General features: G+C 36.0%; 10 protein-coding genes and 4 long non-coding RNA genes across 20 annotated transcripts in view; 7 read left to right on the forward strand and 7 right to left on the reverse strand.

Moving 5' to 3' along the window:
• The window catches only part of LOC110385503 (uncharacterized), a 7,536-nt gene extending 2,594 nt beyond the window's left edge, over positions 1–4,942 (forward strand). Inside the window, exon 3 of the long non-coding RNA XR_009973812.1 lies at positions 4,664–4,942. This is a non-coding gene — a long non-coding RNA (uncharacterized LOC110385503). The remainder of the gene's footprint in view (positions 1–4,663) is intronic.
• Positions 4,943–25,349: 20,407 nt separating this feature from the next.
• On the forward strand, positions 25,350–35,614 carry LOC101742680 (uncharacterized). Of its 3 annotated transcripts, XM_062670072.1 has the most exons (5): positions 25,350–26,117; positions 27,299–27,437; positions 33,516–33,608; positions 33,797–33,874; positions 34,298–35,614. In XM_062670072.1, the coding sequence occupies exons 1-5, from the start codon at positions 26,070–26,072 to the stop codon at positions 35,542–35,544; spliced, it is 1,605 nt and encodes a 534-aa protein (XP_062526056.1). In that variant the 5' UTR covers positions 25,350–26,069; the 3' UTR covers positions 35,545–35,614. The 3 variants fall into 3 exon arrangements, with proteins under 3 accessions (XP_062526056.1, XP_062526057.1, XP_012545060.2); XM_062670073.1 differs by lacking the exons at positions 25,350–26,117; positions 27,299–27,437 and adding an exon at positions 33,099–33,336; XM_012689606.4 differs by lacking the exons at positions 25,350–26,117; positions 27,299–27,437 and adding an exon at positions 33,102–33,371.
• On the reverse strand, positions 35,569–37,390 carry LOC732924 (signal recognition particle 19 kDa protein). The gene is given in 4 exon segments (NM_001046924.1): positions 35,569–35,686; positions 36,151–36,290; positions 36,812–36,989; positions 37,131–37,390. Coding segments are annotated over 4 exon segments (447 nt in total). The 5' UTR covers positions 37,187–37,390; the 3' UTR covers positions 35,569–35,613.
• Positions 37,391–40,854: 3,464 nt separating this feature from the next.
• Positions 40,855–52,627, forward strand: LOC101742536 (mitotic checkpoint serine/threonine-protein kinase BUB1 beta). The gene is made up of 14 exons (XM_038012849.2): positions 40,855–41,319; positions 41,493–41,697; positions 41,946–42,142; positions 42,254–42,509; positions 42,835–43,009; positions 43,086–43,225; positions 43,551–44,103; positions 44,538–44,725; positions 44,976–45,277; positions 45,397–47,350; positions 47,433–47,680; positions 47,753–47,849; positions 47,933–48,102; positions 52,035–52,627. Exons 1-14 carry the CDS (start codon positions 41,192–41,194, stop codon positions 52,207–52,209), a joined length of 4,788 nt encoding a protein of 1,595 aa, XP_037868777.1. The 5' UTR covers positions 40,855–41,191; the 3' UTR covers positions 52,210–52,627.
• Positions 52,628–53,745: 1,118 nt separating this feature from the next.
• Positions 53,746–54,998, reverse strand: LOC101742388 (tRNA (guanine-N(7)-)-methyltransferase non-catalytic subunit wuho). The gene has a single exon (XM_004925163.5). The coding sequence runs from the start codon at positions 54,888–54,890 to the stop codon at positions 53,757–53,759; it is 1,134 nt and encodes a 377-aa protein (XP_004925220.1). The 5' UTR covers positions 54,891–54,998; the 3' UTR covers positions 53,746–53,756.
• A 192-nt stretch (positions 54,999–55,190) lies between these two features.
• On the reverse strand, positions 55,191–56,044 carry LOC134199357 (uncharacterized). The gene is made up of 2 exons (XR_009973814.1): positions 55,654–56,044; positions 55,191–55,337 (listed from the first exon to the last, which is right to left on the reverse strand). It is a non-coding gene; the product is annotated as an uncharacterized LOC134199357 (long non-coding RNA).
• Positions 56,045–58,960: 2,916 nt separating this feature from the next.
• LOC134199355 (uncharacterized) lies at positions 58,961–59,913 on the reverse strand. The gene is made up of 2 exons (XR_009973809.1): positions 59,773–59,913; positions 58,961–59,344 (listed from the first exon to the last, which is right to left on the reverse strand). It is a non-coding gene; the product is annotated as an uncharacterized LOC134199355 (long non-coding RNA).
• On the forward strand, positions 59,671–76,741 carry LOC101742151 (26S proteasome non-ATPase regulatory subunit 5). Of its 4 annotated transcripts, none has more exons than XM_062670075.1 (8): positions 59,671–60,099; positions 67,639–67,901; positions 68,893–69,037; positions 69,109–69,330; positions 69,468–69,720; positions 74,868–75,056; positions 75,129–75,455; positions 76,351–76,741. In XM_062670075.1, the coding sequence occupies exons 2-8, from the start codon at positions 67,720–67,722 to the stop codon at positions 76,545–76,547; spliced, it is 1,515 nt and encodes a 504-aa protein (XP_062526059.1). In that variant the 5' UTR covers positions 59,671–60,099; positions 67,639–67,719; the 3' UTR covers positions 76,548–76,741. The 4 variants fall into 4 exon arrangements, with proteins under 4 accessions (XP_062526059.1, XP_004925218.1, XP_062526060.1 ...); XM_004925161.5 differs by lacking the exon at positions 59,671–60,099 and adding an exon at positions 67,452–67,546; XM_062670076.1 differs by lacking the exon at positions 59,671–60,099 and adding an exon at positions 67,452–67,546 and having other exon boundaries at positions 76,472–76,741.
• Positions 60,099–66,676, forward strand: LOC101742009 (zinc finger protein 830). Its single transcript, XM_004925160.5, has 4 exons — positions 60,099–60,725; positions 63,504–63,607; positions 66,185–66,354; positions 66,467–66,676. Exons 1-4 carry the CDS (start codon positions 60,263–60,265, stop codon positions 66,612–66,614), a joined length of 885 nt encoding a protein of 294 aa, XP_004925217.2. The 5' UTR covers positions 60,099–60,262; the 3' UTR covers positions 66,615–66,676.
• LOC101741762 (ATP-dependent (S)-NAD(P)H-hydrate dehydratase) lies at positions 62,380–65,175 on the reverse strand. Its single transcript, XM_004925158.5, has 2 exons — positions 64,743–65,175; positions 62,380–64,530 (listed from the first exon to the last, which is right to left on the reverse strand). Exons 1-2 carry the CDS (start codon positions 64,950–64,952, stop codon positions 63,799–63,801), a joined length of 942 nt encoding a protein of 313 aa, XP_004925215.3. The 5' UTR covers positions 64,953–65,175; the 3' UTR covers positions 62,380–63,798.
• Positions 76,562–79,850, reverse strand: DnaJ-10 (DnaJ (Hsp40) homolog 10). 2 transcript variants are annotated; one of them, NM_001163914.1, is given in 6 exon segments: positions 76,565–76,926; positions 77,205–77,346; positions 78,266–78,393; positions 78,841–79,113; positions 79,218–79,491; positions 79,773–79,850. In NM_001163914.1, coding segments are annotated over 5 exon segments (675 nt in total). In that variant the 5' UTR covers positions 79,309–79,491; positions 79,773–79,850; the 3' UTR covers positions 76,565–76,885.
• Positions 79,851–83,213: 3,363 nt separating this feature from the next.
• LOC101741622 (uncharacterized) lies at positions 83,214–84,714 on the forward strand. The gene has a single exon (XM_004925157.2). The coding sequence runs from the start codon at positions 83,349–83,351 to the stop codon at positions 84,141–84,143; it is 795 nt and encodes a 264-aa protein (XP_004925214.1). The 5' UTR covers positions 83,214–83,348; the 3' UTR covers positions 84,144–84,714.
• A 7,455-nt stretch (positions 84,715–92,169) lies between these two features.
• On the forward strand, positions 92,170–142,664 carry LOC101741481 (sonic hedgehog protein). The gene is made up of 5 exons (XM_004925156.4): positions 92,170–92,653; positions 127,080–127,190; positions 128,153–128,303; positions 139,220–139,362; positions 139,677–142,664. The coding sequence occupies exons 1-5, from the start codon at positions 92,219–92,221 to the stop codon at positions 140,142–140,144; spliced, it is 1,308 nt and encodes a 435-aa protein (XP_004925213.1). The 5' UTR covers positions 92,170–92,218; the 3' UTR covers positions 140,145–142,664.
• LOC134199356 (uncharacterized) lies at positions 133,067–137,615 on the reverse strand. The gene is made up of 2 exons (XR_009973813.1): positions 137,427–137,615; positions 133,067–133,249 (listed from the first exon to the last, which is right to left on the reverse strand). It is a non-coding gene; the product is annotated as an uncharacterized LOC134199356 (long non-coding RNA).
• Positions 142,665–144,179: the final 1,515 nt, after the last annotated feature.

The raw sequence follows: 144,179 nt of genomic DNA on the forward strand, positions 1-144,179 counted from the left end.
CAATTCTTGTATATATATATATATATATATAATCTGAATCTCGGAAACGGCTCCAACGATTTTCATAAAATTTAGTATACAGGGGATTTCGAGGGCGATAAATCGATCTTGCTACGATTTATTTTCAGAAAATGTTGTTTTATTCGTGTTTTCAATAATCAACTTTATCGATAATCAACTTTGACTCTTCCCGACATCTATTGGCGAATAATAATACTATTTTTACTGCTTTAAAGACACAAAAAATAGGCGTTATAAAAAAAAAAGCCGAGCAAAGTTCGGTCATCATCTAGTCTTATCTTTAAGTAAGAAATGCTATAGAAAATATTATAAAAATACACTCTTGAATTTTGAGCGCTTATTTAAAATCCGGGTGTGTAGGTATCCGATTTACATCTTCATACTAAATCGAGATTGCCTACTGGTAAAAACATTAGTATTAAGTGGCTAAAGCAGCCTATAAACATTACAACTTTCGATATATGTATTCGTAACCCGCAACATCTCGGACATAATGGTAATAACCCTTCTACGCATATCTGTTCATAAAATATTTATAACTACTGATACCATACACCCCACGGTTTTTTTACAATAAAATAATTTTTTCTTACACTATTTTTAAGTCAAATTTATTAAGATTTATTTTCTATTTTTAGTTGGATTTTCTATAAAAGCATATTTTGTTAGTTTTTTAAACGATTATTTATTTTTCATTTTTTAGTTGAATTTCAATTTTTTTAACTTTTTTTTCAATTTCTTTTTTAGTATTAAATTTTCATCGGTCCTTAATAAGTATACCAAATTTCAAGTTAATCCGACGTTTTGAAAATCATGTTCAAAGATTCCGTTACAAACATACATACGTCTGAAGCTAATAAAAGCGTATTAAAAAAAGAATACAACTACACGAGAGGTTTTACTTTTCTAAATGTTTCATTCATTTTCAATTCCTGCTAACATTTACTTATTCCCACACTACATTTTACTGTACAACCTTGAATCAAGATATTCGATTCCCACTTCGGACAAACATTCGTGTAACGTACAGGTATGTATGTTTGTTATTTGTTTGTTGTTTGGGTTTTCAATCTCTATATAAGCTTATATTTAAACGTGTATAATAATACAAATATTTGTCACCGCTTACTAAAACACAGGGAATGCTAATTTGAGGCCAGGTGGCCCAGTGAGTCCTCGATTATTTCTGCATAAGACTGAACAGAATACTCATCTTAAATCTACTTTTTTTTTTTATTGCTTAGACGGGTGGATTAGCTCACAACCCACGTGGTGTTAAGTGGTTACTGGAGCCCATAGACATCTACAACGTAAATGCGCCACACACCTTGAGATATAAGTTGTAAGATTTCAAGTATAGTTACAACGGCTGCCCCGCCCTTCAAACCGAAACGCGTTACTGCTTCACGGCAGAAATAGGCAGGGTGGTGGTATCAACCCGTGCGGACTCACAAGAGGTCCTACCACCAGTAAAAACGTGTCCTCCGTGCCCTCCACTTACATTAAAGCGGCAACTAGCTTGAATTTAGTTTCAATGATTAGTTCATTAGACAGAGACTTGGCTGTGTCCCCGCCATTGTTGTTGTGAATCACAATGACTACTTACATTCAGGTAGGCCGTATGCTTGTACGGCTTCAATATCAATAGTAAAATAATTATTTTTACAATAAAGTATTTCCAGAAGTAAATATCAATGAACTTAAAATTGATACAAAAATATTATGACAATTAAAATGTATAATAATATGGAAAATCAACGTCCGCTTTACAGTAATCCTATCAGATGGACATGGGAACTCTAATGAAGAGGTAATCTTACCAAACCGACATGTCAGAGAACATTTTATGTTTACAATCATTAATTTTCAAAATTATATTCTTATACCTTTTAACGAGCAATTCCTGTATATTAATATCTATATAATCTGAATCTCGGAAACGGCTCAAACAATGTTCATAAAATTTAGTATACAGGGGATTTCGGGGGCGATAAATCGATCTAGCGATACGATTTATTTTCAGAAAATGTTGTTTTATTCGTGTTTTCAATAATCAACTCTTCCCGACATCTATTGGCGAATAATAATACTATTTTACTTAATTGAGGGCAACTAACCGCTTTAAAGACACAACAAGATGGCGTTATCAAAAAAAAAGCCGAGCAAAGCTCGGTCATCGTCTAGTGTCACAAAAACAAGATTAAAGTTTCAACCGTTACACACATCCACTGAATACGTTGAAATATCATTGAAACAACGTTTAGTCTACAATAAAAATCTCGTTATACCATTGTAGCAATAGCACTCAACAGGACCATATGTCCGTATATAATCTAATAGGCACTTTTCTTTTGCGAGGGTTCCCAAATCCCTTTTTTCGTACACCGTAAAGGAAAAATTTCAACATTGAGTACGAAGGAATATCGCTTAATGCCACTGCTGTCGTCGAACCGAATCAAAAATCCTTTAAGACACTCTCGCCATTATAATTTTATGATACTGCACATCTTAACACGTTTTATAGCAAATTGCTTTTGTACAGAAGGTATTTATGACTTTCAATAATCATTATCTACCGTTATTTTGTCGAGCACGAATTATGGAAATAACTTTAATACTTTCTTTAAGAGTCTAAAGAACGAGGCCTTTGTGCTCTGAAAAATATTCTCATAGACCATTTCGCCAAACGACAAGAAATAGCAATGCTATCACTTCCAATATCTAATAACATTATAATTATTACTAGATGATGACCGAGCTTTGCTCGATTTTTTTTTGATAACGCCATCTTGTTGTGTCTTTAAAGCGGTTAGTTGCCCTGAATTAAGAAAAATAGTATTATTATTCGCTAAAAGATGTCGGGAAGAGTTGATTATTGAAAACATGAATAAAACAACATTTTCTGAAAATAAATCGTGGTTAGATCGATTTATCGCCCCCGAAATCCCCTGTATATTAAATTTTATGAAAATCGTTGGAGCCGTTTCCGAGATTCAGATTATATATATATATACAAGAATTGCTCGTTTAAAGGAATGAGATGTTTTGTAATTTAAAATATCATTAACAACATTTACGAAGTAATTAGTTTGTAATATTTTAATTTTTAATACGGTAATATTTTTTGTTTTTATAGGTGGGCAGATAGTACATAATTCATTAGAAGTTCAACTTCCACTAAGGCCCTTAAACATCACAAAGAAAAATCGTTTTACATAAGGCTAAGGTTTTTTTGCATAGAGTGAAAATTATTTATCAAAATGAGTTTATTTACCCAATTTATATTGTTAATCACAGTTAGTCTTTTTAAAGTTTTTAAAACTCAACTAACGATTCTCTGGCACGGCCATAAATTCCACGTTTTATTCCACGCACTTTTTTCCACGGATTTTTTCCACGGATTTTTTCTTACGGTTTTACTATCACATTTTTTTCAGTTCGGTCGCGCAGCAAAATCCCTATCCCCTCCAAGCCTGCCGTAAGAAACTTCGTTCCAATAATTACGTTAAACTTTCTGTTGCTAAAAACTGCATCTGAAGTTTCATCAATAGATTTATAAAATTTAAGATACAATATAATAATAACGAAAATCACGGAACAGTTATAAGATTCATTAATATCAGACACGAAATGAGAGGTAATTTCAGAGCGAACAATAACAATGTAATGAACACTAATTGCAGATGTTTCGTTAAACAAAGAGCTATGAAATTTACGAAATCAAAGTACACATTACACAGTAACTATTGTAGCTAACACAAACTAAGTATAGTATAATACTACGATATTACTAAGTTGTATTACACTAATTTACCTTAAAATTAGAATTAGAATAACTAATATTGGTTTGCCGGTAATAGTAATCTCATCTATCGCGTAGTGCCAAGTAGTGCGTAGTGCCAGTAGCCAATAGTGGAACGAGCATCGAAGGATCTAGAAGCATCTAGAACGCTCGAAATGTATAACGCCATCTATTGTCAGATAGCGAAAGCACAATACTGAACTTGTGTGGAATATTCTCGATGATTCTAGGGACTCCGTCTCGACTATAAAAGCGTTGCAAAGATGGCACGCATACATGTACGTCATTTTGGATCCTCCCGATCCAATAACGGTGCTTTTAGGTACCTCAAGCACCGGTCATCGTTCTCGTCGCTTGCAACGAAGGGCTCGACGAGTAAATTAACCCACAGACACAGCCCACTGAGTTTCTCGCCGGATCTTCTCAGTGGGTCGCGATTCGGTGGTAGATTCTGCGAAGCACGGCTCTTGCTAGGGTTCGTGTTAGCAACGTCGTCAGGTCTGAGCTCCGTGAGCTCACCTGCTAATTAAGGTTACACTGATATGGTCTCTCTAGAGACTCTAGACCATCAGCTTAGGTAGGAAAAAAATAAAAACACGCAGTCAGTTAGTAATCGGAACTCTACTCGAAGCGAAACAGTGAACGGATCACCTGAAGTGAAGCGGAAGAAGCTAATTGAGAATTTTAAAGTGTTTGTAAAATGTAGTAAGTGTTCTAAGTGTTGAATACAGTGTTAACTTGTAATCCGGTAGAATTTTATTTATCCCGAACTCCAGCGCGTAACAATATTATGTGGGAGAATTAACATATGATGCTAAATCAGTTACTTTTACGTTACAGGTGAACTCTATTACCAGGAATAGCTTGTAGCAAGCAGTTTTTCTTTTCAGCGTCGTCATCAATATTGGAAATATGAAAATTCGTGAAAATCCTACGGGGACGAAGACATTAGCATATTTATTAATATCATCCAAACGGGAAGCGTTCCGCTATCGATAATAACCCCAGACGAACGATCGCTTTCGTATCTTAAATGACAGACTCAAGTTATTGCAAGTTAATTCACACATAAATTATTTTTATAAGCGATGTTAGGTAAATATATTATTATCGCTTTTTTTCTTTTTTATACAATTAGAGAAACTCACGGCCCACCTTGTGTTAAGTGGTTACCGGAGTCCATAGACATTAACAAAGAAAATGCCAACACCCACCTTGTCACACGAAGTCTCAATTCTATAGTACATATGATAGCTGTACAAACAGTTATCTCGTTATTATCTTTATCTTGAATCTAATACCGCTAAGTCAACTGCATATATCAAATCTATTGAATCTTAAATGCTTAAGTTACGGACATATAAATAAATATAAAAATCATTATCAGAACACAACCAGTTGTTCCACAAATAAAATTCAAATTAGATGCATTCCAAACCTTCGAATGTAATGAGCATTGAATTTAATATCGCCATGTTACACCCAACTCTGCGAAGAATTTATTACCTACAAACGTTTTAAAACAATAAGAAAACAAAAGTCATAATATAGAAAAGAAATGAGCGAGACGTTACAGAATTATTTGCATCGGAGAAAACAAGGCCGTAATACCCGTCTCTAACAGAGACATATAGCAAGAGCCACTGGGACAGCCTCAGTATTCGAGGCACGTACGATCCAGCTGTATTATTTTACATCGGCCTTAACAATAGTACAGCTACGTTGCAAACACTCTGCAAAAAGGCCTTGGCTGACAGTTAAACCGATATCTTCACTATGTTTTTTTTATTGCTTAGATGGGTCGACGAGCTCACAGCCCACCTGGTGTTAAGTGGTTACTGAAGCCCATAAACATCTACGATGTAAACGTGCCACCTACCTTGAGATATAAGTTCTAAGGTCTCAAGTATAGTTACAACGGCTGCCCCACCCTTCAAACCGAAACGCATTTCTCCTTAACGGCAGAAATAGGCAAGGTACCTACCCGTGCGGACTCAAGACAAGAAGTGCTACCACCAGTAAACTGTGTTAAAGTGTATTAGTACTTATGATTCAATTTCTTCAGTGTATTTAAAAGGTATTTTATCTATACTAATATTATTAAGAGGAAAGATTTGTTTGTTTGTTTGTATTGAATAGGATCCGATACTACTGAACCGATTTAAAAAAATTCTTCCACTGTTGGAAAGCTACTCTATCCCGGGGTGATATATTTATTTTAGGCATATTTATTTTATTTTCAAAAAAATTAGAGATCCTTACTGAAACTTCAATAATGTAACCCAATGTGTAAAAAAAATACCTAAAATTCTTTAAATCGCGAGCGCTACTTCCCAAACGAAGCCGGGGCGGGCCGCTAGTAATGTATAATCTTGATTTTTTATTTGTACAGAAATACGTTACTCTCAATTTTATCGCAGTGCGTAATTGTATTTTTACGTTTTTAAGTGGAACCAACTCGTTTTCAGCGTCTGGTATGCTCTGAAAATCGTATTATTGTAATATGAGCTAAAATAAATACTTAGAAGTGGCAGACGAGAAATCGCTGTGCCAATTACCCGACTTTAGCATTACAATTACAATTAGCGTACTCCAGTGGCTTCTGTTTCGTAAGACATTTCGTACGCAATCTTTGGAGTTGTGCGTACGTAATGTCGAATCCTATGATAGGATGTAATATGTACATAGCCTAATGAACATCTCATTAGTCGTTTGAAACGGCTTCTTTATATAAATTTCATATTATACTAAAATCATTTCGTTTATCTTGTTAATAGTCATATATATCTATAATAGTCGATGTGTGTATTTGTGTATGTTCAATATATAAACCGATGTGGTGGGACTAATTTCGATAAAAATTTCAATGAACCTTCAGGTTGACCTTTTTTTATTGCTTATATGGGTGGACGAGCTCACAGCCTACCTGGTGTTAAGTGGTTACTAGAGCCCACCAAATAAATGCGCCACCCATATTGAGATATAAGTTCTAAGGTCTCAAGTATAGTTACAACGGCTGCTCCACCCTTCAAACCGAAATACATTACTGCTTCACGGCAGAAATCGGCAGGGTGGTGGTACCTACCCACGCGGACTCACAAGAGGTCCTACCACCAGTAAACCTATGATCTATCGATTGATCTTGTAAAATTTGGTAGTTATCGGATCAAAATCAAACCAAAGATCGAAGGCCAAGCGACTAGTTCTTGACCGTTTTCGATAAATTAAAAGATAGAACATATTGATGGAGGTTCCAATTTGAAATGGTATTTATTTTTGCTGAAAATAAGCCGCTACGCAGTTGTCTACGATTCACCACAGATCTACATAGCACAACTGTCTATAGGGCAACAGCATTGACCTTAGAACTGCAAAATCGTGGCTCCCACAAAAGACACTAATCGCGCGCTTGGAGCCTGCAGCAGCGGAACCTGAGGCTTGGTAATGTAATAACAGTGTCCTATAAACCATTCTATCTTGGAATACAACAAGCCAGCGGTTTTTAGCTTCAATGATCGTAAATAATAATATAGCCAGATGTAGGTGTCCCCTAAGTTTTATTACACGCCACAATTACCTACCCCTTTACTGCTGGTGTTGAGTGGTTGCTAAAATACATGTAAGTATATTATTAAATGAATTTAACCTTCTAACGAATAGCCTAGAATCTTCATACATAGGTATATTTCAAAGCAGAATATACTAACAATAACAATAACACGTTACGTAAACTACTCCTTTTGCGATGTAGGCGTTGTCTAACAAAGGATTTTAGATAAATCATATTTCGAATGGATTTTTCAGCTACTATCGCATACGTTACAACAACTCAAATGCATTGTAAAAGTTGTCATGGCAACTGTCGCTATAGGACATATGTTTATGGATCTTAAGCAACTCGTTGTCCCGGGAAAATACGTGTCTCATCCTTTCTGAATAACAAATTAAGCACTGGCGTAACCAGGACACATTTAGATATCTATATAAGCTAGAGAATTCATTGATTGAGATTTTATTACTTGAGTTTTATATCTATGTAATCTTAGATTCGAAAAAGCCTTGTTTAACTTCTACCCTTATCTTCCAATCCTGACGAATTTTCTTGAAAAAACTTGAGATTAGACCTTAAAGAAACTCAAGAGAATTCAAACATATGGGTTTGTTTTAAAAACAAAAGCTATTTTCATTTATACGCTCTTTTGGATTATACAAACCAATTTAACGTGAACGCTAAAACTAATTTACGGAGCCATTGACTGTGAGTTGTCATCATATATTACTGATGGTTTACTGGTGGTAGGATCTCTTGTGAGTCCACACGGGTAGGTACCACCATCCTGCCTATTTCTGCCGTGAAGCAGTAATGCGTTTCGGTTTGAAGGGTGGGCCAGCCGTTGTAACTAAGCATGAGACCTTAGAACTTATATTCAAGGTGGGTGGCGCATTTACGTTGTAGATTTCTATGGGCTCCAGTAACCACTTAACACCAGGTAGGCTGTGAGCTAGTTCACCCATCTAAGCAATAAAAAAAAAATGTTCGAATATTTTAATGTGAAAATATCATATGTACTTGGATCTAGCGGAGGCTTCAACAATAAAAACGAATCATGTTATTATTCGCGTTCACTTATAGCCTCGGGCACTATACCTCAGCCTCAGGATACCTAGCCGTGGATTCGAAAGCTGCTAATTCACCGAGCGGTGTGAAATGGACCGAGTCATTCCCGCACAAAGCGGTACTGATGTGCGACCGTCCGTTGCATCCCCACCCACAATTATATTTGCATACGACCACCTTCGGTCAATGGTAAAACGCTACGGAGAACCCGTAAGCACACAGTTTGTTAAATTATGAATTTCTGGCTCGAATGGTTCTAAGCAGATAGTTTTCGGTCCATCTCGTATTCTGCACTACTATGAGACATAAATGCTACAATCCATCCTGTTAGGAACATTATATTTATTAATGTAATTTAAATAAACGAGCTAGACCAATGTCTATACTAATATTATAAAGCTGAAGAGCTTATTTGTTTGTTTGTTTGAACGCGCTAATCTCAGGAACTACTGGTCCGATTTGAAAAAAGAATTAATTATCAGAATCGGTTCAAGCATTCTCAAGAAATCGGTGAACATACATAAATAAAAAAATATGCTCGAATTGTTATCAATTTATCAATTATTGTTATCAAAAAAGCGTGATTTTGGTACCTTAAATAGCTTAACATTCTATTATTCAAAAATATTTTCACTTTCTACGTAAATGTAGAGGCGGGTAACATTTAGAGTTATGCCAAAGTAACTTTTCCACGCGGACGAAGTCGCGGGTAAAAATTAGTTGTTAATAAGTTGCTGATTCCATTTCTACACTATAGTCATGAAACTGTTAAGATCATTTTATTTAAATTGCAGTACTATAAGCAGACGCAAAATTAAAAACAAACTCTATTGAAGTATGATTAAATATATTTATTTAGAGTCAATTCTCATACCCATCGTTTATGTAAATATTATTGTTGAAGTATTCAGACTATTAACTTGTAGAATAATTCATGAATTAAATACTAGTTTCATGACTAGCATAAACTTCTTTTCACTTCCGCTCCGTCAAAGAAAAACGCGGGGCGACCGCATACAGTGACAGTCATTCGGGATGGAGCGGCGTTACAAACAATTATATTTTGAAGGCAGAACCAGGACGATCTCTGGAAGTGTACCAGAAAAAGCAATTTATGTATTTTAAGTCAAACGAAAATTATGTGAAATTGTACTAATAAAGGAAGTATATATAACTAAAGACTAAAGTTTGAATTTTTCGGCGAAAGCCAAAAATCCTAACAAAAAAGGTCGAAGTCACAATTGTATTTATTCTATAGCAACTGTCATCCTACAAATCGCACGTTAACTGCTTCGTGGCAAAATTAAGAATATCGATTCCTATCGGTACAGGCTCATCATACATCCTTAAATCAGTAAAATTATCATAATATATAAATCAGGAAAAGCTATTATCGCAGTGTGTGATAAGTCGAACGTAATAATTCTAGTAGGTACTATTCATCGAAACGATAACAACGTGTCAACGTGGGACGGGGCTCAATCATAACAGTTCTTAGAAACGTAGATCGATTTAATGACTTTAGAGATGGTTTAGATGTGGTCAGTAACATAATGTTTGTAATTTTTTTTTTTCTAACCTACACGCTAGTAGCCTAAGGGTCTATTCCAACTACGCTCGGACGGAGGTTATATCAATAACATATTATTTCAAATAATTTTTACCACACCGTTGACGTAATATGTAAAAGACACGCGTAAATAGCAAATCGAACTTCCAATTAAATACACCTTTTTTACGCGCTTGTTGAAACTCAAAATCAGGGTTTATATCGTTGTACTGTCATCAGTTCCTGATCCGTGTGCAATTTTTCAAATTAATCGGACGTCTTTAAGTCGATCAAAATGACGTTCAAAGATTCCGGTATAAAAAAAAGAGTGCGTGTACTTTTGTACGCGCGTAAGAAGTTATACTTTATTTTTATTAAACTTATTTCTTTTTTTTATTTAAATTTTATTCAATTTGAAAAGAAATCGATTAAACAACATCCTCAAACACGCATATTGGACATCCCTTTTCTTGACATCGTATAAATTCGGTAATTCTCGGTACGGTTCGGAAAGCTCACCTGCGGCTATATTCAGACTCGCCAAGTTACGTCGATCGTATTGTAATGAGCGATTTAGTGGGCAACTTCATTCTGTTAATTTTGTGTCAGGGTGCGCGCGCATCGTAAAATTTCACTCTCATAAATTTTTCATAACGCGCCTAAAGAAATATAACTTCAACAAACACGCATACATACCAAACCAATAAAAGTGAGTTAACAATAAAAATGAATGTCTGTATTGTTCTCCTCTGTTCCGTTCCTAGGCCATTCCGTCCGGTTGTAATGAAACTTGCATGGAAAGCTATTGTTAGTTCTTCGGGATACTTTTCTATCCCAGTACGTGCGATACTTTTTTTTAATTGTAACGATTCAACTAGCTCACGCCTTACCTATATAGTTAATGATATAACAATTCCAGTAGACCATAGACATAACAAAATGAACGCCGACATCCAATTTCATCGAAGGCACAGAGAAGACTTCGGTTTCATAAAGAATGCCTAATCCCTCGAACCATAACGTCAGACTGATTGGCGATGGAAATAAACCACTTCGTATCTGTTCATTCTGGTTCAGAATATAACCTACCACCAGTGGATAAGCAAAGTCGACCAAATTACAACGAATGTTGACCGACTAAACCAATTTTTTAAATTTCAAAGGACGAATTCGAAATTTATTCAAAAGTGATTACCGTGTTGTCACCTTAGATAAAAATTTGATACATTTTTTTGGATCTCCAGGCTAAAAAGGGCAGATTATAAATTATTCAATAAGAACTATATAGTGGGTTTTAATAAAGAATATAACATCATTTCAGAAAATAAAAATGTTATAGAACGTAAATATCATTAACGTTTGTACAAGTCAAACGGGGATCATTTTCCACGCGAATGCCGTCTGCTGCATACAAACAGAATCACAGAGCGAGCGTTAAATACGTACGGAGCTCCAATTAACTTCGAGAAAAATGCGGAATTAAAAGCATGTTCCCTTTGCATTTCCCCTAGATTGTGAACCAAACCATGCGAGTGCCACCGCGCGATTTCCGAACGAAGTTAGTTTAAAATTTGTTCTAAATTCAAACGAAGTCCCTCTTTGTAGTTCCCTGTGGATACGAGATAAGGCTATTTCCAAAGTAAAATTTGTTCCCGTATTCGTTTTGCTTGACCGGTTTTGAATTAAAAATGTTATTTTACAAGCAAGCAAGAAAACAATGCAAAAGTTATTATTATGTATAATATTTATCGTGTAATAAAGTAAAATTGTAATAACTTAGTAAAGTTGTCGTAAAATTAATAGTTTTCAATGAAAAGCAACGTAAATAATATCATTTATTATTTAAAATATACATTACTTAAAATATACATTTTATAGCGCCTAGCGTTGATTATACTTGACACGTTATAAAATTTATCAGAGTATTACGACATCCTTGGATTAAATCTTTAGCAACACTCAAGCGTCTCAGCTACTTCACAACGTATTTAAGCTATTCATTTACACCTCGTAAAATTAAGTACATTCTTAATTATGAGTAAGCCCCGGCGCTATTAATAACACACACGCGCTCTAAACCACTTGAAGTATTTCTTTCATGAGCTTCCACCTCGGCGCTTGACTTAGAGCGTTAACTGCAGAGACCGAGTGTTAGGTAAATATTTAGCAGAACTGCGTAATCCTTGGGGTTTTTACTGTGACGTCGGCACTTCGGGCCATCCCTTTGTCTTGCAGCGCGTCCTTTAATCAGGGTTGACACTCTCATACAAAGAATACATTATTTCAATCTAAAGAACACTCATCAAACATATCAAATGTTTTTTTTTTCATTGCTAATCGCCGATAGCCTTGAGGAGCTATTCCGGCTTAGAATGATTTAACTCTAATAAGAATATTGTCGTTAAACCTAAGTAATACGGATTAATAGCAACAATGCTAGCATAAGACTGTATTTCAAGAGAATTTAATACCTTAAACATAGTTAGCAAACTATACAATGTTGCATTTTTTAGTAGTACCAGAAAGTAGCCGATATGTTTAATAAAACCGCTTGTTTTTAGACAAGAGTTTAAAATGTCTATTCAATATTGCTCATTTGATGCAAAACTACCTATTAGTTGAAATTTGTTTTGGGAAATTAGTTGGGCATCAGCCCAGGAAGAGTTAGAATGTGCTACCCCAATAAAACTTATTTAAAGTACATTTAATGACATAGTACCTAGAAATCAAAATAATCTTTTCAATTTTTACCAGTTTTAATAAGCAGACATTATTTAATATGAATGCCATCATTCCGCTTGAGCCAGCATCGAAGTCTCAGTTAAATATGACATATAATTAAACGGTTCAAGACAAAAATGGTAGAATGGTACCCATCCGTATGGTTATGCTATATACTCTGTCACAACTACTTAAGATAGGAATTAAGCAGTTGATTGACAATAGATATTTTCATCTACTGATACTCCAGAGTCATGGTTAGATGGCAAATAGGGGCCCATAGTATTACTAACATCAATAGGGTACGGTGACCACTCACTCTACTGATCGATAGAGAGTTGTCTTATATTACATCATATTGTACTGTAATGTAGTTTAAAAAAGTAGATTTATGCATTCTTCTAAAAGTATAATGGACGATCTTATCGCTTAAAGAGATAACTTTCAGAGAACCATTAGTAGGAGAAGAATGAAGAAAATAAAAATGTGAATTACGGCGTACTCACAATTTGCAACATTAAACAACTAAAGCTGGATGCGAATTGCGAAAAATCGATCATTGTGACGAGGTTTAGGGGAGACCTATGTCCAGCAGTAGACGTCTGTGGGCTGAAAAATACCACATATATACTTATCCAAAGACATTATGATTTAAACACCATTTGTATATATTATAATATTATAATACACTAGAGGTCCCGCAGTAGTCGAAATTGGACTATAATTAATTGGAATTGTAAGTTTGTACACTATTATGATTGTATTGTATACTTCTATAATCACAAATTTCGCCAAGGCTACACTGTAAAAAAATATTAATAAAGACAAACAATATTTAATCTATTCTCAATTTGACCACAGACGTCAAGAATAAATTTTGACAATAAATAGTATGCATGCGTGTTTGCGTCAAATACATGGAATGTAGTGTGTGTAATGTTTTCTTTGTTGATTTAATGCATCTTTTACGCATTTAAAAAAAAAATTAGCCTTGTGCACTTCTTCTCTATATTCTCTATAAGTGTGGAAAATTTCATACTCCTCCGTCCACGCAATTTTCTTAAAAAGGGATACAAAGTTTTTGCTTCACGTATTAATATATAGATTCCCGTACATATAAAATGTAAATTATGAATATACAATACAAATACATGACAACGTTTAATACCATATAGCAGTCGTCAATATAGATGTAGTTAATTGAAATACACAAATGCTCACACATAAATAAATACACATTTATACACACCAATAAATATTATAAAATACATAAAATTAAAGCTGACCGGACAAGTAATGTTGCTTTGCAACGGATGAAAAGTGAGTAATGTTTCAGAATATCTTCCAGACACTAGGAATGCATTCCACAAACGAATTCTTTGCACCGTAAAATAATGATTGTAAAACTCTATGGTAATGTAAAACATCCATAATTCCAGATTATCCAATGACCTCAAGCATAAAGCAAATATATCATAAATATATTACAAAAATAATCAAAGTGAATTTCGATCTGTGACAGATTGAAAGTGATGCCATAAAGTAATGAAAGTAAATGATCATTCCGAACTTATTCGCGTAAACCAAATATGAATATCATACAAAAATGTTGAAGCTACACGTTTGTCAAGTTTTGCTTCCGTGTGACTGATTGATTGATAGCTGGCATCGGCATAGTCAAGGATAATAAATAGAAGACTGATAAACAGAGCTAGTGTGGAGATTAAAGAAAATTAAGCAAACGTCTCAAGGATCCTGCTGTTTCAAAATTCTTTAAACTAGTTTTCTTCAATTTAAGTACCCTACAATATTATTCTACAGTAAGTATAAAAGGGATAGGAAATAAAAGAATTACCAAAATCTATTTAGTGACTTCAAAGAAAATTTAACACCGTCAAATATATTTTTTGGGCAGACCTTAAGCTTGCCTGGGCTCTCGCATCGAGTACTGCTGTCGTCTGTCGTAAATAATAGAAAAACAGTATTAACAATAGTTTTAATAAGCGTAGACGCATAACCAATGTACCTAATTAATAGCCGAACAAACAATTACCATTTGAAATACTAATATCAACACATTGACAGAGCTTGCTAAAATTAGTATGTGACTTTCAATATAATTTTAAAATAAATCAAATTCATAATAAATAAATATCACGCATCAAACTTCTGCAGCTGTCACCCCTATTGTCGTTAGGGTCTCTCTTATCATCGCTTTGTTTCTAATGATAAATTATTACAGCGCTTAGCTGTTTTACCTGTCTTTGGTGAGTGTTTGAAACTGTTAAGAGAAACATTAAAATACAGTGCTTCCTCTCGGAATTTCAAGTGTTATGGTACAATCTGTAAAATTAGCAGAATGAATTTACTTTCAATCAAAATTTGCATATGGGTGACGATCTCGGACCAAGCTATCTATCTATAAGAACCTATTCTCCAGCGCTATGGCGAAATTCATGTGACCGATTTTTGGGGAATTAGATTAAAGATTAGACAAAAGATCCCTATCAGTCGAAGTGTCAAGCGGATGCACTTCAAAGTCTCACGAATATGTTGCCAACAGTAATATTTTTATCTGCAGATGTAGTTTCTCGTCACTTTTTAGTTAACTGGTGGTGGGACCTCTTGTGAGTCCGCGCGGGTTGGTACCACCGCCCTGCCTATTTCTGCCGAGAAGCAGTAATGCGTTTCGGTTTGAAGGGTGGGGCAGCCGTTGTAACTATACTGAGATCTTAGAACTTATATCTCAAGGTGGGTGGCGCATTTACGTTGTAGATGTCCATGGGCTCCAGTAACCACTTAACACCAGGTGGGCTGTGAGCTCGTCCACGCATAAGCAATAAAAAATATATATAAATAGTTTGGTATTAGATAACATAAATATATGATGACCCGATTTGCGTATTTATTATTTTCAAACATCATTTCTCACATACCATCAAATTCTGGAATAAGCTCCCTTCCGTGGTATTCTCTGATCGACACATTTCCTCCCTCAAACGAATTTGGAAAAGAGCTCAGTGACAAACAGCACCCGTAACTATAGTTTTACTGATGTCCACTAGTGACCACTTACCAGCAGACGGATCGTTTTCTCAACTACCTACGAAGGCAATAAAAGTCCTCGAGACACGATATTAATAGACTCAATTACATTAAAACAAAAATAAGCAGCGGATAATGGAACTTTTATTATTTTATTTAATATAATATTTAAATTATCTTGATCTTTGACGTTATGTTGTACCTGCTAAGGGATCAAACGATGACAATCATACAAAGAATATCTGACTTATCTTCTCAGTCATTTCTACTCTTGGCAGAGTAGTCGTGGTCATCATTTCTCTATCACCATCATATGACTTATCAGGATACGATTTTTTCAACTTGATGCATCATTATTACTCGAGTTACTTACTCTTGTGAATTCTCCAAATATATTTCTAATTGAATTTTAAAACTACATACGAGTTATAAGAATTATTCAATAGAAATACCTACACGAAAGTAAGTTTATCTAGAGTTATACCAACTCGTTATTAAATTTCCAACTCATTTACAAAAGAACAACTAATAAGAATGTAGCTGATCAATTGATTTAACACAGACTGCATGAGATACTAATGAAAGGCAAACTTTGTTAGCTCAACCTTTCCAATATTCGATTTACCGAAACGCAACTGGGTCAAAACCTATCCATCGCCAATTGGTCTGAAGCAGGTAAACTAGGGCACCGTTAATAGATTTTTGAATTATAAATGATACGAAAACACTTGATATTACCCCTGTTGCTTTAAGATTTTTCAACAAATTTTAATTAATTCATTCATTCATTCTCAATATTACATGTCTACACCTATTGTATGTTTTAAAAAATATAACCATCAAATTACAATACACATAGATACAGACAATATGAGAGGCTAGTAAAAATGATAATTAGATCGCATTTTATACAATTATTTCTTGATGATACTGTGTCCCTTTTTGTGCAAAATACGTTTGAATTCAACGAAAACTCTTATTAAAAGGTAATTCTTCGAAACGCAAGATTGACGGGTGCTCCATAAGATGGGAGCGTCATTAGCCGAAAGTGAAAATATATCCGGCGTTATCAAAAGCGCTTTTATCTCGCGAGATGACGTAACATTATCGCAATATCCGTGCGTTGTCGGCTGTCCCGCGCCATGAGAATATCAAGAAGATATATTTTCACGGAACAATGCCTCTCCGGTATCTCAATTTTCATTTCCCCTCGGCGGGACATCCGGTGTGATTTGTAGCACAAGATAATATACAAAACGGTGGCTTCGCGGGACGACCCGATACTTCGTCAGCACAAAATCTAGACCGTATTTCTTTATCGTGGATACTTTAACAAGTTCATTTTTCTTCATCGGAAATCACAGCGATCCGTTTTAACATTTGTAATGCAAATATACATGGATTTACTGTTTGCTTTTGTTATAAATAACTTATAACGCACGATCCGGCTTAGTTTTAGCTTTATGTAAAATCATTTTAGTAATATTTTGATGTTTATTGATTAAATTAAACTATCTACTTAACTAACTTTTTTTTGCATTCACAAACATTGTCTTTATGCTTCTAAATAACGATTCATTGTTTAAAAAATACCAAGATTAAAATAACGAAAATGTCTACAGATTCTATCCTCTAAGTTGACAAAAATAAGAACAAATCCAAAATATTGAAAAATTTATACAAACAATGATAATGTTTGGACGATAACTGCAAAACTTTAGGGCATAAGGGAAATCGAAGGAAAAGAACAAGTTTGGAATCATAAGGTTTTCAGCTTGGACAATCCGAGAGTAATAAAAGTTCGTAACCCTATTCCAATCCTTCTCTGTGTGTACACTATATTATTATAAAGCCTTTGTTTTTTACAAGCTCGATGAGGCTGTGTCAGGTATTTTGTAACAAAAAAATTTCGACTAGGACATCATAAGATGCAAGACTTGGCACGGATGTGCACTTAAATTAAAGCTGGCATGTCATTGGAAACTTTTTATGAAGTTTATGAAATAAATAATATTTTAGTCTTATAATTTAGCTAATAGTTGTATATTGTTTTTGTATACCCAATAATTATTATTTTTTTTTGCATTTTCTTTTATTATTATTTTATTGCTTGGATCGGTGGACGAGCTCACAGCCCACCTGCTGTTAAGTGGTTACTGGAGCCCATAGACATCTACAATGTAAACGCGCCACCCACCTTGAGACATAAACTCTGAGGTCTCAAGTATAGTTACATCGACTGCCCTACCCTTCAAACCGAAACGCATTACTACTTCACGGCAGAAATAAGCAGGGCGGTGGTACCCACCCGCGCGGAATGTCCTACCACCAGTAATTACGCAAATTAAATTGAAATTGAAAATTCGTTACAATAAAACAAGAAACGGCGTTCAGAATACTATATTTTATTACAAAATAACTTAAAAACAATACAATAACGCAATAATAATTCACGCTCACCTTGAGGTATTCAAGTCGAAGTTGCATATATTGAAATAAATAATCCATCTTCCAAATGCAACTAAGACTTCGATTTAGTGACTCAGGCAAGGCAAGAATGGCGGCAGAGTGAGCTTTAAAAACCCCTTAGGAAAGAACAGTTCTATTTTTACGAAGCGTTTATTGGCTTAATATGTTTCTGTATATCTAAAATACTCCAATGAAAAATGCACAAACTTCAAAATGATTACGAGATTAGTTTGAAATTTTGTTAGAATATCAAGGACCGATGACAATACAATAATTTTACAACCTAATATCGTGTTCAAGATAACTGGGACAATAAAAATCGGTTCGGTTTGCAATTAAAGTGTATTTTTATAATTTTAACTCTATATAAATTTGCCAACTTAATTAATTCATTCATTCATGGACATTGACCACACCTGTGGCACAGCAAAGCAGCTGTCTACAAAGATTTACTTCACGTTTTTTAATAGAATACATTTAGTCCTCAGCAAAAAAGACCTCTGAAAGAGTACGTGATCATATTACCACCATCCATGTGTGTTCTCGAAAAGTGTCTATAAAGATAACTCTGTACGATCGTAAACACTACAATAAAGTTTAGTGGCCACTTACTGCTATGAGCAGACGGGAGGTTCCACGCCGAAGCTCAACGAATACTTCTTTCAAGGGTCGGTGTCCGATATCATTAATTTATTAGATCCACATTAAACACGTTTTATCACCTTTAACCGAAACATTAAAATTTGTTTTAAAATCACAACATAGTTGCGTTTTTTAAATATGACATTTTAAGGAGAATCATAGTTAATCAAATTTAACTAAAAATAACTCGTAATATAAGTTCTTTATTGGGTAGTATATTTATCACTTGAATTGCTTTTCTGTATAAAAAACGTTGCTTTGATGCCATTACGAGGCCAGTAATACAAGTATCAGTTCGCAATCTAAGTTTCAATTCAGTCTCAATGTAGATCTGAATATAAATTGAATTGGAAGCCACAATGGAGCGCGCATATTGTCCTCAGCAGGACTTTACTCACTCGCCATTTGTGTTCGACAAATTGATTTATTAACCTGAAACGCGATTGCAAATTCTGATTGAAATTTAAGAATTGTAATGTCGCGTTGGGAATCCTTTCTAAAATCAATCGTTGAATCGAAATTTTATTTTATGAAAGGAAACGACGGTTGTCTACTTGGAAATTTTACGTTCTTTAAGAGGTTTTATGGGCACTTAAAGATGAAACTTTATTAGCCAACCATACGGTGCTTTAAGGTATAGGTAAGTAATATTTTCATTAGCTAATGTATTCTATGTGGTGGTGGTAGGACCTCTTATGAGTCCGCGAGGGTGGGTACCACCACCCTGCCTATTTCTGCCGTGAAGCAGTAATGCGTTTCGGTTTGAAGGGTGGGGCAGCCGTCGTTACTATACTTGAGACCTTAGAACTTATATCTCAAGGTGGGTGGCGCATTTACGTTGTGAATGTCTATGGGCTCCAGTAACCACTTAACACCAGGTGGGCTGTGAGCTCGTCCACCCATCTAAGCAATAAAAATAAAATAAAAAAATATATATATCTTAACAAACAACCTAAAAATTACGTAATTTAATAAACACATACAATGAAACAGTGATCAAATAATAAAACATAATTTTGAATGTATTAATAATGATAAACAAATAAGGAGATGGTATTTACTTTCAAATTCTTGTATTTTTCAGCTTTGTGTGACGATATCAACAAAATCTAAAGACGTTTTACATCGAAAGACACCAACCACCCATTGTCCAATTCAGACAAAACTTTTTATCGTCGCGATAAAACTATTTCTGATTCTTTACTTGTGAAATTCGATTTTCGTGATTCAGCAAAATATGTCATTCTAAGACTGTTTTATGCCTGTACTTTTGCTTGTTTTATGCTGAGATAATCTTAAATAAATTATCATGATGGCTGTTCTCTATGCAATATTGTAATTTGTCTTTGAATCGGTGAGCGTTTACGACTGTGTTTTAAACTATGTCAGAATAACCCTATTGGTACGGGAAAAAAACGTCAAATCTGTTTTCTTGCTTTCATAAAATGGTAAATAGTCGACAAACGTAATTAAGTAATCCTATAAGTAAATAAGGTTTAAAAGGAAGCTGGACGGAAAAAAATAGATTTTCATTTGTATTTTCGCCTGGATTTTGGCCAAATCATTGTGTTAGTGTACAATGCCGAAAAAAATTTATTTCCATAGGTCCTTGATACGTGAGCAATTTCAAATTCATTGGTGGTCCTGAAGCTGATGAAATAACCTTGAAAGATTTATTTAAAAACATAGATAAATAAATATATAGAATGCTGTTAACATTGACACAAATCCCTCCACGGAAAATCTATAAGACAAGCAAATCTATAATCTTACATCGTGCGTAAGTAACCGATGCCACTATACGAGTTCAGTGATCAGGTAGTCCAGGAAGCAAATCACAGGATCTACAGCCTAGAAGATTCACTTCTCTCCACCGATTCACCCTGAAGAATAAAGATCCATGTGCTTTGAAAACTATTTCTCTTAATCGCGAATTTTTATCTTCCAAGAAAAGTACCTCTTAGCACTTTAATGCACTCAGATTATATACTATCTATATACATATAATCTAATAGTGACAATTAGATACAGAGCCAAAAATGTGTGTATTAAGAAGTTTTCCAAAAATAATGTTGCAAAAAAATCATTATATTAAATTTTATATGGGCAACAAAATTGAAATATGACGTGATAATAGTCATTTCTGAGTAGACTGTGATGGCCTATTTCTGCCTGGGTGACGGATGTTAAGACCCATAAACTGAAGAGATAAGGCTTCGAATGCAGAGCGTGGACGTGCAGAATATTGTTATGAAATTAACTGCGTCAAATATTTACAACTACTAAAACTATGATGCAATATCTAATATAGGATCAATATTAACATTCGAAAACAAATGTTATTCTACGCTATGCAATTAAATTAGACTTACGTATGTATCTTATGTACTTATATCTCAAGGCGGGTAGCGGAATTTACGTTGTAGATGTCTATGGACTCTGGTAACCACTTAACTTCAGGTGGGCCGTGAGCTCGTCCGTCTATCTAAGCAATAAAAAAAACTTAGTAGTACCTACTATTGCCTAGTATTTATCTTTTATACTAGTACCTAGTATATTTATCTTTGTTAATCGCGGCGTTCGATGATGACGAAAAAGCAGAGCTGCTGGCCGATAGATTGCAAGCCCAGTGCACGCCCAGCACTCAATCCGTGGACCCTGTTCATGTAGAATTAGTAGACAGTGAGGTAGAACGCAGAGCGTCCTTGCCACCCTCGGATGCGTTACCACCCGTCACCCCGATGGAAGTTAAAGACTTGATCAAAGACCTACGTCCTCGCAAGGCTCCCGGTTCCGACGGTATATCCAACCGCGTTATTAAACTTCTACCCGTCCAACTCATCGTGGTGTTGGCATCTATTTTCAATGCCGCTATGACGAACTGTATCTTTCCCGCGGTGTGGAAAGAAGCGGACGTTATCGGCATACATAAACCCGGTAAACCAAAAAATCATCCGACGAGCTACCGCCCGATTAGCCTCCTCAGGTCTCTAGGCAAACTGTATGAGCGTCTGCTCTACAAACGCCTCAGAGACTTCGTCTTATCCAAGGGCATTCTCATCGATGAACAATTCGGATTCCGTACAAATCACTCATGCGTTCAACAGGTGCACCGCCTCACGGAGCACATTCTTGTGGGGCTTAATCGATCAAAACCGTTATACACGGGAGCTCTCTTCTTCGACGTCGCAAAAGCGTTCGATAAAGTCTGGCACAACGGTTTGATTTTCAAACTATTCAACATGGGCGTGCCGGATAGTCTCGTGCTCATCATACGGGACTTCTTAACGAACCGCTCTTTTCGATATCGAGTCGAGGGAACCCGCTCCTCCCCGCGACTTCTCACAGCTGGAGTCCCGCAAGGCTCTGTCCTCTCACCCCTCCTATTTAGCTTATTCGTCAACGATATTCCCCGGTCGCCACCGACCCAGTTAGCCTTATTCGCCGACGACACGACTGTTTACTATTCCAGTAGAAACAAGTCCCTAATCGCGAAGAAGCTTCAGAGCGCAGCCCTAGCCCTAGGACAGTGGTTCCGAAAATGGCGCATAGACATCAACCCATCGAAAAGTACTGCGGTGCTATTTCAGAGGGGAAACTCCACACGTATTTCCTCCCGGATTAGGAGGAGGAATCTCACACCCCCGATTACTCTATTTAGACAACCCATACCCTGGGCCAGGAAGGTCAAGTACCTGGGCGTTACCCTGGACGCATCGATGACATTCCGCCCACATAGAAAATCAGTCCGTGACCGTGCCGCGTTTATTCTCGGTAGACTCTACCCCATGATCTGTAAGCGGAGTAAAATGTCCCTTCGGAACAAGGTGACACTTTACAAAACTTGCATAAGGCCCGTCATGACTTACGCGAGTGTGGTGTTCGCTCACGCGGCCCGCACACACATAGACACCCTCCAATCTCTACAATCCCGCTTTTGCAGGTTAGCCGTCGGAGCTCCGTGGTTCGTGAGGAACGTTGACCTACACGACGACCTGGGCCTAGAATCAATTCGGAAATACATGAAGTCAGCGTCGGAACGGTACTTCGATAAGGCTATGCGTCATGATAATCGCCTTATCGTTGCCGCCGCTGACTACTCCCCGAATCCTGATCACGCAGGAGCCCGTCACCGTCGACGCCCTAGACACGTCCTTACGGATCCATCAGATCCAATAACTTTTGCATTAGACGCCTTCAGCTCTAACACTAGGAGCAGGCTTAGGGACCTCGGTAACCGTACTCGTCGAACTCGACAAAGAATTCGCCGTGCAACCTAACCCATGAATCAGCTCGCTGAGTTTCTCGCCGGATCTTCTCAGCGGGTCGCGATTCCGATCCGGTAGTAGATTCATTCGCGAAGCAGCTACTCTTGAGCTGTTAGGTCTCCTTCGGAGGCGCTCGGGTAGCTGTTAGCAAATCCCACCCCTCCTGGCTGAGCCTTTGCTCGCCCACCTGTCCTGGTGAAACTGGAAAGGCCTCCGGGCCACCAGTAATCCTTCAATCATAAAAAAAAAAAAAAAAATCTTTGTTAATATTTATTACGATAGTAACTGAATGGGTTTCTCGACAGGTCTTCTCAATGTGTCGTAATTCCGTAGATTCAGCGAAGCACTACTTTTGCTGGGGCAGATGCTAGCAAACTTTCTCAGACTGAGCCCTGCGAGCTCGTACACCAGTCAGAGTAAAGCCTTAATGGCTCCTTGAAGCTACTGGCTACTAGACCACCAAAAATTGCTTTTTATTCTTTTTTCTATTCTTTCAATACTTTTCTACCTACTTACGTACACAATTTTATTATTTTTTTGGTTAAAATTAAATGACAACTATATAACCATTCCGTTAACACATCTGAAAAAACTTGGTACCTACTATTTTAATATATGAATGCATTTGAAAAATTAGACTGTCGCTCTCTCAATAAGTAGTCCCTTTACAAATATATACCGAGTTTAACAAATTAAAAAAGCAAAACCCAATAAACACGTAATAACGCAAAAGAAACAAGTCTACATATTTTATTTAAACTGGTGATAATAACAGAATGTTATCAATATTATAAATAACAAGATAATTTCTTAACAACGAGAAATAACGACTGACATTACGAAGCCCCCACATTTTAAAGCCAGAATGGAAACAATACGTAGAACAGCTTGCATTGTGTTTTCAAGTCTTTGTTCACCTATCTATGAATCCTATCGCGACTCCTTATTACGTTTGGACTTTATATAAGTTTTCCGAGTTACTCCATTCCGTTTTATAATGCAACATTCGTAGTTTTTTTATTATTTATTGAAGTGGTTAGCGGAGTCCATAGACATCGCAATGTAAATGCTACCATCTTTACCATCTAGGTCTCAATTGTGTAAGGAAAAAAGAAGGTACTATTGTGATTCTCAATTTTTAAATTTATTTTTAGTTGATACTCTACATTATACTAGTAGAGCATTAAGATCGGTTCATATTCTTAAGATTATTATTATAACTAGTCAGGTCATAAGTATTGTCACACAGTAAAAACTTTTCTTTTAGAATGCTGGCCACAAAAAAGTTTATTGAATTCTAATTTCGAATTGTTCATGAAAATAAAAATGTATACTTTTAGAATTTTACTCATTTTTAAATATGGACTGGACGCTTAAAGAAGACCGTGTTGCAGTTATTGCGTTGCATCGTTGCGGTTACGCGCCAATTCAAATTTTTAACATACTGAAAAATTTGAATATAACCAAAAGATTCGTTTATCGTACCATCAAATGATACAATGAAGACTCTAGTGTAGATGACAGGTCAAGAAGTGGTCGCCCTCGGTCTGTTAGGACTCCAGCAGTGATAAAAGCTGTGAAGGCGCGAATTTAAAAAAATCCCAAACGTAAGCAGAAACTGTTGGCCCTTCAGATGAGGGTTAAGCAGAACCACGGTGAAAAGGGTGTTAAATGAAGACTTAGGGCTTCGGGCATATCGAAGAAAAACAGGATATCGTTTAAATGCTCGTCTAATGGACCTGAGACTGAAGAGATGCCGCGCTTTGTTGAAGCGGTACGCGGGAAAAAAATATCGGGAAATTCTTTTTTCGGATGAAAAAATTTTTACCGTAGAAGAGAGCTACAACAAACAAAATGATAAGATGTACGCACACAGTAGTGAAGAAGCGAGCAACCGTATTCCGCGTGTCCAACGAGGTCATTTTCCATCCTCGCTCATGGTATGGTTGGGAGTTTCTTATTGGGGCTTAACAGAGGTACATTTTTGTGAGAAAGGTATAAAAACGAATGCAGTTGTGTATCAAAATACAGTCCTGACGAACCTTGTGGAACCTGTTTCTCATACCATGTTCAATAACAGGCACTGGGTATTCCAACAAGATTCGGCGCCAGCTCATAGAGCGAAGAGCACACAAGACTGGCTGGCGGCGCGTGAAATCGACTTCATCCGGCACGAAGGTCCTCCTCCAGTCCAGATTTGAATCCGTTAGATTACAAGATATGGCAACACTTGGAGTAAAAGGCGTGCTCAAAGCCTCATCCCAATTTGGAGTCACTCAAGACATCCTTGATTAAGGCAGCCGCCGATATTGACATGGACCTCGTTCGTGCTGCGACAGACGACTGGCCGCGCAGATTGAAGGCCTGTATTCAAAATCACGGAGGTCATTTTGAATAAACTTTAGTGTCATAAGAATCTATGTTTTGTTAAGTTCATTTTGGTATATGAATGGTTACATAATGAATAAACTTGTTTCAATTATTTTACATTAAACATGTGACAGAATTTATGACCTGACTAGGTATATGTATTCATATGTTTATTATTTTAAAGATTAGACAAAATAAAAATGTATTTTAAGTCTGTAATGTATTTATTGAACTTTTTTTTTTATACCATTTGTAAAGAATATTGATCAGAACAATCGACAGCCTACCGCTATAGAACAAAGATTTATCAATAACAACTTAATTTCCTGCTCACAATACGCACATAAAAATCCAGTATAGGTATCAAGAGTTACCGATGTTCACAGCGGGGCACTAGGAAATGAAAGCCATAAGTCGAAACATACGAATGTACAGTTCGTTACCGAGACCCATAAGTTCCGGTCATGTTACGAGCCTTCGAATTTGCGTGTAAATAAAATAGCCAGTCGTATCGGTGCCGTAGCCAAACTGCTCCCCCAAGAGACGCGAACCACGTAAAGTGGAATGGGATATAAAATGTGGATTCACCCAAGTCATCTCCGAAGGATGTTTGTAAGGATACTACGTATAGTCAACGAGCCATATACAACTAGAACCAATATTGTTGCAAATATCTTTGTCTTCTTGTTTACATTTTCTTCCTCGCTCGACAATAAATGGAATCGTTTCAACGGAATACAAAAATATACAAGCGTGTTGCCAATCCCTTCACAGCTTACTTTATTTGTCATTGTTTTGCTTTAATACAAAAAAATATGAAATTTCTGAAAAAATATATATATTAGGTATACCCACAGTAAAGATTTTAAAACTTGTTTCATAGTTACCATGCTTAAGCATCGGCTTGTCATTCTGCTTTGCTACGAATCACCAGATTTTACTTTTAAAAGTTTGCATATAAAATCTTGTGACTATGAAACTTTGCTAAGGCATAAACCCTGAGATAACGGTAGTAAAACTGGAAACTGAGGCAATATGCCAGCTTCCTATATTGGCTAGACTGCTTTGTTTTAAGCCCACTTTGAACTAGGTTTGTAATAACAATAAATCCTATATATGACATAAAATTTTCTCTGAAAACTTTTTTTCTAATATCATGCTCTAACGAATTACGCATAATTCTGATTAATATTAATTACTAGCTGACCCGGCAGACTTTGTAGTGCCTTAATCGATAAACAAATGAACTAAGGTTTTGTATAGAATAAACATAAAACAAACGAAAGGAATCCGTCCGCCGGCGGACACATTAAAGCAAAAACAAAATTGTTATTTTTATTTAATTCCGAGCATTTACATTTTATCTACCTTTTAAACCTTCTCTGGACTTCCACAAATAATTTAACTAAAGTAAACCAAATCGGTCCAGCCGTTCTCGAGTTTTAGCGATACTAACGAACAGCAATTCATTTATATATATATCCAAACCCTCTTAGCTTAGATCGTCTGCGTGCATGGACTGTAGCCCACAGGAGTACTCTTGAGTAACCTACTCAGTTCGAATTTCATGACAATTCTATCCTTTCCGGGAGACCTGCGCAGACGATTCTCATTAATGCATTTACTACATTTCGCTCATCATTACATTAATGATATTTAAAACTTTTGGTCTCATTCATATTTCATAGCTTTCAACATTATTCTATCGTGTTATATCAAATTATCATTCCATATTATTATATTTATTGTTGGTGTGAATGGGTAAACAATCTCACAGCAAACATCGCTTTCAGCAATTATACAAGAGCCCATCATCGTATCAACACTGCAACGTGGATCATGCCCCTGTCTACTTGACACTTCTTCTTCTTAACAACACACAGACGTCGACTGCTGGACATAGGCATCCACCAAGCCTCACTACAAAGACCGGTAAGTACTTGACACATAACCTCAAAATCCAAATTACCTAAATTGACGTTGACTACGAATGGTTCCCTGCAAATATAACATTTGATTGCATTACGATAGAATACTATACTTGATCTTCGTATTTATTATATATTACCTATGTATATCATTATTATATAAATACATACATACATATAAAGTTAGGCACTATTTTACTAATACCAACTTTAGAATTTACTTCGAACTTAATGTTGTTCAATTTGATTTAAAAAAAACTCATATTAAATAACGAACATGTTATTTTAGCCTAAAGTAACATGGGCAAATAAGGAAAATCTATATATACAAAAATGTGTATATATATGATAATTACATTTACTTAAGAACTGACGACACGATCGCATTATTTGTTCGTAATATTTTGATACCGCAAATATGATATCATAACTTTTTATGGCAGAAGCAAATAGTGTCATCAGTTTCCCTGAATGGTCCTAAAGAAGTATCACTCTATTACAGGGGAATAATACGAACCCTCCCAAATCCGTTTATCGCTACAGTGGTAAGGCTCTCTTGGAGGCGATTCGGCCTGTTTAGATACATTGCATTCGATACTTTGCACAAATTGCGAATTAAGCGGGCGCTTTAGCACAATTTTACGAAGATAGTCAGTTGTGGAAGCGAAATATTCCAGTTTTAATATTATGTAATTTTTAAGATTTTAAGGTTATTTGCGCCTATCGGTTATAACGGTAACTTAACAACACAAGCGAATAAGTCGGATTTTACAAAATGAAGAACATGAGATTTATTCCAATGGTTCGAAATATATTTAAATTGTACATAACGCAAAAAGTTTAAAACTCTATGATGATAACACATCTGTCAATAATTTTTCTTACATATATTTTTATTACTGAGACGGGTGAACTAGCTCGCGACTCATCTGCTATTAAGTGGTTACTGGAGCCCATAGACATTAAGAACGTAAATGCCTTCACCTTAAGATATGTTGTAAGTCTCAGTTTAGTACAACGGCTGCACCACCCTTCAAACCTGAATGTATTATTGCTTCGTGGTATAAATAGACAGGATGGTGGTTTTTTTTTATTGCTTAGATGGGTGGACGAGCTCACAGCCCACCTGGTGTTAAGTGGTAACAGGAACCCATAAACATCTACGACGTAAATGCGCCACCCACCTTGAGATATGAGTTCTAAGGTCTCAGTATAGTTACAACGGCTGCCCCACCCTTTAAACCGAAACGCATTACTGCTTCACGGCAGAAATAGGCAGGGTGGTAGTACCTATCCGGACGGACTCACAAGAGGTGCTACCACCAGTAATTACGCAAATTATAATTTTGCGGATTTGATTTTTATTACACGATGTTATTCCTTCACCGTGGAAATCAATCGTGAACATTTGTTGAATACGTATTTCATTACAAAAATTGGTACCCGCCTGGGATTCGAACACCGGTGCATCGCTCAACACGAATGCACCGGGCGTCTTATTCCTTAGGCCAGACTTAAATGGCTCAAATGGTATCTATCCATTTGAGCTTACAAAATGCCCTACGAAGAGTATGAGATGATAATAATGTATAAAATGATATAGCTAAGCGTTATACCAAATTTACAGTGTTTATAATTCAATAATATAATAATTAAATAATAATGTTTATAATTCAATAATATAATAATTAAATAATAATGTTTATAATTCATTCGCTTCTGCACCAATGAGTGTTCCTTTTACACAAAAAACATCCCCAATACAAACAAAAGCTACTAAAATCTCTAATCTCGTGCCTTTGGGTATTGTGGAAAGTATAAATTCGAATATACGAACCGTGACGACAGCGATACTAACTCCACTCTATAGATAGTCGTAAATAGAACAAGCAACCAACCGCCTAGCCTGAAAAAACCCTCGTATTTGCGTATAAAACAGAGATAAAAACACTCAATTTATTGAATAAAACTTGTTCCTAGTAACCAAAAAGGTCTTGTCATTTTCTTTTACAGCAACACATTATTAAAAATACTTTACGATTTAATTTCGCGATTATGTATTATTTTCGTGTCATTATTTCGAATAATTCGTTGTCAAGGATGACCAATGACATTATTCTTCAAGATTTGCATAGGTGCAATAGGTTATTAGAAATGAAACTTTATTCCATCTCATTTTCACTCAATAGAAACCGGGCGTCATAGTTATCATGCCATCGATATTACTGAAAGTTACTTTTTAATGATAGTTTACAATATATTTGATAAAAGAGCAATTAAATGAAACAGACAATAAAAATCAAGCTTTCGTGGGCACAATACGACCTTTCAATATAAGCACGATTGGTTTTAGTTTTATGACATAAAATATGATTTAGTTGCCCATAAGGCGGTTGGCTTATCTAAGTATTTTGTTTTGGTCGCGTTGCCCACTTTAGTTCCACATATAAACTGGCATTTATACGATTAAAGATTTCATCCCTCGATATTGGATGATCGTAATAATTTAACGGTACTCCGACCCTGCAGCTCTTTTGTTTTACTGTTCTTATTTTATTATTTATCGAAACATTTGGTATAAAAATGCCGTTATTTACGTTTTTATACCATAATTTATTGCCTAAACCTGGAACCCTCTTCAAAGTAAATTACATTGTTAAAAATTATTAAATCAGTTATTTCGGCATTATTTAACTTCTTAAAATGTAAGTGTTATTGAAATTTTAGCATAATGGCACACCTCCTGAAAAGATATTGTAAGCAGTAGTCAGTTAATTATGCAATACAATTGATAATGGGACATCTAAGCCCAAAGTAACACAGTTCCGCCTAGATTTGGTGCAAAGAAAACATCAGTTCCGGTATTCAGACCGATTCAACAAGATTATTCTTCCTGGAGGATATTCCAAAGCAATTGAGACTTAAAAATCACCAATTGAACCGCTCTATGGTATTTTTATTTGATATCGGGTTTTACTAAGCGTTTCCTTCATATTATTTTTTCTTGCACTCCGTATAATGTTAGCGAGCAAATGTTTCTAAGCTATTATTTGTGTATTATTTTTTTATAATGTCATTACGAAAGATTTGTTTGAAATGCTTCAATTCCAAAAGTAACTTCAATAACAAGTTATCAGAAAATCTCCTATTTCCCAGTCCTTCCCTTTCTTTTTTGTTCAGGAGGAATCGCCGGACTTCCGCCCTCCACTGGGGACGGCGGGCGGAGCATGTCGGAGTCAAACCGACTAAAACCTCCTGTCACTCAACAACCAAATCTCGCATGAGACAGAACTCATGAAAAGGCAAAGGGAGAAAGTGAAGTGTTTAGTGCGAAGCACATCTCTCCCGTCGCCCTCCCCCTCGGGATGCCGGACTGGCGGTCGTCGGCCTTCCATCACCCGGATGCTCTTGCGTAAAACGTCGTCTTCTTAGCCCCCCCCCCCGCCGACATGTGAGGGGGACCCGAAACACTTAGAGGGCCAGGGCTTGGGCGAGATTCGCCTCCCCGCCCCCCACTCGATGGCGGCGGGCTTGTGCGTCTCTGAAGCACTCCGCCACCTCCTTCTGCGAGATGGTGCACTCGCAGAAGTCGAGCATTGCCTTCCACGACTCGTCGTCGCCGAGCATCGATGCCACAGCACCCGGCAACGACAAGTCGTTTCCTATTTTTGCGACGACGACGAGGACACGGCGCCACCCCTCCCATACGGGGCAGGCAACGAGCGTGTGCTCCGCCGTGTCCAAGTCGCAACCACAATGGTGGCCCTCTGCCGTCGGCTCGGCTCCGATCCGGTGCAGGAACTCACCGAAGCAACCATGCCCAGTGAGCACCTGCGTGAGCCGGAAAGTGAGGCGTCCTCTGTCACGATTCACCCAATCCACAAGGACTGGGGATATCGCCTCGACGGTCCTACGACCAGCTGAAGGATCAGCCAGCCGTCTGGACCATGACTCCAGCACGGACCCCCGAGATTGGGCCCTCCACGCTCTGACCTCACTGGGGCTGAGACGCGCCACGCCCCGGGCACGAGTCAGCCCGCCACTGATAGTCAGCGGCGAGCGTCTCCGCTTCCAGAACCCAAGGCGGCGTCCCAGCCAGTACACACGCCGCCTCGAAGGAGATGTTGCGATAACCACGGATGACCCTGACCGCGATGGTGCGTTGCGGCCGTTGCAGCAGTTTCGCCACCCCCACGGCAGGGACCCTTCCTTCCCTAGCACATTTCATTGTATCCTGTCCAAAGCGGGCCTTTACCGAGAAAGCTCGACTTCCCACCTTTTAGTTGGTCTTCGCCAACATTTCTTGTCGTCCTTAAAATATCAAATTCTAATTGTTTCACTTCAACGTTGATAGTTTCCGCGAATTATAATTTCCTATCCAACGTCATCTTAGTTGATCTATTTTAGTTAGTATGTCGATGATTTTGTCTTTTTTAACTACTTAAGCTTTCTTATTTTGATCACAATAAGACTTGATGAGGATATCATTAAATATAAACATAATTTATTTATGATATTAGATTAAACATATTCACTGTATACTTAGTCTGGCTATGAATACAATTAAAAATAAACAAAATATTATATTTGAATTACGAATCTGTCATTTTTATATGATTGCACATTGAGTTTTCACATTTTGGCGCCAATACATTGTACAATATTTCGCGATATTAAAATGGAGTGGCGTGATAAAGAGAACCGAATCACTGTGATTGCATTACACAAAGTAGGTATGGAGCCAAATGCAATTTTTAAAACTCTCCATACGCTTGGTATTAGTAAAATGTTTGTATGCCGGGCTATTAATAGGTGCAATGAGACCTCCTCTGCTTGTGACAGAAAAAGATCTGGCCGTCCACGTAGTCTTCGTACGAAAAAGGTGGTCAAAGCAGTAAGGGAAAGAATTCGAAGATATCCTGTCCGAAAGCAAAAGATTTTATCTCGGGAGATGAAGATAGCACCTAGAACCATGTCGCGTATTTTAAAAGATGACTTAGGACTTGCAGCCTATAAGAGACGTACTGGTCATTTCTTAACTGATAATTTAAAAGAGAATAGGGTGGTAAAATTGAAACAACTACTGAAGCGGTACATAAAGGGAGGTCATAGAAAAATTTTGTTTACGGATGAGAATTTTTTTACAATTGAGCAACATTTTAACAAACAAAATGACCGTATTTATGCTCAAAATCTAAGGAAGCTTCTCAATTAGTCGACAGAGTACAAGGTGAGCTCTATCCGACTTCAGTGATGGTCCTTCAAGAAGGTAATCAAGAATGGTCCTTCCAGCAAGACTCGGCGCCAGGTCATAAAGCTCGGTCTACGCAGTCTTGGTTGGAAACGAACGTTTCGGACTTCATCAGAGCTGAAGACTGGCCGTCGTCTAGTCCCGTTCTTAATCCGCTGGATTATGATTTATCGTCAGTTTTAGAGAGTACGGCTTGCTCTAAACGCCATGATAATTTGGAGTCCCTAAAACAATCCGTACGATTGGCAGTGAAAAATTTTCCCATGGAAAGAGTGCGTGCTTCTATTGATAACTGGCCTCAACGTTTAAAGGACTGTATTGCAGCTAATGGAGACCACTTAGAATAAGCTTTTTATACTTTAAATTGTTTTATATTTATGTATTAAACTAACACACGGTAAAAGTAATAAATGTTATTTGCAATAGATTTTTTATTATTTTTAATTGTGCAATTCTGCAAGATTTTTGTTTATGAAATCGGATCACTTATTACGTGTTACATCGAATGTTACGTGAACTTTATCAAAATAACTAAACTTATTCAGCAATATTCGTATTGCATGTTAAGTTTAATGCTAAATGATTCATGATTGTAATGAGACTAAAACGTGTCTCTGTAAAAATGTTAGAAGATGGAAATCCGTGTTTGGTTGTACTGTGTCGTAATTAGTTTTATTGTGATAATATGTATGTAAGACTTAAATGTAATAAGAAATATTTAGACTTGTTATTAATATATAACTAAAAAATAAATATATTAGTGTATTGGTGACAATTAACATATTTTATTAAAAGTAATGTCTAATTCTCACTCGACTGTTTTGTCAACAGATTTAGAAGCTAAAACATTTTCATTAAACGAAGCAATTGCAGCCGAATCTGCAAATCGCCATTCCGAAGCAACAAATACACCACAACTATCAGGTAAATAAAAAAAAACAGTCCACCATTGCGAACCATCCACTTACTTCATCCACCAACAAAATATGACTCTTGACACTTTTAGTTTAGTTTTGCATCGTGCAATCTTATTATTATTCTTTTATTTCCGAGGTTTGGGCTAATAACTACTTAAAGTACTTAATGATTTAAAAACATTCGTTAATTTTCAGAGAAAACATCGGAGCGGTTTTCTTTAAACAAACTACTAACCCTACCTTCTTTAAAGAGGAACAAACTAAAAAAGCCTGGTAAGTATCGATGTGCAAACCTATAAGCTCAGAAATTCATGTTAAATACCTACTTATTTATATTTTTTCCACTAAAATTGATGTGTTTTAATTTAAAGAATAAGATAACGTTTTCTCACGATCAGTAAGTTGATATCAGGTAATGTGGCGGTATAGGTATCGTAGGACCACCACGGGAACACCATCCCAATTTGGAAGCGAAACGTTCGTCAAATTACATTGTAAAGACTATCAACCTCATGTCTCAAGATTGGCTTGTAAATCAGTTAGCAATAACTAGGGGCTCTGATAACGGCCAACGGTTATTACCAGTGAACTGTGAACTCGTAAGTTCATCAACACAAAAATGATTAGCGTATCATTTAACTATGGTTTTTTAAATAAATTGATATTGATATATTTAGAGATTTGCATTACTTACAGGTTTATTTTCACTGGTTCATGAAAAAAGACAATCTCCTTTTAAGTATCGTAAAACCTTTGGAATAAGGAGTCCTCTAAAACCAAGAAAACTAAAACGTTCACCGAAACTGCGAAATAAACGGAGGAACCAAATATCAAAAAGCAAATATGACGAAAACGCAATCCTCGACCAAAAATACATACCGCTTCTTAAGACTATCGGTATGTTGTTTGATAATCTCCTTGGCACAGACCAAAGTAGCTCCGAAGAATATAAGTCACGAAAACATAGAAGGAATAAATATCGAACGTTATTCTTCGAAAATGACAGCGGAATCGGATGCGCGTGTCATAAATCAAGTTTTGAGAACGAATCCGAAACGATTCAAGCGCCATCTTCTATCAAGGATTCTACAGCTTCCACTACAGTCCCGACTGGGATCGAGATTGCCGAGACTACCTCCACGACAGCCGATTATCCTACCACTAGTGACATCAGCAGTATCAGACACGATCAGAACTTACCCTTACTACTTCCAAGAAATTCCCATGGCTATCAGCGAAACAGTATTAGAAACAGTGAGAGAAGCAGCCCCACACGTGACAGGAGCGCTGAAGGACATTTCACCTGGAATAATGGAGATAATGAATATGATTCCAAATTCCGAGAAGATGGGTCCATTACAGAAGATGATGACGAAATTCCCGACAGTACTTCACGAAACAGTTCGAGTAGCAACAGACTCGATCGAAGATGGGGAAGCCAAGATGTTAGAGGAAGTGAAGTCTCTGGAGATTGGACCGATTTGGAGGATTATCAAAAGCAAGCCTACAAAATCAGAAGAGGTAGTGGGAAATATAAAGAAGAAAATAAATTGGAAACTGGAGGAAACAAAACAGAGAGCACAAAATCTGTACCAAAACATCTTCGAAGATTACGAGGACCAATACCCGAGAAAAAAAACGTCAAGATCACAAACGACATACACTCCAAAGAAGATGATGAAAAAATCAAGCAACACAATAGCACCAGTCATCAAGGAATCCTTGTCGGAAATGGCACAAATACCACACAAAATAAAAAAGTTCGTCCAAGAAATGAAGCAATGATGTTTGTTAAAAGTTCCACTGGCAGACAAAATACAATCCAAACAAATAATTCTGATAAAAAATCACCAGTGGTTATGATTATAGATGGCTATAGTGTAACTCGAAACAAAAATGGTGAGAACAAAGTATCTAATAAATCTATTCACATGCACTCTTAAGAAAACAAAAAATTTGAAAATTGCAATAAATGTATTATATTTTAGATAACATGACTGCTTTATGACACTTCATCGCCTTCCTTTTTTCCCTTTTGTCTTACTGATTGCCTGATTTGTTGGTTGAGGTTGTTGTTCCACAGGTCTAGAACAAAGATAAGCCCTCAATATTGTGTTCCACAATTTAGAAGCTTTTTGTTATTGAAGCATATAAATAGCATATTCATAAATAAAAATATTACAGTGTCATATGTAAGTGGGACACTTGTCAAGTGTTACTTAGATAGATTTGAAGGTTTTGTTTACTGCTCGAGTTGTGTCAAAGGTTCTGGTCCAATGTGGTGTTTAGGTTAGGCCCATAGACATTACATGTCTATGTGTGAATTCTAGCACCCACTTTTACACTTAAACATTTGGCTCAATTGCATTTTATAATGTCTGTAACTACAAAATTATGATCATAAAGTATATTTACATGACATTATTATTTATATGATAAAAATTATTATAGTTAATTTTTCAAATCTAAAAAGGTCAAAAAATTCTTTCTATAATTAAAAATATGGTTATACGGTTAATGGTTATATTAGTTGTAGATATAAAGATTACCGATTCTGTCTTGTCTTTAGCTTTGGAATGGATTCACCAATATATTTCATTACAGATTCTCTAGTAGGAAATTCAGGATTTACAGGGGCACCATCATCATTCTTAATTTGAACGCGTATTCTGCCTCTGTACAACATTTCCTGAAAACATAAAATATTTTTTCATAAAATAACATTTGATTTTAAGTTGAGTCTACAATATGTTCACACTAATGTGGGGTTAGATTCAAATCTGTTTACAAGTAATTTTAGGTTTGTAGTCTGCCTAGAATAACACCACTTTATCTCTTCCTGGGGATTCCAAAAGGTGCCTGATTGATTCACAAGATCATTTTGTAAGTATTACATCTACAAACTACGATAGCCAACCCTGTACTGGTGGTAGGCTTATTGTAGTAGTTCAGTGCCACTATCCTGCATTCAGGATTGGAGGTTGGAGCAAGAATCATATATTTGAGACTTCAACTTCGTGTATCAAGGTGAGCAGCAGCATTCACATTGTATTATGTATAGGTTCAGGTAACAACTTTACACTATGTGAGGTTTAAGCTCATTCACCTATACAAGAGAAAAACAATTAATAAATAAAACGTTTTTTGAGAAAAGAAAACTATTTAATCTTGGCCTGTAAACGTAGGAATGATGTAATTTAACTATTATACCTTGCTGCATTCTCTTGAATACAATTTGTTTTCAACCCCTACTCGTAACCCAGTGGCAAGAAGAACATCTCTAATTTCTTGATGTGTAGGGTTTTCGACACAAACAGATTTAGGAAGTCTGCGTCCTTCTGCGAGAGTCTTTTTGCTGTTCAAATATGCAGGGTAAATGCATATCCATCTATTACAAAAAAAAAAACAGTAAAATCAAGATAATTTTCGATTCGATACCATTATTTTTATTTTCATTTTTAATAGAACACTGACAGGTGGTAACCAATGGTAATGTTACTAAAAAAATCACAGTATATAATTTCCAAACCTTTCCACATCACTGTGCTTCTTTTCGGGATTCCAAGATGTTATCATACTAGCCATGTCTAGTCACTTTGTTTGGAATTTTCTAAATCAAAGCTCTCTGTTATAAGAACGTATTCTGCGTATGTGCTTTTAATGAGCTTTTGTTAAGCAATCAGCTTAAATTAACATTTAAAAATCACGTTTGAATTTTATACAATTATTTTGTTGGGTTGTAGATTTTACAATTAAAACCTAAGCATTTAACGCGTCATCGTTATCATCCTGTCCACCTGTCATCTGCTGTCAGCTGTTTGTGTTTTTTTATTTATTTCCCTCGCTTACAGGTAAAGAGAAATAGCATATAGAGCTAAATAAATGCTAACATAATTTTATATTATACTAGCGACCCGCCCTCGCTTCGCTTCGGAAACATTAAAACACACAAAAACCAAAAAAAAAAATAAAAAAAAAATAAGTAGCCTATGTTCATCAGGGACAGTGTCGGCTTCTAATGGAAAAAGAATTTTTCAAATCGGTCCAGTAGTTTCGGAGCCTATTCGAAACAAACAAACAAACAAATCTTTCCTCTTTATAATATTAGTATAGATATAGATTGAATTTGATGAGATAAAATAAAGTAAATCAGTAAAATATACCACACTTAATAGAATCATGGTTAATAGTATCAGTAAAATATACCACAATTAATAGAAATTTTATCTCGAAAAACTTTGAAATAAGAAAACAAATCAATGCACCCAACGTGACACCTCGCATTTTCATCAATAAGTCCCCATTTGTTTTAAATATTAGCTTAGTTACTATTTGGTAAAAACGAGGCGTAATGATGGAACTTTTACACCGTTAGCACAAATTAGAGGCTCTATTGCAGCAATAGGTAATGTGCATTATTGCTCCAAATTGGCGGAAATATTCAAAGAAGCCTGTGACAATATTATAGTAACATGGTGTAAAACAAGCTAACTAGCCACTCGTATAGAAAACAACAGCTCCATGAAATGATACTGGTTGACAGTTATCCAGGACTTTTTTTTTCAACGTGTGTTAATGTTAATTGCATTTCTCATATGTGAATATTGTTAATTCATCATTCATTCATTAATCATATTGTTAGTTGCATTTCTCATAATTATGGCCTGATGGCAACATTTGGAAAATAAATTATTATTGATCACAATAGCCCACTACATAATTGAAAATAGGAAATTTACATAAGCGTTAATAATGTTTTAAGCAGGAACAGAGATTCTAAATTTTAAGTGTTCAAACACTTTCAGTACACACATGTGCTGAATGCTGCATGCTGAATGCTGAATGCTGCAATACCACTTAAACTATCAAGAAATAAAAATAGACCTTATTGTCTAGTGACGGTATGTAATACGTCATTATTTGATTTTATCGAAAGCTGTTCAGTATCGGAATCATTTGTAAATGGTGGTAGTCAGCAACTACTTCCATTTGACCCCATACAGTCTTTCGGATTATCGATAATCCTTATTTCAATGACCCGCTGGGTCTACAGAGGGACTTGGATTACTTCTGTATATTTTGTACCGTATGTTCCATGGAAAATGCTCTGAGGAAATGTTCGAGATGATACTGTCATTTCATCTTTACTCCACCACCACCGGAATAAAATTCATACTATGTCATTTTGAGATTTGTGCAAAAACTAAGAAATATATTTTGCCACACACCATCCAGAATGAAATACCTTCCGCTACCTTTCAAATTAGGAATATTAATTTAGTTGGTTTCTCGTCTAACTAATATTTTATTTACATTTACTTGTTTGTTTACGTGTTTTTTACCCAAACAAAGTAACTTGTAATTTATGGTCACATGTTATTACTTCTAATCTAAGCAGTGTCGTTTATATAATTTAACCTGAAATTAAGTACTTAACTAAATTCACAAACTAAGAATCTTTGTGATAATAACGTAAAAATAGTTCAAATTAATGTCAAATTTTGGAAAGTGATTTTGATAGTTTTAGCGATATACCAATTTCAGACTGAATGAATGAATATTTTGTTTATTGTCCATATTTTTATTTATTTTTATTCAAAAATAAAATTTAGTAATAAATAAATAAACAATCATTTTTGTGACGCTTGTAACCTAATGTACTTTCTATTTTACTGTCGGTTACGGTGGGAGGTTCCGGGTAATTTTCATAAATAAGATCCTAGGATCACAAAAAGCATACAAGAATGCTTAGAAAGTTTTACTTTATTAATTTTAAACAATTAGGAATCCAATTAGATAAATAATTCGGTATCTAAATTGGAGCCTGTTCCTACACACCTCGATATAATAGATTGGATAATTTTACCTGTTGAGGAGAATTTTATTTAATAAAAATATTTTTAAACAACTGTTAGGGGTCTCATTTTCTTGTGACGGATATGTATTAAAATTTTATCTAACAATTAAGTGAATATAAACGAAAATAAATTATTTGAGCTCTCTCCTGTAAACTTACTCAACGTCACTCAGTTAAGATTGCCTTTCAAGATTCAATAAATATGCAAGCGGTTTCCGTCTAAGGTGGCGTACGGAAATCATTTCAAGAATTAAAAAAAGTCAAGGAAATTTCCGATGAGATTTAATAAGTAACTTGAAATCTTGTTTACTACTCAAGTTGTAAAAACCCTTTAAGTAGGCCAAAGAATTGTTTTCCATTTTTCCACTCAGACTAGGTGTGAGTAAAGGAACACAGAACTACATTTAATAGATGATTATATAGATGATAGATTAATAGATGATAGCAAAAAATATAATTTACACTACTACTAGTGCTAGAGCCTCTTGAGAGCCCGCACAGGTAGGTACCACGATCCGGCCTATTCCTGCGGTAAAGGAGTAATGTGTGTCAGCTTGAAGATTGGGTAGCTGTTCTACTATTCATATTTGCTATACTAACTCATATATCAAGACTGTCCCGGAATAAATACACGAAACTTAAAACCTCATAAGCCAGCACAGGTGCAACACGTCCGGCACTGATACTAGGCTACTTTTTCCTTGACCGCCTACGATCGAAATGTTCTAAAGGTCCTTTTTACGATTATTATTACCTTAGCATCTTTAACATGAACGGAAAACAATCCCATCGAGATAGAACCCCACTATCTACTACTACTACTCAGTTTTAATCGTATTACATTGATACAGCATAAAAACGTAAAAGTATACTTTGTTATTTCATGGCTTCCACCACCTGAGTATGTTTTCAAAAATAATTCATTTGTTTAACTTTCCCACAGTCGACGCTTCGAGTTGAGTATCTTGAAAAACATCAACAGCTGGTAATACTTTCAAGATGCATATCTTAATTTTTACTTCTTGAAATATGATTTTGATCCTTTTTGTTTTCAAGGATTTATGAAGTTTATAGATTACCATATTCTGTTAGCTAAATAAGGTAAGCAATATAATACGATTGAAACAGGTAAATCGAAAAAAGTTTGGGGAGCCTTGAGACAGTCCTTGGTCTAGTAGTGGACTTCTGAAGGCTAATGAAAAATATATGAATAAATATAATGAGCGCTTTCTAAATAGGTACAGAGTGATGACAGATTTTAATTATATTAGAAACAATTTTGCAGATATTATGTAAATGTTTTTATGCTTTTGCTTAGAGAAAGTTGTCATAGTGCATTTGCTATAATCAAATATATAATGCAGGGCTGTTTGAGAGGCTTACTTTTTTGTCTCATTTTGTAACGGACACACGCATTTATAAAATTCAAAACTAGTCACCGACAACAACTTCTATAGAGTAATGTCAAAACGGGCTAGTTTTTGGTGCTTCAGTTGGTCGTCGCTAATTTTTTTCACAATTTCAAAGCTTATGATCACCAAAAACGTTGTTGTTCTATCCTATTAACTATTATGATTGATAAGAACTGAGCTTGTGTAAAATAAAAGTGTAAATCCGGAGCTTAACATTTAAAGTAGTGGCAGAAATTCAGCACAATTAAATCTGTATTTTGTGGTGTAGTAGGCAGTGTATTTCCTTATGCTGTAATATTTCAGCGTTAAAATAATTGTAAAATGGACATCGATTTTAGCAAGGAGAATATTCAGCCCCTGAGAGGTGGTAGAAACCTTGTTCAATTGAGTACGGCGTTGCAGGCTCAATCGGACGCTGATGCTCAAAAACAGCTGCAAATACAAAAAGAGTAAAGAATTTTGTGAATTTTTTTAATAATTTTGAATCAGAATTTCTGTACGATCTAATTGCATACACACATCATAATTTAAAATAAAATATTCGATGCATGAATTGAAGAATTTACCAATGTGAAGATTGTAGGTTCAACTTAAATCTGTTTATAGTGTATCTTATTTGTAGGGAACATGAAACTGCTATTAGAAACTATCAAGGACCAGATCCTCTGGAGCCATGGTTTAATTATATTCAGTGGGTTGAACAGTCTTTCCCAAAGCATGGACATGAAGGACACATTGATAAATTAATTAAAGATTGCCTTCAATTATTTGAAAATGATAAGAAATATTATCAAGATAGAAGATTTGTTAAGTTGTGGATTAAATATGTAAGTAAAGCTTAATGTTATAAATTCTAAATTTATTTTCACAATACTTGTAATTGCCATTTACTGTTTTTGTAAGAGTTACATCTCTGTAATTTTTTTTTATCTTTAAAATGTTTGTAGTTAAAAAAAAAACATTTTTTAGAGCATAAACTCTATTCCAGTTTTAATAATCTGTTTGGCTTAAATGTGTATTACAGAAGTTAGCTAAATCATTATTTAATTACTTTAACATGTGGTGAATGATTTAGGTGGATTGTTTATCAAATCCCTTGGAAATATACCAAAGGCTGTACAGCACAGGAATAGGTGTTGAATGTGCAGAATTTTATAGAGCCTGGGCTTGTTACTGTGAAGAGTCAAGCGACTATAAGAAGGCCAATCAAGTGTACATGCTGGGCCTTCAAGCTAAAGCACAGCCTTTGGATGAGTTAGAACAAGCACATATGTGAGTATAATTAAAAATGATAAATTACTACGATCTTTTTTCTCACAAATCGACAATAGTTTAAAGAATTTGCAATTTTAATAATTAAATGAAAATCTGATACCTTTACAGGAATTTTCAACTGTTCTTTGCCCAACGAATGCTACATGATGATTCTCCAACAAAGAGGAAGGCTGCATCAGCTCTAGCAGAAACAAGAATGGCTCTTACTTCACTAAAGTCTTTTAAGAGACGTAATATAGCCAGTGCACCAATACAAAGAGTCGGTGACACAGTCAAAAGTATAGTGCCTGGTGTAATTAGGCAACATGCTGGAAACTTTGACAATAGAATGCCTAATTCTAATGTTATGGTTAATGTATATGAGGTAATTATTATTCTAGATAATAACTGATAAATCTATCACTTGAAGAAGAATTAAAATGTATGCATTACGAATATAAATTTCAATCTTAAATACTTTATCATAAATGTTTTGTAATGGTGCCTATAGATCAATCACAATTTCTAATTATCAATTAACATATCTTTGCTTTTCTAACTTATTAATGAAAGACTCTCATAGAGAACAAACTATTTCACAGTAAAAATTGTTATTCAATCATAACTATGGCTGTTGATATTGTATATTCTTCTCAGCCTTACAAAAAAGTTATCCTTTAGAGCTTAATTGAATAATTGCGTTATTTTAGGATGGGCCCTCTACATCTCGAGCATCAATACCTGTGCCAGAAGAAAATGAAACTGCTTCTTTGGTGCAGGCGTGTAGTAATGTGGAAAATGAAAAGGAAATTGGTATTTGGACCAATTCTAAAACTAAGATGGTACATGCTAATGTTGTACCACACCAGCCTTTACCTTTTACCCGTAAGTTTCAATTCAGTAGTCTGTATGTCAAAAATGTTTTTTAAATTATATACTTCACTCATTTAACATATTGCAGCATATGAAGATGAAAGCCATGTTTTGAGACTGCCTCCGAACCACATGACATACTGTACAGATGATTTGACATTAAATGTGCCTCTTAGTGTACCTGATCCACCTGATGCAACTAAAATATCTTGTTATAATAAAATACAGGTAATAGTTTTTATTTTTATTTCTATATTCACAGTTTCTGTATTCATGACATATTTATGAAACGCATACCCCGGTAATAAAAAGCTTTTAATGTATTGTATATTGACATCAACATTCAATAACGAAATAAAAAATCAAGCTTAATCTACCACGTGTATGCTAGACAACAGAAGAAAAAAGGGTGGAAAACACTATCAGCTACATGATATATGTGTCAACAATACAGTTTTTCTTTAGACATGTCCTAGTAGTTTACTTAAAAATTTCATCGGCATCTGATCTGTAATGAATGTAATGAGATTTAACATTATTATTTTATTCACAGGTATATGTAGATAATACAGAATATAGTTTAGAAGAAATAAGAGCAAGAAAATACAACTTGATATTTAAGCCTATGGCTGAGGAAAAAATGGATACTGCAAAGCTAGAACAAACATATAACAATATTAACCAAACTTTAGCCCAATGTAGTGCACTAGAAACCTTAGCCAATTGTGCTTTAGATCCTGAACAAGACCACTTAGGACAATTGATGCCTTTAACTATACCTACATTACAAAATATTACCAAAGTAACAAACATGCACTCTCCTGGTGAACCAAAAGTGTTAGTAAATTTGGATTCCAAAGAATTAAGTGAGCTTTCTAGTAAGAAAAATGAAGAGAGTATGAGGCCTTCAAATGTAGATAAAGAAAATCTGATGCACCAGTATGCACCTAATAACTATAGTGCAGAAAATGAAGGTGGAAACTATGGGAAAAATAATTTAATGGAGGAATTCAACAGAAGTCTTATGGGTAATATACTTGGAGATTCTGTTACTGTAAACACTAAAGAAGCAAGGTGGGAACTTAGGAATTTATTTAATGACAATGGTAAGTAATTTTATTTCATGTTTCAAAATGGAGTCCTCAAGTCAATTTGCAGGGTTTTTAATCCTTGTCGTCTTCAGCACTGTTTAGCTTTTGGTTTAGCCTTATGTATAGCATCATGCATGCATGCATGGAGGCTTGATGGTCTAATTTCAGCTTTTTCCTGTTGATGATCAGACACTTCCGCAAAGTCAAATTAATAGGCTTTATTTCGTGGTTAGCACCTACTATCTAACTCACTGCCTTATTGGCACAGAGAACAACCTGCTTTTTCACATGTATCCCCAAAACCATTCAATTTCGTGTTCTCATCACTGAGCCGTGACTCCCCAATGCAAGCTGCCTATATTTTACTGCACACAGAAAAGTGTTGTTATGTGAGTTCAGTGTTATTCATCGCTATTATTAATATTGATATATATCATTACTCCTTGCAGAACCAACGATAGTTCAGCCTGTAGTGCAGCAATTTGAAGTGCCTAATTTTGATATCCACGAGGATAGGTCTGTGACGATGGCTATAAATAGTAAGAAAAATTCTGACTTACGTAATGCAGAAGATTCACCTCAGGATAAAGAAAATGAAAATAAATTTACCATGCCTGTGGCGGTTCCTCAACAGAATGTAAGTTTTTGGGTTTTAAAGTATAATATAGTATAAAGCAGATATTACATTGTTAAAAAAGATTGGTACATCATTAATCATTTCTATAATCATGTTTAATTAGTAGTTGAAAATATGAAAAATGGAGGCATACGTGTATACATATAATTAAGTACTACATTTAGACATCTACTTTGCACTATCGTCAGTTATTCAGTTAGTCAGTTATTCGCTATTCGAAAATTTATACGTTTACAATTGTTTTTAATAGGTAAACAAGACTGCATACTATGAAGAACCTTCATGCACACAAGTTTTCAATTTCAACATCAATGATGCAAGCACTCCAAACATGTCTCAGTTTAAGAAACCTATCAGTGGAATTGATCATTCAAATAAATTCAGTGGTGTTCCAAAGTTCAGTATAGATGAGAGTGTTATAGAACATGGAGAACAAGGACTACATAAAAGGGAAGATAATTCCAGACAGCTACTTACAGATCAACATGCTACTGTAGACCACCAAGGAATTGGGTTATCTGTCATTATGGAAGCAACAAGAGAATACAACAGGTATTCTGAAATAAATAAATTGTAAAATTTTGTGAAATTTGCATAGTATTAAGAGTAATTATGAACAGTGCCTTCGACAGATGAAATGTGTATAAATTTGTAATTTACTTTGATTTTAGTAAGTCTGGGTCGAGTTCTTCGGGCCAGTCAACGCGAACTAATTTTACTGGCTATACAACAAACTACGACTCTATATATAATAATAATGATCCCCAACAGCCTATGACATCAAAAAGAAGCTCTATATCAACGCAACCTAGGCATGTAAATGGACAATTTGCTAGAGCTCATTCAAAACGAGAATTAATGGAAACGAAACCTACTGTTCAAACGCCGTCCGCATCAGTGCCTTATTTGTCTCACGATCATCAGTATCAGAAACCAACGCCTTCAAATTATAATGGTTATTCTCCACAAACGCAACGGCCTATGCATAGCCATTATCAACAAAATTATGGCTACCAACAAGGTTACGGGAACAATCAACAGCAACAAGGTTTCGCAAGCCCAAGTCCTAATCCTTATAATAGTCCCCAACATCCTGGTATGCAAAGTCCACATGCTATGAGTAACAACATACCACCTGCTTTCCAAAGCCCTACATATTCAAACCAAGTAGGATATCACAGTCCTGGTCATGCAATGATGAGTCCACAACATGGTTATGGCAGCCGTCAAGATTATCACTATCCTAATCAAACAGACAGGCAACATGTTTATGCAAATCAACAACCTCAACAGTCAGGCGTCTTCCAAAGCCCTCCACATCAAACGCAGTATCAAAATACTCAATATTATCAAAGACCTAATCAAATGGCGGTAAATCAAGGTTACAACCAACAACAGCAGCAGCATGTTAATTATCCTATGCACAATCAGTACAATAATACAAATGTGTATGGTTCACACCCTGCTAATCAAAGTTATAATGCAGTGCAAAATTCGTATAGACAGTCACCCAAACAGATAGTAGAAAATCAATCCACTGTTTATGGAACCAATAACCAGCCCTTCCAAGTATATCAAAGTCCTCAAACATCACAAAATAGTTATCAAAATTCTAGTATGTATAGAACTCACACATCTCAAGAAGCTCTAGTCAAACATCATGAAACTGGGGCAGATTCAAATGTTGACAATAAATCGCAACCGAAAATAAAACCTAGCATATCGCAAAACAAAAGCCCAACAAATACTTTGAGAGATGCTAGACAAGACCAACCTACTCAACCTAATGCAAAAGTTGGACAAAACTCACCTAATATGGGATTCTCTAATCAGTTCCTAAACTTTATTTCAAATAGAAATGAACCTAAGGACAATGCTAATACTCCTAAATTTACCAATAGCCCTAGTATTTCTCAAAAAATGCATAAGAACTTGTATGTTTCGAGTCCTGAGCAAGCACAAATCCCACCTTCATCCGGTATGTCTGATTCTGACAGCAAGGATGGAATGACTGCACAAACTGCAACACCTATTCAATCTGCTAAAGTGACTCATACAATTGAAAAACAAAAAGATATATCAAAAAGACAATTAGATTTTGAAAATAGAACTGATTTCCAATCTGAAGACAGCAGAGATTCCATGAGTAAAGAAAGCAGGATCTCAATGGTTTATTCTAGACAATCTGATGGCTATGGTATGGATGTAGATAGTGAAAATTCAATGGAATGTGGGTCATTTAAATCTACCCATTCCATATCAATGGTTGAAACAAGTGATTTACCCAGACCTGCAGATGTTGATTTTCCAAAATTAATTGATCCTTTTAATAGAAAACTCTTAGACTCCTTATTAGAGTATGTCAAGTTCCCGAACAAAACACATGCAGATGGATATGTAGAAGTGAGATCTGTTCCAAAACTTCAAGTTGCCACCACAATCAGTATTGGAGGTAACAAATTCTCTATTGAGAAACAATTAGGAAAAGGAAATTATGGAGCTGTATTCCTCTGTCATGATCTACATGCTAATAGATCTGCTGCTGTAAAATATCAAAAACCCAGCAGACCTTGGGAATTCTACATTTGTCAGGAGATAAAGTCTAGAATAAAAGATCCATTTATGGTATGAAACAATGTTATAAATTTATGTGTATAGTCTTTCATTTAGTAGACTTGAAATGATAATTGAGGTTCTTTTGCAACAGCTTCCAGGATACATGGATATCACAACTGCATTTATTGGTGAAAACGCAAGCTTATTTGTATCAGAATATTCAAAATATGGGTCTTTATTAGATGTTGCCAATAAAATTAAAGCTGCCACAACAAAGTGCATAAATGAATTAATTGTTATATTATTAACATCTGAAATGCTATCAATCGTTCATTATTTACACAAAGCCCAGATAATTCATGCGGATATAAAACCTGACAACTTCTTGTTGATGAAAATGTAAGTAACTTGCTCTGAAATTAGTCATAAAAAAGAAAATTCTCACGATTTTTTTTATCTTAAAAATTCCAGACCGGCTCAGGAATGGAGAACTCCTTCATTACAACTAATAGATTTAGGTTGTGCAATAGATATGTCACTATTTCCGGAAGGTACTACATTTAAAGAGGTAAATATTTTTTTATTAAATATTTAAACATGAAAATTGACACTAAAGCTATTAAGACACCATCAAAAATCTTTCTATTATAGTTAATTGCAACCGAAGGCTTTACCTGTACGGAAATGAGAGAAGGCAAACCATGGACCTACCAAACAGATCTGTATTGCTTAGCTGGAACAATACATGTAATTTTGATGGGGAGCTACATGAAGGTAGCGAATCGTCTCGGACAATGGAACATAGATAAAAAACTACCTAGGTAAGAAATCTATATGTGAAATGATAATATTGTTTTTACTGGTAGTAGGAATACGTCATCTCGGATCCTCCCGATCCACTAACGGTGCTTCTAGGTACTTCAAGCACCGGTCACCGTTCTCGTCGAACCCGTCGCTTGCGACGAAGGGCTCGACGAGTAAATTAACTCTCAGACACAGCCCACTGAGTTTCTCGCCGGATCTTCTCAGTGGGTTGCGTTTCCGATCCGGTGGTAGATTCTGCGAAGCACGGCTCTTGCTAGGGTTCGTGTTAGCAACGTCATCAGGTTTGAGCCCCGTGAGCTCACCTACAAACGTTAGGGTTACGCTGAAATAGCCTCTCAAGGCTCTCAGCTAAGGAAGGAAAAAAAAAAAAAAAAAAACTGGTAGTAGGACCTCTTGTTACCTCTGCACAGGTAGGTACCACCACCACAAAAAAAAATGTATTTGGCCATATTTTTTCTAATTCTATTTGGAAAGTATTTGGGAAGTAGACCCAAGGTGCTTGAATAATCACAATATGAAGTAGATGTGCAGCTGCCAGTGATAAGCTACGAACTTTGAGAAATAAATTTGATGTCTCAAATGTATAGTTATAACGATTCTTTTTTCAAAGAGATATTATCGATTGCGTCATTGCAGAAATTGGTTGGATTTTATTTTAAATTTTATATTAAGTAGCTATTTCCATGCACTGTGTTGTTTTGTTTTGGCCTCCACATTGTTTTTCCTGATCACTGACAAGTCGTAGGCGGTCCAACCAATGAAGTAGGAAACCTATGGAAATGAAACGTCAACCAAAATTTCGTGCCAGTGTGACGTCATCTGGCCACAAAACATGGCGGCTTTAGTGCTGTACAAAAGATTTCAATGTTATCAGGTTTTATCGATAAACGTTCTTGGCTCATTTTATTTTAAATATTGTGAGTATTATTTATTTGTAGAATTTATACTTTAATGGGAAGTAAGTAGGTGTATTGTTATGTGCAAATATGATATGATTTAGATGGGTGAAATCTAAGACAAGTTCGTCCTTCGAATTTGCCAAGTAAACGATATAATGATTTTTAAAAGTTGCTACACCGATTTTATAAGGTTGTCGTTTGTCGCAAAACATAAAGATATGGCGTAGTTCAAAGCCATCAGCCCATTTCTAGCATGCTAAATGTTATCGTATTTTAAGTACGTGTTTTTCTTAGACTATTACAATCTATTTTAATTGTTTTGCTGACTCTAAAGTCCGTAACATACTACCGCAGCGCACCCCAAGGAAGATGCGCCGCACTATTTGAATCACTTTCGCTTAAGAGTGATTCAAATTTTAAACTTATCAAGGGACCGCGTGAAAAAAAAAACACCTACAGAACATTTATTCATTAATTACAAACGTCATTCCTTGTGACTTCCTCTCTAAACTCATTTAATTATTAAATATTTAACAAATTTACAATAGTATTTTACTCACTGCGGAATAAAACTATTTTATTTAAATAGTTCCGAAGAGATTTTGTCGGTAGCCTTTTTCCCGAAATATCTAAACAGAATGTCTAAATATGTTTTGATGACATATTTTAAAGTGGTATTTATGATTAGTGTCATGATCAATAGATTCCGACCGAAAAATGGATTTTTCGGATGAGGGCTCTATAATGAATTTAAATACATATAGATAATAGTTTTAGGGCATCGACTTTCTTAAGATCCTATAAAATACGTTTTAATTATTAGTTTTATATGTTTTAAGCATAATAAATTATGAAATTTTATATAATCAATCATATTAAATCGATATCAAAGTCAATAAATAATGTACAACCCAAAACAGACGGCCGAACTGACGTGACAATGACATTTGGCGCGCTAAACATGGCGGATTTTCGGCCTCATTAGACGGAGACGGAGATATTTACGTATATTCATGTTTCATTTTATGTACGCACTGAAATACTGTTATATTGTTTTCCTGCGAGTTAAAGTGCTGAGTAAGAACGAGATAGATATATGTTTATGTATGTGCCTTCAAAATGGGTGCTATTTATATAAGCAATTGTACGTATAGAACAATATGTCGTGTCCCTACTATATAGGTCTATGGGTCCAACACGCGGAAACAACTGAGCAACTTTTTTTTTTTTTTTTTTTTTTTTTTTTTTTTTTTTTTTTTTTTTTTTTTTTTTTTTTTTTTTTTTTTTTTTTTTTTTTTTTTTTTTTTTTTTTTTCCTACCTAAGCTGATAGCCCTAGCGGCTATTTCAGCGTAACCCTAACTTTAGTAGGTGAGCTCACGGGGCTCAAACCTGACGATGTTGCTAACACGAACCCTAGCAAGAGTCGTGCTTCGCAGAATCTACCACCGGATCGGAAACGCGACCCACTGAGAAGATCCGGCGAGAAACTCAGTGGGCTGTGTCTGAGAGTTAATTTACTCGTCGAGCCCTTCATCGCAAGCGACGGGTTCGACGAGAACGGTGACCGGTGCTTGAAGTACCTAAAAGCACCGTTAGTGGATCGGGAGGATCCGAGATGACGTGTTTTGGGCGACGTCGACTGCTTTCCATTCTGTCCGCAGGATCGGGAATGTAGTTACCGGCGGCCACGATGAGAGGGTTCTCGTGTCGTGCCGCTTTATCGAAGTGGCGCATGGACGCCGACTGAAGATACTTACTGATGGACTCTAAGTCCAGGTCGTCATGGAGGTCGACGTTCCTGACGAACCACGGGGCTCCGACGGCTATCCTGCAAAAACGGGATTGAATGATTTGAAAGGATTTTAAGTGTATGCGGGCCGCGTGAGCGAACACTACACTTGCATAGGTCATGACGGGGCGTATGCAAGTTTTGTAGAGTGTCACCTTATTTCTAAGGGACATTTTACTTCGCCTACATATCATCGGGTAGAGACGTCCTAGAATGAAGGCGGCACGGTCGCGTACCGTCTTGATGTGGGGGCGGAATGTCATCCTACTGTCGAGGGTGACGCCTAAATATTTGACCTTCGGGGCCCACGGTATGGGCTGGTCGAACATCGTGATTGGGCGAACGGCGGGGGCGGGGGTGTTGACGCGCCTAGTCGGGAGAGGGATGCTCAGCGTGGTGTTCGGAGGGCGACCCCTTTTGAAGAGCACCGCTGTGCTTTTCGTGGGGTTAATGTCGATGCGCCACTTCCGGAACCACTGTCCCATGGTGGTAGCTGCGGTCTGAAGTCGTCGATGAAGCAACGCCTTCTTCCTACACGAGTAGTAGATGGCGGTGTCATCGGCGAAGAGCGCCAGATGGGTCTCCGGAGACCGGGGTATATCGTTGATATACAAACTGAATAGTAACGGGGAGAGGGCGGAGCCTTGCGGGACTCCGGCTGTGACGTGACGGGGCCGGGAACGCGTTCCCTGGACTCGATATCGGAACGAACGGTTCGACAAGTAGTCTCGTATGATGAGCACGAGTCTGTCTGGCACTCCCATGTTATACAGTTTGTATATCAAACCGTTGTGCCAGACTTTGTCGAACGCCTTCGCTATATCGAAGAAGAGGGCTCCTGTCGGAATGGGTTTCCGCCTGTTCAGCCCTAGTAAGATGTGCTCCGTGAGGCGGTGCACTTGATGGACGCACGAGTGTCTGGCGCGGAATCCAAACTGCTCGTACTGAGCAACTACTCAGTTGTTTCTGCGGTATTGGTGACCACTCATCATCAGATATCCTCCTCGGTCTTTCAAGGAAAAAAAACACCCAACCACCGTTATTATACGAACTTATAAACAATGCAGACTTAAAATTTATCACAAATTGTTCATCTAAATTCATATGTTGATGTAACTTAGTCAGATGTAGATTGATATGTTAATTATTACTAACCGTATTATTAATTCGCACTAACTTCGACTGCTTATAAATCATTGGACTACCTGTTTCCTAACTATATTGTTTATTTTCTTCTAGGTACATGAAGGTTAGTTTGTGGGACAAAATTTTTACAACCCTTCTAAATGTTCCTGACTGTAAAAACTTACCTGATTTAATGGATCTCAAAAATGAAGTCGATAGCGTATTACATGAAGTTGATAATCTTGGCTCCCAACTTCGTAATTTTGCAAATGTGCTTAAATCTAGGTAATTAAGGTAGGGCTCATACTGTATTTATTGCATTTAGAAATTATATGGCGTTTGTAAGAGTAACATGTCCTGAAGATGAATTAAGATACAAATTATATCTAAGTTTATGTGTTCCTGAAGTCTTTCATCAGGTTGACCTGGTTGTCTAATAAAAGCAATGAGTATTATATTAATATAATGACTGTCTTTTCGGGCACTTAACTATACAAGCCTTGTTGTTTAGCGAAATGTGATATTGTGAACTTATAGGTTTTTTTTCTGTTAAAATAAAACATGCTTAGATTAACTTGTTAGCGTAACTAATAAAATGTTGAAATATTAGTTAGGTTTCGTTTATTTTTGTACAACCTATAAAACTTGCACATTTCACATTTCTTGTTCGAGTTGTAAAGGAAATAAAAGCTACATGGTTGATAAAATGTGTTCTCATTTTTTACCTATTTTCAAACTCCAAATAATTAAATTAAAATTATTATAAATAATTATATTACATATTATATGAATTATTTAAAGCTTACGACCCAATCTAAAATTATGATAATTAAAGCAAGCTTACATAGTTTTACAATCACCCCCGTTCACCCTCTCTAACCAATCAATACCATGGACCAGAAAGGTCAAATATCTGGGAGTCATCCTGGATGCACCCCTGAAATTCTGCCCAGTCTCTCCGCCACTGCGCCGCGTTTATCCAGACCGGCAGACTTTTTTTGGGCCGGATCCGAACTTACGAACTTACGGAAGTTCGTAAGTAAGCTCCCTAGGGAGCGCGCGGGATATGTGGGACTTGACGATCTGCAAGTTGTTGGGAGCAGACCGCGGGCGCAAGGACTTTTAGGGCCCTACCGCACAAACGACTCCCCTGCACTCTTACACCCGACGTCCGATCTCCCTCCGGGTTCAGAACCCGGTCGACTCGGGGGTTTCCCGCGGTCAACACTACAACCAGACACCGGCGCCACCTCGACGACGCCCTACCGACGGGTCGTCAAGGCGATAGTCGACGACCAACGACGCCGGTCTCCGCGGTACGGCGACCCTATCAGGCCGCTCGGGCGATGCCGCTAGTGTTCCGGGATACCCCGCTGAGCCAGAACGAACCTGCCGGGTTGGAATGCGATACACCACCGACCGGGTTGCTCTTCCACAGTATGTTCGGCGACGACAGCGACGACAATGCGGACCGCACCCGCAGCCGCCGACGCGTCGTCCCGTTCTCCTGGTGCCAGCACGCTAGTGACGGTAGCGTGCGGCGCAGCCTCAATCCCCTTAGGTGGCGACCTAAGGGGGTTGAGGGCGACCGTGACAATTACTGGGAGGAGACTGCCTCCTAATAGGGCCCGGAGCTGGACAAACGGCCTTCTTCAACTCCCGGGTCGGCGGCGGTGGCACGGCGCCGAGAGGGAAGAAGAGCTCTCCCTCTCCCGTTCCACCGCCTCCTTTTCCTAGGTGGTGGACTCGCAGAAGTCAAGCATAATCATTAATTAATTTAGTCTAACATGTAAGACTTAATGAGTAATTATAATAAAAAATAGAATAAACATTAATTCATTTATTGTCTTTATTTTTCAATTCTAGTCTTTGTTTCTTTCTTTCTTGATATTCATGAACATTATCAAATTTTCTTTTATACAAAACCTTAATTGATTCCAATTTATTACTACAAATTATATTTTTCTGTACATCTCCAAACATTACAATATTTTTATTAAATTCTATTAACATCTTTTCAGATATTGACATGTTATAAATGGTCAAATAAGCACTTGAAATATCATACAGATAAAGATTTAAACCAAAAAATAGTAAAGATGATGGCAATTTTTCTACCTTTAACTTATATTCTAATTTATGGCTAAACCCGTGGAAATCATCTAAATTTAAATTGTAAATAAATACAATATTCAAACCATGAAGAGCAATAGCTATTAGAGTTACATGTTTATTAACTTTGGTTACTGCAAAAGCAACAATTGGCAAAGATTTGATTTCAACACCCTCTGAATCCATTTGTTTTATGAATACTTCTTTTAAATTTTCATCATCAATTATATCATTTGTATCAATTGTGTGGCATAATTGTCCTTTAACATAGTCCCACAGTTTTACAGTTCCATCACCTGAAGTACTTATCAAATAATTATAATTATTAGGTAAGATTTCAATATTTTTTACAAATTCTTTATGGCCTAAACAGTATGTTTCAATATTGTATGTGTTAGGATAGCAAGATATCCTAATTTTTTCATCTCTGTCGCATGTGATTATATATTTTTCATCAATAGTTTGCAATATATCCAAAAGAATGCTTAAATGCCCCAGCAATTTTATACCAGATTTTCCTTCATCTTCTAGATTATACAACAAAGCATCACCAGATTTATCTGCTACTAAAATGTGTTTGTTATTCTGAGTAAATCTTATTTTACTGGCACTTCTTGGTAGGATTATCTTTTTGAGAATTTCAAGACATGATGAAAACACTACCAAATTTTTCGATATTGATGTAATTACCGCTATGTATTTCTGATCACCCGAAACGGTAATATCTACGATGCAATCATTCTCGGTCTCTTCCGATGTTGATAATGTTATTATTTTATGTGTATGATAATCATAATAATCTAGAAGTAAATTTCTTGCGGCAACTATAAAGTTATCGTTTACTGAAAAACAAGTCATAATTTTATTATAACTCCTATGTACTTTATTACTTTACTTACTTTTAATAGCAAACTTTAGCAAAGTAAGATTTTTAGGCTAAAAAACTTTTTTTAATTTATTAATTTTTAGATTGACATAGGGAACATAGTTCATACTACCTACTTCGTAATAAATGTCAAAGCCATGTCTGTTGTATGAAAAATTACATGAAACGGGATGAAATTTGAAATATTATTGATTTTGGAGATAAAATTACCTAATAAAGAGAGATATAATATGACAATATCATAGGTATAGGATGTGATAAAATGAAAAACCTTTCAGTAAATGTTGTTTGTTTATTGAAAGTTCAAAGGACTTTTTGGAAGCCACGTTCAGCCATTTTGATAAATTTGTTAATAATATATTTTCACAGGTACTAATAAAGTTAATTATGATTAAGGTACCAGTATTAGACACTTACAGCTGAAAAAACACAAAATCACAACATAAAACAAATTACCTTCGTTACGTGCTAAAATTGACTAGATATTTGTTTTTTTTTATGTTTGGAAATTGGATAAGTGCGTTGCCATTTTCGCGTTCCTAAATATCTTCAATTATCAAATATCTACATTTTCTGTTATAGGAAAAATGATATGCTATAAGCTAAATGATTAATCATATGAATTGAAATGAGATGCAGTTGATTAATATGAGACTTCAGTCAATTAGGATAAAATTAGATTAAACGAGATGAGGTGGGATGAAATAAATTCGCAGTAAAATGCTGGTTATCTACCGAGACTTTTCCAGTGGACTTTTTGAAGCCATATTTAAGCACTTTCACAGATACTAAATAGATAATAAATCTGAAAAAACCTAAACCACGACAAAATTTAACTATTTATACAGCTTGGTGCCTCACGCTCCCGCCAAAAAGTTCGGAAGCAGATTTGATTATGATTTTCGTATGCTGTACATTGTCAATGTCACTGTGGTGTCATTCCATAGTAGACCTATATAGTAGGGACACGACATAGACCTATATAGTAGGGACACGACATATTGTTCTATACGTACAATTGCTTATATAAATAGCACCCATTTTGAAGGCACATACATAAACATATATCTATCTCGTTCTTACTCAGCACTTTAACTCGCAGGAAAACAATATAACAGTATTTCAGTGCGTACATAAAATGAAACATGAATATACGTAAATATCTCCGTCTCCGTCTAATTAGGCCGAAAATCCGCCATGTTTAGCGCGCCAAATGTCATTGTCACGTCAGTTCGGCCGTCTGTTTTGGGTTGTACATTATTTATTGACTTTGATATCGATTTAATATGATTGATTATATAAAATTTCATAATTTATCATGCTTAAAACATACAAAAATAATAATTAAAACGTATTTTATAGGATCTCAAGAAAGTCGATGTCCTAAAACTATTATCTATATGTATTTAAATTCATTATGGAGCCCTCATCCGAAAAATCCATTTTCGGTCGGAATCTATTGATCATGACACTAATCATAAATACCACTTTAAAATATGTCATCAAAACATATTTAGACATTCTGTTTAGATATTTCGGGAAAAAGGCTACCGACAAAATATCTTCGGAACTATTTAAATAAAATAGTTTTATTCCGCAGTGAGTAAAACACTATTGTAAATTTGTTAAATATTTAATAATTAAGTGATTTTAGAGAGGAAGTCACAAGGAATGACGTTTTTAATTAATGAATAAATGTTCTGTAGGTGTTTTTTTTTTCACGCGGTCCCTTGATAAGTTTAAAATTTGAATCACTCTCAAGCGAAAGTGATTCAAATGGTGCGGCGCACCTTCCTTGGGGTGCGCTGCGGTAGTATGTTACGGACTTTAGAGTCAGCAAAACAATTAAAATAGATTGTAATAGTCTAAGAAAAACACGTACTCAAAATACGATAACATTTAGCATGCTAGAAATGGGCTGATGGCTTTGAACTACGCCATATCTTTATGTTTTGCGACAAACGACAACTTTATAAAATCAGTGTAGCAACTTTTAAAAATCATCATATCGTTTACTTGGCAAATTCGAAGGACGAACTTGTCTTAGATTTCACCCATCTAAATCATATCATATTTGCACATAACAATATACCTACTTACTTCCCATTAAAGTATAAATTCTACAAATAAATAATACTCAACAATATTTAAAATAAAATGAGCCAAGAACGTTTATCGATAAAACCTGATAACATTGAAATCTTTTGTACAGCACTAAAGCCGCCATGTTTTGTGGCCAGATGACGTCACAGTGGCACGAAATTTTTGTTGACGTTTCATTTCCATAGGTTTCCTACTTCATTGGGACACGACATATTGTTCTATACGTACAATTGCTTATATAAATAGCACCCATTTTGAAGGCACATACATAAACATATATCTATCTCGTTCTTACTCAGCACTTTAACTCGCAGGAAAACAATATAACAGTATTTCAGTGCGTACATAAAATGAAACATGAATATACGTAAATATCTCCGTCTCCGTCTAATGAGGCCGAAAATCCGCCATGTTTAGCGCGCCAAATGTCATTGTCACGTCAGTTCGGCCGTCTGTTTTGGGTTGTACATTATTTATTGACTATGATATCGATTTAATATGATTGATTATATAAAATTTCATAATTTATCATGCTTAAAACATACAAAAATAATAATTAAAACGTATTTTATAGGATCTCAAGAAAGTCGATGTCCTAAAACTATTATCTATATGTATTTAAATTCATTATGGAGCCCTCATCCGAAAAATCCATTTTTCGGTCGGAATCTATTGATCATGACAGTAATCATAAATACCTCTTTAAAATATGTCATCAAAACATATTTAGACATTCTGTTTAAATATTTCGGGAAAAAGGCTACCGACAAAATCTCTTCGGAACTATTTAAATAAAATAGTTTTATTCCGCAGTGAGTAAAACACTATTGTAAATTCGTTAAATATTTAATAATTAAGTGATTTTAGAGAGGAAGTCACAAGGAATGACGTTTGTAATTAATGAATAAATGTTCTGTAGGTGTTTTTTTTTTCACGCGGTCACTTGATAAGTTTGAAATTTGAATCACTCTCAAGTGAAAGTGATTCAAATGGTGCGGCGCACCTTCCTTGAGGTGCGCTGCGGTAGTGTGTTACGGACTTTAGAGTCAGCAAAACAATTAAAATAGATTGTAATAGTCTAAGAAAAATAACATTTAGCATGCTAGAAATGGGCAGATGGCACTGTACTACGCCATATCTTTATGTTTTGTGACAAACGACAACTTTATAAAATCAGTGTAAAATCAGTGGCAAATTCGAAGGACGAACTTGTCTTAGATTTCACACATCTAAATCATATCATATTTGCACATAACAATATACCTACTTACTTCCCATTAAAGTATTAATTCTACAAATAAATAATACTCAACAATATTTAAAATAAAATGAGCCAAGAACGTTTATCGATAAAACCTGATAACATTGAAATCTTTTGTACAGCACTAAAACCGCCATGTTTTGTGGTCAGATGACGTCACAGTGGCACGAATGTTTTGTTGACGTTTCATTTCCATAGGTTTCCTACATAGACCTATTTTCCTACTTCAGTGGAGTATGTACCGTACAATGGGGTAAATAGGGACAAAATCGACCTTCAGATTGAATTTTAAAATAGTTCCAATTAAATAGTCACTGCTCAACCAAAGAAATAAGTTGAGTCTTGAACGTACCTAGGTGATAAAAACGGTTACATAATTTTAATTATTCATTTTAAAGAAATAATCGGTAAAATAATGGCCGTCCCAATTTACCCAGCGTCCGGGGTAAATTGACACGGTTAAGGGTTAAATTGGGATATTTGTAAGGGTTGTCAACTCGCAGTACTGCGATATATAGGTAGGTGCCATATAATTATTTATATGGACCGAAATGATGAATACAATCCATAATTTAAGCACAATACACAACATAGTGTAAATGAAGCTGGTTTCTATTCCGAAGCGATGTGACGTGAATGATAATCAACAATACAATGATCAAAAAAAGTATGTGCATGTTATATTTTAGAAAATTATTATTTAATTTCCTTAAAAATCACAACTCTGAAACAAAATGATAAAATAGAATAAAAAATAGAAAACAAAAGGACTGGAAATGCAATAATACAATTTTATTTAATCAACATTTTCAAAATAATCTTTGAGCAAGAGTAAGATCAGGTGAATAAGATAAAAAAACAGCTTTATCTGATTACTGCCAATTATAACAAAAATAAAAGAAATTCTTTCTAAGCTAAATAACTAAACTCAATTAATTCACTCACTCATAATTGGATATCCCGGATTTTTAATTAATGTTACATTTAAAATCTGAGGCCTGTTTTTATTTGTGTGTGCGTTTTGAATGTTAACAAAATCATGATTCGACGCGTGAATAGATTCTGAAATAACAAAAGTTTTGATTCGTTTGAGTTCTTTTAACTTTTAATTTTTTTTATTGCTATAAAGAACATACGACCGGGCAGATATTACAAGGTAAATGTCGCGAAAAAAAAGTAATTATATATATACTTTTCTTTTACCTATAATACTTACATAAACTAACTGATAAACACATTAACCTTCTTTACATCACGCAATTAAGTGATAGGGCTAAAAAATCTATTATAAGATATCAGTGACAACCCTAACAAGCCATCCCTATTTTGTCTTTTGGCGTTCCAATTTTGTGTTTTCTCGTCCCTAATTATTCCAATCTCGTTCCCAATTACCCTACATACGTCCCAATTTTCCCCAAAAAGAAAGGAAAAAATATACATTTTTTATTTTGTCGAAATATTGTATTTAAAATAAGAATATTGCAACTTACCGTTTGTTGTGGTATTTCCAGGTGTATTAAAAACTTATATAAACTGTGATCTTATTGAAAAAACAACGATAATATTACTTTTTTTAAAAGTTCTTTAAGCTGTTTTAAAACGCACTTTTCAACCACTATTTTCAATTTAATTTGACGAATTTTTGGGACCAACTTAACTCATATTTAGTACTTCCATAGTTAACTTGGTTTTTCTTCTATACATTGATAAATATTAACATAAACAAAATTAGGTAGATTCCATGCTACAGGTACTTTGAGAATCTTCCGCAGGTTTGTCCCAATTTACCCCAGGATCCCAATTTACCCCATGTCATGGTACATACATAATTATATAAACTAGATAATAGATTTAAACACATAATATAATGTAGATGTATTACAGTGATTGTGCCTATTAGCTGAGAAAAATTGGTGTATTATTGTGTGATTCCGTTGATGGTATTAGTTTATAAAACAATTTAGCGTTACACAAACGAACATGGCACTCAGGTTGCAAATCGAAAAGAAGAAAGCTCAAGAAGAAATGCGTCGTTTGATGGCAGAAAGGAAGAAGAAGGATGTCAAACGAGTAAAGTTAGATCATCCTCTCGCAAGATATAATAATGTGGGACATCTCACTTGTTTGCTTTGCACTTCCGTCGTGAGATCGGAAAATGTTTGGCAAGTACATCTCAATAGTAAACAACATCGAGAAAATATTGAAAATGCTAAGAAACTAAAGGAACTGACGAATAATTTCACTGTAGTCAACAAAGTTAAACACAAGAGTTCCAGTCCTCCAAAAGATGCACCTCCCGAAAAAAAGATAAAAGGAATATTAAAAAATGTAGGCACCGTGCCAGTGATAACAAAACCCAAAAATGATGTCCCAAGTGTGGTAGAATTTCACAATGAAGAAATTAAAAGAACTCCACTTAATCCTGTTGTAATAACAGAAAAAGGTTAGTCCTAAATGATTTAACTAGAGTACTTGAAATCTCATAATGAAAAAATTCTGTTGTATTACATTTTAAAAATAGTTCTGAGTTTTGATTTGTTTAGCTTGATTATACATAGATAATTATGAAATACAAACTTTCCATATGTTTTTCAACACTATTCTCACGTTAAACTAACAACTAGTTTAATCTTAAATAGATTTGTTTACCAAGCATATTCTTTAAAGTGCTATATTCTTTAAAATAGAATGATTTTGAGGAATTCCCTAAAATTATTCTATCTATTTGTTCATTTCATTCTGTGAATCTAGACTGAGAGGCTGTAGGAGTTTGAACTTTTCCTGAGATAAATATTAAATGAATTTATCAAAACTATGATTTCTTCAATTTTTAACTATCAATAACAATTAAAGTGACAAATAATTTTCCACTTTAAACAAAGGTATTTAAAATGAAACTTATCCACAATTTTTTCTACCCCTTTTTTCAGTGCATACATTTTGTTTTTAAGCTCTACTTACCTATAAACTATTTTTATACAAAAAACTACTTTTGATACCTAAGTTTATCTATAAACAGCTATAAACAACCAACTATAAACAGGTTGATATCAGAATGACAACTTGCTTAGTCAATGGTATATTAAAAGTGACTAGAATTGGTTACATTGTTGTATGAATTTGTTTTGAGCGACAACTGAAAGGGGAAAGGTCTTAGGGTGAACTGCTGAACAAAAATACTGCATAGAGTTAATTTTTTATGTCTTTTTTATTGCTCATCTGGTGTTAAGTCGTTACCAGAGCCCATATACATCTACAACATAAATAAGACCCAGCCCCCTAGAGACCTGAGTTATAAGGCCTCAGTACCACAGTTGTCCCACCTTTCAAATCAAATAATTACTGCTTTACTAAGCAGTAATTATCTTGTGAGTCCGCACTGATATGTACTCATATCAGTGCGGACTCACAAGATGTCCTACTACCAGTAATTACACAAATCATAATTTTGTCTGTTTTATTTTTATTACACCGTGTTATTGTTTCACTATGAAAGTCAATTATGAACTTTTGCTAAGTATGTATTTCATTATATACCTTCTTCTTCTGTTTGATTTTGGCTCGCGCGGCTTGCGCCTTTCATTATATACCTGCATGTAGGATTCAAACTCCGGGACACTGGCATCATTTTATACAAATGCACATGTGTATAAAATGATGCTTATACATTTTATACTAATACAAATGTCGTACCCTGCAGGCCCTATCTTCGAATTTGCGATTCTGATGATTTGACTGTATAAGTAAAGCTGTATAATCTAGTTGATTTTAAAATCTTTTCTCAGCTTGACTTTATATAACCTCCTTGAGGTAGTATTCTGGTTTTTTTTTCTTTCATATTTATAGAAAAGCAGGTTCTCAATTTGAGGATTTTTTTTCGGGGCAGGTATTATTATTTTCTCACCATTTTTGCCCACTGAGTTTCTCGCTGGATCTTCTCAATGGGTCGCAATTCCGATCCAATGGTAGATTCAATGAAGTACTGTTCTTGCTAGGGCTGGTGTCAGCAAATTCTCTCAGGGTTAGTGAGTAAGCTCACCTACCCGTTCGGGAATAGCTGAATAGCCTGTTAGAGTATCAGCGAACAGAAAAAACTATTTTTGTTTCTCCTTAGTTTTATTGAGAAAATAACAAATTTAATATTTACTCACAAAGCTACCATACCATCACCTGATGGTATTACACACCTATTCCTGATGAGAAGCACAATTTTTTCCAGTTTATAAGATTGAGGCAGCTATCACAATTGAGGCTTAGTGAGCTTGTTCACCTGCTTATACAATTTAAAAAAGTAGAATATGATATTTTAAATGTCAGTCAAAATTGTCTAATTTTATGATAAAAATGTACTATGGATGAACTCATCAGCTGTAGTGAATAGTAGTAGGTAGAATGTAAAAACAGGGCAGTATCTTGACCAAGTTTTTTTTTCCCTACCTAAGCTGATAGCCTTGAGAGGCTATATCAGTGTAACCTTAACTAGTAGTTGAGCTCACGGGGCTCAAACCTGACGACGTTGCTAACACGAACCCTAGCACGAGCCGTGCTTCGCAGAATCTACCACTGGATCGGACACGCGACCCACTGAAAAAATCCAGCGAGAAACTCAGTGGGCTGTGTCTGAGGGTTAATTTACTCGTCGAGCCCTTCGTCGCAAGCGACGGTTTCGATGAGAACGGTGACCAGTGCTTGAGGTATCTAAAAGCACTGTTAGTGGATCGGGAGGATCCGAAATGACGTGTTTGGGGCGACGTCGACTGCTTTCCATTCTGTCCGCAGGATCGGGAATGTAGTTACCGACGGCCACGATGCGAGGGTTCTCGTGTCGTGCCGCTTTGGCGAAGTGGCACATTGACGCCGACTGTAGATACTTACTGATGGACTCTAAAGTCCAGGTCGTTATGGAATTCAACGTTCCTGACGAACCACAGAGCTTCAACCGCTATCCTGCAAAAACGGGATTGAATGATTTGGAATGATTTTAAGTTAGTGCGGGCCGCGTGAGCGAACACTACACTTGCATAGGTAGTGACGGGGCGTATGCAAGTTTTGTAGAGTGTCACCTTATTTCTAAGGGACATTTTACTTCGCCTGCATATCATTGGGTACTTCTCTGTAGTGCAAACCACAGACATAAGTCTTCTCTTTAGAAATATAATTTCTAAAAATGATTCTCAGAGTGAGATGATAGCCAACAGTATATCATAGTATTATGTTTCAGTTAATGAACCTGTACAGACTACAGATCAAAAAGAAAAAGAGGAACCTGCAAGTGATGTACCAATACCAGAAGGTTTTTTTGATGACCCAGTTTTAGATGCAAAGGTAACAGATATTAGATGTTATAAAATATCAACTAACATATTACTTCATAACTCTTCTGCTTTTTAAACACAGCACATAATTTAGTTAATTTGAGTAAAAAACATTACATATTATACATTATTAATATATACATACATGATAATTTCATTAAACCATTATTTCACAATCACTATCCTTATAGAAACTAAACATTACTGGTCATATAATTCTTCAAAAGCATCATGTATAAATTCTATCATATCAGTAGCTAACATACTTCGACCTTTTAATTTAAAAGCCTTTTCATTGCACTTTCTTACTAAAATACATGCAGCATAACAAGACAAAGAAGCTGCTAACATTTTATTATTAGATATATCTGGTATTTTAATTTTATCAATATTAGCGAGAGTCCAATGCATGAATGTAGCTATAGTTCCAGATAATAAATCACCCTGTCCTCCACACCTCCGTCCAGATCCCCCAGTCTCCAATGACCAAGTGAACTCAGGAAATGGACTTATTAATTCATCATTGGGCCCTTTTTTTAATATAGTAACATTTTTCCCCATTGTCTGTACATCTATTTTATTACTTAGTCGTTCAAATTCTATTTTGTTAGGGGTTAATATTACTGGTGAATCAAAATCTTTAATTAAGTTTGGTTTTTCTGTTATTAAAAACAAACCATCAGCATCAATGATAATGGGTATTTTCTTTTGCTTGATGACTTCTATTAATTTTGCTATTATATCAAATGTTTGCCAATCTCTTCCTAATCCAGGGCCAATAACTATAGAATGGAGTCTGTCAAACCATGGTAATATTTCCTCAACAGCATCTTGCTTATCTAGTAGTGGATGCACTATTAATTCTGGGCTATATGATTTAATTACTGCAGAAGCAACTGAAGAACAAAATATATGTGCCAAGTCTGCACCTACCTGCAATTTTAACAAATATGTTCTTTATTATCAATATTCGTTTTAAATTACACTGGATGTTTTCATATTCAGAGTAACACATAACTTTTGGTTGAGTATCATGATTAATGAATAATTTCTTTTCCTAGAATGTGGATGTATTTATGTTTATGAAATTTTGTTTATTGTATGAGTCTTACCTAACAAAAACGGAATACTGAATAATTACTAACTTTGAGTGAGCTAATCCCCGCAAAATAAGGTGCACCAGTATATTCTAAAGAACCACCAATTACCCCTATTCTTCCGGCTTGCCCTTTATGACTACTTTTATCCAGAGGTGGTATGCATATTTTAATAAGGTTTTTCATACTTGTAGGATCCATGTTGTATCTATGTCTAATAAGAGAAAAACTTTTCAACAAAATTAAATTTGTTTTCATTGAAAGACCTTAAAATCTTACGCTTCGAACGATACTGCTTTATTTTTAAACTTGTGAAAGAATCATATGAAACGTATGCCACTTTCGTCAAAGTTAACAAACTATCATTTTATTAAGTTAAACCTCGTAAAATACTGTAGTATAGTACATAGAAATCGCAAAAAATACCGTAATAACATTATCAAATTACCATGACACACTGAGAATGTTTTTTTAAGGGATTTTATGACCTGGTAACTAAGACCTTTAGGTCAAGTCTTATTTTAATTTTAATGAAAACTTTTTTTATATGAAAAATAATATATGGGATGAAATATAATCTCAGTAAAATGGTGGTCATTTACTGAGAATTTTTCAGTGGACTTTATGGAAGATCGTCGTGGCCTAAAGGATAAGACGTCCGGTGCATTCGTGTTGAGCGATGCACCGGTGTTCGAATATCAGGTCAGTACCAATTTTTCTAATGAAATACGTACTCAACAAATGTTCACGATTTACTTCTACGGTGAAGGAACAACATAGTGTAATAAAAATCAAACCCGCAAAATTATAATTTGCGTAATTACTAGTGGTAGGGCGAGTCCGCACTGGTAGGTACCACCACCCTGTCTATTTCTGCCGTGAAGCAGTAATGCGTTTCGGTTTGAAGGGTGGGGCAGCCGTTGTAACTATACTGAGACCTTAGAACTTATATCTCAAGGTGGGTGGCGGATTTACGTTGCAGGTGTCTATGGGCTCCAGTAACCACTAAACACCAGGTGGGCTGTGAGCTCGTGCACCCATACAAGCGATAAAAAAAGATCATACCGATACAAATTTCATTGCTTTCACGCTACGTTACGATGATGACCGGCACCGACATAATTGTATATGGGAACAGTTTATTGATCCATATGGGTTGCAAATACTTGCAGTACTAAACTGAATTGATTTTGTTTGTATTTTAATGAGAAAAAATATTTATTCACTAAATGTAATCATCTAAGTCACACTCGGTAATAAGCCAGGTAGGTCCCACTTATTTCTGCGGTGTATCGGTTATGCGCTCCAGTTCGAACGATTTTTCAATGAAATTGAGATTTCTACATCATATCTTAATGTGGATGACGACATACACGTTGTGATATCTATGCTAAACTCCAACACAAAGTGTGATGTTCGCTGCTTGTTCGCTCGTCTACGTAAGAGAAAATTCGTTATGCTTATTTTGAAAATTGTTTATTTTATTTTAGGTTCGTAAGATTGAATATAAAGATCCAATTGAAGAGGAATGGGAAAAATTCAGAAAAGAAATAAAAGAAGAAACTAGTGCATCAGCTGAAATTATAGCAGGTGAACAAGAAGAAGCCACTGCAGAGCGACAAATAGAAGAAATCGACGAACAAATTAGAAAATGGTCCCGGTACGATAAAAACAACTCTGAAATTTTACTTTTAAATACCTAAAATTTTATTAAATTAAATAATTTTAAATTATTCAACATAGTAATGAACTTAATTTCCTTTTTTTTACAGAGTCCTGGATTTGGAATTACAAAAAGAAGAGACGAAAAAGAAAATACACGAAATGGACCAAATGAGCTTAGACGAAAATTGTGAATCAGAAAACGAAGATGATATAGACGAATTTTTAGATTGGAGGTCTAAAAAATCGTTTACGTAACAAAAAGTTTTTTCTGTTGATATGTGTTATTAAAATACTTTACTATAATGAGCTACATAAAAGTTCTTTTATTACGATTTACCCTAATCTTTATCTAAATTATTTTATATTTTGATATTTTTTTATTTTTATTGCTTAGATGGGTGGATGAGCTCACAGCCCACCTGGTGTTAAGTGGTTACTGGAGCCCATAGATATCTATAACCTAAATGCGCCACCCACCTTGAGATATTAGTTCTAAGATCTCAGTATAGTTAGTGTTAGTTTCAGAAAGTGAGATCACCCAAAACCAGTTCGGGTTCATACCTGGTCGCGGGACAACGGACGCCATATTTGTACTTCGCCAAGTGTGCGAAAAATACCATGACGTGCACAGGAATCTGCCTAGGGTGTTCGTTGATCTGGAAAAAGCGTACGGCCTTTTTTTCCTAGTAGGTGAGCTCACGGGGCTCAAACCTGACGACGTTCCTAAAACGAACCCTAGCAAGAGCCGTGCTTCGTAGAATCTACCACCGGATCGGAAACGCGACCCACTGCGAAGATCCGGCGAGAAACCCAGTGGGCTGTGTCTGAGGGTTAATTTACTCGTCAAGCCCTTCGTCGAAAGCGACGGGTTCGACGAGAACGGTGACCTGTGCTTGAAGTACCTAAAATCACCGTTAGTGGATCGGGAGGATCCGAAATGACGTGTTTTGGGCGATGTCGACTGCTTTCCATTCTTTCCGCAGGATTGGGGATGTAGTTACCGGCGGCCACGATGAGAGGGTTCTCGTGTCGTGCCGCTTTACCGAAGTGGCGCATCGACGCCTAATGACTTAAAAGTCTTAGTTACCAGATCAGAAAATCCCTTAAAAAAATAATACCCAAATAAACACACACATTTAGACAGGCGACTTGCAGTTTTTGTCTTGTAAACATAAATGAAAAGTACCGTATGTACCTCAAGTTCTAATTAAATAAAAAATTTAATATTGGAAACACAAACATAAACCAAAGTATATTTGAAAATTTAATCTTTTTTTAGGAAACATATTATTATCTACTTTATTTGGGAAACTCGTTTCTTGATTATAAAAATAGTAAATAGTCAATTACTGAAAAAATCATGGATGCTGAAGTTGCAGAACAGCTTAGAGATCTAATTACTAGATTACAAACTGATGAAGACATACCAAGTGCTATGAATCAGCTTAAAACGTTATTAGTTTCCGCACCAACTGAAATTTCTGAAACTATCCTAGAGGTAGGATTATCCAAAATACTCCAATGCTTCAACATTTTTGATAGGTATGTAAATTTCAGTTGGAATAGTATATCCTTTATAAATTGTTATTACGCCATTATTCTCATTAACCGAGAAGGGTAGACGAGGTATTGCTCGCCCTATATTATAAAGGAATTACTGGAGCCACCTTAACCTTAACTTGAATGACTTCGCTAAAATGCCTCATGAGGTGTATTACTTAGCAGAGCGCAATAGCGCTAATTCCACTTTCTGTGACCGCCACTAACTATTCTCGAGATTTGGTTCATGCACAAGCTAGCCACCGTCAACGCTCTAGACACGTCCTAATGGATCTACGCGATCCACTCTCAAGCACTTCGAGAACCTACTCATAGCTGCATCCAAACAACAGGTCATCATAGTCATTGAATTGGTTGAAGAGTTCAATGTGAAACCTAGCTAATACAATCGGCCCAAAAGTTTTGCTAAATCTTCTCAATGGGTTCCAATTCTAGTTGTAAATTCCTTTATGAAGCAGCTGTTCTTAGGTTTTTTTGGAGGTTTTTGGGCGGCTAATAGCAAATCCCACACCTCTTGGCTGAACCATACTCACCCATCTATTCTAGTGGAGATGAAAGGCCACTAGCAATCCTTCCATCTCAACAAAATGTCAGCATTTTAGAACTCTTTAAAGTTATCATTTATTCAGGAAGATCTACAGCAAATGCAACTTTGTTTTTTATTTCTATCTCATGTAACAAAGATTTGATTGAGGTAACAATAAAAAGTTTAAGGCTAATGAGCTAATGGGTGAATTGCTGTTTAGTGGTTATTGAAGCCCATAGATATCACAAAAGTGAACCCATTTTGAGACACAAATTTAACCTCTCAATTGATTGTATAATAGCTGCCCCATCATTCAAACTGAAGCCCATTATTGTTCAGTGAGAGAAATAGGCAGGATGGTAGTGAGAGTTTACAATATCCCCAACCACCAAACAAATTGGACAAATTTGTGAATATTAGAGACTTCATTTATTCATTATTTTTCAGACACCTAGTTGATTTAATATGTGAAGTGCTCACACTGTGTTTTGAAAAATTTTCACCTGGAGAAGTGATTAAGAGTTTTACAGGTAACTTCATGTATTTGCTACGACATGAAAATGCACATGTTCGTAGACTTGCTGTAGATGAGGTAAGTGTTACTTTCTAAAGATGTATTGGTATGATAAAGCATTCATAAAACTGTATACTTTATTTATACAGATTGCTAAAGCAGTGATATCAAGCTCCAATGCCCTCCCAATACCACAGTATATTGATGTGTATGTAGCTGTTGGTCAGCTTGTTGGTGATAATGATATAGGCGTTGCTAACAAAGCTATATTGATTACATCAAATTTGCCAGAAGAGGCTTATACAAAAGTTTTGGAAGAAATGAAAATTCTTTTAAAATGTTCTTCTAGTAGCAAATGTAATGTTTTTGAGGTAAACCATGTCTTTTAAATTTTTAGTTGTTCTCTAAACTTTTATAAAATTACTAGATTTAATATTGAATTCATAAATTTATCATACTAAGAATATTATGTTATTCCAATTAAATCATATTAAAAATTAATTTACAGGTGATAATTAACATTTCCATTAAATCTTATGATTTGTTCAAAATTTGTCTTGAGCTGGGTTACATAGATATCATGGTGCAAGAAATCCAATCTCTTGATGTACTGTACCAATTAAATATTTTGGAACTCATGTCAACCTTGGCAATCAAACCATACGGTATTAATTACCTACTCAATAGTGGAGCAATGGATAAATTGGTAACAGTTGTTATTGACTTGAAAACTTCACCTGTTGGTGGAATATTGATACCAGGTAATAATGATTTAATATTAAAATAAGAAGACTATTGATAATATGGTATCAGCTAATGCTAACTACTGCTATTCCAATGTCAATTTGGCAACAATATACCACCTTACAACAAGTAGTCTCTGTTTTATGTAGACACTTTTGTCTTCTTTCTTAAAACAGGCATTACTCAAGTGATATCAGATATGTTGTTAGTATCAAACACTGTATGATTGTAATCCAGTGAAAATTGGTGGACACTCCTGTGGGTTGAAATACCCCATTAATGTCTATCACAATCACATCCATGCAGGACCTGTTCAGAACAGACTGTAATGCTCTCAAAATATTCCCGTCCTGCGGACAGAATGGAAGGCAGTCGACGTTGCCCCAAACACGTCATTTCGGATCCTCCCGACCCACTAATGGTGCTTCTAAGTACCTCAAGCACTGGTCATCGTCCTCGTCAAACCCGTCGCTTGCGACGAAGGGCTCGACGAGTAAATTTACCCTCAGACACAGCCCACTGAGTTTTTTGCCGGATCTTCTCAGTGGGTCGCGTTTCCGATCCGGTGCTAGATTCTGCGAAGCACGGCTCTTGCTAGGGTTCGTGTTAGCAACGTCATCAGGTTTGAGCCCCGTGAGCTCACCTACTGGTTAAGGCGACGCTGATATAGCCCCTCAAGGCTACCAGCTTAGGTAGGAAAAAAAAAGCTCTCAAAAATGTTAACTATGACTCATTGTCTATCAACTAGAATAAATAAATCTAGAATAAATAAATTATAAACAATTTCAGCAGCAGTTTAATGCACGCCTATTTTTTAATAGAGGCCATATGCACCATATAACTGCAGTTACTCATTTGGGCGTTGGCACTAACTTTCTCAATTGTAATAGTAAACCAGCTATCGTATTGTGCTCAAGCTGGGACTTATTGCTTTGTGGTAGACATAAGTAGGGTACTGGTAACCATGGGCTTGCTACCTATCCTACTTCCATTACTTTAGATAGGAAGTAAAATTGATATTTGAGGAAAATATTTCCAGGTGGATGAATAGAAAATAGTAGACAGTTGTGATGAGTCAGAGTCATGAGTCAGACAATTGTGATTAATCACTGTTTTACAAGCATTAGCTATGTATGTATATAATTATTAATAGGTATAAATAGACAAAGAAGCACAGTAGCAAACGTAACAATGATTTTAAGATAGCCATGAAGGACTTTCAAGTCTTCTGGCATGTTAGTAGTCAACTTCAGTCAGTAGTGTACAAATTGTATATAAATGACACACTGGCTAGTGAAAATTAAGTCATAACTCGCAAAGATTAAGATTTCGTTTTTACTGATGACAGGCAGGGCGTCTTGTGGGATTAAATAGATACCAACACCATTCTTCGAGAAGTAACACGTTCTGGTTTATTTCTTCAAAAAAGCGACACGTTTACCCTTTTATCATAGCTGGCTCAAATGACATAGGTACTCGACCCAGACGACGGGGCAACGATCAGCCGCCGTCGCCTTATACAAGCTATTTCGGATCCTCCCGATTCATTCTCGGTCTTTTTAGACATTGCAAGCACCAGTCACCATTCTCGTCGAACTCGTTCGATGCGACGAAGAGTTCGACGCGCAACCGAACGCTCAGATACACACTAAGTTTCTCGCCATATCTTCTCAGTGGGTCGTGGTTCTGATCCGGTTTTTGATTCAGCAAAGCACTGGTCTTGTAAAGGCAGATGTTAGCAAATCTTCTCAGGCTGATCTTCCTGAGCTGGTTTGAAGGGAGGGACAAGCGTTATGCAATTCACCGTGAGGTCGTTCACTTGTCTTCGTGATTTAAATTCATGTCCTACCCATTAGGTCATACCTTATTAAGACTTTAATATAATATTTTCCATAGGGTTTCCCGCACAGGTTCTTCGCTTTGTGCGTCAACAATCTTCAACGTCAATTCGTTTTTCCTTTACCAATCTACTATCGTAAATAATACCTTTCATTGATATCGTCTTATGCGCACGTCTTCTTACGTTGATTTTTAATTACTATCGTAGGAAGGCGAGCCTACGGCTTACTTCATGTTGAGTGGTTGCGGTTGCTTACGGCGCAGCAAGTTTAAGGAGTATCAGTGCAACCAACCCTATTAGTAGATTCTTAGTCGTAATTTTCAAGTGCTCAGTGACAGAATAATTTGGATAGTAAAGCCAAGGTGGCATCTAAACTTACTATTTAGCACTGAATTATTCATGAAAATTGTTATATACTTAACGGCCAAATTTCTATTACTTAAACTTTTTAAAAAAAACGACTGTTGTTGAAGCCGACTTTTTTACCCATAAAACTTTTGTAGTTGGGGGTTTTAAATTAAAATTATTCTTGTGCCGCCTGTGCACGCTCGTCTCGTTGTCTCAGGTGCCTCTCGTCCGCTCTCGTCGCGTAAAGGCTCGACACGAGACCACACCTTTTTCCCTTCCTATGCTGATAGGCTTGAGAGGCTATTTCAGCTTCTCCTTGATGTGTAGGTCAGCTCAAAGGGCTCAAACCGGGAGTGTTGCTAACACTGGCCCTAGGAACAGCAGTGCTTCGCAGAATCTACTACCGGATCGGAAACGCGACCCACTGAGAAGATCCGGCGAGAAACTCAGTGGGCTGTGTCTATGGGTTAAGTCGCTCGTCGAGCCCTTCGTCGCAAGCGACGGGTTTAGCGAGGACGGTGACCGGTGCTTGAGGTACCTACAGGCACCGTTAATGGATCGGGAAGATCCGTAATGGCGTGATTAGGGCTAGACCACACCATGTTTTTTTTTTATTGCTCATATGGGTGGACGAGCTCACAGCCCACCTGGTGTTAAGTGGTTACTGGAGCCCATGGACATCTACAACGTAAATGCGCCACCCACCTTGAGATATAAGTTCTAAGATCTCAGTAGAGTTACAACGGCTGCCCCCCCCTTCAAACCGAAACGCATTACTGCTTCACGGCAGAAATAGGCAGGGCGGTGGTACCCACCCACGCGTACTCATAAGAGGTCCTACCACCAGTAATTACGCAAATTATAATTCTGCGGGTTTCACTTTTATTACACGATGTTATTCCTTCATCGTGGAAGTCAATCGTGAACATTTGTTGAGTACGTAATTCATTAGAAAGATTGGTACCCGCCTGGGATTCGAACACAGGTGCATCGCTCAACACGAATGCACCGGACGTCTTACCCTTTAGGCCACGACGACTTCAAACACAAGTTCAATTGGTATAATAACCGGCAAACTTCTTGAGCATTTGTTGACGTAGTGGGGGTAAGTTTGCGCATGGTACACTCACGTGCAAAAACATTACTTACTCTGCGTCATAATGCTATTAAATTATTAAAATCAACATATGTATTTATTTATATATTTATTAGGCAACAAAACATATAGGTTAATAATTGTAATAATTTAATCTTGGGGTAAAATAGATATTCCTTCTATTAAGTCAAAACTAGAGCTGTTGCCAGGTCTTGGTTCAGTTGAAGCGAAGCTGGTATTTGTAATTTTTTTTTCGTTATCATAATCCTGACCATCATCATCATCAATGTTTTCATCACCCGAGTCGCTATCATCGTGATGAGTCGAAATAGGGCTCATCGGCGTAGTTTACAACTCGGTCGATTCGGTCTTCTTTTTTGTCTATAATTAATTATTTTTTGAAGATATTCGATTCGTAGTAATCGAATGTTACTTCTTTCATTTACCAGCTTCCGATTATTTTCTGTTGTTTTTTTCCATCTGAAGCCTAGCTCTTTCATAATTCGCCGTAAGCTTCATTCCGAGCCATTAAAATTTATATCTTCTTTAAATTTTTCGAAGCCTTTCTACGGTACGGAGTTTCGCTGCTTGTTAAGTAGTTATTATGATTACATCTTTTTATCACAGATTGAACGAAACTATCCATTCCGGTAACTTTCTTCTTCCCTGATCTTTTCTTACCCGGAGTCCGAAACACGGCGAGCAAGCCAGAGCCTTTAGCTTCGTTAATAATGCACCTAACAGTACTCACTGATGTTTTTGTTGCTTCCGAAGTCTGTTTTAATTTTTCCATATCATTCTTCCCCTGTTTTATAATGAAGCAATATACGTCGTACACCAAATTTCTACCCTTTCTTTTAAGTACTACACCAGTTTGTCACGGCATAGTGTATGTTTTATAAAAAATCAACAAACACTCAACAAATAGCAATGGCAACAAAGTCCACAAGCAATTATAACAAATAACTTAACGATTAATAACGATAGACTTTCCACTGTACGCAAGCGTACTTTTGGGAGCAAGCGGAATGAGGGCGCGGTGCGGGACGCAAGGTTCGACTGATCTACCAATAACGCGCTCGATACGATTTCCCCTGCCGTCGCGCCTCACCCTCACCACCAAAGTGATCTAAAATTCGGTTCTGCGCAGTCAAGGTCATTTGCTCACGAAGTTTGCCGATTACTATACACACTCGTGTATCAATTGAACTTCGGATGCCCGTTGCGATAGATCTAGAAGAAACCGTTGGCGGACGGCTAAACGAACGAGTGTGTACAGGCGCGCTCTCGTTTTCATCGAGAGACTCCCCGAGACCCTTTGGTAGTTTTCCAATTACAGCATTAAAGCGCATTATGCGGCATAATGCTCAACGTTGAATGTTCCAACTACAGAAGTTGGCATTGATCGAAATTTTGTTTATGTTATCGTTAGTAATATTATTGAATGTTGAAAAAATTTGTAAGACTTTCGTTTCGTCGTAGTTTCTTAGTAATAACTAACTTAGCGCACTCTGCTGATGCATTTGAAAACTAATTCACGTTCCAATTAAGCTTCAGCATAATTCGGCATTGTGCGCCACTGAGTCGCATTATGCTCTGTAATTGGAAAACCACCTTTGACTCGAGCGCAAAAACCGACACGCTTCTGAAAGCGAACGAGAGCCACGAGACGAGACGAGGGTGCCATGTACCCACTCGTCCTCGGCCTTAGTCGTGGTGTCTCGACGAGCGCGTAGAACCGGCTTAATAGAGTAAACTTAAACAAATCCCCAAAAAGATTTTGATGGAAATATCTTTTTTCATTCGTACTTCAATAAATATATGCTTAACGTAATATCCTGATGGCATGCTGTTAATTCTGAAAATTGTATTTTGAACAGGTTACATGAAATTATTTGGATGTATTGCTCATTATTTTCCTAAGGAGATTATTGAAAAATATCCGATATTGTTAAATTTTCTTTTTGGATTATTTGAATCTGGAAAACAAGCAGTACTACCAGTCGCTTTGGACACGTTTGGTTTTGTGGGCTCTACTACTGAAGGAAAATTATCTCTAGTGGCCTCAGGTTTGGATTTCATTAATTATGATATTTTTTCTACTGGGAACAAATAATTTATTTTACTTTATTAACTTTCAGGGGGTAAATTTACAGAAACTATGATGAAGGTAAATCTCTTAATAAAAAACAGTTCAAGTGATATTAAGATTCGTGCTTTAAATTGCCTTACTAACTTAATAAGTATCGAAAAGGACACCAACACGGCCAATTCTAAGCCTGTTGATCATAGAGTAACTCTAATTACGAGGGAGTGGTTCAGAGGCTTAAGTGAACAGCCATCTTCAATGGATTTATTGTTTGATATATGCAAAAACCCATTTCCTGACATTAGACTAGCAGCCTTTGGCTTACTTGATGCTGTAAGTCAGCACCAGTGGGGACACGAACTAATCGCAAGAACTGCAGGTAAATATTGACATTACATGAGTATATTTTCTAAATTATATGTAACATAAATAGTTGATTTTTGCTCCTACTTTTTAATCATTAATAATATTAATAATTAAAAAAATGGTTTTAATAAGTTAATAAGTTTTGTGTATGTTATTGTAATGAACGTAAATAGACGAACTCACGACCAACTCGCCAAGTGTTACTGGAGCTCATAGACATATTGTTTGCTCCAATCTTGAGACCTAAGGCAGAAGTTGCAATTGTATTGTATAAAATATTATAAAGAGGAAAGATTTGTTTGTTTGTTTGTATTGAATAGGCTCTGAAACTACTGAACCGATTTGAAAATTTTTTCACTGTTTGGAAGCTACACTATTCCCGAGTGACATAGGCTATAATCTTTTTTGAAAAAAATTAGGGATTCTTACTAAAACTCTAATAATGTAACCCAAGGTGTAAAAATATTACCTAAAATATTCTTTACATCGCGCTGCGAAAACTACTGATGATAGAATAAAATAATGTACTACGACTTTGTAGAACACATTATTATTTACAAAAAGTGTCGCGACAACATATGTCTAACTATTACAGTTATGCCGCAATAAGTGTTCTTTTATTAAAAAAATTAAACAATATCAAATATCGTTAAAATTTTTGTTAAACACCCGAGCGTAGGCGGACCGGGCCGCTTGTATTGTATAAAAACTGACTGGTTGCATCCTTTAAAACAAAACGCATGACCAAGCTGAAATAAGCAAAATAAATAAATTTCCTGAGGCTCATGATATGCCCCAATCGCCAGTAAAATGTGAGTACCCAGACTGTAAAGAGAACTAGGGCATTTTATATACATATTAAGATATAGGTACTTGCAAGTTCTTAATTCATGTCAATTTTATTTTAGGCTTCATTGAATACTTACTAGACCGTTCTGTAGATTTTACAAAAGAATGTAAAGAGGCAAAATACGACATCATTAAAAGATTATCAAACTCTGAAGTGTTTGATTCAAATATAACTTCCAGGCTACAGGCTTATGTAGAGGAAGGACCGTTCTATTGTAACAGAATGTTGGAAGTGGCTATGGAAGATGCTGATTAGGAGAAAACGAAACATTGTTTAAAATGTCAATATTTAATCCAGTAATTGAATATTTTGAAATTTTTCACTTTATATAAATCTCATTAACAGTGCTTTAACATTGTTTCAATACAGAATGTTCAATTTAATATAAAAAAGGAAAATGAAAAGAAAAAAAACACTCCTGAAATAAATTGATCTGGATTCAAAATGAACTTATGGTTTTATTTCCTTCTTTTATTTTTAGTTGTTGCCTCCGTTTTCGAAGCAGCCTTCCTTTTGGTGCCCTTAGGTTTATTGCTACCACCATACTTAGTTGCCAAGTTATCTATAAACGAATCTAGCTGTTGACCTCTAGATTGTTGTTTCTGTCTGATCATTAACTCTAAACTATTGGGTCCTGTGAAAAATGTTCGTGTTTAATTTTGTTGTGGTCCAAGATCAACAAGCTTAGGCCCACCTGATGATAAGCGGTTAATTATGGCTATGAGAAATGCCAGGAACATAAGCTGCTCAAGATATAAACTTTATTTGTAGATAGAATTTTTTATATTTATGAAGCCTTCCTACTCAAATGCAAAATAGAAGCAGTTCTGATAAGTTGTGATATAAATCAATCTGTCAACTCCCATCAACTTCATTCTTTTGTTAGCAATTTAAGATCAATGAGTTTTATACCTGATGTCATTCCTAATTCCTGCTTCAATTCTTCAGCTTCTTTCGCCTCACGGTTTTCTTTTGCAATTCGTTTTTGTTTCTTTTTAGCTGGTTCATGTGTAAATATTTTATATGCAGGAATTTCACCATCTTTTATCATTTTCTGAAATGCAATGCTAGATATCTGATGAGAGTTTCAAAAATAGCAGAGTCAATTAAAGCTCGAATTGCTGTTAGCTGCAAAATGTTGCTGTTCGTTGAAAATATTTAGTATACTCCAATGATTCAAGAATTAGGGTTAATTAATAGTCAACACTAAAGCATCAATACAGTGAGGTCTAAAATTACAAAACCATCACTGTAACACCCCAAGAGTTTGATAAAAATGCCAATCACTTATAATGTGAAATGTTTTCATTCACTTGGTAAACATTTTTTTGTATTAGATGGTTTTAATTGATGTTAAAAGATAACCAGAACAAAGTGATTATGATCCGCATACAACTTGAGGTAAAAGTATTGGTTAATTCCAGTATTCTAATCCTGCAAGGACTATTCTTCAAAGAAAATGTGTATTAACAAAAAAACCATGTAGTAAAAATATATAACTAAGTATATTTTACATAATTAATAATGGTAGGGTGTAGGGTAAGCCCATATACCCACAAGAGAAGCTATCATCATCCCGTCTATATTTTCCATGTGGCAGCACTCTAGTATTCATATTATAATGTCTATATGCTCTGGTAATCACTTAATCCAGGTGCATGAACGCAGCTCATTCACCCTTGTAAGCAATAAAAAAACTTAATCAGAAGTTTCTTAACTTACAACACTCGAGTTTAATTATATTTTAGAATGATATGTTCATGTTCAGTCATGTACGAGTTGCTGTAATGAATGAAGTGTAGTTAATACAATTGTGTTATAATTATAATAGAACCAACAAAATTTTTAACTTTCGTACTTACTATGTATATTAACACATTACTATAGTTACGAAACTAATGTTCAGATGGTTATGTAATAAAAAATATACAAGTATAATAGTTGATTGAACGTTTTTGTACTTTATCACTTACATTGAGGATTTCCCTGATTCTCGGTTCATGTTCAGTTCTAGCAAATTGAACATGATCTGTAATGTAGTCCATGTCACCTTTACCAGTTAGATAGGCTTGTTTTAGATCATCCTTCTCTTCTTGTGAACCTATGGGAATAATACTAATAATTTCAGTATTAGATAATCAGTACAATTAGTGGAGTAAAAAAATATTTGCTTGTTCATATAATTATTATAGGTTGGTGAGGCTAGATCCAATAGTCACCCTGACCTATATTGATCTACTGTGACTACTCCAAAGGTTTAAATGTCTTCTAAAGTATGTCTATAAAATATACTGCCCAAATTCAGCAATAGCTGAATAGCTTTTCTTCTGCTGATTATCATGTGTTGTATACATGTGTTGATAAGTTGTTTCTGCCTCCCCAAAATAGCTGTAGACTGCATTAGTAGGGAATTTTAGGTTGCAACGAAACAATACAAGAGTTTAAGTTCATGGCATCGAAGTTAGTTGTTGATTTCTGGTTGTTATGGCTCTATGAGGTACATTAAATAAAATAAATCTATTTAAGCATTTTGTAGTCAAGAGCTCACCAGTATATTCTTTTTCATAAGCTTTTATGTCTTCTTCTGTAATTTTTTTGAATAAATGCCTCCAGTAGACTGTCCAGTCTTTGTCTACTAAGACATTAAAGTCATCATCATCAACACTCTTTGTTTCATCGTAAACTGCTCGTTTGTTTTTGTCGCTAAGTATTTCATGAATACTTCCAAGTACTTTGAACTTTTCTGTTGCCTCTAGTTTTTGATCTTCACTAACTCGATCAGGATGTACCTTTAGCGATAGTTTGTGGTAGGCCTTTTTCACTAAAATATGAAACATGGTTAAATACACAATACAAAATAGATTTGTAAGCAGTGTGAAGATTTTACGAAATTTAGTATGAATGACTTTTTTGTTGCTTTCTTACCTTCTTTTTCGCTAGCAGTTTCGGGTATTTGTAATACTTCATATAAATTTGATGAATTAAAATACTTTTCACATAAATCCAAGAGACCCATTTTGTGATTTTTTTATAATACAGTTATTAGCCCAAATAACCACGATTTCTTAAAGTTATAAGTTATTAGTATATATAGTGTAGTTGAAATATTATTCTTTCCTTGCTCGGAAGTATCAGGATCTTAGAAATTGTACATTGGTTAAAAAGTGTAACGAATATACTCCGAAATTGCGTTACCATACGTTCTGTTTCAGTTAATGACAAAATCAAAATAATGCGCGCGCGATTATTTTTTTAAGGGATTTTTTGACCTGGTAACTAAGATCTTTAAGTCATGTCTTATTTTAATTTATAATCTTATTTTTATGAAAAATGATAATATGGAGTGAAATTAAATGAAATTATATGAGATGAGATGCAATGGGATGAAATATAATCTTGGTAAAATGGTGGTCATTTACGGAGATTTTTTCAGTGGACTTTCGGAGGATCCTGAGAAGTTACGTCCAGCGGCTTTGTTTCATTTTCCCACATTTATGCACTTTCACAGATATTAAACATTTAATAAACCACCGTTATACGGTACACATTTAAACCTGAAGAAACACTAAATAGACAAAATAAAACAAATCACACAACTTCACTCCTCGCGTTCCCGCCAAAAAGTTTTTTGGTATCTAAGCTCATACAGCCTTATCTGTTCTTTATAATTTCTGAAATAAATTTTCAAAAAGACCGAGGCCAGGTCTTTTAGGTATATTATATCCAAATATACAGCAAGTTATATACAGACACTTATTATAAACAACTTACGGTTACTATTTATATACAAATCAAGACTAATGTACAAATATAAACAATTTTTACATTAAAATATTTTTTGTTGCAAAAAATTTACGTACATATCCTTCTCGCCAAGTCTCCCCGCCAAAAAGTCCTGCGTGCGCGATCTTAAATCTTATTCACAGACTACATAGTATAGAAACACAGATTAATATATTCGTTACTGCGTAGCATAGACATACTACGTAAGACTCCGTAAGATGCCCTACCTACAAGTGAACCTAGACCCAGATAAACTCAGACCTAGTACTTAACTGATGAGGATGACTGGTACATTAGGCCGGTTTCTTTCCAATGCCGAGGGCCTGACAAGGCAATGTACTGTCACGACATTGAAATGGTGCCGGTCGATCCGATTTAAGTGTCAACCGAGCGCGGATTAGTCTCGGTGCTACGCACGGGAGGTGTGGGCCAGATGATTTGCTCATCTTTCGGGTACCTAGTTCCCTCGCTTAAGGTGGCCGCGGGGCTTTTGTCAAGAGTGTCACTGCTATGGATCGCTATGGATGCGATCCGAAAAAGATAAAAAGATGCAAACAAATGGCTTAAAGTTATAAAATGTACGGTTTGCAAAATACCCTACTCTAAAATAATAGTTGAGTACTAGAATTTGAGGGTTATGAATTCGCATGGGTAGGTACCGCGCCCTACCTATTTCTGCCGTGAAGCAGTAATGCGTTTCGGTTTGAAGGGTAGGGCAGGGCAACCGTTGTACTATAAAAACTGAGGCTTTAGAACTCCTATCTCAAGTTGGTGGTGGCATTTACTTTGTATATGTCAATGGGCTCCGTTAACCACTTAATATCAGGTGGACCATGAGCTCGTCCACCCAAGAAAGCAATAAAAAAAGATAGTCAAAGTCGCAATCCGGAGATCATCAGGATAATGGACACGAATACTACTTAAAAACAAATCTCAAATGCCAAAATTGAAAATTCTTTGGTGTCATAAAATATTTGTTATGCCTTACAGCGTGAAATTCGTCACCAAACGTTTTACATTCCACGCATGGGTGATTAAGGCCACGCGGTGTCAAGTGGTTATTGTGTGCTTAGTGTAAGTTTTTTAACGTTCTCGATAGTGTAAAAGTAAGTGTAAAAGTAACGCAGTTGGAACAGCGCCCCTAGCGGCAAACGTAGGCCAACGTTCCAACTCCATACCTACCAATTTTTTTTTTTTTTTTTTTTTTTTTTTTTTTTTTTTTTTTTTTTTTTTTTTTTTTTTTTTTTTTTTTTTTTTTTTCTCGGGGGGAAATCCTCATGGACTACCTTCGCCTAGGGAAAAGCGAAGGGGCGTGCCGGACTCCTACCGGCTAAAACCACCCCGGTGTCCACCCACACGTGCGCGCAGGGCCGCGGGAATCCAAAATTCTTCCGCAGCCCCACACCAGTGCTGGCCCGATCTATCCAGGCCTCGTCTCCTGCACGGAGTAGTGAGGCGTTCAGCTACTCCGTGCATCGCCTCAGAGGCACGCGCCGACACCCGCATGCGCCTCCGTCTCAGGTCCATCGAATAGGGGGCGAGGGCTTTCCCAAGTCCCTCGCCCCTGGACCCATTCATGGGGGGCGGAAAAGGGCATTGTCCGCCCTTGTCCTGCGCCCGGTGCGCCTTCTGCGGCCGGGAAAGGGAGTCGAGATCTCCCTCTCCCGTTCCGCAGTTTCCTTCTGCGACATCACGTCCTCGCAGAAGGACACCACCGCGTCCCACGACTCTGCGCTGCCGACCATCCTCCGCACTACGGCCGGCAGCGACAGATCGCTTCCTACTTCATTTGTGAGGACACGGCGCTGCTCCTCCCAAGTTACACACTCGGCGAGCGTGTGTTGCGCCGTGTCCTCCCCGCAGTGGACGCAGTGGTGGCACCGAGCGTCCGGCTCCCTGTCTATGCGGCACAGGTACTTGCCGAAGCAACCGTGCCCCGACAGCACCTGTGTCACCCTAAACGACAGGGATCCGTGCCTTCTCCCGAGCCAGTCGTCGAGTACTGGCCGGATCGCCTCGACGGTTGCGAGGCCGGCGGTAGGGCGCAGAAGCCTTTGCCGCCATTCCGCCACCAAGGCCAGACGGAGCTCCTCTCGGCGCAGCGCGATCTGCCGCTGCACCAGCCTCGAGCCCCGTGCCCGCTCTTCCTCGCGCCATCGATATAATGACGCGAGTACTTTCGCCTCTAGGTCCCAGGGCGGGGATCCGGCCAGGACGCAAGCCGCCTCGTAGGAAATCGTGCGGTACCCGCGGATGACTCTGACGGCCATCACCCTCTGCGGCTTACGCAGAATGGCGAGTGTGCTGGCCGTCATGTCCATCGCCCACACAGGGGCCCCATACAGGGCCATGGACCGCACGATTCCCACGTACAACCGCCTACAGGCGGCGCTCGGGCCCCCCAAATTGGGAAGCAACGTTGAAAGCGCGCCCGCTGATACCTACCAATTTGAGTTAACTTTTTCATGTAGAGAACGTTAAAACTCGCATTAAGCACACAGAAGTCAAAGACGGAATGAATGTTGTCACCCACCTTGAAATAATTGAAACGTGAAGTGCAAGACAGTAGCAATGTACCGAAATTTAATTAATTGGATTTTCATTTATGCCTAAAACCGAGTTCACATTATTACACTAAGTTTTTTGGTATTATAAAAATCCGTATTCGTCACATTGTTGGTGAAATAATAAAATGATTAAAATAAATTATTACCAATAACGACTGTTCTGTTTTTCGAACCTGAATGCATGGAGCAGATGTGGTCAATGATGGAGGCGGTAGTCACACTTCCAATTGCAAGCAATTGGTGAAAGTGAAAAGTGAAAAGTTGTAAAGCCTTCGGGCCACAAACAATCCTTTCAACAGAACAAAAGAGCCGTCGACCTGTAATTCTGCTACTTTAAAAAATCCAAATACTATTCTGCCTATTTTTGCTGCCAAGTAATCATGCATTTTGAATTAAATAGCGTGATGTCCACAGCTAGAATAGAACTGAGACTGTGAGGTCTATAGGCCACCAACCTAAAATCAGGTGAGACGTGAGTTAATTTGTCCCTTTAAATAAAGTCATAAGTTACAAGAAAATATCAATTAGTACCAATGAGGTCATATAAATCGATACATTCGAATAAGAATTTCAAGCACCTGTTAAAATTGACATTCTGTGTAGTTTTTCAAAATATTTTGTTCTTATGTCCAATTTCGTTTTTGCATCCATTTCTTAAAGTATTTTTAGCATCATATCGTGTATTAGAATATAAAATTAGTGTACTATGAATACGATTGATTTAGCAGCAAGTGACAGCGAATCAACATCTTCAAAATCTATAGATAATAACGAACAACCTAAACTTGATGAAAAATATCATGATAATAAAATGAATGCCAAAGACCATAATAATGAGTGTGGAAATGATGTTACTCCACAATTGATCGATGACAGTGAAGTAAAACTCAAGGAAAGGATAGCGCAATGCAGAGATATAATAGAATCATTGAAATTAGAATTGAAAGAGGAAAAGGAGAAACAAAATGCACTTAAAGTTTCCCCTGCTCATTTTGAATCCATTTCCAATAACAGTCCCACATTTTCTTTGACTTCTAATAATCAAGAACTGGATGATCTAGAATTATCAAAAAGCATCTATAGTACGTGCATCGACAATAAAATGAACTATGGAGTTAATATCAATGAGTATGAGAAACAACTTCAAAGATATCAACACACACTAAATATAGCTCAAACGGAAAAGAAAAACGCTATTAGGAAGCAAATGTTAACAAAAGCTTTTAAACTAAAACTTTTGGAAGTAGAAAATCAGTGTAATATTGAACTATTAAGAGTTAAACAAAGCTTACAATGCTTGGAGCCTTTACAGATGATTGCCAGTAAATGGAAGTCTAGTTCTGATGATCTTTATGATACCAATAATTTTGAGCTTTTGCCGAGATTTCCTGAATTCGACCCTAATTCAGGTTGCGATTTTCACTCACTCAAAGACGATATCGCTAACAATTTCGATTCGGAACTTTTTGAAAATGGTACGCATACTTTAAATAGAATTTGAATGATGTTTCTTCTGAATATCAATAATATTATTCAAGTTGAATCAAACGTGTAAATTATTTAACGTAGAATCTGAAAAAAATCAATTAAATTATCTCAATCGATGAAAACGGAGTGAAAATCTGATTTAAATAAATCAAAAATTAAGGAGGACCTCCGCAGTGGACCACACACATAGAGGCACGCGCTTCGAATGCTGGTGACTTTTTATTCTCGCTGTTTGAGGCTTGATCGTGTTCACTCGGCGCTCGTCGGCACCCGATCGGCAAGCTTTCTGACATCACACACGTTTGCCTGCGCCTGAGTAGCGCCCGTTCAGTTAGGAACTTGAACTTTATTTTAATAAGATTCCAATTTGTCAATTAGAGGGCATCGCATGAACGAAACTGGTTTGACTTCTTTACACCTTGTATCTTTATGAGTTTCATTTAAAAAGTGCTTTTAAATACGATGGGTATTGTGGGGTTGAGTGGGATTGAAGAAGCCGTGGGTTCGATTCCAAATTTTTAATGTTTTACGACTCTCTAATTTTAATTAGAACATTTAATTTTAAATAAATATTATATTTATTACATGTGCATATTATTTAATAATTAAAAAACAAGTATAATGTTCAAGAAAAGATACGCTTTTGCTGGAAACCATAGTTTTCGTTGTCTTTATGGAAAAAGCTCTTTTTTCTATAAATCCTATTTTTAAAGAGCAAGAGTGTTCAATTACAAAGCTGTATTAATCACGTGGAATTGTTAATACATTGATTACAAACTATTACCAAAAATGTTAAAATTATGGGTCAATATTTTTAGCGAATACCTTACAGTCCGTGGCACCGGACTGTAAGGTATTCGCCGAACAAATCATAGGGTAAAAAAGGAAATGAAATAACTGTCAAAAAATAAATCATTAAATGATGGCAACACATTAAAAGAAAAAAAAGTAAACACATAATGTATTATATTGTAGCCCTGGAGCATATTTTCTAACAAATATTTTTTCGAAACTAAAATCGTTTTTTTTTCGAAAATCACACCATATTGACACATCTTCAAATGATGATGAAATTTAAAATTCTGTTATTTCAAAATGTCCCCAGCATTGCCTGCATGGACCACACTATATATAACATGGGTGGTTCAATAGTGGAATGAAAAGCAGCCGATATTAATTCCCAGGGTCAACTATTTCATCCAATTATCGTTAAAATCGGTTCACTGGTTGGGTGCGAAAGCGTAAGAGACAGACAAGGACACTTTCTTATTCCCATGCAATGTGGTTTCTTACATTTGAGAGTGTAAAAATAAATTCCAAAAATATATAAATGACTAACTTTTTGCAACATCCGATTTTGGTCAAACGTAAACAAATGACAGCGACAGCGCTTCAAATTATTCTCTGTCTACCTGTAAAAATCCGTTAAGTAGGTCTTATTTATTAATTATCATTAATGTACCTACAAGGATAACAGATGCTACTGTTTTATTATGTGTGTTGATTTTTAAAATAATTAGAATACCATAGCAGCGTGGCCTAGAATAGCCCAATTGTTGTTTCTTACTGTTGAAGTAACAAAAGAAGTTAAGGTCCCGAGGGGGAGGGTGATGGGAGAGATGTGCTCCGCACTAAACGCTTCACTTTCCCCCCTTTGCCTTTCATGAGTTCTGTCTCATGCGAGGTTTGGACGTTGGTTGTTGAGCGACAGGAGGTTTTAGTCGGTTCGACTCCGACATGCCCCGCCCTCCATCCCCAGTGAAGGGCGGAAGTCCGGCGATTTCCTGCTGACAAAAAAAAAGAGGGATTCCCTAGAATGAGAAAAATGGTCGCTCGATTGAATATCTTCCATTTACTAGACGAAACAAACATCGATTCCTTAAAAAGGGCATTTTTATTACTATAGATAAACAGACAAATTTTTGGCCCTAGAAACCGAACGAAATACAGTTAACCTGTATCAAGTTGGTAATAGTACCCATCATTCAACGCGATCAAGTATCTTAGGCGATTTAATATACTGCTACTTGATGATTACAATTGACAAATACCCATGGATAACAAAGTTGGAAATATTCAAACCATTTTCTTTTTTATGAACCATGATGAACGGACGAACTCTCAAGCCACTTAATGTTATATAGTTGGACGAAGCCCATAGACATGATAACGCAAAGAAACTTTACTACATCTTGCATTAAAACATCCTGAAACATAAAAGTACAGTTTCAATTGAACTGAATTAACGGCTCTCGTGCTCATTAAATCGGAAAACATGATTCCTTCGCTATCAAACCAAGCGAGATGGAGAAACCTATTTGTTGGGATGCTCTATTAATTTTATCCTAAGCTTCTTCGAGAGTTTTCCGATATATACTACCATTTTCGTCCCTATATTCCAAACAAAACTCGATGTACATTTAAATAGGTACGTCACTTTAAAGGATCAATTTCTCTCTAAAATACTTAAGTTATCCTGTGATTACATTAACTGGCCGGGGATCCTTGTTTACTCGTCCGGGTAGATATCTCACTTGAAACTCGGCGTCGGGCGACAAGGCATCCGTATCTGTAAGCACGAACTCAAGAGCTTTATGGAAGAGCAAACAGTTTAAAACACTACACACACGTCAGGTATTGGTCCAGCACTCTTCTCCATTAGCCTACGCCGACACCTCGGGACGGTCCTTTGTCGAAAATAATATTTGTTTTCAAGCAAAGGGATGTGAGAGCCCAAGTGCTGCCGCGACACTCAATCCTAGCTAAGTATAGTTTGTTTTGGCTGCTTCAGAGGGTTGTTGGTAATTGGCCTACTGATGTTAAATATTTTAAAATTAATGACTTTTAACAAACAAAAAAAATTACTATTCAACTTATAAATGTTATAGGCAATCTTGTATGTTATTTTAGAAATATTTTACTGGTGAGAAAATGTATTAACTAACTAATGTATTAAGTAACTTTTAAGCCTTGTAAAGAACAAATTACGTAAGGGTAATTTATGAAGTAGTTTATTGATGGTAATGGATGAATAAACTTAGACCATTTAGACTACCACCTACGAGTATGCCTTCACCTCCCTTGACCGGTGGGATCTTAGGTGTATAGGATTAACAACGCTATCCTTCAAGCCCACTGAATTTCTCGCCGGATCTTTACTGGTGGTAGGACCTCTTGTGAGTCCGCACGGGTAGGTACCACCACCTTGCCTATTTCTGCCGTGAAGCAGTAATGCGTTTCGGTTTGAAGGGTGGGGCAACCGTTGTAACTAAACTTGAGACCTTAGAACTTATATCTCAAAGTGGGTGGCGCATTTACGTTGTAGATGTCTATGGGCTCCAGTAACCACTTAACACCAAGTAGGCTGTGAGCTCGACCACCCATCTAAGCAATAAAATAAAAAAGTGAGTTGCGATTCCAATCCGGTGGTAGATTCTGCGAAGCATTGCTCTTGCTATGATTACTGTTAGCAAATTCTCTCAGGTTGAACCCCGGAGCTTAGGCTACCAGCGAATAGGTAGTAGAAAAAAAAGTTACCCTTCAAACAGTTTAGTTTAGTTTCTATTAAAATTTTAATTTTATTTAAAAAATAAATGAACCAAAAAAACGGTTTCTGTTTCAGGAAAGAGAGTGTTTCCGAAGGCCACAGTATATTTTTACAGATCTTATTTGCCACGTACCTTCTGTCTTTAGAATGAACTCCCATATGCGATGTTTCCCGAATGCTATGAAATGAACTATACGAGGTTTAAGGAGAGCCTTCAACAGTAGGCAGCGGTTTGGATGTAACCTTGGTATTTCTGCGGCTCCGATGTCCGGAAGCGACGGTGACTACTTACCATCAGGTAGGCCGCATGTTCATCTACCAGCAACGGCAATAAAAAAGGCCATCGAATGTAGTTTTTCTCAAGTTACGCTGGACATGCATATGTACTGTTGAAATAAAGAATGAATCTATGAACGACATAAGTTATGAGTAAGTTGGATATCTATAAACTCTGCTTTATTGGGTTAGTTCATTGTATTTGAACGACTGTATTGTGTCGGTCTGTCTGTACTATCGCCAGTGGCGCCGATGAGTGTAAGCATTGTGACGATAACCGCTAAATTATTATTTCCCATTGTCTTCTACGACGTTTCATTCATTACCTAATTAGGTCCAGGTAGTTTCAAAAACACTAACCTATGCGAAGATTTTGTCGAAGAATGTATGAACGGAACAATGAAGATTTCTTATTGATTCATCGAAAAATGAAGTGAAGGCTGTAGTCACAATTATTTTGAAGAAAGAAATGTTTACCTACGTACCATACACCCTCGCATTATATAAGTAGGTACTTACACTTGGTATTATGGGTTGGCTCGGCTATGTACCACCTTCCTGCCTATATCTGCCGCGAAAGATGAATGTGCTTCTTATTGCAAAGCAGTAAAACCGTTATTAAAACACAGTTGAGAGTCCGCATCTTCCAAACTTCGCCAAAAAATAGTATCGTAGTTAGGATCAACGTTTACATAACTCAAATAATGAAACTCATACAATGGTTCATACATTTCTACCTACATATTTTAGATTATTTATTCCGATACTCTGTAATAAGTATATGAAAAGATAGAGGCGCACAGGCTAACTACACAGATAATCCTCGTCGAACTCGTCGATTACGACGAAGAATTCGCCGAGCGAACTAACCCACAGACACGGTCCACTGAGTTTCCGGATCTTCTCAGTTGGTCGCGATTCCGATCCGGTGGTAGATTCTGCGAAGCACTGCTCTTGCTAGGGCTAGTATTAGCAAATTCTCTCAGGTTGAGCATGGGAGCTCACCTGCCCGTCCAGGCGTAGCTGAAATAACCTCTAAGGCTACCAGCGAATATCAAGGAAAAATAAAATTAAAAGAGGAGGGTATATCCGAGTTTTGCAACTGGGTGATGGGCCCACAAAGTCGGATAATGAAAAAGATGAATCCATTTAATTACCTAAATTTTTTTTTATTGCTTAGATGGATGGACGAGCTCACAGCCCACCTGGTGTTAAGTGGCTACCGGAGCCCATAGACATCTACAACGTAAATGCGCCACCCACTTTGAGATATAAGTTCTAAGATCTCAGGTATAGTTACAACGGCTGCCCCACCCTTCAAACCGAAACGCATTACTGCTTCACGGCAGAAATAAGCAGGGTGGTGGTACCTACTCGCGCGGACTCTCAAGATGACCTACCACCAGTAGGACATATAATTTTGTACTTAGTAATAGACCGTCGTTGGCTTAGCTCGTAGGGTTGGAGTTGGCTATGAGCAACGGAAACAGCAATAGGCTCTACTTACCTTCTATAGGCATAAAAATACACCGATCGTTAAAAAATCGAATGTGAAACTTCACAACTTGTTCCAAAATAAACACGGAAGTGAGTTATCGCGTCTTATCAGGTGCAGAGGATTGCAAAGCTTTATGCGTTTAGTTCGAGCACGTTGCGTTCGCACCCTTTTGTTAAACTCGCCTTACCTTGGCCGATTCACACGAATCCCTTCTGACTAACAGATAAGAAAGTGCCAATGATAATTTGAGTTTCTCTTGAAATATGTACATAGGTATACCTGTAGAAATTATGAGTTAAGTCATAATTAGTTATTAATCGTGTAGGTAATAACTTTTATAGTTTAAATTTGTATAATTTTTTATTTTTTATTGCTTAGATTGGTGGACGAGCTCACAGCCCACCTGGTGTTAAGTGGTTACTGGAGCCCATAGACATCTACGACGTAAATGCGCCACACACTTTGAGATATAAGTTCTAAGGTCTCAAGTATAGTTACAACGGCTGCCCCACCCTTCAAATCGAAACGCATTACTGCTTCACGGCAGAAATAGGCAGGGTGGAGGTCCCCACCCGCGCGGACTCACAAGAGGTTCTACCACCAGTAAAAGTACCACCAGTAATTACATTCATATTAACAATTTTTCACGTTTCACATACTTTTCAATATGTTGAATAAAAACAATTAAGGTGAGATATTCTCACACAAACTATTTCTCTCTACGGCCGTTGAATTATAAAATTGGTTTTCTGATGATAAAGAATCATTTTAAACTATTTCAGCTATAATAATTTCTAAATATAGTTATAGCTTATGTGAAAGTGTTTGTCGTATTATAAATACCTAAATTAGTTGTTTAGAAACACTCAAAAATATTACATTGACACCCGATATTGTGATAGGATTTTTTTTTCACAAAGCTATCGTAAAAGGCAACCGATATATTAAAGAGAAAATACTTGCACAAGACTCATGTATGTACGAGTTATGAGCAGATTATACGATGTGTTGTATAGTACGCAGTGACCGCTGTGCAATTTGTTATGTAGATGCGCCGTTGTTTTATAGAAATCCCGAAATATGTTTTCTGTGTTATGGAAATTTGTAAGTGTTGCCTCACTAGGCCACATTTCGAAAGTCTCTTAATATGTAATATTACAAAAAGTCACTGGTCGTAGAGCATATTGTGATCCTGCTAGGGTAGGGTATCATCATTCTACTTATTTATATCTCAGTTAGGTGGCGGCATTCACGTGGTATTGTTTTGTTTGCGGTAAAATTTATTCAACTAATTCAAAGAAATGACACAGAACAAAGCGCATGGACATTTCATCAAATTGAATTTATTAATGTTAATTTCCATTCTAATAATCATCATCAATAAATCTTTCGTTTTAAATATTAAACATTACTTTAGAAAAACAATCTCTATGTCACGTGTATTTATTTCCATATTACATAGGGGGTAATTATTATTTTTATAATTTTTTAAATGGGTAGGTACTTCCAGTTGTCAAATTCTTTAAATCCTTATTATGTAATTTACATGTGGGTATGAGTGTACGTTAAAATAGTGCATTATAATTTTATTAATATCAGTAAAATTATGAAAATAATAATTTTAATATTATTATTCATGATTATTTCTGATCACCGACTCTCTTGACTATGTAGATATGTACCGGTAGCGACGAATAAAAACTTTTAATATCATGTTTAGTTTATTTATTTAGTACACTTTATGTATTTTATACATTTTCGAACGTATACACTTTATGTATTTTATACATTTTCGAACGTATGTATACGGTAATGTCTTTAAGTCAATCAAAGGTGATGCAGAGAAAATCACGGTAGGTGTATTTCATAAATAAATAACATACAAACTTAAACACATTCTAATATTTAAATACATGCTCAGAACACATAAGCACTAAGAACACGTGATTTCTAAATTATTCAAACGAATACACATAACAAGCCTATAATAAAAAAAATACACATCAATTCAAGATGATTCTGCTTTTATACGCTTATGTTAAATTTATGTTTATTTTGCATAATGTTTGAACAGTTAGTGCCTTTTGGGGGTTTATCGCCAACTACATTCTACGTTTCTGAATTGATTAATTAACAAGATTGATTGTGTTTGACAATTTATAACATTAATATTAGACTAGCGACCCGCCCTCGCTTCGCTTCGGAAACATTAAAACACACATGAAACCAAAAAAATTAAATAAATTTTTTTAAAAAAAAGTAGCCTATGTTCATCAGGGACAATGTCGGCTTCTAATGGAAAAATAATTTTTCAAATCGGTCCAGTAGTTTCGGAACATTTTCGAAACAAACAAACAAACAAATCTTTCCTCTTTATAATATTAGTATAGATACATTCTTCTTTTTCAATCTGTGCATCAATCTACCGATTTCAAAATGCAGGTGCTCTGTAAATTGTTTAAAAATTTATCATCTACAGATACCAGTAGGATTTTTTATCATTTAGTAAAATCGAAATGAAAATGGCTTATAATATCTTAAGCACATTCATATGTAAATCTCAATTTTTTACTTATATACCTCAAATACATAAAATGTGTCATTTCGTGAATGAGATAACCGTGCTTGACACAAACTAGGGTAGTTGATTATGTATATTGTATTGCGTCCGCGTTAGGTTAATAGGATTTCCCCAGGGAGCGCGTCATCGCTTAATGTGCTGTGGGTAGCGAGTTATAAGTGAAGTGGGAGATTAACGGTGGTGGGAATGCTTGCTCATGGGTGTCGGGCGGCAAGCAAGGGATGCAAGTTCAGGCTCGGTGGTGGACGTGCAGTTGAGTCGGGTTGTGGCAGTTGCTCTCAGTGTCGCTCAAGTCGCGGCGCGCGGTGGTCGTGCGTCGAGCGCGTGTGGAGTGATGTCTGCGAGATGAGGCTCTCGCTGGTGCTTCTGTGGTTGGGTGCGGCGGCGGCATGCGGCCCGGGCCGCGGTTTCAACCGTCGCCACGGACCGCGCCGCATCACCCCCCTTGTCTTTGGCCAGCACGATCCGAATGTTAGCGAAAATAAGAACACCGCCAGTGGTCCTCCCGAGGGCCGCATCACCAGAGATGACGAGAGATTTAAAGACTTAGTGCCTAATTATAATCCGGATATAGACTTTAGGGACGACGAAGGCACTGGCGCTGATCGTCTAATGACTCAGGTAAGTAATTTATTTAAAAATTATAGTTGCATCATTTACAAATTTTAGATATAAAATAAATTAAGGAAATGCTACTATAACATAGATAGACGATACCCGCCACAAAAGTTCCCTTCGTTTTAAAGTAGATTTTGAATTATATACGAAGACGTACCTACAGAGGACGTCATGGCCCGTTACGGCTTTTAAGATTTCCTTGAAAACAACAGTTCTGATGAAGCATACGCTGTTTTGAAAACATCTCCTGGAGTGCAGAATGACAATTGTCGATGTAAACATTACGCTCGAGGAACAATGGGAACAAATTGCGGGCGTTACGGTAGCTTCGTAGCGAGTGTGCCGATTGTAGCACTGCAATTACGCAGGCTTTGTCAACAAATATTTTGACTCTGTGACTAATGGATGAATGATGGATTCTTTTCAATTTCGATGTCAATTTCGGTGAATATATGACCACCATAAAAGTTGGTGTCGAAGGCATTGAGTATCTTGCGTTGTCATTGTTGCTTTGTGTTAACGTGAAAACAACTAACTGGTAAACTATTTTATATGTATGTTATTTCATATAAATATATTACATATAATAATGGATAAATTATTTAATTTGTTTTGAATAAAGTATTTGTAATAGTAATGAAATCATTACAACTCGATTGATTTAGTATAAGTATGTGAACTTTTTTCCATAGTAAGTCATTCAGTTTAAAATATGAAACTATTCGTAAGACAATCATAGCCCGCTGTGTAATGGAATGTTCATGAAGGAATTTACGATGTTGCAGATAATTACTATCAATTACATATACCTATAGTACGAAAACAGCACTATAACACAGTTAATAGTTGTAATAGAAGTCGTCGTGGCCTAAAGGATAAGACGTCCGGTGCATTCGTATGTAGCGATGCACCGGTGTTCAAATCCCGCAGGCTGGTACCAATTTTTCGAATGAAATACGTACTTAACAAACGTTCACGATTGACTTCCACGGTGAAGGAATAACATCGTGTAATAAAAATCAAACCCGCAAAATTATAAATTGCGTAATTACTGGTGGTAGGACCTCTTGTGAGTCCACGCGGTTGGGTACCACCACCCTGCCTATTTCTGCCGTGAAACAGTAGTGCGTTTCGGTTTGAAGGGTGGGGCAGCCGTTGTAACTGTACTGATACCTTAGAACTTATATCTCAAGGTGCGTGGCGCATTTACGTTGTAGATGTCTATGGAATCCAGTTACCACTTAACACCAGGTGGGCTGTGAGCTCGTCCACTCATCTAAGCAATAAAAAAAAAAAAAGTTCGTAACGAGTATACGGCTTCACTAATGAACGAAAAATATTTACATTAAATAAACGGCAATCGATGGCAAATAAAAAATATTTTATGGTCGGCACCTTCAAAGAATTGCGCAGTTTAAATGCCAATGAATACGTACTTATAATTAATTAAATAAGACAATATTAAGTACGTGTGCAAGGAATTCCAGAATTTCGCGCATACGATTTGTTCACTTATTCCATTAGGCCGCGAACGCAATGTTAACCAGTTTTACACCTATTTATCACTACTATTAATTTTCAGGCTAAGATATTTCCCTTGTAAATAAAAAGGATTCAGTCACAAAGGTGTTATTTTGTAAAAATAAACAGACAGTGTACATTGCAATACATTTTCATAAAATATATATACTTTATAGGGTATTGTTGCATTTCTTATTTATTTTCTGCACAAAATATTTATTTTTAGAATTATGGTACATATAGCGTCATATAAAATTTTAAAATATTACTTTTAAATAGGTCTTTAATGGTTATTTATGTGCTTCACCAGTTCTCAAAGTGTAAACCAATCTATAAATTTTCCGAGTAATTTGAGTTTGTACAAAAAAGAGGAACTAAACGAAAATTAACTACAACATATTATCGATAAATTTGCGTCAGTAGCTTTAAAAAAATATTTATATAATAATATTTTGAAGCCACATTTCAACTCTTCCAACTATGATGACAAACTTTTCTTGTCCTATTTACGTTTATTAAGGTCGGTCAATGTCAAATGATAGTAGTCTGTCCGTAAAATGTTTGTATTATAACCTCGGTACGTACCGTCATCCTGATCTATCTACGCATCTAACTATGTGGCAGCAATTAAAGTAGGTAGAAATGTTTTCGAAGAGACCAGCTATGTCGAGACCAAATAATATAGTCAAAAAAATATCAAATGTTTAATTTCCGTGGATACTTATATATTATTATGTTTTTACCTTATAGTTGAAGTAGAAATATAATAATACATATATAAACGTAATAAGAGCTAAAGAAAATAAATTACGATTGAATTTATATAAATAGCAATATATTAAATGCTTGGTAAAGGAAATATTTTTTTTGTTATAGTTGGGAATTGTCTATTACTCGTTAATAGATCCCTACTACGATTTAGGTCACTTAGTAATAAGATATCGTCCCATTATAGGTCAATCATATTGCCATTCGATTACTTGCATGGGGTCTTTTATGACGTTGATACTCGATATTACAGTGGTCTATATTATAAGTACCTAGCTCTTGTTCATATACTGTGGCATTTTATTCAATTTTTTTTTTAAGCCATATATAATTTTTCATTTCAATATGTAGGTATTGTAACCGGTAAATTGTTACTTAAATAAGAATGAAACTAGATATAATGCTGCAAGAAAATCTTATAGTTATATTAGTATAGTTATACTTTTGTTATTCGATTTCGAACAGCCCGATAATTGATAACAAAATTGTAGAAAATGTCCCAAATATACATCTAGACAGCCCTCTCTTCGTTGAGAAATCGAATTCGACATGTTTATTGAAGCTGCTATTTCTGATCACGTCAGGTTGATGCAATGTCAATCTGTTGTAAGTTACAATCATAACGAAACCGTCCGGTTTAATTTCGCTTCGAGAACAAAGTGTATTTGTTTACAAATTGGAACCTAAACTTCATTTCGTATCGTGAGTTTTGTCTTACGCAAACCCAAATCCGAAAATAATCATTACGCTTAAGGATGCTAGGAATTGTTCGGATCACACTCACGAGAATTGGGCATCTACGTTAAACTATTAAAACGCACCGGTGGATTACGTATTTTAATGCCTGTGTGATTTTATGTTGAATTAAAAGGAATGTATTGCATAGGTCCAGAAAATAATTGATTGGGGTACGCACAGACAATCCGATTCACATATATATGTGTGTAGAAGAAAGGTCGGCGCGAATCCGCCGTCGGTGCTGTTATGTGCCCGCCGGAGGCTGCACATAGTCGGGGCGCAGCCGCCTTGCATGCATTCGTAAAAATCTCCAAACCGGTTCGATGAGCCTCCATTACTTTCTTTCTGCTCCTACAGTGCCTCCCATTTAACTCGGGACCACTTTTTATCAGGAATCGGTATCTCCGTCTAATAGTATTATTTATTTCCCATAAATAAAAGGGAATATAAGTAAAGTTAAGGCGCACGGGAAGCGGTATGTTACTCGCCAGATGCGTCGGAGATAAATGTCGTCTATGCTCTTGCTCTTTCCGTTCGTCGCGACATTGCGTAATGTGCCTGGTGACAGAACACAATTTATTCAGTTTCAAGCAACTTGTAATCTTTATTTACAAACAATTGTACCTATTTACATTACATGTTTGACATGAAAAAGAAACATTGAGGCTATTCGTCTAACAACTTTGTAATCCTGGTCGATGCGGTGCACACTACATGGAGAGCTGGATGAACATTACAATGGAATCGCGGTGTATTTCTTTCTAAATTGGAATAACATTTCATAGCCACCTGTTTCCTGAGTTAAAGTGAAAATACTTCACATATTCGTTTGTGAAACAGCTTTTCTGTTGATGGCTGCTGTTAGCCGCAGAATAGACGTGCAACCACATCACTCGCTTCTCTGATTCCAATCGAAATTACTTACCGGTTTATGTAGGTTTTTATTTAATATTTTATATCCTTGGACGCGAATGGAGCTGGAGACTGGAAGGGGTGCGACGGATGTGCGGGGGTTGAGGGACATAAATATCTCGGTGATTTATGGGCGAGGCGGTCGCGGGATAGGTCAGCATTATTCAATTTCGTATTTGAGGCTCGGGTTACAATGAGCTTTTACTGCGGTGCGCGAGCGCAGATAGCGTAGCAATCGCGACCGACACACTCCCTTTTGTTATCTGCTTTTTAAGCCCCATTGTAATCTCCAGATTAGCTTTTTGTTTAACGTTCTATAAAATTTGATTTTAAGCTCCAACTTGTATGCTATGTTTATTTTACTGTCGTTAAAATTTTCAAAGATTTCACGGCCGCTCGGTGCTAAGAGAATATCGGACCTCAGAGAAGTCACATATAACGTAAGTTTCTACCTTCAGGTTTCATTTGAGGTCTAAGTCTGATTTGCATCGGAATGTATGATCTTTTCGCGGCAGAAAAGGGCGGGACGATGATATCGGGCTCTTATGAGATATACACGCTAACGCATCAGTGAATAGATTGTTTCTCTGGGGTTACATGGGTGACGGGCGTGATTTTATTAAAAACAGCGTTGTCGAAGGTAAACAAATAAACATGATTCGACTTAAGGATACTTAATTATCGATTGTTAATATTTGGTTTGATTTAATTTTCATTGCCTGATACGCTAAAGTGGTTTAATTTGTTAAAAACAAAGAGGCCGCCGTCCAAATTAGATACTTTTCGACTTATTAACGCATGATAAAAAACGGAATGAGGCCCGATCGCTTTGTGAATAATTGACCATAATCAAATTAATTCTCAAATTCTACGGTGGGTTTACAACGCTGTAAAATTTTATAAAGACCTCCTAACAGCCGTGTTATAACATATCGCATTTTCATTCGGAACCGGCATTTTTTTTTCCTTTGAGGTCTACCAGAATATTTAAGTAATTTGAGTTATATAATATTTATATCTGCACAAATACACCAAAACGTTCTGCTTATTGTAAATTATGGAGTTAATTCTTTACGGATTCGTAATTTGTCACCTTAATAATTTGTGACCTTATGTGACCTTTTTATTTTAGTAGACGGGTCAGGTATATTCATCGCTATACGGTTACGAGCCTTTAGATATCACAAAGTAAATGCCGCTGCCCATCCTGAGACCAGTATCAATAGTGTGGTAATACAGCTCTTACCCTTCAAACCGGGACGCACGATTGCTTCGTGGTATAAATGCGTGGAAAAGAAGTGAAGGGTACCCACACGGGCCTACAGTATCTACGCTACTGAGCATTCAGTTCATTGACTGGAAACTTCAAATAATATCATTATTTCATTTTTGGCATACTTTTCTTCTTTTTCTTTTTTTTTCCCTACCTATGCTGATAGCCTTTAGAGGCTATTTCAGATTCACCCTAACGTGTAGGTGAGCTCACGGGGCTCAAACCGGAGTGTTGCTAACACTGGCCCTAGGAACAGCAGTGCTTCGCAGAATCTACGACCGGATCGGAAATGCGACCCACTGAATAGATCCGGCGACAAACTCAGTGGGCTGTGTCTATGGGTTAATTCGCTCATCGAGCCCTTCGTCGCAAGCGACGGGTTCGACGAGGACGGTGACCGGGTGGCATCCTAATGCCCATCATTGGAACGGAGTTCATCTAAACTACCCAGAACCCCTGCGTTGATTCACTGTACGTTTTTAGAGATCTTACCATCTGGCTCTGGAATGAACCTCCTACCTCTGTATATCTTGATCACTATGACGCGTCTTTCTTCAAACAAGGCTTGCGGCGAATGCTCATCGGTAGGCAACGGTTTGACTGTGCCGTTAGAATGGCTGAAATTCATGGGCGACCGTAACAATTTACCGTCAGTCGGGCTGTCACCTCGTTAACTTATAATGGCAATAAAAAGAATTAATTATTGTTTTTATAGTAAAAACTTTTTTCTTAACAGAAATAAATAGCTTCGTGATATGGATTCAGAATATGCAAGCACAAGATCTCTTTCAAGCAAACAGATTTTTTCAACTCTGAAATTATACCCGATATTCGATGAGATATAAAAAAAAAACATGTAAATGCCACCCACCATTTTTAATATCATTATGTAGTGTCAAAAGTTGTCTATTGGTAATGGACGTCTGGACGAAATTATAAGGGTTCCCGCTTTTTCAATTTCGCTACGAAACCTTTGAAAAGGAATATAATTATGTTCCAACCTCTACTTACATACATCAGTTATAAATGTTATGGAAGCGGGCGTATTAGCTCGGTAATTTTCTAAAAGTACTCTGAAAAATTAGCACATGGTAACCGCGTATTAGCTTTTTACGATGCCGAGCAAGATGTACTCGTCTATTTTAATGCAGCGCTTGTGTTTTGAGTTTTCTAAATAAGGACATTTGAATTTCGCTATTTATATTTTATTAAAATAAGGAATTCTTTCGTGACCAGATGTTTGGAGCTATTAAGTCAAGTGAAAAAAGGGATGTCTTGTTATTTTGTGTATATCTGTGTATATGTATAGGCATTTTACTCAAAACCTAATGCTACAATAAATATTGAATTTAGAATGTAGATGTTTTACATGGGTCGCTATATAACAAATTAATAAAGTTGTTTTTTTAAGTCATATCACTGTTAGTGGTAGAGCGTCTTGTGAGTACGCACGAGTAGGTATCACCACCCTGCCTACTTCTGTCGTGAAGCAGTAATGCGTTTCGGTTTGAAGGGTGGGGCAGCCGTTGTACTGTAAAAACGGAGATCTTAGAACTTATATCTCAAGGTAGGTGACGGCAATCACGTTGTAGATGTCTATGAGCTCTGGTAACCACTTAGCATCAGGTTGGCCCTAAGATCGTCTACCGCCCTAATAAAAAAAATTGGGAAATAAAAATAAAAATATCGGATGAGTAAATTTAAACAATGCTATGTATATGCGTGTCTAAGGTCTTCCATATAAAAAGTCCAAATTGTGAGAAATATCAGATTATATAATGCTGTCTCATCTTCCAAGCCGAACCGCATGATTACTTTGCATCAGAATATAGGCCAATTGGCTTAACTATTATACCATCGCAGGATTACAATACGCCCTAATTCCAGAAAAATATCTTATCTGGGTAATATCTGGGTATTAATTGATCCTTAATTATAATTGATCCTTATGTGTCTGTTTTCCAAATTACCTCTTTTAAGTAAATAATTATTTTGATTATTATTAATCTAAAATTAAGGTCGAGATTAAAGTTCGACACCTGAGGAAAATTATAAAAAGAATCTGTATACACAAGAATCTGTATAAAAGCACTTTTAATAAATAGTAGGTCCTACTTTATATCGGTCTGAATTCCGTATACTACATATATGTATGTCTTATACGACGGTAGAAGAGTTTAGAAGCGGTTGAAACAAATGTCGTCAATGTCATTATAATCTTTTGTTCCCACTGTATACTCATATACCATTTGCATTGCTTACCTATACATATTTTGCTTTTAGAAAACTAAAATAATAGGTTTGATTCTGCGACCTCTTGCGTAGAAATGCTGATTCCACCATTAGACTACGATCACAATAGTTTTAAATGTAATACATAAAAACGCGTTATAGCGATTTCCTACGAACAATTATCGCGTCCAAAATGACATTTATTTAGTATTGGAAATGGTTCTCGATGTTTTAAAAAAATTTTAAATATGGAATTGTGTAATCGTTACGATTGTCATTCATCGTTAATTAAGCATAATTTAAAGTAAACAGTCCATTATATTGGCTCGTGCAACATTCCCCTAACGTTCGCAAGTTATTCACAGGGAACACTTGTTCAAACACACGCCAAACTGTACAAGTGATAGGTCTTTGAACCGCGCCCGTGTTTGCGGTTTGTTTTATATAGTTTCTTCTTAAGGTGGTGATAAATTAACGATTTGCATTTCACTTGCAATGTGTAAACACTCATGATGCGTCGTGTAAACATTCATGTACTACTACTTAGGTTTGGTTCGCTACTTAGTCATGCTGTAACTTTGGCACATTGACCAATAATTGCATTAAGTATACTTTAAAATGTTTTCAACGAAACATTTCATCTTCTTCTTTATCAATGTAGAAGACATCAAAAAAAATCTTTGATTAAAAAAAAACATATGGGTACTTAATAATAAATTGACAATTAAAGATTTGTAGGTAGGTAAATTACCGAGAAATAAATGTTACTGACATGAACATAAATTTTAATACTGTATAGTTTTATATGTATGTATGTATGTATTTGTGTATATGTGATTGTGTATATATGTATGTATATACTTCTTTTTTGTGAGTATGTATTTGTAAATTAATATAAATTTCATTGCACCTACCACTATTCACTCTGCACTACCTTTGGTTGACTGGTAGAGAATGCCTTAGGAATTAAATCCGCCAATGTAAATTTTACATGAAGTGTAATAAATAAATAATTTATTTATTTAATAAAACTAAAATAATATCAAAAAGGAAAAAATAGAGAAAACCCAGTAGTAAATGCAAACGAGTATGTCTATGTAAGTAAATCGGTGTTCTTTAAAACGAATAAATATAACGCAGAAGAAATACTGGGCGCCAAAATAAAATTTAAAAGGGAACGAAGGGAAAATAACCTAAGTATATTAGCTATTTTCTAAACCTAACCTACGCTAGCCTGACACGAGTCTTCACAGAAAAGTAAAAAACCAAAATACTATCTTACCAACATGCAATGAAAATAATCTTCAAACTGAAAAATACAGATATCCGCATGTAAACTAAATTAACAGATGCTTTTCATTTTAGTTTAATAGCAGTAGTGGAATTTTTCAGGGCACTTTGGTACAAAGACAAGAGATAGACTTACCAATAAACCAAAGAGTAACCCAAAAGGCAAAAGAAGCGTAAGAAGACAGAAGAAAAAATGGGCTGGTGACATAATAAATAAGACAGGAAAAGTTGGTTGCATACAGCCTAGGGCAAGAAAAGGTAGGGAGGGATACAGGAAGCTTTTAACTACAGGGTGCTGCATAACAGAAAAGCAATCAAACAATCAAGAATGATATGTATAAGTAATTGTTAAGTGGAATAAAAAGCTATATATCGTGGCAACTACAAAGCAACTAAGTTATTTAATCAGCTTAAGCTCCTAACTTTTTATTTCTTTAAAAGGAATTCATGCATACAGCCTCCATGATGGTGAGTGGTTATCAATGTTAATGAACATCACTAATTCCAGGGGTATAGCCAGCCGCTGCAAATAATTAATTGCGTTACGAAATAAACAAATTTTTTTTATTTTTTTTATTGCTTAGATGGGTGGTCGAGCTCACAGCCCACCGGATGTTAAGTGGTTACTGGAGCCCATGGACATCTACAACGTAAATGCGCCACCCACCTTGAGATATAAGTTCTAAGATCTTAGTATAGTTACAACGGCTGCCCCACCCTTCATACCGAAACGCATTACTGCTTCACGGCAGAAATAGGCAGGGCGGTGGTACCTACCCGCGCGGACTCACAAGAGGTCCTACCACCAGTAATAAATATGCTATAATATATGCTATAATTATTTAGGGCTCGTTTCCAATTTATGCGTTTCCCTTTGTGCATTTCCCATTATAATGTAAATAAAAAGTCGTCGCAAAAAGCGGTCTCTGATATTTACACTCGTGTCGTGTGTCTGAAGGCGCGTTTGTTTTAATTACTGCAGCAAATATTTGCCATGGAACATCCAGCTGTTTGTCGTTATCTTAACGTTATCTGTCAAACCTCAGTCAATGCTAAGGCACGGGCTACAGAACTACAAATATTATAAAATACGACTATCACTAAAGTTGTCTCGCATTCTCTCATAAAGTCAGGATCTGTTAAATAAAGTAAATAAACTCAAACAAACGTTAAGCGTTTCAACAAAATCTTTATAAGTTACAACTCTTGTACGAGAAATTTTAATATTCCTTATGAATATCAATAATCTCGGAAAGAGCACTTAAATAATTTTATATAATCTAATAAGTGAACCTTACCAAGAGGTCCTCGGTACCAGAGCCCAAATATATTTTTAATGCACTATGCAATGCAAACTATTTTATAAAATAATCAAATATTTAATAAAGTTATTGTTTCTGGTAAAAATTACGGTGTACCGATGGCGAAATGTAAACTCAGTTCGATTTATAACTGATTACATTGGCATCAAGTGTAAAGATTTCTTATAGCTTGCAATCGCTCGTAAATCGAGAGGATTTCGTTTGGAAGCGCGGAGAAATGGGCCACAGTTGCATATGTACTTTCTGTTCGGAGCCGTTTAATATCACATATAGTACCTATATAACAATATTTTCGTAATAAAACATCACAAGAAACGTTCGATATAGGTTTTTGGGCCGAGACTTATATATAATAATCAGTTATCAAGATATAAATTGGCAAACATTTTCTTTCTTCCTATCTTTATCTTAGTAGCTATTGATCAGTTTTACCATAAATAAATAAAATTGAAATTAACATAAACAACAAAACAATACGGAAAATGTAATAAATAGATCTTAGTCTTGAGGTAACAGTGATTATAGTAGAATTTCAACTACTGCGCAAACACAACTTACGACCAATTGGTGAATATCAAATATACTTTAAACTATTCGGATCTCAAAGGATATATCCAGCTATTAATATACAGATGGCATGAGAAGGTATACGTCACTGGCCAACTCAAGCTATTGCTTCCCCATCATCCGTGCGTAGTGGTGATATTCTTACCCATTTTCCTACTTAACTTACTAATTACTAATCAACTAATTCCCATTTTAAATATGAGTAGGGTATGTAGGAAGCTCGCCTCGCTACGTGTCATGCCTATTTTGAATCGAGTCCCTTGTCTCAATCGCGAGTTCAAAAACCAAATTGGCAAGTAAAACACGCTGACTCTAAAACATGTAAATTATAGAATTGTTTGCATAATATGCTGAAAGAGTATCCGCGTGATTTAATAGATAAACCTATTTCAAAATACTTTATGAATGATACAGTGTGTCTACATTAGGATTTACCCAGATAACAGTTATGAGCTCTTAAAATCCTTCCCCAATTTTGCATCAACACGGCTTTCGTGTAACATGTTTATCTTCTTTATTACATCAAGGGAAATTCTAAATCTACATTTATGTAGGATTTTAGTATTACTCAAGAATCTACTAAACTAGTTTTCATGAATTCGCTTTCTTGTCTACGTAATGTAAATGTTTATTCATCAGTACGGTAAAATTGTAATCATTTAATAGAAATACCAGATGAGTTGGGGATTTGAATAAACGCATTTTTCTGAACTAACTTTCACATTATCTGTTTTTTTTTTATTTAGTTCAAAAATAACTCTGAACTAGACGACAACGGACACTAACGAAATATGTCATTTAAAAAATCATACTAAACCCAAATCATTTATCAAATGATTAGAAGATTTTATACACATAATTAACAATTTAATGGACATTTCTAAACGAACTAAAAAGTTTTACGAAAACACTTGAAGGCCTTTAATTAAAAACATAGGTGATACATTATTTGTGGCCGATGGGCAGACGATTTCTTCACTCAATCGGTGTTAAGTGGTTTCCAGAGTCCATGGACATCACAGCTGCCATGGGACTCGAGGTTGACATTTTAATTGTATTATAAGCTGTTGTCATACCTACTTCTGGATGACAATAGGCGTTGCTAGGCTGTCGCTGAGAAAGTTTGTATTAAAGATCATGTAAGCCATAATGTATCCATGTATCTATGCAGATCATGTATCCATAAAACAAGCTGGATTTATCATGGAACAATCTTGTTCGTGAAGAAAGACAAATTATTTTATATTTTGAGGTCGTTTTAAAAAGCGGGTATTATTTTTTTAAATAAAAGGAATATTAACATTGTGTGATAGAAAGTGGCCAGTTTGCACGGTAATAGTAACTGTCAAAAGAGTTTATAAGTGACTTAAGTGGCCGTAAAAATCAGGCAGGGCCGGATCTGGCCGTGGCGATCGGCACTTAAATCTTACACCCAATAAAAGTGAGGCTTGCACGGGTACAGGTCCGTAATTGGTGCTCCAGCACACGATTGCGTTCACAGGCACATGCCAACATCGCGGACAATACATTTACGACTCTCATTGGTTTCGTTTAATGACGTGTGACAGGAGATCGTTAAGAACAATTGTATTGTATTAGCTTGTAATTGAATTTTCACTAAGCGTAAAAAAGTCAATGTCATAAAAGAGAAAAATGTTGGAGTAGGGAACCCAAGGATTTTTTCATAAAAGTCAAGAAATCGGAACTATTCACCTCGAAAGTTGCGCAGGCGCCGCGGGACGCCTGGTGTCCCCCTTGCTCTTCACCGCCATCACCTTTATTTATATTTATTTACCTTCCCTTCATTCACCGCCCTTTTCGGCCCTTTTTGTCGTCGTAATACGGCCGACACAAATATTGTGAAAGGGTCTGCGGTTTGAGTGAATTTATTCCTACTACCTCGTGAGACTTGTTCCGTTTCTGAATCTTATCGCATTTTGTTTTGCAGTTCTTAAAGCAAATGACGATAAGTTAATTGGTGGGATAGCTAATACCGTTTTTTGTTGTTATTTTAACTATTTATTAAATTATTTTAAATAAAAAATCCTCTATTGAATTGATTTCCGTTTTTAAAAACGGATTGAAAAATACTTGTTTCATCGAAACTAGTGGAGAAATTTAAAAACACATTTACGGCTTAACCACGCATTGTTTGACGTGATTCGCAAATTATTTTTATAATATTTATCTATATACTACGTCTATAACTGTTTGTCTATTTTTAACCTACTACCTTTACAATTAACTACGAGATAAAACCCGTTAAAGTATAATATTTATTTCTAATCTCGTCTATGAAAACTCTGGAAAATATTTGTAATATGAGTGAGTACATACTCAGAACAGCATCTATACCAGCACCTCTGCAATGAGGTCTCCATGTATTAAATAATTTTATAGTGAATCGCATCATAGCTTCTTGGAGTTGCTAGAACGATAGAAGAAATTTGTCTGACTTCATAACACACCCAGTCATTGAATTACTCACTACTCATGATAGCTTAAAGGTAGTTTTGGCTAGGATAATAAGAACTAGATGCTTGTAATACGCATGGTTGATGTGGAAGCAATAGTAGTCCGAACGAACCATTGTTGCCAATTATTCTCATTAATAACTGGATTGCTACCAAGTACATACGTACATTTGCGTTGTATCTGTTTGATAAATGAAAAGTGTGATTTATGATTGTTTATAAACATTTGACGAGAAAACAATACAATGATAAATAGCTACAAACTGTTTAGAAAAGGTAAAGATCAAATCTTTAACGAAACACAGTAACACGGCGACGTTCCACGCATCTGTTATCTATCATGATAAATGGCGTATTTATTTATCCGACCAGCCTAAATAGCTATGGTAATATTGGCCCTACAACAGCACAAAAGGTAACAAAACACAAAAGTTGAAAAAGGTAAACCGCGCTATTTACAAAGTGGCTAGCGAGGACCACACAGCCACAATCGAGCCGCGCGTGCGACCCAGCCGCTTCACAATAAAAAAAAATTCGTTCCCAACATACATCCTTTTTTCGTTTATAGATCTCGAATTTTGGTGGTGTGATTTGTGGCGTTCGGAAATGTTTAACAATCGTCATATCCTGTGCCTTGTTTAAATATTGCGAAAATTTTATCATTGTTGAAATTTGCCAGAAATGTGTATAGCGCCAGCGAAACTATGATTAGTGGAATAGATGTAGGAAGTACGCGGATTATCGTAAAAACCCAAATTGTTTAGTTGCGCTCGCGGCGGCTGTGTTTACGCGATCCCCGGCGCAATGTCGACGGACGATGAACAGATCTGGCCAGTCTTTGACACCGCTCCTGGCCTCTGATGATGCTTCATTTATTTTTAGCTAGATAAGTAGCTAATTCCTTAACGTCGGCTATTAATTTTTTTAACCGAATTGTTTTCTAGAATAGCTGTCGCTATGTATTTCTGGTCGAGGCTGTGAATTCTGTCTCAAACCAACAGCATTACACGCATATCTTAGACTTAAAATAAAACATTGTTTTGTATCAAAAGACTTTATGTGAGTGAAAATATAAACACAGACGAGTGTGAGGCATAGTCTATGAGAAGTGTTTGCATATGCACACACGCGCTACTTTAGGGCACATCTAATTGAACGTAGGCGCGGCGGCGGCGGGCGGCCTAACCTAATTTACATTAATGCAAACGAGGAGCATTGTTCAGGTGTGAAACGCCAGTGTCAACACGAGGCCTCTGCTCAAATAGTTTATTAGCTCCACCCAGTACTGTTCTGGCGGACACACTTTTGTATTACTGACAGGCCTTCGAAAGATACGCATACTTAACGCTTAAATATGATTATTCAACAAGTCGCCGCGTGAATACAGAAACAATATGGTTCGAATATGTAGTCTTTTAGAATGAGTACAGAAATCGTGAAAGCGTCGAACTGTTACGAAGATTTATTAGAAAGGCTTTTTAAAAAAAGAAGTTTATTTAATTCTAATATTTAAAATATTTGAAACTAACAATTGAAATTAATTGGGGCAAGTGTCACCGGGAGCGCGGCTAGAATTGAACTGCCTGATCTATCGGCAATCTGACTATCCGGCATGACGTTATGCACCTTATTTATTTATTTATTTATTTAAATAAGTACTGCCACATCACAAACATCTAACATTGAAAATAAATTTAAACTATTTAATTTATGGCCTGATGCATGTGACAACAATGGCGTACATAGCATTGGCATTTTTAGGTACATTAAGAGTATATAACAGAACGTGTAATTATAAAAGTTGCCGTACGTCTGGTTGTAGTATTGCCCACGTGACCTCATTCGGGCGAAGAGTACAGAGGAATCATCTGCCTTCCATCTACGTTAATGTTCGGCGCGGAGAAGTCTCACATAAGAAGCGCGTTCCTTCTGCCGGAGATCTCATAGACGATTCGGCACCCGGTTTAAATTAAAAAGCCTAGATTTACTTTACAAGATCATTAAAAAAGCAGACGAGCTCCAAGTTCATCTTTGTGAAGTGATAGTCGAAGCCCATAGATGTTACAGAATGAAAGCCCTTCAGGTGGAAGTCTTTACTCATAATATCACTATTCTGCTCACCCTGGTAACTTTACACCCAGGTTATCACTAGTAAGCCATCCACAGCATCTTAAAAAAAGACTACAACAAAGTGAATGAACAAGAGACACTAACTACCACAACGGTTAATGTATTGTACTAGTGTTGTACTAGTTAGTGTCTTCTACTGTACTTCTAGAAGTAGTAAGCTTACTGGATTTACGTTCCCTTATTATTGATGAGTTACCAGACGGTTTAGCATCATAGAATTCTATGAGCCGTAATAAGTAACTCAAAGTGAAATTAAAATTTTAAACAGCTATAACAAACTTACTAGTTTGTTTTAGAACAACTTTTTCCGCTAGTTGATTTGTTTCAGCATCCTTGATTTAAAGATACATATTGTACAAACCAGGGAGTATAGAGGTCGTTGACTGACTCAACTGGCTCAGTCTGTGGTTAGTTGAAACACAAGATGATAGCAGCGGTTTCCAATTCTGTATGACGACAACTCTTGGCTTGTTGCATACTCGCGACTCTGCGGTTTGAACGACAAATAATCTATTTGGCATAAATTCCATTTAGGCACCATTTTGTATTTAGCAGAAAATAGAATAGAAGGTACTCCTCTCAGGTCGTCCAATGCTGATGTATATCTTATTGTATAAATTCGATCAAGTTTCATTGATTTTTGCACTTCGGATATCTACAGGGATCTTGTAAATTTAATCTGATGACAGTACGAATTGCTTGCATAAAATGACGTCAGTTAAGAGACAATGGTACATCATAAATTACTGTGACAATCTACCTCATCGAGAATTAATCTCGCTGTGTCCTACGTCATGTATATATCTGGTCGATCCGTCCGTAATAACATGTGAAAAATTACCAATTGAGAGTTCGAAAACGTAAAGTGCATTCTTGTGTAAGTTATGGCCAATTCGCGGGAACGTGTGAATTCGCGTTGTATTTAACAAGGCCACGTGTTTACTTATTTAACATTGATTTGTAATTAAAATAAAATATGAAATTTGTAGCATTCTTATTATCTGTAAGCTTAGGTTGGCAGAGGAACTCGTGGCCCAACTGATTTAAGCGGTTAACGGAGGTAATAGACGCCGGATCATGTTCATGATCATATCGTTGTCAGCCTTAAGGCATCTGATCGAGGTACTAACGATAACCTTTGATTGTGTAGCGGCGGACTGGTGGTACCTTATTTGTGAAGGCTTGCAGATATGTATGTGTATCACCACCTGAACTTAAGATAGGATTTGGAGGCTTAGGAATTAATATACTTTACCTTAACGATCCGTCAGTCGGGTGTCTTTGGGGTGGTGCCGCAGAGTCTGGTTGGAGTGTTGACCGGGGGAGTCTACTCTACCCGGGTTGTGACCTCTGCAGAGATCGGATATCGGGTGAGAGAGTGCAAGGAGAGGCGTTTGGTGGGTATGGCCCTAAAAACATCATAGGACCCGCGGCCCGCTCCGAACGTTTGCACACCGTCAAGATCTACATACCCCGAGCGCTCCCTAGGCGCAGAAACCTCGCATGAGATTCAGCCGAGAACTGAAATACTTCTACGGTAGAATGATTCGGAATAGTGCTTAGTTGTAGCTGAAGAAGATTATTTCATCATGAAAATTATTAAAGGAAACTCAGGTTTATGGATGAAACCTGTCAACCTGGTGTTAAATGGTTACCGAAGCCTATGGACATCACAAAGTGAATGCCCTCGCATATCTTGAACCATAAGGTTGAAGTCTTGCGAAATCTTGAATTGCTTTACGGTGGGCAGCGGCTTGACTATTTTTTTTAAATTTTTTTATTGCTTAGATGGTTGGACGAGCTCACAGCCCACCTCGTGTAAAGTGGTTACTGGAGCCCATAGACATCTACAACGTAAATGCGCCACCCATCTTGAGATATAAGTTCTAAGATCTCAGTATAGTTACAACGGCTGCCCCACCCTTCAAACCGAAACGTATTACTGCTTCACAGCAGAAATAGGCAGGGTGGTGGTACCCACCCGCGCGGACACACAAGAGGTCCTACCACTGCCCCTGGCATTGCTTGACGTCCATGGGCGACGGTAATCACTCACCATCAGGTGGGCCATATGTTCGTCTGTCTACAAGGTTATAAAATAATTGCATTGATTTTCAATTTTATTCGTTCTTTTATATAATAATTTGCCAGACTATCACCAGTAGAAACGTTAACCTAAAAACTATTAGACATTTTATTAGTGACTAGCTGATCTGGCAGACTTCGTAGTGCCTCAATCGATAAAAAAAGGAATCCGTCCGACGGGGGACACATGAAAGGAAAAACAAAATGGTAATTTTTTTTTAACTCCGAGCATTTTCATATTTATCTACCTTTTAAACCTTCTCTGGACTTTCACAAATAAGACCAAGACCAAAATTAGCCAAATCGATCCAGCCGTTCTCGAGTTTTAGCGAGACTAAGGCACAGCAATTCATTTTTATATATCGACGCTTGAAAGGCAAACGTGACTAAGTGACAATAACTGCTTTGTACATAAATGATAGGCAATAACCGTATTCGATGCGCAAAAAATATATATTTCTAGGTCTATTAAAATCATTTCAATCCTACAGCTACTAGCTAGATTCTACTACAGCTAGATTCGTTAAAATAAATTTTGTTTTCAGGTATTTCAACTTTAAATTAGTCTACTGTAAAGTTCACGCATTGTCGCTTAGTCACGTTTGCCTTTCAAGCGTCGATATATAGATTTCCAGTTTTGACAAAAGTCAACGTCAGTTTAAGCAAACGAGATTAGTATCCACTTAGTTTCACTTTCGATAGAAATAATAATATTGTCATCAAACAATATAATAGGTCAATAAAACGAAACTTAAATAATAGATTAGCAACACCTACACTCCCTAACTCATTTCGTATGAATCATCACTTTACTTATAGTGTTGAAACTAGTTTGTTTTATTGCAAAACTGGTGCTAATAATTCGACATGGTGTTTCATCAGTAATTTTCCAAAAAATGCTTTAATAACGTAGCAGATTATGAACAGATACCGATGTGCGTCCTTAAATCTTCAGTGGAATCCAATGCGGGTGCCCATTCTCATGATTCATTTGTTTACTTTATTACAACAAATGTTCGTACTTGGAATACGTGAACCGTTAATACAGATGCGTAAAAGGTATAGTGTTGCCTGGTTGGGACAAAAATTGCTGAATGAATGAATTATGTAAATAATTCATTTTGTAACTGTAAATAAACTGTTCTAATAAACATGCATGTGCTAATGAGCTCACGACCTGGTTTTAAGTGGTAATAATGCAATTGAGACTTGACCTCAAGCCTCAGTCCCAGCCTCAAGATGGGTAATGGCATTCATATTGTGATATTTATGTGTTCGGGTAAACAGCTAATATCAGACGGGGCGTGAATATCTATCTCAGTCATATTGTGCTTTATCATCAGTAAATATTTAAAATAATAATAGAATGTTCTTATGATCAATTTAAAATGACTTATATTTAAGAGCCTGTTATTTATGGCTTTATAAAAATTTGAATACTTTCAAATAATGATCTGTGGTAGTTGAATGGAAAAGACGATTACAAAATGAATAACATAAAAATAAAAACTTTCTAAGTACTTCTAATAAGTTTCTTATTTAATTATCGATATAGGTATCTTAAAGTAATTGAAAAAGTTTTTTTCATCTCTGCTAGAAGTCTGTAGAAGTATGTAAATTGTAGGACAAGTCTTTCTATACGCGGGCGCCATTCAACCGAGTCTAGGTGTCTAGTTCAAGGAAACACGAGGTTGTTACACGAGTCTCTTTTGTGACTAATGCTTACTGACGAGTTTCATTACTACGCAACGTACGTAATTGGTATGCTAATTATATTTTATAGTGTTTGTCTTCTGAATAAAAATCTGTTTTTATTTTTATTTTACCTACAATTTATATTGGCATCCAATATACGTAAAAACCATTTGAATTTTCATAAAGTTTTCACTCCAATCTCACCAACATAACATAATTGGGCCAGTATTCGATGTTTTCACAGTAAAATTACGCCAAGCGAGTAATTGATTTTGTGATGAAATTTTTATGCGTTTGAGAAGGTAGTTACCTAAAATAATGTAAACAATTCTTACATATCTGGCACAGTTTCTTTTACGTTTCAAATTAATTAAAAAACGTTTCTCGTTGCGTTTGATTAGATCAATAAAATGGCATGAAATAATTTTGTAAAATTATATTTCGAATTATTATTACAGAGCTTTTTTTTAATATTTTTATGCACACGTAAAAAGTAATAGATCGTGATAGAACTTGAAAGAAGTCTTACGTTTAGTTTGACCAACCGGGTGGGTGTTTGTAAACATTATCTAGAAAAATGATATCAGTTTCAAAAAAATAATTTTTAATACGAATAATAAAAACTAGTTTAAAAACAAAAAGAAAAACGCTTAAATAGCAAATCGAACTAACAATTAATTTCATCTTTTTTATACCCTCGAGCGTTATTAGAGCGAAGTTATAAAATTATTATTGAGTGTCATTGGTCCTAAATTTCAAGTTAATCGGATAAATTGATATCAGTGAAAATAGCGTTCAAGTTAACGTTACGTACATACAAACGAAAGTAATAAAATCGTATTAAATAGTTCTCACAGATATTATAATGTTTTCAAGTAACATGAACTCGTTTTATTTGGTCTAGTGACGATTGTCCACCACAGAACAATGCTTCAGGCTGGTTGCGATTAATAAACTAATGATTGTAATTCTGTGCGCTCCGGGCTCCGTATTTTGACTATAAACGATTAAAGCCATGTACATACGATAAGGCACACGCGTTACTCAATTGTTTTAATGTTATTCAAACCTTAACAAAAATAAACTTCCGTTCTTATGTATCGTTAGTTATTTTATAGGTTTTTGAACTCAAACAATTGACATATTTGTTTTCGATTTTTCACCTACGATTCTTTTGAAATTCCTTTTTTTTTTACTTCACATAATACTGTGCAGGGTGTAACTAAGAATGAGCTATTTTACAAAAATTACCGATCGTGAATAATTAATTTCTTGTTGAAATAATTTTGTTTTGAAAGTTATTTTTCAATTGGAATTTTTTATAGTTTTAGTTGAAAAGTCTCTAGGATAAATATTTGTTATGACTTAAGAGGCCTAACTCTTGTCCTAAATCATTTATTTTACGACATATATTATAAAAAAACGTACATGATTAAGTTCAATTAAATGTATGTTAAATTATACATGCCTTCTGATTGTAATAGGATCAGCATAATAATAATATTAATATCTTCATTTTTTTCTTGCATAGACGTGTGAAAGAGGTTTCAACCAATCCGATTTTAAGGATGTACTTGAACCTGTAGAGAACACAACGCGAATGCCGTCACCCATCTCGAGACATGAGGTCTAAGTCTCATTTAAAAAATATATAAATATATTATCTGTCTCTAAAAATCGTTAATATTACGGAACACATTACTACTTCGTGGGAGAAATAGGCAGGACGACAGTACCTCATCAGGGGGTACCGTACGATCTCCCGGGAGGTCGCCTGCGCCCTCGCCGGTTCCCTTCCTTGGGATCTCGAGACCGAGGTAGCAGCTGTGGTATACCGGCGCAGGACACTGTCGCTGAGTCGGGGACGGACGCCCGGCCCGTCGGCTGTCGGTCGGTGGAGGCGTGCTGCGCGTCATCTGGCGTACGCCAAGTGGAGGGAGCGGTTGCTGGAGGAGCTTGGCCAAACTTCAGTCACTCGCCGACGCACCCTCGAGGCCCTGGTGCCCGTGCTGGAGGCATGGTCAGATAGACGACACGGCGTGCTCTCCTTCCACCTAACGCAGGTCCTCTCGGGGCATGGTTGCTTCGGGAGGTACCTGTGGAAGGTCTGCAGTAGAGAGCCACATCCGGGTTGCCACCAGTGTGGGCATCCGGACGATGACGCTCAGCACGCACTCGAAGCGTGCCTGCGTTTTAGCGCTCGCGGCGAGACCTCATCGCGGTGCTGGGGAGAGACCTCTCCTTGCGGGCTGTCATCGCCCGCATGTTAGAGGACCAGAATTCTTGGGAGTGAAGTTCGGTCGAAGAAGGGTCGTTCCGTGAAGCTGAGGAGCGCGAAAGGGAGTGGGATCCCTCTTCGGCTTCTCAGCGAAGAAGGCGGAGTGGGCGGCACGGGCGCGAAGCTCTCGTTCATCTCCCGTAGGGGCTGTCGGGTGCCGGGTGCGGGGGTGCCTGGTACTCGGCTGTTGGTCCGGTGGTGAGGCGGCGCAAGGTGGCTCCTGTGCACCGCTCACGGTGTGTCTCCGAGACGACGTCCTGCGGGATTTTCCCGGGGATGGAGTGCCGTCCTATTAACAGGATGGGTACCGGCGACGGCGAGCCTTCGGCGCGCACTGTGCGGTACCGTGGGTTTCGTGGAGTCGGAGTGGTGGGGCTCGATGGGGTTTAGTCGGTAGTCGGTTTTGCGGGGTAGCTCTTGGTGGCTGACGCCGTGCAGTGCCTCGCGCGCCTTTCTCAAGGCGTAGTCTCCCGGCAGGAATTGGGAGAATTGTCTAATCTATGTATAAATCGGCTGTGTAAAAAAGTCGAATACCATTTTTTACTGTTTGACAAAGAATTTTTCAAATTTTAGCTGTGGACCAATTTCAATATTTTTGTTTCAAAATGTTGGTACATTAGACCTAAATAAATCTATATCCAAAAGTATATCTAAAGTAATAAATAAGTAGTATACAGATTCTTTGTTTTTTTTTGCTTATAAACAAAAAACATTATATTATATTCTTGCAATAAAATATGCTACTTCAAGAAGTAACGCGTAATGGTCGAAATAAAAGCAATCCCTAATCATATCTCCTTAAAACAGTGTTTTTGTTTGGAATGTGTTGGCGTTGTCTAAATACAAATAATTTACTGGCCCTTTGCTGAAATTAAGCTTAAATAATTTTGAATTACCAATCACAACACGCGTTGTATAAGGCTTGATTTTCCTTGAAGCGCGTAATCAAATTAAATTCGAAATCACAAAAGTTATCTCAGCCGGTTTGTAAGCTTAGTGTTTGGTGGCGATAAATTACTGAATCGGAACACAAAAGATGGCATTGTGAAGTCGACACGGCGACGCATGATAACGATCGCGCGACGGATCCACTGAAGCGCAATTCTGTCGAGAATCAAAGTTTGCTTTGATGTTCGACCATTGAAGATTGATTTTGAAACTTAGAATGCAATTCGAAACAGATATAATTTTCGGGCTATCTTTTTTTTTATTGCTTAGATGGGTGGACGAGCTCACAGCCCACCTGGTGTTAAGTGGTTACTGGAGCCCATAGAAATCTACGACGTAAATGCGCCACCCACCTTAAGATAAATTTTAAGGTCTCAATATAGTTACAACGGCTGCCCCACCCTTCAAACCGAAACGCATTACAAACCGCGCGGACTCACAAGAGGTCCTACCACCAGTATCTTAATTACTTTCAACTTATATACACTGTTTTCAAATTACAATGAAATGTAAGGCAGATTCTTGAATTTTATAATGTATAAGAAACAAATAGTAGCTTGTGTTTTATTTTAAAGCATTCGATGTGTTGTTCTATTTAAAAGCGACGCGCTTCAGATTCGGTCGACACGCTCAGGCCTTATCTTTGTTTCGCGTCCAATTAATTAAAATAACAGTCGTTTTCGACCTACCTGCTTGACTACCATTCACCGTTTTCTTTTTTAATTTGATAAGACGAGCTCACGACCCACCTGGTGTAAAGTGTAGCCTACAGAAGCCACAATGGATACGCTATATTTTCTAATTTTGTGACAAGGTCGAAATCTCAAGTATGTTGCAATAAGCAGGATGGTAAACTTGTGCCAGATCCCAGCTGACTTTTGTTAATAAAATTACTGACACAGTCTGAATTTTCTATTTCTGCTGAGCGAATAGTATTTCCGGCTATAGACATTCTCGTCGAAGACAGACACAACCCATTGAGTTTCTCGCCGGATTTTCTCAATGGGTCGTGATTTCCATCCAGTCGTAGATTCAGCGAAGCACTTGCTTCAGATTATCACTATCCTCTTCAGTCAAATCAAAATATATTCTTTCGTTACAATATCAATAGAAGTTGACATTGAAAAGAATATGAGACTGTGAATACATTATTCAAGATGAAATAAATTGAACTAGTGGTCACCCGGTAGTCGAAATTCGACTATAATTAATTGAAATTATACATAACTTTGAACATTATTAAGGTTCTATTGTCAAAGACTATCATACTTCTATAATCACAGATTTCGCCAAGACTATGCTATAGACAAATATTAATAAAGATAAACAATATTAATCTATTCTCATTTTGACTACAGACTTTAATGCAATGACAAAAGTTTGACAGTAAATAAGGGGTATTTATATATATGTGTGTGTGTCAAATACAGATTTGACACACACCTGTGGTAATGTTTTTTTTATTGAATTAATGTATTATAAATGCATAATTTTTTAAAAATATTAGCGTTCTGCATTTCCTCTCTATATTCTCTATAATAAGCTTAAAATCTGTATATGATATAATGCTCTTTTAGTATGTAAGGAAAGACAATGATTTTTATAGTATAAATTATGTGACGTAATTCTATATATAAATTTAACCATTCAACTGATGCTAGCAAATCCTATGGTAACGATTACATATTTCCAAGTAAATTCGTTCTTGTTTTTAATTTTAACAGGGCACATAAGCCCCATTTACACCAGACCTTATAGATTGTCAATCACATATACCAATCAACTTTCTAACAATCGTGATCTAAATTTGCAGGAGTACAAGTGGCGCTTTGAACCAGTCCTCTTTATTATTCATATATTCAACTTAGCCTAGACCCTAAATAGTAGACAACTGCACTAATCTTACAAATTAGCATTTCTTAAAAAGTGAATTGATAGTTATAATGCTGTTCATTGTGTTCAGTACGAGGGACATTTGTCTGCTATTATACCGGGCCGGTTTTTTCGTGTACCTGCCTACATGGCGCCTAACTATTCATATTCAAATGAATTCGTGTTGAGTAATTTTTAACAATTTTTTTTTGTTATTATATTATTAAATCATAATTTAATAATTTTTAATCATTTAAAATTTTCGCACTCTTGATTTATGGGAAAAATGGAACATCTTGTGTTGTTGTTGTTGTTGTTAGTTGATTATTATTATGGACTAGCTGACCCGGCATACTTCGTAGTGCCTCAATCGATAAATAAAAGACCTAAGATTTTGTATAAAATAAACATAAAACAAACAAAAGGAATCCGTCCGACGGGGGACACTTCAAAGGAAATACAAAATTGTTATTTTTATTTAATTCCGAGCATTTTCATATTTATCTACCTTTTAAACCTTCTCTGGACTTCCAAAAATAATTTAAGACCAAAATTAGCCAAATCGGTCCAGCCGTTCTCGAGCTTTAGCGAGACTAACGAACAGCAATTCATTTTTATATATATGTATAAGATTTAAGTAAAATATTTAACAATGAATTCCATAGAACAGGAAATATTATATTTATATAGTGGATAAGACGTACCTGAATATCCCGCGGCGTGGCTCACCGACGTTCGTCTGAGTCAAACAGTTTATTCATTAGCGTGATGATCCTCCCACTGGTGCTGGTCATTTTCGTTTATTTATGACCGTCGATCCGAGGTGAGACCCCAATTTTGCATGCGCCTTTAGTCTGGTAATTACACGCTAGCCACGCATGAAAAAAACGCAGCCATTTTAAATTGAATTCAGCCTTGAGGATATTACCTACAGACAGACATAGCTATGTATAAAAAATGCATATGTCATGATTATTTATATTACGTAATATTTAACTACTCGGGCTCTTAAAGAAATTGGTTACTTTAACCGTATGTTTTTTTTTTTTAAATAACATGGTTTGATTACCGTCCTAATGTCTGACAGTGAACATCAAGTCAGCACTTATGTGTACATGTTATATTAATTACCTTTGTTTTTCTGAGCCCGTGGGATGCACAATAATTTATTTAAAATGTACTTGTCATCCCTCCGGAATTTAAAGGTATTTATCTGACTTTTTATAAGTACGGACGTTATTTTTTATACAGAAAACTTATGACGTTTAACTAAATTAAGATGAAAAATATTTTTTTTAACAGTTCACAGATGTGCGCTACTGGACATAGGACTCCCTCAATTTGCCAATAAATATAATACTTCCCCAATTATAATGAAAATTAATTGTTGTGTAATTTATGATTGTTCTTGGATTCAAACGACTATATTTGTTTAATGAAAAGTTGAAAATTTCAGAATGGTTATATTATAAACGAGTTCAGGCATATACGTAAGTTTTTACGTAAAACAATTTTAACAGATTATGTGACTCTCGAAATGTTTAAAAGCACTTATTAACATTGCATTTATTAGTTAATTGTTTCATTTATTTCCAGTTTCACAAAATATCTCGAAGTATACGTATTGGACATTTATTTATACCGTATCTTTAAACCAGCCAATGTACACGGGCGGACTATAGCCATACCGTAGTCATTCTTTTCCAGTCGGTAATGTTGGGACAAAGAAATTCCTTAACTTCTGGGCCGCACAATAAAAGACACATTTTGCTATGTCAATGTCAATCACTATGTGATCTTTTTGTTGTCGTTAAATTTATTAATTTATTGGATGGAAAAATATTAGATAATCAATTTACGTCATAGTATGGTCAAAAAAAAGTAAAAACTGTGTTATTATTATAATTAATAATAGAGTATTAAGCGGTAGGCAGCGGCTTGGCTCTGCCCCTGTCATTGCTGAAGTCCATGGGCGACGGTAACCACTCACCATCAGGTGGGCCGTATGTTCGTCTGCCTACAAAGGCAATAAAAAAAAATTATATTATACTATAGGATTTTGTCACAGCCTAGATAGTTTTCGTTCGTAAGTTTCCAATGAAACGTGTGTGCTTAAATTTGTAAATTATTGAAGACGAAAAACTACGGCCAATTCAACATGAGAAAGGTCGAAAGATGTGGTGGCAAAAAGCCCTCTCGTGTCCGCGATGTCAAGATAACATTAAACTGAGCATTTGTTATCCTTATCTCGTGTTCGACCGTAGCTAATGTGCTGGAGGCTGATACACCCGATCGATTTATGTCACCCTGGCACCCACGACAAATTGATAATTAATTTACGTACGGCACCTTTGATCGTTCCGAATTATTTTCGCGAGATCGTCGCGTCATATCGCTTGCGAGTTCACAAATACCAAAGCCCGGCACCTAATGAATATTCGATTTTTGAAATATTTTGACATTAGTGAGATCGATCAGATTAGACGTTGATGCGTTTTCCTTTTTCTAATGTGTTCTTCTAACATATTCTTGGTATGTACAATTAATTACAAAATATTTGAAAACATCGGTCAATTATCTAAAACTATACATAGTTCCCACAGATATTGTACAAATAATAGAAAAATACTTGTAGAGCTATAAAGACGGTAAGATATTCAATATCCTTTATTTTGAACAAAGACTAAATGTCACTAAATAAAATGGTATGAATAAATTCGCGTTCTTGTAATCGTTTCGTTCGATCGCAGTTTTACTCGCGGCCACTGGGCTCTGCTCACAATGGTCCTTGACTGATGCCTGCCTGTACCCGCGCATTGTTCCTTGATAAGCGACATAAATAATCGACCCTTCCACCTGATGGACTGCCTCACCAAACGATTACGTCCCAACAGTTTTATTGTAGACTAGCTTTTGCCCGCGACTCCGTCCGCGTGGTATAGTTACTTTGGCATAACGCTAAATTTTACCCGCCTCTTCATTTACGTAGAAAGTGAAAATATTTTTGAATAATAGAATGTTAAGGAGCTATTTAAGGTACCAAAAATCACGCTTTTTAACCGACTTCAAAAGCAGAAGCTATCAATTCGACCATATTTTTTATCTATGTATGTTCACCGATTTCTAAAGAATGCTTAACCGATTCTGATAATTCTTTTTTGTTTTTTTTTGTTTGAAAGGGTAGATTTCCCGAATGGTCCTGTAATCATCAAAATCTGCTGATGGGATCCTGGAGAAATCCAGAAAAATCTATAATTGTCTGTCTATAATTGTTTTAGAGCGATGTTAGTGCGTTTAAACAAACAAAAAAACTCTTCAACTTTATAATATTAGTATCGATTTGAAGAAAATAAACAAATTCATTACAGTTACTTAATTTGAAGTTCCTCGTACTATTTGACGACCATTTATAATTATTTTTCTTAAAAGCACTATGTTTCTATTCTTTGCAAAGTATCAGTTTCCGTAAAAAAGGACCGTAAAAAATCTGTCAACAGATATTTAGAATTAACGGGGATAAAGGATCAGATATAGGGTCCAGAATAGCGTTAATGTTTAATCTTTGTTTGTAACTCGATATCACACGTGAACGCAAGTTTGATGCGACAGCGGATGACAGTAGAATGAAAAAGGTTGCTCAAAAATAAAAAAAAAGCAATAATTTATCATCTAGAGTGCATTTAAAACTATAACCGAAAAATTGTCCTAAGCTGGTCACCCACAATCGTGACGGAAGCCATTTCACACTGATTACAGAATGAAATAAAAGAGACATGTGTCATAAAAATATGCGTGTCGAGCGACACGTCGCCCACAATGCGTCTCGTAAACACCGCTCTAATCCCCTAAAACAATGCTAATGGATCTGCCTAAAGTCCACCGCCTTTCTCGATCCTGTCAACGCATTAAACATTCGACCGATCGACTTAACGCTCCGTTCACCACCAATAAAGTTGACACTAAATTGGAGCTTTTATTTCTTTTCTAAAGCACAAAATTGTAAATAAATATTTTATTATACTTGTTCACTGGACGCATTTTAGTGTGAGCGATGAACACGGGTTCACGTCAAAACATCTTTATCGGGTTATTTGTCTTATAAAATATTATCGAGAGGCTCCTCTGGACCGTCAGCAAAAGAGGACGTAAAGTGTGATTATAGGAGTGCGACTGTTTATTTAAAGCCCACGCGATGTGATCACTTCTCTTTGAGCCGAGGAATAAACAATGAAGGCGGCGATTGCTCGTCAATGGTGTAATAAAGATGGTTTATTTTTCTTCGCCGATGAGGCGTCTATGAGAAAACATCAAGAGGCGTGAATTGCAGCAGCGGACCGTACCCGTCCTGGCTGGAGATTAGTATACGCGAGCTACGCATTGAGCCGTATTAAACTAGACGCGACAGCCCGAATTGTGAACTCTTGATGCACTGATTAATGACTTATTTTATTACGTCACATCTGGCACTCACTAATATTAATCTATTGGTTTTGAACTTATTACCATACAACTCTTTATTTTTCTGAATTTAATATTATTCTATAAATCCTTTATATAAATATAAAAATAAATGAATATAGACCGGAATCAGTGGTGTGGATTGAGAAGAGTCTTAATATGAAATAGTTTATATATGATTAAGAAGTTTGTGATTCATTTACAAAAAAAACATAAAATCATTAAAACATAAATCTTCTTTTTATTAATATAATGGCAACATTGTATTGCTGTTAGAGTTAATATAGTTAAGAGCTGTAACCGGTCGTATCGGAAGGGGCGGACTTCATCTCCTGCTATCATGTACTTGTCGCGTTTTCATCACCTGTCCATTAAAATTGACGCGATTATAGATGCAAATCGATAAACGCCAGCTACCAACTGAGAGTTGATTTGCAACTACAAATTACCACTACCTTAGTTTGGTGAAAATTTAAAGATTGCGACATTAAGTAAAAAGTAGAACATAAATTTCTAAGGTATTCATAAATTTCAAAATAAGGTCGGCCACTACACGCGAAGCGTTTAAGACGAAGGTTCGAGAACTGTTTCTCAGAGAGTTAGCAGAGTCATCTAATTGATAATATTAGTTTATATATGTTTTTATATGTGTATATTTATGATATGTATATATTTATGTATATGTATTTATTTAAGTACGAGTATTTGTATCTATAAATATTATGTATGTTATATATACACATATGTTTAAGTAATATCACCTTCACACTAAACCTACCAAGCTTCATCTCTGCACTCCCCTAAGGTAGACTGTTAGAGAATGCCTATGGCATTAAGTCCGCCTTTATACTTTCTAGTAAATGAATTAATAAATAAAATAAAGAAATAAATTTACCCTTAAAAAGAAAATAGCTTCATAGCAAACTACGAGCTATTTTCTTTTGTTAGATTAATAATAAATTAATAAAATTGTTAGATTAATAAAGTCTAAAAGAAAATAGCTCATAGTTTGTTATGAAGCTATTTTCTTTTAGGCTTTATTAATCTAACAAAAGCAATGTTTGTTATCGCAATAATTTTGAATTAACAGAAATTCATAGATGTCGGAAGCGTAGATTCCATTGCTCACCTGGATGACTTGCAACATCCAGCGAACATGCTCTCATTGACTTCGTCATTGACCTCGCGTCAGCCATCATAAAAATGTAAATAATAGAATTACATCCGTCCCGAGAGTTTTCAAACCGTAAAGATGTATTGTTACAATTTGGCTCGGCTAACTGATCGGTCTCTTGGGTTCGTTTCGCATTCAGCTCATGAATGAGTAGGACTGTAACTTTCATTGTAGGTTATATAAATAATATTCAGTTATTTAGTCGGTCGATTATTAATCACAAGGTGGTATAGCCAATTGATAAAAATTCCACGAAATTCTCGAGGTACCACTGTTACTTTTAAATTTTCTTCGTAATAGTACATATCTGCATTACATTTTTCGAACTAACCCTCCACTTATCACTCACACTCATAATTTTCCGCTATTTCAACACTTCTCAGGATAAGTTAAAAAAAATATTCTAAATTTTACCCTTCTGTGGATTGATCTGAATTATGTTACGTTCCAGGTCCAAACAAAATGATCATAAACGTTGTTATTTATCTAAAATTTGATAGACGAATTAATAAACGATATCATTAAAAACTCAAAACGAACTAATCTCATGTTGGTAAAAATATTTGGTTCAGTTCAGTGAATGAAGTGTAACGTTTCATTAACAGAGGTCTCTGGCCCAAACAAACACCGCACATTGGTGTCGTGTTTCAATTTTTTTTCGTTCGAGTGAAAGGTGCCCGGGTCTCCTTAAAAGCCTTGTAGTCATTGTTTGTTAAGGTACCTTTATGAGTGTATTATATTATCAACAGATAATTGTTAATAAAAAAAAACTAAAATTAGATAGAGTTTTCATAGATATTTAAAGGGAAAAAATTACCTTTTAAATGTAGTTGCTCTAAATGGTTACATTATTTATAGTATTATATAAGTTCCATTTTACACACTTATATTCTATATATTTGTAGGTAGTTTGAAATATTAATTAAATAGTATTGAACAAATGTTCTGCTGCTGTGGAACCACAGCTCTGACGACAGTCGCATTAAGACAACAAAGGGTGATATTTTTCGTGGACAAACATCAAAGTGGCTTAGAAAATACACAGGTAATGGTGCTGCATCTACAACATACATATTTATGAAGTGTCCGACAGCTAGTACGACACTAGAAATTATATACCAATGTCAAATATTTGTGTTGCATTTATCTGCATCCATAAACATTTGATAATAATGTTAGTAGCTTCAAAATAAAATCTTTAATGCTTAAATTATAACATTTATTTGTGTGGTTACTATCTTAGAACACTCATAGTTTAATTAACGAAATTTTAAACTAAAATTCTATTGTGTTCTTGCTGAAAACGTTATGGATTACTTTTTAGGTTAGTTTGGTTCAAACATTAGCGGCTTATAGATCGTACAGGTATCGACTAAATTTAATCTGTGGATGTACAGACTTTTACTGGTGGTAGAACCTCTTGTGAGTCCGCGCTGTACCACCACCCTGCCTATTTCTGCCGTGAAGCAGTAATGCGTTTCGGTTTGAAGGGTGGGGCAGCCGTTGTAAGTAAGACCTTAGAACTTATATCTCAAGGTGGGTGGTGCATTTACGTTGTAGATGTCTATGGGCTCCAGTAACCACTTAACACCAGGTGGGCTGTGAGCTCGTCCACCCATCTAAGCCATATAAAAAAAAACTTAGTTATAATCATAACAGGAACACCCTTTATACCGCATATATCACAATGTAAATGCCACAACCCACCTTGCGGCATGAGATCGAAGTGACAATTTTATTGACCAGGTAAAAACTCTTCTAGTCTTGAACCCAAATTCATGATTGCTTTACGGGAGTTATAGGCAAGGTGATGGATTTTAATTCTCTGATACATCGGTCTGTACAAGTATAAAAGTTATTTGATCCTTTGAGCCACGAGGGCTTAAACGTAATTATGAATTTAGAATAAAATCCAGAACATTGATTAAAAATTAGAGGCATTAATATTATTGGACAACGCATTAAGAATCTCGTTGAAAGCAAAGCATATTTTTTACTTATACCTACATTAGTTTGATAAATGTTATAATAAAAAATAAAAAAACCATAAAACGGACCTTGTGTTGGTTTAAGAGTATTTTAAAATGGAACTTGTTGAACGATCTTTAAGATTTTTACGCAAAAAGTCGTCGGAAATATTTTGTTGTTGAGAATCATTGCTTTACCAAATCCAGTATAATGTTAGTAATAAAATCATCGATTGTAGTCTAAATAATGTCAACAAAACTTTGCTCATTGTCATTTGTTCTCCTTTTTATGAGTTAGGAAATTATATGATAAGAGGACAAATTTTTATTTGTGTAATAAATGCGAATTCGAGTAAAACAGTTACGGGACACAAGTATTTTAATAGCCTTGCGAGCATTTACCTTTTATTGTTATCTACCTAACATAAGGTGGCTATAACTTGCAGGTTCGCGTGAACAAAATCAACGGTCGGTTTCACAAAAAATGCTCTTAAGCTATTTGTTGTGGTTTCCACAAAAAAAAAACAAAAAAACCGAACATCAAAACCCAGTCAGTATTGGTCGGTGCTTTTCGACTCCAGTGGCCTTGTTAAAAAAACTATGTGTTAAGGAATGTAAAGAGCCAGTTAATTATCTTAATATATTGTTATGGTCGCAGAGGGAGGCGGTTATAAATTAACTATCAGTCCGCTCTAGTATGAGGTGGCGAATGAAATCAAATGTAACGATTGGATTTCTAATGGCCGCTTTGAATATTCTAAATGATGAACTAGATTTAAAGAATCATAGTTACATTAAAATATTGCAAATAGTTCAGTTCATTAATTTTTAAATGTGCTTTCCAATAAACGCGACATATCACGGCCTTCAGATCACGTCCGTGTGCGTCCGCTTACAACCCAGGTAGCCTGTCTTGCTTTAATGTGACCTTAGGTATTCGATACGCTTGTTATATTTTTTGTTAATCAGTATAATTGAATATGAGTCTTTGATGTGGTGTAATTTGATAATTTGCAACATTAAATTTATTTTGATTTTAAACTGGTTTATCGTCGAGTTCTCATTGGCTGCACCGGCTTGAATGTAAGTATGCGATCGCATACTGAATTGATGATAATCATGGTATTAGGATTGGTATGTATGTTCGAGAGGACAGGGAAAGGTGTCGGAGGCAGGGCGTCCCGCTGCGACGAAGCATTGTGATCGACAGCTTGTTTACTAAAAATATGCATAATGAATTTATAATGGCCAGTGTTGGGTACCTCACAAGCCCTCTGATATTTAAACCAGATTTGATTACAAACGGTATAGGCATCATATAGATTAGCATTAAAGTTGAGATCAATTATACATTATCTCATTGAATGTCGTATGTAATCGATTTGAATTTTTTTCTCACGAAAATTTTATTTCTTGTCTAAAAAAGTAAATCTACAAATTCTATTTACAAATTTTAGATTTTAAAATTGGGTACGATACTGATACAGTTAAAAAAAAAACTCGTTTCAGAGTATCTGCTAAAGATGTAATTCATATAGGAATGTCAGATGTAAGTATTGTGATGGATACGAGATAGTTAATTGCGCCACCGATGTGTTCCCACGTTTAAATGCACCTCGTGTTTGGACAAACAATTAGCATTCGATTGTTTTAGTGCGGACCGAGACGTTTGCTGAGAAACAAACATTGAGCTTCCTGGCCGGACGATTCTCGCATATATCCAAGTAAACAAAGATTGAATACGTTTGTAATACATATTTTATAACTGAACTAGCTGACCCGGCAGACTTCGTAGTGCCTCAATCGAGAAATAAAAGACCTAAACTTTTGTATAAAATAAACTTAAAACAAACAAAAGGAATCCGTCCGACGGGGGACACATCAAAAGGAAAACGAAATTGTTATTTTTATTTATTATAATTCCGAGCATTTTCATATTTATCTACCGTTTAAACCTTCTCTGGACGTCCACAAATAATTCAAGACCAAAATTAGCCAAATCGGTCCAGCCGTTCTCGAGTTTTAGCGAGACTAACGAACAGCAATTCATTTTTATATATATAGATATAACTTTATACCTTCGAGATTCGAAGTAAATCACTATTTTTGTAACACTTTATTGGGAGGTTTAAATGTTCGTGGAAATAATTATATACGGTGCTCGAAGTATCTGTTGTTGTATGTGACCGAACGCATCGGCCAAGCGGGGTGCCCCGGGGCCGCTCTGTGTACTCGATTCGTTACGTCAATCTCTATGTTTTTTCACAACAAATCTGCATAGAGTGAGTTGACACCACGGCACAATGCTGCCACGCAGCGCGCTCGGCTTTGTCCACTTTTCTTTCTAAATATTGTGACATTTCCTTTATTCGTGCGGCAGAGTCACTTTACAAATAAATTGTGTCGATCTTTTTGTATGACGTGATTTAATTTGATTTATTCGTTCATGGCAAAATGTCCGACATCCTGCGTTGTTCTTTGGTTTAGGCGGCAACGTTTGTTACCCATTTGCTAGGACATCCTTTGATAATATATTTTATTTGATTGTTGAAAATGTTTCTTCATTTATTGGATTTACTATTTCAATTCACAAAACTTATTTTTAATGTTAATTGCTTTAACAGTGTCTATTGTAACTTGTATTCGGTTAGAATTCCTAAAATTATATAATTAAAATAAATCAATAATTGAACATGATCATAATTAAGAACATTAATATTTTCAGAGATGCAAGGAGAAATTAAACACTCTCGCAATCAGCGTTATGAACCAGTGGCCGGGAGTGCGGCTCCGTGTGATCGAAGGTTGGGACGAAGAGAATAATCATCTAGACAAGGTACATTATTCATTTCATCATTGAATGATGAGGCATGTTGTAAGCGCTGTCGATGCTGCAAAACAAAAGGAAATATAGACACTATTCCAATCGTATTTATGTATACTGCCAATGAGCACCGATGACCTGGTACAACTGAATACACTTATCATACCTGGAATAGATTGCTGCTTATCCCTAGTTTTCAGTGTCAGATGACCAGCTGTTCCACTTAATATTAAGTAAATTATACATTTCGTTACGTTTGTCTGCTTAGATTGAAGAATAGAAGCAAATAAAATAATTTGCGTTTATTACTGATGGGAGATCGAATTAAAATCGTGCACTAGCAGGTACAATCATCTTGGTAGTGCCAAGTATTTCGGTTTGAATAGCAAAGACGACTATTATACGATTTGAGACCAAAACTAAACATATTAAGAGAGGTTGTGACATTTTTATTATGATTTATATGAATTCCGATAAATATTTAACACTAGCTGGTCCTTGAGTTGTCCGCCTATCTTGAGCAATAAGCATTGGTCTAATTAGCCAGCCCGAGAGAGTAGGTGACGAAATCCTGATTATTTGTGTGACACATCATTCATGCGTTTCAGAGGAGAAACCATTAGGATAATACAATGGAGACTTCGAATTGAAATTTCCAGATGGGTAGCAAAATTTACGATTTCTATGGGCTACAGCTACCAACTTTTTTATAGACCGCTAAACCTACTCATGGCCCATCTGGTGTTAAGTGCTTACCGGAGCTCATAGACGTCGACGACACAAACAGCGCCTCCCATTTTGAGATATGAGTTCTGTAACACAACGGCTGCCTCACCTTGTATATCGGAACTGCTTCGCGACAAATAGCCGGGGCGGTGGTACTTACTAGTGCATGTTCACAAGACACACCACCACCGGCAGAACATATAAAGAGCTGATCGTAAGTAAATAATTTTATACTTTTGTTTGTACAGTCTCTCCACTACGAGGGTCGGGCTGTGGACTTAACCACCAGTGACCGAGACCGCAGCAAATACGGTATGCTGGCCCGCCTCGCTGTCGAAGCCGGCTTTGACTGGGTCTTCTATGAAAGCCGGTCTTACATTCATTGTTCTGTTAAAACAGGTGGGTGTTCAATTGAATTTCGCTTTTTATCATTTAAAATGCGCTGCTGATCGAGCAGCGTCACACTTCGCAGTCTCGGGGTTGACGACACGTGCGTCTTCAGGTTAACTGAGTCATAAATAACTTCACCACCGTGATGAGTAACTATAATATTTTTTAACACCATTATCGAGATCGGTTACAATATGAAATGTAAAATTTTTACGTTCAGTTAAACACAAATACGATGATAACGATGATATTTTTTTTCTTTTTAGTATATTTGGACCAATAACTTATGCAATGTTAGATACGTGACGTGACATAATTTACACCACTGTGATGAGTAATTACAAAATTTTTGACGCCCTTGTCAAGATCGGTTACAATATGAAATGTAGAATTTTTACGTTCAGCTAAACCCAAATACGATGATAACGATGAAATATTTTTTTTCGGTTTAATATATTAGGATCAATAACTTGTGCAATGTTAGATACGTGACGTGACATAATTTACACCACTGTGATGAGTAATTACAAAATTTTTGACGCCCTTGTCAAGATCGGTTACAATATGAAATGTAGAATTTTTACTTTCAGTTAAACCCAAATACGATGATAGCGATGATTTTTTTCTTTTTAGTATATTTGGATCAATAACTTGTGCAATGTTAGATACGTGACGTGACATAATTTACATCACTGTGATGAGTAATTACAAAATTTTTGACGCCCTTGTCAAGATCGGTTACAATATGAAATGTAAAATTTTTACGTTCAGTTAAACCCAAATACGATGATAACGATGAAAAAAAAAATTCGTTTTAATATATTTGGATCAATAACTTATACGATGTTAGATACGTGACGTGACAATTTGGATAGTGGATATTTGATTACGTAACAGTTTATTGCAGCATCATGGTTACAGCATGATGGAAAAGCGTTGATAAAACTAATTTAGGGGAAAGTGGGGGAAACGCGAACGCTGGGTAATGCCGAATTCAATGGTTCTAATATGTTAGAAAGATATATCCTAATTTTATTTGCCGCCGTTTCGGAGATCACGCCACCACTGATGCCAGTCAATAACACGAGAGACGCGGACACACGTACTTAAAAAGGTATGCATTTTTCAATATTTTGTATGTGTTAGATGTAATTTTTTGGTAAATTCAAGTTGATGTAACTTTATTTCTATCTACAATAATAATTCAGCTTTTACATAGTGGAATAATCACATATTACTCAGCTAAATGATAATGATGTAGGAGGCAAAAAAAATTTAACCAAAATTGTTTTTTGACCTTTAATTATTTTCGATTCCGCGGGGTAAAGACGAACACTCCATGTCGGGCAATCTCGAACATTCGCCGTGACACTCCCGTTTGTTAGTACCCCGTTCAACTTTTTTTTAAATATTATTACAGATGCCTTGTACTTACAAAAGAAAGACCAAACTGAAATATAGTTTAGAAGATCTCAAAAAGGCTATAGACGATGTTAAAACCAAAAACTCTCCCTGCGTAAAGCAGCAGAAACATATAATGTTCCAAAAACCACTAATTTTGACCATCTAATGAAAGAAGTGTTAATACAGCCATGGTTGGATGAAAACCTTTATTTACAGACGATCAGGAAACGTAAGAAATCAAGAAGAAAACGGAAAGATGGCAAAAAAGGAACCCAAATAAAAAGACTGAAATGTAATGAAAGAACACCTTCAAACAAGAAGTATGAAATATTATTAAAGAATTTGAACAATATAAAAAAAGACTTTAGTGACTCTAGTCAAAATACGTAAAAAAAAGAAAAAGGCGAAAAAGAAAATAAAGACTACTTTTGTATTTTTTGTAGAGATAAATATATCGATCCTCCCGTTGAAGACTAGATTGTGTGCTATGTGTGCAAAAAATGGGCTCACGAGAGTTGTACTGACGGACAGTCAACATCGTTGGGTTTTAAATGTGATCTATGTCGTTAATAATGTTGGTTCGTAATCACCCCACTTGGTGTTCGTATTTACCCGACTGATGTCGGGCAAAGCCGAACTCTAAGGGTTTTGTTTTTCTTTCATATTGTTGCAGTTTATTAAAAAAATATAAATGATGATTAGTGAATAAGTTAGACAGATAAGTAAACTTTATAATAAAAAAAAATTAAAAAATCTGTGATTAAATTCCATTGTTTTATCTAAGTTTTCCCTTAGGTGTTCGTATATCCCCCACTTTCCCCTACATTTCACTCGCGGCTACACTTGAAATTAATTAAATTTCCCGCGTTTATTGCTCGCAGGCAGTATAATGCATTAGACCGCAACATTTAAATACATACATTAAAATTATTCAGATAAATTCCTCCTTAAATGAACGACTGTTTCACAACAACTATTATAACCTGAAGATTTTTCATGTACCTAATTTATCTACATCTTAAAACTTACGAGAGCATTACATTTTTAGTACTCACTCCACCGCGTTTAAGTCTTTTGTATGGCGCAGTCGTAATTATCCCATATTTAGGCACATCAACCTCTTCGTGGGTTTTGAAATTGTAATAAATTGACAAAGTCTAATATTTCTGGCTTAATATAATATAATTGTCTTGTAGGTGAGTTGTTTTTGTTGAGAGCTTCTAGATACTCGAGTTGGATTTGTCAAACGGGAAAATCCACTTTACTATCAGTGTTCGGGTACATAACTGTAAACCGTGGCCTGGAGGCTTCGGGACGGGCCAAATATATGGTTGAACTTTACAAGAAGAATGCATCTCAGACAGCTTCCCGCGCCCGCTCCCCGGCGGTGTCGATCAAACGGACGAACGAGCCTCTTGTTAGCGTCCCTCCCTTTCCCACGTATCGTCAAAACTGTATCTGTCTCGATCGAATACGGCCGCATCGCAGCCAATCCCCCACTTCTATAATTACAGCGGTGATTCAATGGCTACTTATATCTCTATATGTATGCGTATGCGGCATAACGATGAGAGAAACGTATATCGAAATGTAAGTATGTTCGTAGGTATTATGATGGCATTCCAGGGATTCGCATTGTCCTAATTAGTTTCGCAAATTACTGTATAATTGCTTTAGGATCCAATTATCCGAGAAATTGACATGGACTTAATAGTATAATAATGTTTATGCAAACATGATTTTAGGTTTTTAATGGATCATCGGTTCTGAAGGCTGGTGCCTATCTTCCTTTGTCTCTTACGAATAATAAGAGATAAGGCTTATGAATTTCATTTTTCATTATAGATTTCACGAGTTTCTTTGGTACTTAACGATAGGCAGCGGCTTGGCTCTGTTCCTGGCATTGCTGAAGTCCATGGGCGACGGTAACCACTCACCATCAGGTGGGCCGTATGCGCTCGTCTGCCTACAAGGGCAATAAAAAAAAACTTAACAATTTGTTACTAAATGAATAAAATATAAATCAAGCAGACTTGGTAAAATATAATTTAAAATCATATTTCACGTGAATAGATAAATTTGGAATTTAATAAAAAAAAAAAAGCATTTACTGCGGATATTATGTATATACATTATGTAGTATAGCGTCATAGGAGATACAAAAAATAACTAATAAGGGATTTAAGAATGTCGTCTAACCATAAAATTTATTGTTAAAATTGTAGAATCGTTAAAAAAAACGCTTAAGATGGTCCCAAACGACGTAGGGCAGCCATTGTTTCAGTGGCGCGCGGTGATACGTCGCCTGGCTTTTGAATCGTCGCGGTCAATTTGTTCCGATGTTTATTCATTTATTCCTGGGTTTTGTACGATCGGAACCTTTAATTTGGACCTTATAAATAATTAATGCGCTTGTTGTAGATGAGTGTTGCGGACACAGCCCTCGGCTGCCCGCGGTCAAGGACGCGCCAACCACGATCCTTCTCATACGAATGTACCGATATAATTTAGTCTCATGAAAATATAATACATAAATTTCCATCGAAGATCTCATGAAGGTTTTAAAAATAAATCAAAGCAGCATTTTTTTTATATTTATTTATTCGTTTAAACATCATGCAAAAATACTTGACTGATATATTCATAAAATTACGTATGTAATTTTAGCTTAAAAATTTATAGTTGGACTTCAAAGATAATTTTGTCTAGCTATAATTAACGAAGCAGGATTATATATAATCAATAGGCTATAATCAAAACAGTATATTTTTGTCTTTTGTTTGATATAGTTTTTAATTTATTTAGTACCTATTGACGTCTTTATTATCGAAAAAGAAAAAAATATATATAACATGAATTTAAAACTTAAAATTAAGTTCGACTAATAAAAAGGCATTAGTATGTAGTTTTTATTGCTTAGGTTAATGAGTGAACGAGCTCTCGGCTCAGCTGATGCTAAGTGGTTATGGCAGGTCACAGATATCACAACGTGAATAGGCAGTACGACCCCCTGTTTCAAGTTTGATGAGTCTTCATCAAACTTGAAACAGGGGGTCGTACTCTTAGTTGTATTAATCAGCGGTTGTCCCAGTTTTCAAACCGAAATGTATGATTGCTTTGCGGCAGAATAGTGGTACATACCTTCGGACTTACAATATGCTCTGCCACCAGTAGTAATATTTCAACCTACGTTTTTTCACACCTATAACTTTCCAGTTAAAAACGGACTTCCATGTCAAGTGCATTCAAGTTAATATATGTAAAATTAAACGCGCCTGGAATTCCGATACAAACCTACTTGAGTACAATTTAATAATAATGCATGCAATAAATATGTTTTTCTTCGACATCCCATCTTTATTTTCATGTTTTCAAGTTGATCGATGTCAGGTTTTCAGATCTTGATTTCCATATGTTGTTAATGTTCGACACGTTGTAAACAGTGTTTTTCTTGCATTAACACGTTTAACTCGTTCAACAATTTTATCTCATCACAAATACATCCATTTGCTTTTTACAAATTTACTGTTCGTTCTAAGTGCTGATTCAAACTGGAAAATGATAAACGTTTTTATAGTAAGTAGTATTTACGTATAGATAAATCACTCGATAAATATTACTTTGATTGAACGATGAAGACGTGGGTGTATTAGGCTAAAAAATAATTCTACGATTGTTTTGTATCAATAATGGATAATATGCAGATAGTTTTTTTTAAAGGTCGGGAATCGTCACAAAACGTCAGAGCCGTAAATATTAGAACAAAACGATGATGCTCTAATAGTGAAAGTTGACTGAGTAGGTGGCGACCGCTTGCGTAATATGACACCACTGCGGCATACATAATTATTATGTACTGGAATAAACAATTTTTAAATCTGACAATTATATTTTTATAAAAATAATCATTTTATCAATTTAAATCACGGTTGCCTTTAAATTAGTTATTCGATTGTCAACGTCTGTAGTGTAACTATGAAAAAAAAATTGATGGTATAATTTTTTTAAATCAAACATGCCGCTTCTAGCTTTTTTTCGACTTGAATTATATATAAACCAGTTCTTATCGACAAGGAAATTTTCAGTTTAATACCTATAGATAGTACTTTTACAGTAATAATAAAATTTTATTATGCCGTAGAGGCAACATGCGACCACAATTAGTTTCACTACATAACTTGAGTTGCATTGTGTAGACACATCGATACTTCTTGAGGATTTATGGAGGGAATTTATTAATATTTCAGAGAGCGACTAAGTTGTCTACTTTATATTATTTATGAGTCTAACAACGCCTTGGATTTAATAATTTTTAAATATGCGCGCATTTATTGTTAAGACTTCAATGCCCAGAGTTGTGTATCTTTAAAAGATTTTTAACATTTATTAAATAGTAATTGTTTTAGTTAATTTTTATTCTCTGTTTTTAATTAGTAACTATTGCATTTTATTGTTTCTATGCTAAATGAAGAAACGAATATTTTCCTTAAAATATAATAATATGTATAATAAAAAATACCGCGTAACTCAGGGCTTTAAAGTTCGACAGTAAATTATTTAAGCCACCCAGATACATGTTTGATAACATTTACATTAAATTACATAAAACGTTCCATTAAATGTGTGTTCAAGTGTTTTATACGATTTTAAAAGTAATTCTTGGAACGCGGTGTGATGGGCGCCGAGCAGTCAAGTCTGAGTGTGGAAGAGCCTCGTGGTTAATGGGGCGTGACCGCGGGTGACCAGCGCGGGTCACGACACACGGCCCTAGTCTTACTGTACCGTTTGCTTGTAAAATTGTTTTAGTTAAAAAAAAAACATAGACTACATTTCTTAAATATTTAAAATAGTATTCTGCTTGTTTTTAATAAAATCAACAAATTAAAGAGTGGACGGTTAGCGTGGTATGGATATGTGATGCGTAGAGAGAAGATGCATGTGACTAGGAGATGTATGGAAATGATAGTGCAAAGTAGAGGGAAAGACGTCGACCGAAGAAGACATGGATGGAGTGTGTGAATGACGATATGAGAGAGAGAGAGGAGTGTTGAGACGACGGCTGTTAGAAGAGAATGGAACAGAAAAATTACCCGCGCCGACCCTACCTAGTGGGATAAGTTGGAGAAAAAGAAGAAGAAGATTCTGCTTATTTTTATATTTACCTAAATACCTGTCTATTTCAACGATATTTGACGTTGTTTTATTTTTTTATATAAAAGAACACTTATTGCGGCATAACTACAATAGTTAGAATTATGTTGCCGCGACACTTTTCATAATAAATAATGTGTTCTACAAAGTCGTAGTACATTATTTTATTCTATCATCTATAGTTTTCGCTGTCACTCTGGAATAGTGTAGGTTCCTAACAGTGAAAGATTTTTTTCAAATCGGTTCAGTAGCTTCGGAGCCTATTCAATATAAATAAACAAACAAATCTTTCCTCTTTATAATATTAGTATAGATAAAGAAAGTTGAGGCTTATAAAATCAAAGGCAGCTAAATCCAAGTCTGTCAAATATTCAGGTAAACTACAAAAATCGGCCCTAAACACGTCATTACGGATCCTCCCGATCCATCGAAGTACTGCTCTTGCTAGGGCCAGTGCTAGCAACAGCTCCCGGCTTGAGAAGCTGGAATAACTTTGTTCGGATAGCTACAATATTCTTTATTTTAAAGCAGATTTAGAAAGAATGAGAATATTACTAATAATCTGAATTTTAAATGATAATACTTCGTTTATTAGTACATAGTATAGAGTAAAAATAATTTTTTAAACTGAATTTGTTAGAGATTTAGCTGCATTTGTTGTAACATGAAAACACTAAAGCGTGTCCAACTAACTAAACAAGATAGCGCCATTGTTAATCCATTTTACGAAATTAAGGCGTTTAGTTACCTTTGATTTTATAGGCCTCAGTTATAATGTATTTCCTTCGTAGGGCAAAGGTAGTTTTGTAAAAGGATAGAAGCGCGAGTGAGCGATGCTGTGCGCTCGAGCGCGCCCGTGGCATGTGTAGTGCGAAAGGCTCGGAGGCACTGCGATACCCGAGACGCCACATCCCGGAAGGCTGCGGCTGAGGCCCTCAACGTTCCCACACCCGTGACATTTCATAACCTAATCTCGGTCCGCACGTATGAGGGCGATGACTTCCGATCAAAGCGGTCATAAATTTTTAAGAGAACATCACAAAATTTTGCCGCGTAACCAATTCGGAGCGTCGCATTTTAATAAGATCTAAAATACATTAGTAGATATTTCTAACAGTTAATAAAAGGTTCGAGAAATGTGGTAACGGAATCTGGTTAGGTTTTTTAATATTGATATATGAGTTCGGAGTTCGTTACAATATTATTCACTATGAAAACGGTATAACAAAACACAAAATAAAACTAACATTTAGTGAAGGCGCATTAAAATTGAATAAAATCAGATTCCGCGTGTCTCGTAAATAATTAAGAATATGGTATTACTATTTCAAATTTAATGTGAAATTATTGCTTTGTGAAACTTCATACATATATTTTCTGTATTGATATTTTATATATCTCATAGGTTAACGTTAAATGAATCAAAGTAATTAATGACAAGACTTGTACGTACACCCTTACGTATACATTATGCTGTACTAAATTTACAATAAAACATGTTTACGATAATGTGAATCTTCTAATTCAATAGAACGTCGTAAATTTCTTTCCCCTCCATAATATTTTCTTTACGATAAATAAATGCATAGTGGATATATTCAATTTCATTTTACTTTCTAGCTTACAGAGTAACATAATGTGAATTTTATTGAACATTTTCGGCGTTGTTTTAAATTTACGAATTCATTTCATACAGTAAAATGAGAATCAAAATAAGCATGCACTACAGTATATGAAATCATTTTTACATGCTAATGAATAAATAAAGTCAGAAGTCAAAAGAAAACATCTTAAAAAAACATTCTTAAAATTCATGAAGAAACAAAAATAGTCAAGATAAATAAATTTAATTTGCCTAGGATTGAAATTCATAGATAGGTTTATTGAGCAGAGATAAATGATACATTATGTATAAGATGTTACAACATATAGATAGTTGAACATCGAAATATTATATAGTTAGTGAACATTAGCATTAAAGTTATCTTATTAATGAATGAATTTTGTATCACTAAAGCACTTGTACCTATCCTTTTTTAACGTAAACTCCCGATTATGTTTATGCCAATAGAATTATAAATTATAATTTACACAGTCTATAGACTATATTATGAATAAACTCCGTACCAACAGATAAAACAAATCTGCCACATGCTCAAGTTCTTTGTTTTCATATTTTACGGTGTATATGAGATACAGCAAACGTTCGAACACGCGTGATTCATAACCGGTGTTGTTTGGCATTTGCATGACTACGCTTCGGCTAATTGCTATTCAATATATACGATATAAATCGGCTACAATTCCACGGATCGGATTCGAGCAGAACATCGCGATAACCTTACATTGTTAAAGATCCGTAACAGGGTTATCGGCTTTGGCCTACCGTGGTTACAATACAAAGAACTCTGAACCCCCTAGACTGTTTGCGGTCTGCAAATTACATTCCGTATTGTTTCGTTATTGCGTTGATGTTTTAAAATCGATTCACATAATGGTAGTGGTATGTATAAAGGAGATAAATAATGAATAGTGAGGTGTATGCGTTTGTCGTGGTGGCAATGTATGGTCACGCACCGCTGACGATGGTCGGCGGGGCTCCGCACCGCCTAGCTCTCCCGGTGGTCCTCGCGGGGCGGGGTCTTAGCGGCCACTCGGCTGCGCGCGCGCTGCCTCCCGCACGCCCCGCGCCCTCGCCTGTTTCCGCGCCGCTTATCGTCGCATCTTCAGTCTAATGCTACTTACGTACGTCACTATCACATTGTAAGCCGAATCTATTGAATTTACATTTCGTAGATGAAACTATTTAAATATAATAATAATATTTTATTTTAATATACTTTCTTTTCACCATTTAACGTAATTTAGAAGATTGAATCTATATGCGTGCTTAGTACATTTTTATATTTGGTTGTCAATCAGTTTTCTTTTTCTTTTTTGTTACATAGCTATTGAAGAACTTTAGTATTATTAATGTAAGAAACCATAGCATTTTTTAAATATTCAAAATATTAATAACTAAACAGATAGTTAAGAGAACACTATAGTGTTAATGTAATCGCGCGCTGTCATCCAAATTGTAAATTTGTTTGAGTTAGATTTAAACACATACCATACAATTGTCCATATACTATCACTAGACTGTGTGTGTGCTTAAACTATTCCATATATGTGAGAAATTTTACGCTCACAAGTCGCCTGATATGTACTACGAATCTAGCGGATACCGACAAAATAAATAAAAGGTACGCCGCCTTGCATTGTGCTGGTCGTGTGATGTGTTCGAGCAACAACAAACAAAATTTGACAATAAGCGCTTGACTTTGAACGAAATCTAATTTGTCTGGTTATTGTGTAATGCGATCTGGCCGGGCGTCATACCTTTGAGGAAGCCTCGTTCTGGGCTCAACATATTTGTCGGTCGGTTACACAACAAATTAAAACTTAACAAGCTCACGCAAACGATTTTTGAGGCTTTGCAATTACATTTTTTGCTTTGTTCATTTGCGCATGTACGCCCGCTGTAACAGAAGGTACGGAATTCGGACGGTAGACTGTGTCCTCTTGATTTTCCTATCTTTGACAAAGCTATTCATTATTTTTTTCACACGGCCACTTTAAGTAGTAATTGTGTACATTTCTATGAAACTGCAATTATTGAAAGTTAAACTTAGAAAAACATTTAGATGCACGTAAATGGACACTTTTTTCACGTCAAACCGAGGAGAAGATTAAATGTACAGGTACATTTTAAGTTGAACAAGGATTTTAAATAAATAAAATTAGACAAAAACCAAACAAAACTTGTAAAACCAATATTCTGTGTCCACTTTTTAGCCATAGTTTCGAGACCGGACAATTGGCAAAAGGATTTGCAAAACGGATCAATTGAGCTTATATAACGCTTAAAAAGTTTGTAGATGAGCTTAGACAACCCTTTGTGTTACTTTTAAGAAAAAAAACTGTGTCTCACTTTGAGTTTTGCTTTTAATCGAATAGTGTGTATTATTCACAGAAATTTTAACATAATACAAATTAAAGGTAGTTTGTTGGTAGTCTTCGGTCGGGGGACAGGATCAAATAACTACGCGATTCTCTTTTGTTTCGTAACTTATCAGATTTTAATTACGAGTCTAGAGAAATCTCGTTATACCTTAAAGGGATATGACTGCACCGAACTAATTTACTATCGTCCCTTGCACGATTTTATGTTCTCGAGTTTATTTTATTACCTGGTAATCTTATGTAGGTTCGACACGCACGCATCGTTTCATGGTGTGTTTCACCCGCTCTGTATCCGTCCGATTGTTGTATCTTGAATATTTTTTATTTCTGATTATTTAACAATCTTTAAATCATATAAATTCCAGAATCATCTGTGGGAACTGGTGCTGGCTGTTTCCCTGGCGGCTCCGTAGTTCACACTGAGAAAGGACCGAAGGATATAGCTGCCTTGCAGAAGGGAGACAAGGTCTTAGCAGCTGATGATAATGGCATGATGATTTATTCTAAGGTATGTTATAATTCATCAGTAATATACAATGAGCTTGATTAAAACTACTTTTTAATCTCGACTGCACGATCGACATGGTCGTCTGTGACCACGTAGACGTACCTATACAAAACGTCGAAAAACATATAATGACAATAAAACGACGCACGATTAAACTTTAACAGTTAATTTTGTTTGCGACTCGTGATAAAGGACGTAAATATGAGCAGTAAATTTTTACTTTAAATACTTTGATTTCCAAACAAAATATTCTGAGCTTTTACTTTAATTTAATATTCAGCTGTCTTTAACAATTATTAATACAAACATTTCAGGTGCTAACATTCATCGATCGTGATCCTAATGCAACTCGACAGTTCATCGAGATAACTGCGGAGAATGGTGTTGCGATCACAACGACGCCCTCACATTTGCTCCTTCTCGCTGCAGCTGACGGTTGGCGCGATGTCTTTGCAGCTAACATCAAAGAGGGAGACGTACTATTGACAAGAGGTCGAAGTGATGTTATGAGGCCCTCGAGAGTAACGAGAACTCGTATCCTCACGAAACGAGGTGTTTTTGCCCCGCTTACCAAAGCCGGCACTATCATAGTGGATGACGTTCTGGCGTCATGCTACGCGCTAGTACGCAGTCATTCGCTTGCGCATGTTGCGATGGCACCATTGCGATGGCTTTCCAGTTGGAGCACTTCTTCAGAAACGACCAAAGGCGTCCACTGGTACGCGAGCGCGCTTTACTCTTTCGGCGACTACGTATTACCAGCATCGTATAGATATCGATAAGTTTTGAAGAATTAATATACAATTTTCATATATACGTCGCAGGTCCGTTTAGATTTATCTGTGAAAATTTATATTAATTCAAGAAAATAGAAGGAGTAGGAAAGGGCGCGCAGGACGTGCAAAGGACACATGTAAATATATTATTGAAATAGACAGTGTACATATAAACACAAATGCGACATCATAGATAGTGTAAATATCACTTGTGGACATTTGAACGTTTAGCTATATAATAAAATCGACAACGATCGCAGCTTACCCTCCCGTAAGAATTTATTTATTAAGTAATTTTTAAGATCATTATTATGCAAATTACGCATTAATCGATTAACAATACGTATATTTGTAAATTGTGTCGGTATTGTTATTCTGCACAATGCAGAAATACTTTAATGTATGCGCTTATGTTTTTTTTTTAAGAAACCGTATTATTATAATTATTATTAGTTTCACTTTCTCGGTGAATCGAAAAGATCCAATTGAGTAGACCTTGTTCTAGAAAAGGTTTCAATGTTATTGTCTTGTCGGGACACACGACGTTCGGTCGCAACCAGACATTCCATGACTCTAATCTTTTACCAACATACACAAATTGTTAATGAAATTGTGATTTTGGTACCTAAAACAGTGCCTTAAGTTTTTTATTTATTCTTAATTATAAGCTAGGTGTCTATTTATGAACTGACGAAATTATTTAGATCTAACTTATTCTTTTTTTTTGTTGACTTTCTAAAGCCTATTTATTCCTTATGTTGTGGTTTGATTTTTTCTCAATCTTCCTTAATTTTTATTCTCTATCTTCAGATTGTTTTTCTAAATGAAAAACTTGATCATGTTTTGTTTAAATGTATTTCACTCAGCGTAGTGATTAAATCAATACAATATTTTAATTTAAAAGTAATAGATCTATCTAAAAAAGTTGATGTTTAAATTTTGTGTAAGTATATATTTAAAAACAACGTGAATATCTTATTTTTAATTTAGAGTCCTCAACTGTTGCAAGATAGTGTGAACTGAAATGCTAATAATAAAAATTAAGGTTATTGTTCCTTCAAGCGTATATACAACATTCATAGATCCCCTAAGCAGTATTTAATGAACGTGTATTATTAAGTGACCTGTTGTAAGCGTCATCGTCCTGCATGTAGATCATGTTTTTATGATCGTGTACTGATGTATCGGTTCCTATAGAATGAATTTAAAGGACTGTAATTAGATTGCAACAGCAACAGCAATCACTAGGAATAATTTGTAGAATATATGTACTTTACATTGTATTTATTACAATCGTTTCAATACGTGACTAATGTTTCATTTAAGTAGCATATTATGCTGTATAGACACTAACAACTACTGTAAATTAGGTGCTTAAACATTATTTATCTGAGAGAGCTTTAAGTATTAAGTATTTGACAAAAGATGCCGTGTTGCCATAGCCTTTGCCATATTAATGTAAGGGATAAACAGTTTTCCATTCACTTAAAATTATAAAAACTTATTGCACAACTACGCACAAAATTGTTTGACTAGCGCTGTTTTAATTTAGAATGTTCCTAGTGAACATGAAACAGTTTTTCCCTCTAAAATGTAATTGAAGGTAAATTTAGGTAAATTTTTTTATTAGGTCAAACCTTTTAATTTACCTATTTAGTGTAAGAACATTGTACTTACAAAGAATTACTTTAACTATTTGTGAAATCGAATTTCAGTATTATCATTAAGTAAGCTGTTTTGAATCATCAAAACAATATGTTTATTACTTTTACTGACCCTCTGTGAACGTCTAATTTTTATAGCGTAGTATTTAGCTCTTAATATTGTATGTACTCCCATTTGATTACAGTATAAATAAACTACCCAGATGTTTGTCAATGAAGTTATCAAATGTCTCGTCATTAAGAAATGCATGTGGTTTATAAATGCTCCAACCTAGTTTCTGAATACGAACAGAACCATCGGTTTGAAAACTAGTTCAAACTGTTTATTTTTGTTCTAAAGAAAGAAGTTGATTTTGAAGAAACGCAGTTAAAATTTGACACCAAAAATTCAGGTTGAGAAACATACAACTGCTGTTACTTTTAATTCGAAAATTTAGATTGAAAATTAACCTAGCTTATTTCTTCGTGTTAAATACACAGATCACACGAAAGTCTTAAAGTGGGCAGTGGCTTTCAAGCTTCGGTGTCTATAGACTATTACCCCTAGGTCGTGATCTAGAAGGCGAATCTAAAACCACATTGAAATAATAACAAAGGAGGAATAACCTTGTGAAAAATGTATGATTCGATGTAAAATTATTGAACAATATTAATTTATTAGCTTTTCGTTTATTAGCTCTCAGTTTCTGTGAGTAGGTACTTTGTAAACTTATTTAATCGTCGATTCGTGTAATTATTTTTAGACATTCTTATAAAGAAAAAAAGCAGTCGTCTGGGATGTACGAAGTATTAGTTAGAATTTCTGTCGTGTTTACAAAATGTATTATTACATATAAATAAAATGTTGGCTTTGTGGACGAAATTGAGATTTCATTTTAATTTAATTCAATTACATTTATAAATAACTAGCCGTACCCGTCCGCTTCGCTGGGCATTTAAAGTTAACATTATTATTTTCACCCCCACAAAGATTCTCATCATTAACGCCCCCGCAACTGGTGTAGGGAGTCCAACACATATATAAATATTAGCCTATCCATTAAGTACATGTATTTTCAACATGGATAGATGACATATTCCCCATGAAAACAATTCACAATTTGAGATTGAACATAAACTCTTTATCGACTTTTCTTCTGTGCGATTTATTCTGCACTATAATATGTTTGTCTTATATTATTCTATAATTCCATCCATATTTTTTAGTTCATTAATAATCTTTTACGACTTATTTCATATGAAATGGTTACCGAAACTATACTTACCACCACGTGACTGCCACCACACACATTGAGACAGCGAGGTCTCAATTGTATTTTGTGACAGCTATACCACATTTCAAGTCGGAAGGAATGCGGGTTTGTACTATAATAGACAGGATAAGAGATAATAGATACAATCCACTGACAACATTAAAACATAGCTAAATAGATATGGTTCCTATTTAGTATTGTTTGCATTTTTAGATGGGCCAAAAAACATTCTAAAATTATTTTGTTTTGGAAAAACATTTTCGTTATAATTTGCAAGTTGTCAAGTTGCTTTTATTGTTTCAAATGAGGAATCCAGTAGGAACAGGTCGCCAACTTTCTGAAACGCTAACTTATTGCGGTAGGCAGCGACTTGGCTCTGCCCCTGGCATTGCTGAAGTCCATGGGCGACGGTAACCACTCACCATCAGGTGGGCCGCATGCTCGTCCGCATACAAGGGCCATAAAAAAAAAATTATTGATTCATAACGTCACATCCAGATGGACAGTTGTGACGTCATAACTAATTGTTAGTTATTTGACAATTTTCACACACCTTCATTAGTTTATTGCTTAGTAATTTCTGAACGGATTCAAACATTTTATTTTATTTGTCATAAAATTTTGATTTTAACTGCTTTTTAGATAAGAAGTATTGAGAGATCTTTATTATGTAGCGAAATACTTCAATTTTGTTCTTCTCTAGATACCTACCTAAGTTGGACAGTAAGGTAATCTATCAATACCACGGCGTGATGATGGTAGCATTATTACTACTTTTCTATGTGTTCATAATTGAGTACCTACGAATCGCAAAGTGGTCGATCTTCATATCTAAACCTTCTGATCAACAGGTGAACGTATTATTATCATCTGGGATTATTCATCTTCATAAATCTTCATTTTCAATATGAACACAATGTATAAATAGATACTGTTATACTGTTGACTCGTTCAGTTTATTTTCATAAGTCTGATAAAATAATTAAATTGTCGCGGTGAACGTCGTTTGTTCTAACCATTCCAGAAAAAAGCTACAAGAAAACAAATAAAAGAAGAAATTGTATTTCACATAGTAGTGTTGTAGAGGATTTTGATTTCATTTGTTTTTTTCAGCTTTGAATGTA

Source organism: Bombyx mori, chromosome 9, assembly GCF_030269925.1.
Source record: "Bombyx mori chromosome 9, ASM3026992v2".
Lineage (NCBI taxonomy): Eukaryota > Metazoa > Arthropoda > Insecta > Lepidoptera > Bombycidae > Bombyx > Bombyx mori.

Excerpts from the sequence above, each read along its gene's own strand:
- LOC101742680 (XM_062670072.1), top strand. The coding sequence starts at position 26,070 with ATGGGATATAAAATGTGGATTCACCCAAGTCATCTCCGAAGGATGTTT. Across the intron at positions 26,118-27,298 it reads GTCATCTCCGAAGGATGTTT|CAATTATACAAGAGCCCATC; the intron begins GTAAGGATACTA and ends CATCGCTTTCAG. Across the intron at positions 33,875-34,297 it reads GAACAAACTAAAAAAGCCTG|GTTTATTTTCACTGGTTCAT; the intron begins GTAAGTATCGAT and ends CATTACTTACAG.
- LOC101742536 (XM_038012849.2), top strand. The coding sequence starts at position 41,192 with ATGGACATCGATTTTAGCAAGGAGAATATTCAGCCCCTGAGAGGTGGT. Across the intron at positions 43,010-43,085 it reads CCAGCCTTTACCTTTTACCC|CATATGAAGATGAAAGCCAT; the intron begins GTAAGTTTCAAT and ends AACATATTGCAG. Across the intron at positions 44,104-44,537 it reads GAATTTATTTAATGACAATG|AACCAACGATAGTTCAGCCT; the intron begins GTAAGTAATTTT and ends TACTCCTTGCAG.
- LOC101742388 (XM_004925163.5), bottom strand. The coding sequence starts at position 54,890 with ATGACTTGTTTTTCAGTAAACGATAACTTTATAGTTGCCGCAAGAAAT.
- LOC101742009 (XM_004925160.5), top strand. The coding sequence starts at position 60,263 with ATGGCACTCAGGTTGCAAATCGAAAAGAAGAAAGCTCAAGAAGAAATG. Across the intron at positions 63,608-66,184 it reads ACCCAGTTTTAGATGCAAAG|GTTCGTAAGATTGAATATAA; the intron begins GTAACAGATATT and ends ATTTTATTTTAG. Across the intron at positions 66,355-66,466 it reads CAAATTAGAAAATGGTCCCG|AGTCCTGGATTTGGAATTAC; the intron begins GTACGATAAAAA and ends TTTTTTTTACAG.
- LOC101741762 (XM_004925158.5), bottom strand. The coding sequence starts at position 64,952 with ATGAAAACAAATTTAATTTTGTTGAAAAGTTTTTCTCTTATTAGACAT. Across the intron at positions 64,531-64,742 it reads CGGGGATTAGCTCACTCAAA|GTAGGTGCAGACTTGGCACA; the intron begins GTTAGTAATTAT and ends TTAAAATTGCAG.
- LOC101742151 (XM_062670075.1), top strand. The coding sequence starts at position 67,720 with ATGGATGCTGAAGTTGCAGAACAGCTTAGAGATCTAATTACTAGATTA. Across the intron at positions 67,902-68,892 it reads TGCTTCAACATTTTTGATAG|ACACCTAGTTGATTTAATAT; the intron begins GTATGTAAATTT and ends ATTATTTTTCAG. Across the intron at positions 75,456-76,350 it reads ACTAATCGCAAGAACTGCAG|GCTTCATTGAATACTTACTA; the intron begins GTAAATATTGAC and ends ATTTTATTTTAG.
- DnaJ-10 (XM_012689572.4), bottom strand. The coding sequence starts at position 79,308 with ATGGGTCTCTTGGATTTATGTGAAAAGTATTTTAATTCATCAAATTTA. Across the intron at positions 77,347-78,265 it reads GAATCAGGGAAATCCTCAAT|AAAATGATAAAAGATGGTGA; the intron begins GTAAGTGATAAA and ends ATTGCATTTCAG. Across the intron at positions 76,927-77,204 it reads GGAATTAGGAATGACATCAG|GACCCAATAGTTTAGAGTTA; the intron begins GTATAAAACTCA and ends CATTTTTCACAG.
- LOC101741622 (XM_004925157.2), top strand. The coding sequence starts at position 83,349 with ATGAATACGATTGATTTAGCAGCAAGTGACAGCGAATCAACATCTTCA.
- LOC101741481 (XM_004925156.4), top strand. The coding sequence starts at position 92,219 with ATGCTTGCTCATGGGTGTCGGGCGGCAAGCAAGGGATGCAAGTTCAGG. Across the intron at positions 128,304-139,219 it reads TCATTGTTCTGTTAAAACAG|AATCATCTGTGGGAACTGGT; the intron begins GTGGGTGTTCAA and ends TATAAATTCCAG. Across the intron at positions 139,363-139,676 it reads GCATGATGATTTATTCTAAG|GTGCTAACATTCATCGATCG; the intron begins GTATGTTATAAT and ends CAAACATTTCAG.